The 144,179-nt window shown below is 43.3% G+C and overlaps 7 protein-coding genes across 7 annotated transcripts in view; 4 read left to right on the top strand and 3 right to left on the bottom strand.

Annotated features, from left to right (window-relative positions):
- vwa5b2 (von Willebrand factor A domain containing 5B2) overlaps positions 1-10,722 on the top strand; it is an 11,743-nt gene extending 1,021 nt beyond the window's left edge. The window contains exons 2-20 of the mRNA XM_053438479.1: positions 33-248; positions 1,144-1,369; positions 1,501-1,658; positions 2,185-2,316; positions 2,417-2,541; positions 2,637-2,813; positions 3,514-3,624; positions 4,312-4,514; positions 5,456-5,570; positions 5,792-5,977; positions 6,055-6,271; positions 6,357-6,664; positions 6,959-7,196; positions 7,285-7,632; positions 7,722-7,859; positions 8,499-8,621; positions 9,248-9,359; positions 9,776-9,899; positions 9,994-10,722. Of these exons, the coding sequence (XP_053294454.1) occupies positions 33-248; positions 1,144-1,369; positions 1,501-1,658; positions 2,185-2,316; positions 2,417-2,541; positions 2,637-2,813; positions 3,514-3,624; positions 4,312-4,514; positions 5,456-5,570; positions 5,792-5,977; positions 6,055-6,271; positions 6,357-6,664; positions 6,959-7,196; positions 7,285-7,632; positions 7,722-7,859; positions 8,499-8,621; positions 9,248-9,359; positions 9,776-9,899; positions 9,994-10,722 (3,986 nt within the window). The remainder of the gene's footprint in view (positions 1-32; positions 249-1,143; positions 1,370-1,500; positions 1,659-2,184; positions 2,317-2,416; positions 2,542-2,636; positions 2,814-3,513; positions 3,625-4,311; positions 4,515-5,455; positions 5,571-5,791; positions 5,978-6,054; positions 6,272-6,356; positions 6,665-6,958; positions 7,197-7,284; positions 7,633-7,721; positions 7,860-8,498; positions 8,622-9,247; positions 9,360-9,775; positions 9,900-9,993) is intronic.
- Positions 10,723-11,301: 579 nt separating this feature from the next.
- alg3 (ALG3 alpha-1,3- mannosyltransferase) lies at positions 11,302-15,512 on the bottom strand. Its single transcript, XM_053438412.1, has 9 exons — positions 15,285-15,512; positions 14,248-14,347; positions 14,000-14,147; positions 13,681-13,841; positions 13,423-13,543; positions 13,109-13,314; positions 12,838-12,913; positions 12,444-12,589; positions 11,302-12,341 (listed from the first exon to the last, which is right to left on the bottom strand). Exons 1-9 carry the CDS (start codon positions 15,463-15,465, stop codon positions 12,161-12,163), a joined length of 1,320 nt encoding a protein of 439 aa, XP_053294387.1. The 5' UTR covers positions 15,466-15,512; the 3' UTR covers positions 11,302-12,160.
- Positions 15,513-15,529: 17 nt separating this feature from the next.
- On the top strand, positions 15,530-19,785 carry mul1a (mitochondrial E3 ubiquitin protein ligase 1a). Its single transcript, XM_053438414.1, has 6 exons — positions 15,530-15,634; positions 16,416-16,569; positions 17,003-17,090; positions 17,214-17,334; positions 18,003-18,234; positions 18,358-19,785. Exons 2-6 carry the CDS (start codon positions 16,453-16,455, stop codon positions 18,850-18,852), a joined length of 1,053 nt encoding a protein of 350 aa, XP_053294389.1. The 5' UTR covers positions 15,530-15,634; positions 16,416-16,452; the 3' UTR covers positions 18,853-19,785.
- Positions 19,786-26,814: 7,029 nt separating this feature from the next.
- camk2n1a (calcium/calmodulin-dependent protein kinase II inhibitor 1a) lies at positions 26,815-29,925 on the top strand. Its single transcript, XM_053438034.1, has 2 exons — positions 26,815-27,411; positions 28,049-29,925. Exons 1-2 carry the CDS (start codon positions 27,243-27,245, stop codon positions 28,117-28,119), a joined length of 240 nt encoding a protein of 79 aa, XP_053294009.1. The 5' UTR covers positions 26,815-27,242; the 3' UTR covers positions 28,120-29,925.
- Positions 29,926-35,303: 5,378 nt separating this feature from the next.
- ece2a (endothelin converting enzyme 2a) lies at positions 35,304-105,396 on the bottom strand. The gene is made up of 4 exons (XM_053438825.1): positions 105,155-105,396; positions 104,175-104,339; positions 72,492-72,775; positions 35,304-36,583 (listed from the first exon to the last, which is right to left on the bottom strand). The coding sequence occupies exons 2-4, from the start codon at positions 104,332-104,334 to the stop codon at positions 36,293-36,295; spliced, it is 735 nt and encodes a 244-aa protein (XP_053294800.1). The 5' UTR covers positions 104,335-104,339; positions 105,155-105,396; the 3' UTR covers positions 35,304-36,292.
- Positions 105,397-107,645: 2,249 nt separating this feature from the next.
- Positions 107,646-116,168, top strand: map6d1 (MAP6 domain containing 1). The gene is made up of 3 exons (XM_053437981.1): positions 107,646-108,537; positions 109,755-110,040; positions 115,496-116,168. Exons 1-3 carry the CDS (start codon positions 108,005-108,007, stop codon positions 115,571-115,573), a joined length of 897 nt encoding a protein of 298 aa, XP_053293956.1. The 5' UTR covers positions 107,646-108,004; the 3' UTR covers positions 115,574-116,168.
- Positions 116,169-116,345: 177 nt separating this feature from the next.
- On the bottom strand, positions 116,346-139,396 carry yeats2 (YEATS domain containing 2). The gene is made up of 30 exons (XM_053438620.1): positions 139,238-139,396; positions 138,726-138,831; positions 138,532-138,629; positions 138,276-138,368; positions 137,703-137,936; positions 137,070-137,188; positions 135,924-136,085; positions 134,575-134,686; positions 134,251-134,295; positions 134,003-134,171; positions 133,055-133,291; positions 131,920-132,087; positions 130,757-130,848; positions 129,838-130,026; positions 129,494-129,722; positions 128,889-129,047; positions 126,783-126,901; positions 125,876-126,022; positions 124,912-125,100; positions 123,174-123,582; positions 122,935-123,069; positions 122,368-122,511; positions 121,503-121,653; positions 121,085-121,161; positions 120,913-120,992; positions 119,875-120,079; positions 119,086-119,321; positions 118,918-118,992; positions 118,650-118,723; positions 116,346-118,023 (listed from the first exon to the last, which is right to left on the bottom strand). Exons 2-30 carry the CDS (start codon positions 138,823-138,825, stop codon positions 117,915-117,917), a joined length of 4,356 nt encoding a protein of 1,451 aa, XP_053294595.1. The 5' UTR covers positions 138,826-138,831; positions 139,238-139,396; the 3' UTR covers positions 116,346-117,914.
- Positions 139,397-144,179: the final 4,783 nt, after the last annotated feature.

Below are 144,179 nucleotides of genomic sequence, written 5' to 3'. Positions count from 1 at the left end.
TTTGTTGAACATTTTCGGTCATGTGCGTGCAGGGGTGTTCGTGTACCCTCTAGGGGAGAGGGAGGTTGTGGTGGACTTCGAGGCTTCCATTGCGGGTCGACTGGTGGCCGTCCAGATACAGAGCCGAGGGAAGCTGAAGGACTGCTGTTTGGATTGCTGCCCTTCATCCGGTCTTGAGGGCCACTGCGGGAACGGCCGGGAGTGGGGCTGCTGTGGCGGCTCCAGCCACGACATTCAGTGCACCAACGGTGAGGAGGGAGGACAGAGGAATGCAGTGAAGGGAGAACAAATTCTTTTATCAAGTGGCCGTATATTCACAAATAAGAAATTAGACACACATTCATTTTGAACATTGACATTTCTGGGCTGCCTATTTTCCTCAGCTAGATGACTAATAAATAAGTCACATGGAGCAGTAATCAGCCTATTACATTAATGGATACTGGGAGCACACATTTTTCACTGAGGAGGAATATCTGAATGGATGAATGCATTGACTTCTATGTACTTGAAATATTCTTGAAAAATCAATAATAAGTGATCAACTTAGAAGTAAATACTGTAGTTGAACAAATCAACGCAAATAATTTAAACCACTGGTTTAACTGTTGTTGACTGCAGCGATCACTATAATGATCTGGTTGTAGCATGTACACATCATACACACTGAAAAAAAGACAATAGTTGGACCAACTTAAAAAATAACCTCCATTGTTAACCATCCGATGAATTAAAGTTTGTTCAACTTACAACAAATAATTTAACACAATTGCTAACTGTCATTTTTTTTTTTAAATTGATGATTTATCAATTTAAGTGTTTTTTCAGAGTTGATATATTTTCTCTTTTCAGTGCAGCTGCAGTAAGTCCCAGCTCTGTCCTGAGTTAGCCTCACTGACGATAGAAAGGACAGACAAGGGAGGCAAAGAGCTTTGGCCGTCTGCCTAATGATGAACCAGCGTTCACTTATAGCACAGACATAAATCAGCTGGATGTGCACAGTATTTTAGTGGAAACAGTGAAACCATGGACATGGGATGCGTTTGCAGATTTAGCATGTTCACTTTTCAAGACAAGAGTCTATTTGCTTCTCTGTCTGTTTCCGTTGTTTCGTCATCTAAGTAACCGAGTGCATGTGTTTAGGGCATCTCATCCTGGACGAAGACCTTGAGAGAACCACCTTCATCGTGGGCACAGGGCTCATCAGCCCCATGGATATAGTTTCCATTATCATAAGCACCACACTCGAACTCCCCACGTTAGAAAATGGAGCGATCCACATCGTCTACCCTTCATTACTGACTCCAGTCGTCACTGGCCAGATGACCCAGAGCAAGAGTGAAATTGGGGGGAAATTAGAAGAAACAGGGTATTTATGTCACCACTACATGTGGCAACACTACTCAACCTGACACGCTCTCATTCTAATAAATTATATGTATTACAAACTGACTGCTGTATAATTTTATACTAAATGATCTACATCACTGTCCTCCTTAGAGCAACCAGCTGTTTTGGTGCCACCTCAGGAAAACAGGACCGTGTGCTGGACTCCGAGCAGCAGTGTGCCCACGCCATCTTCACCAGTCCAGCTGCCAACCTGGCACCTTATGAACTCAACTTCCAGCTGCTTGTCAGAGGGGCCTGCCTGCTGGCCGGTACACTGCCTGTCCTCCCAAATAAGATTGATTCAGTGGATCTCGACACAGCCATTGTGAAATGTTAGAATAGTGGATCTCATAGCAAAACTAGAATGGCACTCAGTAGTGTGCATAAATTCACAAAGGCCCAACAGTCATCCTAAATTCAATCAAGCTGCACCAATGACTGACATTCATAGATATCAGTTGACCTTTTTTTTCATTAAAATTAATCAATGTGTTCCTGGGAATTCAGCGGAAATGTCAAAATGCACCATTTCAAATTATTAAAGAGGGTGACAAAATAAATGTGTGGATCCGTTTCCCTGATCTAGGTCTAGACCAAAATTGTTGGTTCTTCCCTGAACCATAATTTAACCTTCCATTAGGTTTTTGTAGTGATCTGTCTAGGGATCCTGTTCACAAACAAATAAAAACCAACAAATAGATCAGTGTGAAAACAATAAATAATAATGAATCTGTACTCAACTGGCAAACATATATTTATTTGCTTCTCTTGTTTTGTTCCTTAACCGATTTGCAGGGCTGGAGAGCCCCACTCACGCTCTGAGGGCAGATGCAGACCCCAGCGCCCAAAGTGCCTCTGCCACCTACATCACCTTGGCTCAGGAGCATCCATACGACAGACACATAGAGATCATTCTGCACCTCAGTGGTGAGCAATGGCAACTAATCCACTACAATGACTGTGCTTTCTCTTTTGCTCAGTTTCTGTTCGTTATTCAGAAATCTTTCACCTTGAAACCCTTTCACAGAACCTCACAGCCCACTGGTCATCTTAGAGAGAGGCAGACTGTCCTTCAGCCAGTATGAGCAGCTGATCAGTTCCCGTCGGGATTTCATCCGCTGCAGCCGCAAAGATTCAGAGCCCGAGAGGAAGGTCGGTGCATCCTCGCCCGATTTGTTTTTCACATCTCACACATGTATCTGCCCACATGTGTGCTAAACGCTGCCATTCTTATGCTCCACTTGCAGCTGGAGTTTGTGAGGAAGCGGCACCACAAGGACATTCTGAGTAGCCCTGTCCTGATGCTCAACTTCTGTCCTGACCTGCTGCGTGAACCTCTGGAGCTGCACAAGGCCACCAGAGAGCTGCTGTTCCTCGTGGACCGCAGCGGCAGCATGAGTGGCACCAACATCCATCGTGTTAAGGTGGGCTGCAGCCAGGACGAAAACACACACAAAGGAACCAGAGTCAGATTGTGATGCAGCAGGACAGCAGTGGTGGGGCATCAAGGGGAAACATCAGAGGGGACTGGGTTGTGCAGCAGAGTTAGTAAATAAATAAATGAGTTGTTAAATATATAAATGAAAAGATAAAAACAGTTTCCAATGAAAAAGGCCTTTACTGTATCTTATTTATTAATTTATTACTACATTTATTTACTTCTGCGTTTATTTATCTATTCATTCATTCATTTCTATATTTATGTATTTAATCTTATATAAATTAATTTAGAAATACAAACATTCCATATCAAAATGTATCTATTAATTATTCCAGCATTGATGCATTTATTTACTTATTAAAACTTGTTGTGTTGTTTGTGTGCTTTATAGTAGTGTTTTCAATTTAACAGTTTGTGTTGATGGTATGTATCTTCCACATGAAATATCCATAGATATTTGTAATTATATAAGATAGGTCATTGGTTTATTTTTTTTTCAAATGCCTTGTAAAAACTGGCTAGGGACACACATCACTCTGGCTTATTTACAGATTTTGTCTGATTAACAAACACTGTCTCTATTGCATTAAAAATGGGTTAGGGTTAGATTTATAAATGAAATTAAACAAGTTTAGTTTTTAGATTTAGGTGCATAGATTGATTATTCCCTCTCGGTTCCACAGGAGGCCATGGTGGTGGCACTGAAGAGTCTCCCCTTCGGCACCATTCTCAACATCGTGGGCTTTGGCACCACCATCAAGCCCCTGTTCACCTCCAGCAAGCTCTGCACTGATGTGAGCTTCACACCATCACCTGTAGCTCTCACCTCGGAGATTAATTTGAAAACCTTCTTTAGAGGATTTTCACCAGAATAAACTTGTATATTACATAATTGCAACATTTACATGTGAATCGCGGTGTTTCCAGTAAAAGATACTACACGGGGCATTTGGCTCATCTTGCGTGAAAGCAGATGTTTTTTTAAGCGTGTTGTTCAACCATGTGTTCTATTTTGTCCCCTCTCTAATCAGGCATAGGTCAGTTCGTTGGGTTGCCTTAGTAGCAGAGTATCAGGTTTTATCCAGACCAGGGGCCGCGAGAACAAACAGTCTTTGCACATACTCCTCGCCATATGGTGACCTTTCATGCACTTTAACGGAGGCAGGAGATGTCCCCTCCATCTCCGCTCCTGTCAGCCGTGTTTGTCCACAGTGTGATTTGCGGCAGTGTCAGGGCAGGTGCTAATGTGTGTGTGTGTTTGCTCTCGCTTTATTAGACGAGCGATGATTAAATTCTTTGCTACCCTCGCGAGGTAATTGGGGCATCTGATATCAAACAGTGAATTTATCTCGAACAACACGGGTGATGTTTGCACAGGCAGCATCATGCGGTGGGACAGGTGTTCTCTCCGACGCGCGCTCCTCCCATCACCGCGCTACCGTAGCTCTGATTGCATCTCTGCTCTCCTCGTTTGCACACAGGTCACTCTCATGCAGGCCTATGAATATGTCCAAAGGATGAGAGCTGACATGCGGGGCACCAACCTCCTGGGGGCACTGTCCTGGGTGTACCAGCAGCCCATGCAGCGCTCCTATCCTCGCCAGGTCTTCATCATCACAGATGGGTCCATTGGTAATGTGGCCAAAGTGCTGGAGCTGGTCCGCAGAAACACGTGCGCTGGCAGGTACGAGGCCCTGAAACTAATCTGTTTAAAACCTGGAAATCATCTGTGCAAAACAGGACAGGGAGGTTTCAGGAGGATGTCATCATCACACATGAGGGATGTTTACTCTAACAACTAGCTTGCAAATATTTATCCTATGGCTGCCATGTTATCAGACATTAGATCACTGAGGGTGACAGGGAAGCAGAGAGGAATGGAGTCCGCTGAGTGCAGGCAGATGGGGCAGATAAATATGACAGAGACACAATGTGGGGGAGGAGAGGCAAGAGGATGGGGACAGCGAGACGGAGGACAGAGGGACACAAGCAAACTGTGATCTTGAAAAATTGAGAGCAAAGCACTGTGAAAGAAAGAAAAGAAAGGGCTGAGGTATTTTCAGGCACGCCCAGTAATCCCGTTAAGTGCTCTCCTCTGCAGTGAGAGTCACGCCCCTCTGGTTTCCCCAAGGCCCTCCAGCACTGCACAATAACTCTATTTATCCTTCATTAGTATTCTCTTGTACGACTGACTTTCTCCACTGAATTCTGGCTGTCCTGCATAAAATCCATCTCTTGTGATGCATCTAATTTCAGTGAATGCAAATCACGTTGCCATCTAACTACAGCTCTACAGCTCTCTTTGAGTTGTGGTGTATTGGTTTTCTGTTTTCGTATCTATAATGTTCAATCAGTATATAACCATCCAGACATTTTCAGAGACCACACACAATTTCTCATCAAACTCTCAATCAGCCAAATTGCTTGTGATCCCTTTGAGAGCCCCAACACCAGTCTGAACACACCTGAGTGACATATGGAAGCCTCTGTAGGCCTTCGGGGTTAGGGTCCGAGTTCCAATCCCAGAAATCCAAGTGAGAGAAAAAGACATGCTTCACGTACGGTGCACCCACAGGGTGTGTGATTGAACATTTTAAGTATATAAATTATTTCACCTCTCTGCAGATGCTTCGGTCTGGGCCTGGGTCCTCGAGTCTGCAGGCGACTCCTGCAGGGCGTGGCCAAGTTAACAGGCGGCACCACAGAGTTCTTAGATGATGAGGAGAGACTCCAGCCCAAGGTCAGTAGCGCTGCAAGGCTGTCACCTACTGGAGAAAATGTGAAGTGCATAACAGTTATTGGCATAAACATACTGGACAAAGCTTGTTTTTTTTTAATCATTTTGTGTTCCATTAGCAGTGGTGAAAAGTGAGTGACTACAAGATATTGAAACAACCTGAATATTTCCTCCATCACAGTGTTCAGGTAAAAAAGAATATTGTGTGCAATTTCCCTCCTCAGTTTATCAAGTCTCTGAAAAAGGCCTTTGAACCGGTGCTGACTGACGTTCGGATTGACTGGTACCTGCCAGACAACATGGAGGCCCTTCTTTCACCCAATGAAATCCCTCCACTCTACACTGGCAATCGTCTCATTGGATATTGCACGCTGTACGATATGACAGGTTTCAAATCCAAAAAGACTGAGGTATACAGCAGTATTTCTTTTAAAGTCAGTCTTTGTATCTCTCGGTGCATTTCTAATTTAAATGTCTTATTTTACAGACTCAAGGACGAGGCTATAAAAGTGTGAGCCGAGGCTCCACTGGTTCGGTTTTCGGCCAATCAAATGACGAGCATTCGCCTCCCTCGCGCTCCGAACTAATGCCTGTGGTGGCGTGTGCAGAAGGAGCCGACCTGGAGGAGGCACTGAGGGAGATCTCCAGAGAAATCTCCACTGAGTTCTCCTGTGCCAAAGACACAGACCCTGGCACCAGCCCAGGTCAGTCACACATCTGTGGAGCATCCATTTGTCTGCTGGTCACTTTATGTCCACGTGGTTAACATCTGGCCTTCCTCCATGCCAGGTGTGGAACTAAACAGGTCCAGTGATGTGAGGAGGAGGATCCAGGAGAGCTCCTACATCCAGGAGCAGTACGTCCTCACTCGCTGCTCTCTCAGCAGTGAGCAGAGTCTACAGACGCAGTCCCACTCAGCAGGGGCGGTGTTTCTGCCCGACCCTCAGTCCTCTGATTCCTTGCTGGACACAGGGTCTTTACCCCAAGGCCTTGAGAGGATCCCGCCTCTGGATAAGAGATCATCCTTGTCTCGGTGGGCCGACGCTGCATGGCAACAAAACCTCTCCCTTGAAACCCCTGATAATGGAGCAAAGAAGGTGAGATTTAGTGTAACAGATTCACACAAATTAGCTTCAACTTAGGCCGTGGAAAGATATCAACACCAGCAATTTAAAATAGTATGATGAGAAAATATCGTCATTAAACTATTGGTCGTCTAAATTAATAGAATTTTCTTTTTGTGGGTAGAAATTCCAGGACGGTTCACGAAGTATCAAAATTTCACAAATAGAAACAGTGCCAGCCGAAAACACTAACATCAACATATGTTGCTGTTGAGAAAGTCTGCTTTGCTTTTCATACTTTCAACACTTTCCCTGTCCTGCAACCAGACTGTGCGCCTGGATGGAGGTGAGGAACCTCGTAGGAGACAAAAAGCTTTGGCTCGTTCAACTATGGCGGCACGAAGTTTCTCGTCCCCCCAAGGCGAGCTGGAGATGCATCGCCTGCGGAGAGCTCTGGAGAGGGTCTCCTTCGACCAGACGCTGGGAGGGAGGCTGGACGAGAGTGACGGGGAGACGAAGCCCCCATCAGGAGGGACACTGTCCCGCAGAAGCCTCACTGACTCCAGTAAGACGCTACTGAGAAAAACAGGATCATGCTTCATATTCTTCCTCCATCTAATTTCTATTGCTCACTCTGTCACTCTGACCCTCAGATGGACTCCTGTTCCCCGCCTCTCCTTTGGACTGGGACAGCTTCACAGATCCGGAGTACCTCTTCTCTGCAGCTCACCTGGAGGATCCTCCTCCAGGTGAGTGCCGCTCGCTCATTCACGGCGTGCTCAGCGGCAGGCCTGTGTCCTGGGAGGTCAGTGTTGACCTGGGGCAGCTCTGGAACCCTGAGGGCCAGGATACACCAGGAGGAGCTGAGGGAGAGGGAGGAGGAGGAGGGGAAGAAGGAAGAGGGGAAGATCCGTGGGAGGAGATCATTCACCAACTGACAGCTCGCTCGGTTATAAGAGACTTTGAGAAGATGGCAGAGAAGGAGAGCGACAGTGGACATGGTGAGATTTTACTAATGATTTCTCCTACAGCATGATCTTTCTCCCAACTAATATAAATAATAATGTAATTGTATTTGATTGTTCCTAAGGCTCAGCTAAGCGATACCGTATGAAGGCAATCCAGACCAGCAAGAACTGTAACATCATCTGCATGTACACAGCCTTCTCTACCACTGACAGCAACACCAACAAAGGCTTACCAGACAGCATGGATGTCAAAAACACAGGTGTGCCACAAGTTATTATCTTTAAAAAATATTTTATATACTTTGGGGGGGGGGGGGGGCACTCAACCACAAGACTTTAGTGTATATTTCATGACAAGTACAAGTGTGCGATTGTGATTGTCTGATGTTCTTTGGAGCTGTGAAAGGTGTTTTCTAACAAAATTATTCATATATATCTGTCTCTTGTGAGTCCCCAGTGTACCTTTACTATTGATTTCTATAGAGACTAGAACACCCATAATGCACCATACAATACAACGTATTGTCTTTGCAATGCCTGTAATTTCAATCTGATCAAATAAAATAAAAGGGTAATACACAGATTTCATATGAGGTCAGGGGCGGATCAAGAGGCGGGTCAAAGGGGGCAATGGCCCCAACTGAGTTCTGATTGGTTCCTGGAGTGCCAGTTACTGATATAACTAATAATTTGATGCATTTTATTTTCCAAGCTTTTTTTTTTAAGTCGGCCTACACATTGTGCTTTATCCAGAGCTAAAGCTACTGCATCAGGAACTGTGAATATGATTGGCCCCTTTATAGCCTCTCAGTAAAAAAAAACTCGATCCGCTACTGAAGTAAAAAGTGTGTTTGTGTGTGTGTGCGTGTGTGTGTGTGTGTGTGTGTGTGTGTGTGTAGGGATGCATTCCGGGAACAGGAGTTCACAGTCAGATAGCCACAGGCAGACCTATTCTGTGGGTCTGGGCCGACGGCGTTCCAGTAGAGACAGTGAGGAGATGGACGACAACTGGAACTCTACAGGTAAACACATCGCATGATACCACCACCCATTTCTGTTGTTAAGACTTTAGGTCATCAACAATCTTTGTATCTCTCAGACAGAGGTGACAGTCCTGCCTCACCATGTAGCCTTACATCCTGGGACTCTAGTAAGTATTGCTGTCGAACCTGCTCAGTGAAAAAAACACCATCCAGTGCAGCGTAGTCCCAAGGTTAGAGGCGTCTTAGCAGAAAGCCGGTTGAACATTCTACTGTAGCTGAGTCTGTATGGAAGAAGAAAAGAAGAAATACTCTCCCCGACATATCATTGTTCCCTGACATAGTTCTTAAAGGATCAATTCACCCAAATTGCAAAAATAACCCAACATCTATTCTCCCTTACCTTGAGTCATATTTAGTCATGCTGATATCTGATTACTCTGAATGATTGTACCTTGAGAATTTAGTTTGTGTAATCATGGCATTGAAAATGTCGTAAATAAATAACAATAACAATAATAATAATAGTTTCTGCTCTAATTCAACTAAAATCTGTTTTTTTGTCATTTGGGTGAACTGTACCTTTAAATCCATCCAGAACACATTACTTTAAAAGTTTTCTGATGAAACAATACTGTTCAATGTTTTTTTCCATGCTGCTGTCTCAGGTGTAGGGGGTAGCTGCCACTCTGCTACAGCCCCGGCAATATCAGGCGCATCGAGCACTCGCTCACAGCGATCCATAGAGAGCAAGTCAATGGAAAGCTTCTTTGGATCCAGGTAAACATTTAAAACAAATAAATTACAAATATTAGCGAAACTCTCGAATGTTGAATTTGACTAGTTTTTATATGTGTGGTGATCGTCCTTTGGACCAGGGGCGGATCGAGGGTCAGGGGGGCACTGACCCCAGCTGACATCTGAGTGACCCTGAAAGGCCCATGTCCTGTCAGTAGTCTTAAAAGAAAAGAGCTAACAGTAAACAAGGAATGGTGGCCTCTGATTTAGAAAAAATCTAAATAAGCCACTGCCTTGGGCACCAGTGTTTTTGTCTTTTTGAAGGTTTACGACTTTAGTATCAAACTGTGTTTGTGCTTATGTTTCTTTGTAGTTTAAGGTACTCTCTATAATAGACGTATATTTTATTTACGTCCAAATGGAGATACATTTAAATCCCCACCTCTTTTCTGTTCCAGGTTCCCCCTGAGCAGATTCAGGTCCTCCATCTCATCAGGAAAGCAGGTCCCTCTCAAGTCTCACTGTTTGTCTCCAGAGACTGAGACACAGCCTGAAACTGCAGCACCGGACTACCTGCCCCTGGTGAGCTGTGTAGATACACACAGTATACATGTATACAATACACACAAGCATGCAAGCACATTTTGTAATTTATGTCCACGTGGTGTCTGATCAGGTGCATCTGCAGCTGGCTTCTGGAGCTTTTCTGCTGACAGAGACCTACTCAAACTGTGTCCAGATCCCCCTGGACCGCCTCAATAGGGCTTCACCATACAGCCTCCACCGCCGCAGCCTCAGCCCACCTTTCCGTTGTGCATCTCCCAGTGCTCCGTCTTTATCCACATCTGCAAAGCCTCCCTCCAGTCACAATGTTACCTCCTCTCCTACCTACTGCGTCTTTGCCAAAACTGTACCTCCCTTCCACCACACTCCAGACGACACTCCTCTGATGCTGGAACCAAGGCTTCGCCGGAGACACCTGTCTGACCGAGACCATGTCACCTCACACCCTGACCTCCCCAGCTTCGAGGAAGGCCTCTACCAGAGTCAGAGGTACGGCCAGGCCGATAGCGGTCGCGGATCAGAGACAGACGTATATGAGGGCTCTTCAGTAGATCCAGCTGACCTCCAAGTGAGCTGCCAGTTGGCCCTAGAGGACCTGGAGGGCTCGAGCTGGGCCACAGCTGTTGCGCTCGCTTGGCTCGAGCACCGCTGTGCCGGCTACTTCATGGAGTGGGAGCTGGTGGCAGCAAAAGCGGACTTCTGGCTGCGCTGCCAGGCGCTGCCTGAAGGAGTGGACTTGGCAGGCCTGAAGGGAGCTGCCAGACAGCTGTTCCTGCTGCTGCGCCACTGGGACGAGAACATCAAACTTAACATGCTGTGTTACAATCCCAACAACATGTGAGACAATCACCTCAGAGGGAACTGAGCCAAATCTATTAATCTGCATACTCACTTCATATCAATGACTCTAAAGTGGCATAGGTGTGAATGTCCTTGTGATGTACTTGTCTATGTATGTTGGCCCTTTGGCGACCTGTCCAGGGTGTAACCTGCCAATCGCCCAATGTCAGCTGGGACATGCTCCAGCCCCACTTGTATCTCAAAGGATAAGTGGTATTGATAATGGATGGATGGATGGATATATTTTCTGATGTGAGAACTGATATTAATGTAAAATGTTCTTTACCTGACATCAGACACATGGCCTTTTGTCAAAAAAAATACTTTATGCAATCACAAGAATGCCTTGATCACCTGAATGAGCTTTTGTTAGTATAAGTTGAAGCTTCCCGTCTGTATGTTCTTACTTCATTATCAGTGAGTGTCACATGGAAATTTCATCATCAGGATGATTATTTGATAAACTACAGAAATATTACTTTAAATAATTTACTTATTGATGGGAAATACAAAAATGCTGGAATTTAACTATTTTTTGGCATTTGAACCAAATCCATGAAAACAAAAAACAGCATCACGGTGAAGTGGTATCTCAGTTTAATATAAAATGTTCAGTCTACTGCAAACTTTTCACATTAAATGTACATATGCAATGATTAATTTTGGGAACACACACACACACACACACACACACACACAACAGTGGATGAATCAACAAATCAGACAAATAGCTTTGTTGTACACACTTGTAACATCAGTATTTTAAGAGTTTTGGCCTTGTACTGGAAAATAAAGAATTTACTGTGGCAAGTGAAAATGCCAAAATCTTCTGCCCGATATACAATACATTCTTAGTAAAAGTTCTATGGGATATAAATAAATAAATTCAATATACTGCTTTCATAAATACAATTTGTTTTCTTATTTGTGCCTCATTAAATGACTTTGAAAATATTAGAGCATCTCAGAAGAAATAATGATTGGGACTGTCCAATTATGTGTGACTGTACCTTTAACTTACCGAGTAGAAATATAGTATATGTAATAAATCCTTTTCACACACAAAAACGTTCACATTTTCCTCTTTGTACTGTACTCCTCTCTTCTTATTATGTATTTGATAATGAAACCTGAGAATCCATGAATTCTTTCACTTTTCATCTCCTTAACTACAAGACACGACTACATCGCATTTCATCGCGTAGGCGTCTGTCTTCAATCTGCACCCACATGTTTGCTTCATTCACTTTTAGCAGCGAGTGGAGATGAGAAGCATCAAATTGCTCCTTTTTTCCTCGTATAAACAGTCTACCCCAGTGACCTCCCCAGTGACCTCCCCCGTGCACCGGTGTTTGGAGGGGCTAAGAGAGGAGGGGGGATGACGGCTGTCGGCAGCAGTCTTGACTGTATTCTGACGTCTGCTCCAATCAGGCCGTGGCTCACTGACGTTTGTCCTTAACAGGTTTGTCCTGTGGGTTTTCTGCGGGGGCTGACTGCAGGGGCGGAGCCAGCCACAGACAGAGGAGGATGATGAGGTGGCAGACGTGCAGGGCGGCTGAGCTGCTGTTGGTGGAGGGGTACGTGTTCCACGAAAGCTCGATCAGACCCAGGATCAGGACCCTACACATAGGGATAGAAAGAGGAAGCATTGACATGTGGCCGAGTGTTTGGTTATCTTGTCGAAATTGAAACTTTTTTGTAAACATCAAGGTTTCCTCTTACCTGAGCAGATGGGCCAGCTTCTTGACTCCACCACTCCAGAGCAGGAAAGGCAGTGTGTGGAAGTACCAGACATAGAATTGGTAGTGCAACGAGCGACTGAAGCACATGCCGATGAAGTTAGAGGTGAACAGAATCAGTACTATCTGTGCTTGTCTGTTAAGGTCTGACACAGAAGCCGGTGAATTAGGGCACCTTCACACATACGCAAATGAAGCTGAATAATAATTGCCTCCTGAGGCCTACATTTGCGTATGTGTGATTGTACCCTCACAGGAATATCATTCAGAAACATTTAACAGTCAGTAATAATGATACTGATGATGATCTCAATGTGTCCTTTAAGGATCAATTTTCTTCAAATGGTAATATATTCAAAATGAAACAAAAGGATATGATCCACAGAATTCTCCTGAGGAGGGATTTTCCTCTTGCCAGGCTCCTTGAGAAGATCGAAGATGCTCTCACCTGGCCTGTTAAGACAGAAAATACAGATTAAATTATTATTCTAAATATATAGAAACCTAGCATAAGCATCCATGACATCAAGTACTGACTGAACCAATGCCTGCTATCTTGTGTAACTAAAACTGGCCCAAATGTAACCAAAGATTTGATCCCATCTCAAAAAACCAACAATTAAGTTAACCGGAAAGTCAGTCTCTCACCTCTTCCACCGGCGGAAAGCAAAGAGCAGCAGGGCGAGCAGGTGGACAGCGAGGAGGAGTAAATGAAAGTTGCGATTCAGGAAGAGCATCTCGGGCAGGAAGCGCCAGTTCACCGTCCACTTAAACATGAACTGACGGCCAAGATCAAAAGCCCTGCTCAGGTAACCACTGGGATTCTCCATGAGAAAAGGAAGGCCGAGCAAAAACTGTGAAATCAGGACAGATTCATTAAATGATGACGTTGAAGACATTTAACATGAAAATGTGGTTATGCTAGTTATATGGTACCGAATGTTTTTATAGGGGATAGTAACCTGTATTCCTGCGCACAGAGAAAGTTTGGGGATTGTCCTGATTAGACCAAACTCAGACAGGAGGAGGAAAAGTAGCCCGGGGGCAAACAGAAGCACGTTCATTTTCACAGACACTGCTAAACTGTCAGAGAGAGAGAGAAAGATGAAGTTGTAATTTCCTCGTGTAACACATAACCAAAAAAAGTTCACATCACATCTGTGTACATTTTACTCTTGGATAACAGAGAAAGACTTCTCATTAGAAGAGTCCACACTTGCCTGTATATGGCACATCCCACGGTCCAGTATCCATCCATGAAGAGGTTGACAGCTCCAAACAGCAGCATCATGGCCACTGGGTCATTGAAGAGACGCAGCACAAAGATGGAGTGGATCCTATAGGAGGCGCAACACACAAAGAAGAACACATAGGGAGGAACCTGGAGAAAGAAAGAACCACATTTGTTTATACAACTTACAAATCTAAATTACAAGAGAACAGCCTCACATAATCCACTGGCTACACAAACATTAGCAGCATCATATTTAACTTAGTGGTGTGTTGCTGTAATAATTCTTCACACAACCACGTTCTGACCTTCTTAGTGCGGTTGTATATCCTGAAGACCAGCAGAAGCGTGATGAGGTAGAAAGCAGCGAAGATGTACTGAGCCAGCCGTATGTTCACACCGTGGCTGGTGATGTAATAAAGAGCAGTGAAGATGTAGACAAAGCCAGCCGGGTACCTGCAACAACAAGGCGCAAATTATTCCCAGAATCCTTCATGCACATGACATCTTAACACAAGGCGGAGCATCAACAGCACTGTAGACCTGTGAAACTTACACCAGGGGACCCGTGTCTCCTTTAAGCTCAGTGTAGTCGTATGTTCCATTGATGACGCCCTCTACTTCATCCATGTAGGCTTTCCAGTCTATCTCAGTGTCTGCAAGAATACAGATCAGGGATCATTAGGGCTGATTGGTCATTGATTACATAAATACATGGATTTGTGTAACATGCGTCGACACATTGTACGGACAGGGGCTGCAGCTAAATGAGTTGTTATTTATATTAAATGCACTGGATGGGATCTCTATAGGAACTCTCCAAAAACTTCAAACTCAACTTCTTGAAACCCAATAGATTGTTTGTCAACAACTTCACTCATTCATTCATATTTCAGTGTATTTTACAATGTCAGGTATTTTCTATATAAATTATTTAAATGATTGATCAGCCATTATTTCCCAATTGGTCCTTCCATACTGTTTTAGCACGATGCACATGTACAGCAGCCATGAGAGGACCAGCTAATGCTAAGAATGTCAAACTTTCACTGGCTCCTGCTTCTCAACTTAGAATATTTGCTGGTTTCTTTTTGAAGTTGTTGTACATTGATTAATTTTAAGTTTTGTAGAGAAAATAAAGCAAACAAAGATATAGACCTCACTTGAGATTTGGAGATTATTTTTATTTATTTATTCCATTCATATTTTTCTATCCTTTTTTCAAAATGTCCTTACACCCAATTATTGAATGTTACTTATTATTACTTACTGAGGCCTACTTTTGACTCTTGCTTCTGTAATATGGCTAATTTCCCCATCGTCGGACTAATACAGGATTATGTTATCTGATCTTAAAGTGAAAAACGATCATGCCACTACAAGTTTCCAGTTTTGAGATTAAACCTGATTATGACCGGCGCAGAGCAGGCGATTCTCTTTGGTCATGCAAGGACAGTAAACTCTCTCTGACAGGTGGCACTGGAAGTTGGGGGTTGGGTGGGGGGTATGCTAATGCTAGCTACTTAGCGCTCGGAACCGTCCGGGCAAACGACCGAGCGCCGTAGCATGCTAGCTAGCCACGCAGCTACTTACACGCCACTTTCTGTATGACCCACACGTTGATGCCGATCTCCAGGAGCCACAGGACGGACACGACCAGCAGCGTGTACTCCGTCTTGAACAGGACCAGGTGCTTGTCCTGCCACAGCGTCTGGAGCTTCCCCCACAGAGGGGCCGGGGCGCCGGGGGACTTCCTCCGCACACCTCCTGCCATGTTCGGCGGCGCAGCGAGCAGATAGACGTGTAGTGGAGGAGGAGGCCGCAGTGGTGCGCGTGCGCAGAATTAGTCACGTGACATCAACTGCTTCCTGTCTGACGTCACGTGACATGGACGACACCGTGAGGCCGATAATGTCAACTTGAGATCATCTTTTCTCTGACAGGTAGAAACAACCGTGTTATTCTGACTCCTCCACTTTAACACAACAACACAACTGTATTATTGTGCTGCTGCTGGTCACGTGATCAGCCAACGGGGACGTTCACTGCTGTTGAGGCTCCAGCAACGGTAGCTAGCGAGTAGCTCTGCAGGATTTTAAAGAGGATACAAATGAAAGTAATGATTAAAGATTGTCTGTATATTATAACTAAAAGTTAAATATCAATATTAATGTCTTAGAGCTGTGGCTGCTGATTTGTCAAAATTTAAACACCAAATTCTTTACTACGGTGCTCCTGGGGTGCAAAACACAACTGCAAATAAAAAACAACAAAAAACAACAGTATTTATGTTAAATGGAAAGGGAAGGTTGTTCTGTGATTTTTTGTTTGTTTTGTAAGATTTGTTGTTGTGGTCTGTGAATTGTTGTTGTGTTGTGTGATTTGCACTTCAGAGCCATCGCACATCCCTCATTCGTTTTTTTTTAAACAGCCAGATCTGATTGTGTTTCTAGAATCCTGAAAGAATCTGAATATAGAAACATCTTTTGTAATAATAGCTATATAAATATAATTTAAATATTCATAAATGTAAAACCCATGTATAAAAAAGTACAACTTATCACTTTTATGGATGTTTTTCTATCTTAGTTTGTTACATGACCACAGCTATAATATGTGGTTGATTAATTGATCGACAGAAGATCAATCAGAAGCGATGTTGACAATTAATCTGAATCCCTGTATTAGTTGATGTACTCATATTGTTACTGGTCATTTGTGCAGGTCTGCTCCTACAGTAGGGACAGGAGAGCCAGGGACAATGGATGGATATGCTGTGAGGATCCCAGAGGTTGTGTGTCTCGGGGCCAGTCTCACCCTCTCAGGCATCTTCTACTATCTGTACAGGAAGAGCCGCAAGACAGTGGAGAGACTTGACGTTAGTTGTGTGACATTTCATTACTTTTCGTAAGCTTTTATTTAGCAATTTATCACTATTTCTGTTTTTCATGCTATCTAAACCACAGGTAGGAATGGGATTATGTGTTAACCATTGAAACGATCTTCATATTTCACAAGCTTGAAATCCTCTTTAGGTTGATCAGCACTCTGCTAATGTCTCTGAAAACGTTCTGAAACAGGAAGCCAATCTCATAGGCCAGGTGTTACCTATTACAGAGTGAGGCTTGTAGCTGAAGCTGTGTCTACTTGCAGGAGAACAAATATATTTTTCATTTTTAGAGGACTGAAGAAGTAGACTGTCCCAAAAATTTGAAGGAAATTAATTAAAATAGAATGTGACAGGAACCTGAAGCCTGTCCGCTGCACTGTGTGTCCTGCTTACACAAATAGTGTGTGTCTTGTGTTGTCAGGAAGCTCCACATTTCACCATAGATGGGAAACTCAAAAACATTTTGAAGGAAATTCCAGGAGCATGTCTACAGTACGCTGTCATTGAAGGTAATTGGGGTCTCACTTTTTTCTGATACCGACAAGACTTGATCCATATTTGTGCACTGTAAGAGATGTACACTTTCTTCACCTCTTATTCTCTATTAAGTGTGTGTGCGCTTGTGTGTGTAGGTGCTGTACAGCCAGTGGGCGAGCCTCTGACAAGTCACTTCCAAAAAGAAATTGTCGGCGTGTTGCAGAAAATAATGTTGAAACAACAAAGGCTGGTGTGGAATGGCCTTTCAAGCACTTGGTGAGCACAATACATGATTTTATTTTGACTACTCATTCATTATTCACAGCTTTCAAATTATTTAAATTGTAAACTTAATGTTCTCAGACTTTTTGTGTATTGTGATACAGAACATCAATACCCCAACATGCTGCCACTACTGAAGGTGCAGCCCACAGTATACATGTGTTTTGTAAACTAGAATGTTACTTTCACAAAGTCCCAACAGTCCCATCGTGAAACCCCATTAGTACTCACTAGATCAATATTTTATCTTGCCTGATGTTTTAAAAATAACATACAGGAATTATCCTCTGAACTTAACAAAGTGGTTGAAAAACACTGTACAAAACAATGTTATAGAAAGTGAATAGAAGAATTCCTGGTTCAACCCCAAAAAAGTACTAGATCCTTTCTTGACTCATGTCCCTCCCCCTCCACATTTTGTGGAGTTTTTCGTTATCCTGCTACATATCCAACTATTGTCTTTCTACTTAGTGTCTTGTGTCATTGAAATTACCCTGAGATTTGCACAACCTCCATAAGAACCAAACTGGCTCACAATTGGAAAACTGAACATCAGAGAGTCGTACTTTATATACATGAGGCATCCTCAGTTTACTTGATCCTGTCTCATCCTCTTATATGTTGACTAAACAGACCCATTTCCCTCCTTCTACCATTTGCAGGACAGACAGTGAGCTGGTCTTGCACCAGAGAGTGAATGCAGTGCCCTTTGTGTTAGTGGGATCGGATGAGACCACAGTCAAGGTCCTGTGTCCTCTGCAAGCTTCCGGAGTCCACATGGAGATTACCCACGAGAAGTTTCACCAGCTCAATTACGGCCTGGGCGACATCGTAGGACAATACCTGAGTGGGGAGAAAATTAAAGGGCAACTGGAGACCGAGGAAATGCTCAAGGTTGGTTGTTACTAACAAATGGCTCCTGCAGCTGAAAATAATTAATATTCACTGGAGAAAGTATCATATTTTTTGCTATTTTCCTCCACGATACCGTAAGCAAATTTCCCCTTCATTTCCCAGGTGGGTGCAACTCTCACAGGAGTAGGTGAGTTGATACTAGACACAGACGGCACCCTGAATCTTCGACCCCCTTCCAATAGTACACAGTACTTCTTGGGCAACATGGACTTTGACACCCTGCGACAAGACCAAGAGAACGTGGCTGTTTGGTGGAAGGCGCTGACCATTACCTCTGCTTTGGTCGGGGCGATGGTCGTCCTCTGGGTGGGTCGACGCTACTACTACCACCTAAAAGCTCAGTGGCAGCGGGAGCAGGAGAGGAGGGAGTTTGAGAGATGGCAGGCCGATGTAGCGGGCGCCGAAGCACCTCAGGATGCGGCAGAGGAACGCGTAGAGAATCCCTGTGTGATTTGCCTCAATCAGCCTCGTAACTGTATTCTGCTGGACTGTGGGCATGTGTGCTGCTGTCACACCTGCCAGCGGGCGCTTCCACGCCGCCAATGCCCGATTTGTAGACAGGACATCAGCAGAGTGATGCCGCTCTACCATGTCTGAGGCCCCTGTGGGACCATGTGACCTCAGCGGGGGTTAACCACCATACAAACTGTACTGGCTTTACACCTGATAGGTCTAAACTGCTGCAATAACAGTGACAAAAGGGCAAAAGTAAGTCTTTGATTTCTTTATTTTCAAGAATAAAATATTCTTTAAAAAACAAAATGTTTGTACTGATCAAATGTGAATTTTAAGGATATAGTGCAAAAGCTTTGTTCATTACACTGTTACATTGAAGTACTTTTATCAGAAATTATTTAAAAATCATAGAGGAGCAAGTGTAAATTTGTGCAATAGAAATGTTTATTTTCCTATGTATGTATGTGCCTTATTTTGGTAATTTATATGACAGCTGCTGTCTCAGAGTGACTGTACCGTATGTATCTGAATTGCTTAAGTCTGCCCGTGAGTAACTCAGATTTAGTATCAGACAGTTTCACTTACATTTGTGATTCACAGGAAGTAACTGAAACTAAGGTAAAACTAAGGCCGAGACGAAATGTTAAAGTTTAATTAATGCACTACAAACGGAGAGAGTGTTTAAAATGTTTGGGGAATTATTAATTGTACATACATCAAAATATCTTTACTTCATGTAAACAAGTCTTTGTTTTCATGAAATCTGATAAATGTCCTCAACTTGTGTCAGTTGAGTTTCAAGACTATTAGAAATCGGTTTGTATTTTGCTTAAAGCAATTTTTTTGTTTTTAAACTTCATTGTCTGTTGAAGTTTCACATCTCAATGTTGATTGTAAACATGGTCAACACACGTTTGTAAAATGTACTCACCATTAACTGATCATCTCGGCATATAGGGTTTCATGGTGATTTGAAGGAATTGATGATATTGATGACAAGATGCGTTTAAGCAACTTACAATGAACCCGAATAGGGCTTTGAAAATAAAATAAACATTTCAGAGTTACAAATTATTTGTAATTTGTCTTGTTTCTTAAAGGGTCAACTCACAAAATGTGAACTGATGAATGGCTAAACAAATATTGTGACTTTTCAGCCCTATATAATAATACCATGTAACATGTGACAGATTATGCAAGATATAAATTATGCAGATTCATAGTGGATAAGCAGAAAATGAATGAATGGTTCTTGATCTTTTTAATTTGCAGTTCACATGGTTCACATCATGTTTCTTGTAAATAGGAAAGTTATAATATTTTGAGTGTTTTTCATTGGACTCCATTTAGATTCTGAATAGATTTGATAAAGATTCCAGATAGTTTCCAGATTCCAGATTTCTTTATTGGTCCCACACACATGCACAGACACACTACATGCAAATTTGACCCAACCATGTGAACACAGCAGCACACAACACACACAGTGAACACATAGAGAAGTGGACAGCCACGGATGGCGCCCTGGGAGCAGGTGTTGGGGGAGTAAGGTTCCTTGCTCAGGGGCACTAAGACAGTGGGAAAGGGAGAGTCCTCTTGACTTGTACAGATCCAAGTCTGGTCCATATAAAGGTATGTTTTTGTCTGTCCGTGGTCTGCATTTGTTGACGTGATTATCTAGGATGTCCACACACCCTGGTTATCCTGGGATTGGAAATAGTCACACTGACTGGCCAGTGTTTCTCTCAGACATTAGGGGAGCAGCTCATGTCTGAATAAATACTTGTTTCACTCAAAATGAGATATTCCTGATTTTTTTTTTTTTTTCCATAGGCACAATTGCTTGTTGACAGCACCTGGTTTCTGAAAAGACTTTGGTGTAGTGAGTCATCTAGGGTGCTATTTCTGTCAATTCTAACAAGCAGTGAGGAGAAGACGTGGAGAATATGGCAGATACATGAAAAGCAGTGGCACAGAAAGGGAAGAGCTGGGGGGCGGGGGGTGTAAGGTGACGAGTGAGGCGTCGGGCCTGGGTAGGGGGGTGCAAAAAGGAGCAGGTGGGCGACAAGGGATCCCATAAATCTTGCTCAGCGGTCATGAGGGTTCACGTTGACAAATTCTTCACGAGCCCTCTCAGCAGAACAGCAGCTGTGGCTCTCGGGGAACAAGACTATTCCTGTAGCACTCGCAGACCTCCGAGGGCACAGGGGTGGGGTGGGGGGGAAACAATCACTTCTTATTTGCTCAGTCCAGTTTAATTGAGTATATGAAAGAATGAAAAGGGCATTAAAACAAACGAGTGCAAATCTTATTTTCAGATAGGCCTTTGGAGCTAATCCATGCAATAGACTGATCCATAAATTACATTTGAGATTATGTACAGTTCCAATAGAAATAAAGGCTTTGAAAACCATCTGATGACCGTTAATTCACTGTGCCGCGTTCACCTTTCTTCACTCGACAGTCTGTACTGGCTGACACTGACTCCAGTGGATGTTCGGATGGAATTAATGTACCTTGTTTAATCCACTCTGATAAGTGAGAGACCATTTAAATGATATTATCCTTCTCTAATTAGCCGTGCTTCCTGGGTTTAGCACCTGATTTGTGAAGACGCGGGCGTAGACGATGGCGGTTAAGTGAGGCAAAACCTTTTTATTCCTTTCAAACACAGTTTTAAGGGCAACATTAGTTATTATCACAACCTTAATATTATCAGTGGAGTTTTGGGGAAGGGCACATCAGTCTGAAGCTTTTTGATGGATGACCGTGGCATTTGGCTCATGTTCAGAATCTTTGAACCCCTGACTTTTACACTTGGGCCATCATGAGGTGGAGTTTCAGTGGAATGTTTAAAGTTCTCTGAATTCAGCTGGCAGGTCAGGGGTGAGTTGGGCACCACCTAGTGTGTAAACTGAGAAGTGCACTACAATGGACCATAGTACATTACATTACATTTCATTTAGCTGACGCTTTTATCCAAAGCGCCTAAAGGCCGGCGCCTTTATTATGTAAATAAACAGTCGACCACTGCCACACACAAAGAAGGCATCTCTTAGGCAGAAGCATTCGGCGGCCTTTACCATAAGTGCATTTTTTTTGTTCATGCGGGCCAATTAAAAATCGATGGCGGGCCGCAGTTCGCCCGCGGTCCGTAGTTTGGACACCCCTGATGTAACATTAATAATGATAAAATATTGCAGTGCCGCACACTTAGCTGCTGTGGCGTGGCTGTTGTTGCTTCAGGCCTATTCTGATGAAGTTAGATTGAACGACATGCAGCTCCAGTTCTGCAGGAAAAGTTTTTCTGAGAAATCTTTGAAATCCTGACTCACCCTGACCTTATGTGCTTGTGCTCTTCGCAGGGAGGGCTGGGGTGCAGCAGTCTTTTTCAACTTTGGCAGCCGAGCATTAGCAGACACTCCAGCAGACAGCAGGGGGAAAGGTAGAGATACGGTATCTCAGGAGAGAGAGCCATCACAGCGTGCCATCGTCCCTGATGCCAATTACCGCTGTCACCCATCTGCTTTTGGCATGCGGTGAGACGTGGGATATGTGACCTACTTTCCAACACAAGTGTGACTTTAGCGCTTCTCCTCTCATCAACAAACTGAGCGCCTCCTCCCTGAGGAGATGGAGCCAGGGATGGTGTTGCAGGGATATACACATTGGTCCAATATAAAGATCTTTTTGTTTGGCTTTTCGGTTTAAGTAGATTATACTGGATTGCTTCCAACCAAGTATTCAGAATTAAAACTACTGTATTTCCAATGGAGGATGGGAAACCATCCCTATTGTTGCAGGTAGAGAACTCCCTTCTCTTTAACCTCTTCCCCCAATTTACAACCTCTAATAACCACCTATGGGATATATGCCTCCATCACAATGCAATGGATAAATGGAAATCTGATTTTGTTGTCCAAAGCATTAAAAAAAATTAAAAATGGTAAGATATTTTTCCAGACTTGGTGTTCATGTTTCTCTGGATAATCCCCTGAAATATGTTATCCACAGTTTTTATGGGGACTTTAACCTCGACTGAAAGTACTATCAATACAAACTGTTGACAGTGAGATCTGAGGATTATCATCAGCAACAGTGATATTATTGTTGGATATCAAGTTATCTCAGATTTGTAGAACTACAAAAACTTTCCTCAAAGATCCGGTGACAGCAGTGGTTCTCACGGTGGAGGTCAGGACCCTAAGTGGTCACAGGACTAATCTGAGTTTTCACAAGATGATTAACAAGTAGGAAACTTACTTCTGCTTCTGGATATTTGACTTAGCTGTTATCTCTTCTAAGGAGATTATGTCTGTTAGTTAGCAGCATCAAACAAAAACAACAGGATGAATTACCACAAAGCTTGGTGGAAAGATGGGTCAGGAAGAAGTGGATCAGGGGGCAGATCCCGGACTTTTTGATCACTTTCTTAAACATTGTAAGACAGGATGTTTTCCACAGTTTTCATTGATTTCCGAGTAAATGGTTAATGGATCTTAATGGGGGAAAAAATCCAACATAGCCTAAGGCAAATCTGGCTCTTAATTCACTAAAGGATGTTTACAAAAACGTAATCTGTTGTTCGGTGGAGGGCTGACAGTTTACAGAGTATACTGAGAATCTACCTGCAGCATAAACAATAGGCTGAAAAGAGCAGAAAGAAAGAAACACAACAGTGAAGAAGTCGACCAAAAAGCCAAAACAATGAGCTGAAAGACACTCAAATGTTCCATTCAGATGGAATAGTTAATAAACAATGATCAGGCTAATCATAGTTTAATGATCATATACATTTGAGTAGATTAAATTAAAACTGTGCACTACATGTATAGTTATAGCTATATTTGCATCACTGATCACAACAAACATTAATATAATGTTTTGATTTGAATTATTGTTGTATTTATGTGTGATTTATTGGAGGGTGTCCTTTGGTGTTTAGAAAGGCCCCATGAAATAAAAATCTTTTTTATGTGGAAACAAAATATTTCTCAGGAAAATGCTGATACTTCAAGAGGATTTGGTGACAAGTTGTATTTTCACATCAAACACAGACTTCAGAGTTCAGGAACTTGAATCATTCTTTGATCCCAGCGCTGGTCTCCCATGTGAATCAGATGCACCTTCCGACTGCAGCTGTGAGTGTGTGTATCTCAGCTGTGTGATCACTGATCCAAAGGCCAGCGCTCTGCCTGTGTTCCCACAATCTTTTGGAGGATGTTTACGCAGGAAAACAAACAGCATTAATCTTCGTGATGTGGAGAACAGATTCACACACTACTTTAATTTGGTCCATGAGTGCAGATGGTGTTTGTGTGTGTGTCTCCACTTTCAGTTACATTTTTAGCCATTTTTAGTCCCTGCTTCTCTTTCTCTCACTAACACTAATACCTACGACCTGATACTCACAGAATTGATCCTGGCTCTTAGCTCTCGACTTGTTATCTGTGTTTTTCCTCAGCTAGTGTTCCTCAAGGAGGAACATGGTGTGTGTGTGTGTGTGTGTCTGTGTGTGTAAGTGCAGCGGAGCTCAGTCTGCCTGAGGGGAGAGATGGGGAGGGGGTGAGTGACTCAGCACTGTGATTCATTTGTAATTGGAGGCCGTGCTTCCAGAGCACACACACACATTTCTTAAGGGTAGGTGCCCTTGTCAGAGATTATGCGACTGATTGAGTGAGTCAGATCATTAAGAACTGCTGCTTGCTAAAGAGGCAGAGCAGGAAGAAGAGAAAGATGGAAAGAAGAGGAGAGATGAGGATGTAGAAAGATCAAATGAAGAAGACTAAGATGAACCAACTGAGAGGCACTCTGGGCTCACTATGTACGTGGCAGTGCATTACTAGAGCCTGAGGTAAGGAAGGGAAGTGTCCAGTTGGTGCGACACATCTACATTTCCTCCCAAAATAGTGATCATGAAGCAGCACCTGTTCCCATCTGGAGCAGCAGGTCAGAGTTTTCCCCACAGCCTTCAACTGTGTCGCCGACTGATGACGTCATGTGAAATCTCTGGCCCTCGCTTGAACCCCTTTGCATGAATCTGTGGCTCCGCTTGTTGACAGCTGGAGGCGGCAGAATATTGGGCAGGAGGAGCTTTGTGAGTCATCCCGGTGGAATTCAGATGGGCTGGCACATTCATGTAACCTTTCATGTTGATTGTGGATCCATGTCAGAGACAATAATCATAATTGGATAAGGAATAATTAGCTGCAGTTTTAATCACTTTGGTTGATTTTTTACAATTAGCAACATCCTCATTAAAATCTGTAACTGCTTTTTTTCACAGAAATTGACTTTTGGAGTTTGAGCCACCAAATGTGTTGGCTGCATGCTCACTTTGTATAATGGTGGTTATAAGAGACCCTCAGGGGACTCACTAACATGCTTTACAGGAAGTTATATGGTCTGTTGTTTTGTGGGAACACTTACTTTTGACTGTGAAGAATATTCAAGAGCTTCTAAAGCACCACTGATCTCCAGATTGTCAGCAAGTCACTTCTAGGAACACTGCTTCAGTGGAAAGGTTATTCCATGTTTATAGATGGGTCAGCTGGCCCAAGTTGTTAAAACAGGGCTGGCCCAATAAAAGGCTCTCCATCAGTTCATTATTTCAGCTTTTTATGAGACACCATATGCTGTGAGGACAGGATGTCGTAACATAGGCTGCAACACAAAAGGAGGCAGGGGAGAATGACGTCATTTCAGATGCAGCAAATGTATAAATGATGTAAGCTCTGTCCGTGGTGCTGAAATGAAGAGAGGTTATTATGATCTGGCACACGACAGCCCCAGATATTTTTCAAAAAGGCATTATCCTGTAGATGTTACATCAAACATGCTTCTTATTCTATATAATACTGTCGTGGTAGGTTTTCTAGGTTTTTCATTATCTGTCCATTTTGTAGGTCCTTCTGCTTTAAAGTTGCACTCCAGATATTTAGAAGTACACTTTCACAATGGTTCACATACATGGGGAACAGACTTGAAAAATAGCGTTTTTATTCCTCTGCATGAGTCAAAAAGCTTGGATTCTATACCAATGGTATAGAGAGCTTCGTTCACATAGAAGACTTTATACTTCAACTGTTTGGTTGTACAAGTTTAACAAGGTGTTTTCATATCTGCATAAATTTGACAACTATATTATCTCGACTTTAAGTCAGTAACTGCTGCTCTGTTCCAGACTCTTAGTTATAGTCAAGACACGCCAGCAAAATATGTTAAATCGAATTGTTTTTGAGCTCTTCTAGTCTTATTTACAACTCGAAATGCTCAGAACAAGTCAAATGTATCATATTCACACACACATTCATACAGTGCCAATGTATGAACTTTTTCTATAACACACATTCAAAGCAAGCTGGCACAGCCGTCACAGGCTTTGGGGTTCAGTATCTTGTCCAAAGACTCTTTGGAACGCAAACTGCAGGAGATCGAACCAAATACTTTCAGGTTCGTGGACAAGCCTTTCTACCTCCTGAGCCAAAGCCGCCCCTAGGTATGCAAGATATACATACAAATATAGGCTAGTACATTCAGTCGTGAAGAAGTTGGGGTTATTTATTCAAGCTAGTATTAGCAGTAATACCTCAATAGAAAAATACTCTGTTACATTAAAAGTAAACACTAAATCTAAATTTCTAATGTTGTTGTAACATAAAACTAATTACAGCTAACTAAAGCTTTGTGTCCCTTCAATGTCTTTTGTTGTTGTATATGCTAAAGTATATAACTCGATTATATATACACGCTATAACTTGCCAAATATGTCCCATAGTATAACACAAAAGTATAAATCCTTTAAATTTATTTTCCATCATAATTTCCCTCTGATTAAATGTTCCTCTGCTCTAAAGAAAACTATGTTTTCTAAACGTGAAATCTGTTTGTGCATTGATCAATTTCACATTTGGCCTGTTGATGTCGCTCTTGCTCCTCTAGCATTTGGAGCCACCGACACACACACACACACACACACGCACACACGCACGCACGCACGCACGCAAGCACGCACACACACACACACACACACACACACACACACGCACACAAGCACACACGCACAAGCACACACGCACAAACACAAACACACACACACGCGCAGCTTCAAACCCGGATGGATGACTTCACCGTTCAGCCTGGGTTTCCTTTATGATCCCGGGATCTCCCACTTCCCTCACCAGACATCATCCAGCAGCACAGGCAAACACAGCTCACTCTCCCTCCTTCTCTTGCTCTCTCGCTCGCTCGCTCTCTCTCTCTCCCTCCCTCACACACACGCGCTCGCACAAACATATAACAGCGTCTCTCCCTGCAGCTGCAACACATCCAGAGACCACAACAAGCACCGGGACTTCAGACGCCTCATCCACATCGAGTCTCCTTTCACAGAGGATCTCAGCAGGAGAGAGACTCCATCATCAGCTGCAACTTAAACCACCAACAAAAAGGGATCTACGGCTGCGTCGAGGAAGATCTTCCTTGATTCATTTTTCAAGCTGGTGATCCTTCTCCTCCTCTTTTGTGCCACAATGTCCGAGGTGCTGCCATACAGCGAGGGGAAAATGAACGGCTACGGGGCGGACAGCGAGGTCAGCCAGATGTCCTTTAGCTGCGGACTGCAGGACACAAGCGCCTTTTTCGCTTCGTCGCAGGCGAAAAGACCCCCGAAGCTTGGACAGATCGGCAGAGCCAAGCGAGGTAAACGACGGTTTGATTAAAGGACTCGTGCATGCTGTCGTTGTTATTCAGACATGGTCATGGTTGTTTTTAGTGTGATGCAAAATGGGGAAAGTGTATTGTCTGTGTTTTTAATTGATTTAGTTTGATTTGGATCATTACGCAGGCTGTGCGTAATTTGGATAAAAAAAAAACACAACACTGCATTAAAATACCAGTTTTATCATATTGCTCAGTGGTTTGACAAACTGTTTACATGTATATTCTATAGAAATTAGCGTCACTATATGGACACCCAATCTTTTGTCCAATAACAAACAACGGGGTTAAAGAGGAAGGATAAACGCCTGGCTCGTCGCCATTACCGGGACTGAGTGTTTTTTCCCCCACGAAGTGCGCGTACGTGTACGCTGCTGGGGATTTGCTATTGTGCTTTAATTAATTAATTTATTCACCTGCAACTCGCTCACTTGCTTTGTGCGCCATGTTCCGCTTCACTAATGAGAAGTGCGCATGTAAGTGAAATAAATCCAAACACGCACAATATCGGCTCCCTACAGGGATGTAATATAAATCTTATGATGTGTCCGAGCTGCCCTGGTCCCTCAGTAAACATCCTCTCCCCTCTCTTCTCTCTCCCTTCTCTCTCTCTCCACAGTGGTCATCGAGGACGACCGAATAGACGAGGTCCTGAAGGGGATGACAGACAAGTCCTCACCCGGCGTGTAAACACGAGCGATGGGCCTTGCAGACTCTTTTAATTTTGATCACCGATTCGAAGCACTTGTCGGCTGTGCATGTTCGAGGACTTGCAGGAGAGGACGACGGCACGAAAGCTAGGACGGGATGATGGAGAAAAGGGCGAAGAAGAAGAAGAAGAAGAAGGGGGTAAAAACGGAAAGAGGAAGATAAATGAGGAAGAGGTGAAGAAGGGATGAGAGAGAAGAGAAAGAGACTCTGGCGATGACCAAGATTTTTATCATGGGATTGCTGGCAATTCTTCAGACGAATCCCGATGTTTAACTCCTGCTGCGCAGCACGATGTTGAGATGGCGGACTCCTGCTCTGTGTCTCAACCTCTGCTGACTTTAATGATGGATGAACTTGTCATTACTTCACGACCATCTTCTATTTCTTTCTTTCCAAAAAGCGCTGTATAAGAAACTCAGTAGTGCAACTGGAGGCTGGAGCTAAATTGCAGCCCTGTTTCAATAAGTTGTACAGTAGGTAGGCTTTAAGCTCCCAGACACCCTCCCCCCCTGACTCTCCCCCCCTCCCTCCTGTACGCTTTGCTTTGTTGACTCAGTCGGCGACGGTGCATTCAAGGGAGCTGTCCTTTCAGCACTGGTCCAATGCATTCCTGTTGCTGCTATAAAAACGCTTTTAAAAACAGACCAACCAAACTCTCGAGTCTACTAAATAGAGAAGACCCATTGTATGTAAAAACATATATCCGAGGATGGTGCAATGTTGATATTTTCTGTAGTAGAACCCCATCTGTTTTTGTCTTTGTTTTGGGGCCCTTAAAGAGCATCGCCGGCCACAGATTCTAACTGAACCGCAGGTTACATTCTTCTTCTGGCATTACCCACTAGTGGTTGAAGGTGCGGGCCGGCACCTCCATGTAGCTGACTTACACCTGCACATATCTTTTCCTCTATTTTTCTTTTGTTCCTATTTTCAGATGCTTAGATATCTACAGAGGCCAGCCGAGATGTGGGGATTACAGTAAATATTTAAAATTAAAGTCATGAAATTGATGGGAAAAAATATTCGTTCTATAATTTAGATTTTTTTTTTTTGGTGAGATTATCTGTGTTTCGTCTTCTATAAATCTAGAAGTTTTTTCTCCATCTATTTGCATGAACTGTCACTCCGTAGCCAATACAGGTGCCACCACTCTTACCCTGGCACGCTTCTTTTTAAACAAAATCCATATTTGTATTTTTATATCTAAATATTTGTTATTTAAATGATATGCTAGTCTATCGTCTTACAATTCATCAACAAAAATATTTCTACTTCAGAGAGGATATACAGAATGAGACTAGGCTTCATAAGAGGCACATCTGGGATTTTGGTGGACAGGTCTAATTCTATATCAGAGGTTGGACCTTTTTTAAAGACTAACTGAATGTGTCTGGGGTTTTTGCACACATCAATGTTAAACTATTATTAAGAAATCGTATACTGTGACTTGAGCTTCGTTGATGAATTTGTTAGAAAATCGCAGTTTTAGATATATATTGCACTGTTTACGAGTATCCTCAAATGACACGTTGTTATTTGATCGACTTTGGACATTACAACCTTTGTTTTTTTAATTTTATTTATTTTGTACCATTATTTTAAAGAAACTGGATATGGTTTGTTGTGCATGAAACCTTAATATTTTCAATAATGAATCATCGTTTTATGAAGCAAAAAAGCAACAAAATGTCATGACATTCTAAGAATGAATCATTGTATATTATGATGCCATTTTCACTGTATTTGGTGAATTAATAAATGGTGACAGAAAATGTTAAATGTGAATCTTTTTCATGGCTTTGATCCTATAAGGCATTTTCTAAAATATCAATGCGAGTCAACAAACCATGGACAAGCATCATGGCGTACACAGTTTGTGTTCTGATTGAAAAAAAAACTAAAAACACAGAGCATCACCGCACTACAAATTCATTATATCTAAATCCAAACACTACATTTTCTACTTCTAGTTGAAACTCAACATACAAACAGTTGCATCTTTGTAAAAACACATCTCTGAGTAGCTTTGGTCATCAGTTAAAGGCTTCCTCCACAGCCATCTCCTAAGTGACAGCAAATACTGATCCTTAATTAAAGAGCAGGGAAGAAACAGTGATCCATCTGTTAAGCTGTTAAACATCTCCGTGCTGGCCTACACTGGTGAATCCATTAAACCACACACCCCTGGGGAGCCAAGACTGGCCACATGATCATCTATCAATGTCTGGCTGTACAGTGCTCTCATACAGTAGCTCTCTTTTAAAGGCTACAGCAGGCGTGGAAGCACTCGCTTTAAAACTATGGCACATTGTTGATGCACCGAGAAAAACCTACATATTATTAAGAGTGGCCTCAAAATCACATGTCAGGCGGTTTGTTATAGCTTCGCAACTTTTCTTGTCCAAAATATCCTCACACCCACGTCAGATCGGCTGACGTTCCTCCTCCTTGTTCCCTTTTTGACAGACCTTTGACATTGTTGTACAGCATTTTCCATTCAGGAGGATATTGTGGAAGCCATCCTTTAGCTTAGTTTCTTCCTTCTCCAGTTTCAAGTGTACATTCATGCCAAAACCAATCAAAGAGACAGAAACTGGACATTTGAACCATTCATCCATCGCAAAACAAGTGGAACACACTGACTGAAATCAATCAACGATTTTTCTGCAGTCATAAGAAGATAGCTGTTAATAGAGATTAACCAAAAATGTCGTCTGGACGTAAAAAACACAGACAATGAGTATCACTGTTTGTGTTTTGTGGAGAGAGACTCGTGTGGTAAAAGAAAGTAGTCGCACTGTAAACAAACTGGAAAACAGTAGCAGGAGTTTTGGCCTGAATATCTTCTTTTTACACTGGGATCCCAAAAATATTGGCCGATGTCCCCAGAGGCTAATCGGTCATCAGATGATCGCTGATAGGCTCCAAGATTGCAGTGATAATATATAATCTAAATATCAACCTCAGCGTATTTGTAATGTTTATTTTCTTCTCTGATACTAAAATACTGTGACATGAGGTGGAACTGTCAGAAAGAAGAGAAGGTGCAGGAGACTGTACCACACCGCTCACCAACAGTGTCAGTCTGGAAACTGTCTGTTGACAACACCCCTCCTCCACATTGGCTTCACTAAACTGGACAGCAACGAATTATAAAAACACATGTCCTTGTAAAATGAATTTGTCCTGGAAATCACACCACAGCGATGAGATGTGGGAAAACATCCACGGCATCAGACCATGTCTATAAAAAGCTGCAGGTTCTCACAACAACACACAAACACAGGCCCTCATATTAGTCTGAATCGCACTTCACTCTAATAACAGCACGTCGACATGGCATCATCAGTGTAACCATCAGTGGGTTTATTGACTGTCTGGATAACATCAGCCCTGGACTGAGTAAACACACAGCGCAATCGATCACGTTGTTGTTGTGGATGATGCGTGTGTGTGTGAGTGAGTGTGTGTTTGCGTGTGTAGCATGGACGGTTACACTTCACACAGTAATGGGCAGCCCTCAAAAGGCCGGATCCGGACTGACATAAATGGGCATAAGGTATTGATTTGTTGCAGCTCTGCTCCACGCCTCTTTCCCTTTCCTGAGTCTGACCGTGGACATGTGACTTTTCCAGTTGTTCAGTGAAATGATTGTGCTGCAGCGTCTTCCTTCAGTGTTGTCATCGAATTTGTAATTGTGAAATATTTTCAGGGTTCAAGGATTTCGCTGTCTGCGACCACTGAGGGACATGGGGCTAAGAGGATCACATTGCTGAGACTGTTGGCCTGCGTGACATATTGCTTCTTTACCGTTTACAAGGCCAGTCGGAAAAAACTGGGACAAGGACAAAAATCCTCTGGCATATCTGCCACTGGACTCTTCAGCATCTTGCTAGCGTTGCTGGAACCCGTAAGCCAGTCATGTGGCAGCGTGCAGTGTTGCAGTCACTGCTGGGAACAGATGTCCGAGAATAACTTATGATGAATGTTGATGCACAATGAATTGCTTATTTCACGGGCACAGTTCTTTTTTTAATGGTAATGCATAAACAGCATTCAAATTCCGACATGTATTTTGATTATCTTGGCTGCGGTCAAAGCTTTGAAGCATTCGGGTCGGCCCTCATGAAAAGTTTTCCGTTTGCTGTAAAAGATTTGTTTTCAAGTAGCGCCTCTCGCACGAGAATCTGCAGGTGGTTAGCTTAGCTTAGCATAAAGGCTAGAAACAGCCAACCTGTCTCTGTCTGAAGTATCAGTGTTAGTTATCAACATCTCAACAGCTTGCCACTCACTTGGATGTTTGACTAATATATTGAATAACATTTTTTTTTTTAATAACAGCATGAAGGCATTTTTAGCCTTCATCTGAAACAAATGTCACTGCTATGTCTCTCGGTGTCTTTGTCCATATCAGGAAATGTAAATGATCTGTTTTCATACAGCACTTTTCTTGTCTTGATGAGAACTCTATGCGTTTTACAGAACAGTTATTGCTTTTTACACAGTGCATCTATGTGCAGCACTACCTCTAAGAGAGAGGGCAATTTGGAGTTCAGCATCTTGCCCAAGAACACTTTGGTATATAGAAAACTGGGATCAAACCTTCTGGTTAGAGGAGAAGCGCTCTACCCCCTGACCCACAGGGGGTATGAAGAGATAATAGGAGAATAAACTCCAGGTCAAAACGTTAAGTTTTTGGTGACCGTGACTTATTAGCTTCACTGCTTCTTGGCACAGACTCTTAATTGTCTCTAAACTCTAGGGAATTAACTCAGTTTTACCGAAGTACTTTCCCTGATCTTCTGTTTGGGTGATGATGGTAGAGACACTGGAAACAGCTCAGGCAACAACTAATGATCAGCCGCTTTTGGGAGAGAGACACAGATTCACTCATCATTGTGCAGCTGTGGGGGTCAGAGGTCGGTCGACTGTTGGCTGGAGCTGGACCTGCAGGGTGCACTCGGGTCAGAGCAGACATGATGCAGATGCCTTCCCAGTGACAGCTTAACAAGCAAAGAGCAACCTTGTACCCTCTGTTGGGATCTCTGAAATACATGAACACAAAAGCAACTCTCGGTTCTAGGTATGCATGTGTGTGTGTGTGTGTGTGTGTCAATGCGTGTGTGTGTGTACTGGGGACTGAGAGCTTGGATCTGACTCCACTTTTGTGCTGTCCTGAGTGGACGACCATTAATATTCCTCCTTCTGTTACATAAGTGTGCCATACAGCATATAATGCCATTACGCTGCCCCCAGGGAGATGAGCAGAAACACAGAGCTGTTGAAAGCAGCAGAAGTGCTTTCTCTCAGTGCACGCTGCATCTGATGCCACTGATTCCCTCTATACACGCTTATCGCTCTTGCCTCATCGGACACCTTTTGTCGTGTTGCTGCGTTCCCGGATCTCTCAAACGAACCGTGTCGGTACGTGGTGTTTTTTTTACCACCGATAGGACAGATGGCTCGAACCAGAATTTTCCCACTAAGAATCCCTTAAAAACACTGAGAGCAGCTGACTGGCATACAAACAAGCAGCTATGCCGTGATTCTGTTTAAACACAACCAGACAATACTGCAGCAAAGACCCAGGGATACAGACGTCTTAACATGCATGTCATGAGCCCTCACATAACACACAGCGCACACCAACGCATTAAGGGCCAATCGATGCAGACAGAGAGAGGGAGAGGGGTTGTTGAATAGAAGAGTGATCGAGAGTAAAAGAGAGAGAGAGAGAGCGAGAGCGAGGGACATTGAGCTGTAGGTTAGTGTTGTTGTTGCCCTTGGGAAGCAGAGCATGGAGGACAATTAGCATCAGGAGAGAAAGTTTGGGCTCCATTAGCTCTCACACAGTTTAATACACAACACTCTATATTAAATCATGGGATAACACAGGTGATCGGCTGAAGAAACACAAACAGCACAGACTTGTGTTTGAGAGAAGATGATGACTAACCCCCTCCTGCAGGAGGTCTGTGCCCTGTTCGGCGGTTATGTAACTTAAGTCCAGTCAAGTTAAATCTCACAGTGGAGGGGGTCCTCTGCCACGGCACATCACTCAGCTTGACGAAGGGAGCTGAAGAGCAACTTTAAGGACGGCTGAATTTCAATATTTCCATATATCTACAGAACTGACATGTAAGTAAGAAGGAACGAAGTCAGACTGAGGAGAGGAAATTAAATGATTCTTTGAAGGAAAAAGGTTTCTATGAGCAGCAACATATCAAACCTCCATCCGCTCACAGTCAGCCAGAGATTGAAAGCTCCAGAAGAGCAACATTTATATTCATTTATCAATTTATTTATTTATATTCTGTTATTTTTGTCTGGTAGTTTTCCTTCAGTTTTTTCAGTTGTTTTATCATTGCTTTGTATTTTTCAATTGACCTTGAGATGACATTGGTAACATACATTTAAACAAACATCAAACAACCATGTCACACCAATCCGAAAAATCATGAAAAAAGAAGACAAGCCATCTGAAAAACCACACACTTCTTTCCCCCAAGTTTTAAAAATAGGCGGTAATTAGATCTCAGTGGAGAATTAAAAATAAATGATTTCTACTTTATTAATGTGCCCCCCCCCCCCCCCCCCAGTCACCAGCCTTCCTGTCTGTCTGCCTTCTCTCTCTCTCTTCACCCTCTCTGGTCTATATTTAAGCTTTAGATGGCAAAGGACCCGAGACCTATCTCGCGTTTCCTCAACAAATAACACGCAGGGCGAGCGATCACTTGAATGTACGTGTGCGTGCCCTCATGCACCATCAATATGACGGACAGGTGTGTCAAGCAATGCAGATCTCGATGAGCTGCTTTTGTCTGGAATCTAAATCAGACGTGGGACAGACGCAGGCAACCAAGACACGGGGGGGGAGACTCCGACTCTCATATCAATGGCCTTCGATACGGACTTTACATGCAGACCGGTGCTGCTGTTATGTACCGTGTCTAGACATGCCACTTTGTCTTGTGTATCGCGTAACAGTGACAGGCGGCTCTAGAGAGTCAGAGACTGTTGAATCTGATTTATATATAAATGCACAACAGTCCAGGACTCCTGGTTTGTAAAAGTGTCTTATGACTGATAAAGGTTTCCATTAAGAACCTGCAATAGAACAGAGGAAGATTTTAGCACAGACAGAGATTCATGACACAGATGAGTCATGGCTGCAAATAATTTAATGGTCATCACAACTGAAATGATGATGCAATGATATTAACATTAAAACGTGTATAAAACAATGTTCATGGTGAATCAAGTGAAATCATTATTTGTTTCACAGTTGCATCTTTACTGAGGTAGTTTCCCTCCAGTATCTATGTTTATATGAAACCATTTCAGGGGGCACTGCTGTGCTTCGGCCCTTTTAAATCTGAGGCACTCAGTAACAAGAACATCTTTAACTATGGCACAGTTATACAAAGGTGAATGAGAAGCAAATATCACAGGGAGAAGTTCACCAAAGTTTAATTCAATGCAAAAAAACACAATTTGCCTCGCCACAGGAAGCAAACTTTTTATTGGCCTCCTCACTCTAAACATTATTTGTGTATTTTAGATTTTTTTATACACATGCATTGGAGTCAACTGCACTGTAAATTATTATTTGTCTTTTTTCAATGTAATTTTATTCTGTCCCATGACGTCCATTGGCTCATGAGCATTTCTGACATTATGTAAACCTGTTGTTGTAGATCCTAACATAAAAACGTGTAACTGGTCATGTATGGTCACTCTAAAACTCCAGTATATTTACTGGATGGGGCTGCAGCTGTAATGAGGTAGTTTCCAAACTTTACTGCAGTTAAAGGTTCAGTCTTGGTTTGGGTTATTTGACACAATTCTTTTGTTAGAACTCCTTTGTCTTTGTAATAAGAGCATAATAAAGATGTAAATTGTGTATAAATTTAACTGCCCTGTGTTAAACATCCTGTTGGATTAGAGCATCTATGTGGTGAAATAGAAATGATTAAAAATATTTTTAAAAAAATGTTAAAAAAACGACATTTGTTAAGAATTTCTAAACTGAATATACAAAAATGTTATATATTCCTAGTTTGCTTGAAAATGACTTCTCACCGAGACACCTTTTAAGTGTGATGGTGTGAAGTTTCTGAGGTCTTAGATCCCTGAAGATACTCCCGTCATTTTACAAGTCAATATTCGACAGGAAGTCCTCGTTGTCCTCTTGTTGTGTAGCGGGGGTCCTGCCAGGTTCCGATTTCATCTCCTCAATTAGCTTCTTCTCCAGGTCTGCATCTTGCGGACTAAGCTGTTCTCCTTTGGTCATCACATACACAAAATATTCAAAGCCTTCGCCATAACTGTACTGCTTGATTGACCAGTTGTACTCAGCGCGAGCGTAAAGGCGTTTCCTGAACAAGGGCTGCGCAAAGGTGACGGAGACAAAGCGTCCTCCAGGCTTCAAGCAGCGGCTGATCTGGGAGAGAGAAAAAAAAAGGAAGGAAGAGGAAAAGTATTAGGAGACGTTACCACCGTACTACATTACCGCCGAGAGCCACACCATTATAATTCCTATCACCACTATCATTACCAGCAATCTCCTCTGCGATATAAGCAGCCGCTTGTTGAAAGACTGGAGACTGACAGGATCATTGATACGTTTGACAACTGGGTAATAAAAAGCTGACAGTGCATCAGCAGTAAACGTTTTAGGCATTACATAACCTGCAATCATTTGATCAATTGACTTTAGCTATTTTTAAGGCAACCACTGCAACATTAATGGGAGCACAAAATTATTCATAATATGCACTTTGTTATTGGATTGGCTTACGAAGCTATGGAGGGAAGCTACTGCCATGACCTCTGTCTGTTATGACCTTTATCAAGTTAATTCAGAGATTTGTTATTTAAAACATGTCACAACCAGCAATGAACACTCGGGTTATTCAGATTCTTTTTCGAGAGGAGAAGACTACCTTTAAACTGGGAGATTCAAATCTGGAGAATCAACTGTAAGGAGTACATCTTCTGATTTATGTGCTGTCACTGTTCGGTCCGATTCTCTGACACAACCTGACTGCTCCCAGTGTAAATTGTGTCAGTTCCTCTAGTCCAGCTCAGCACTGGTGCATTAGCCCCAGAAGAAGAAGTCAAAGTTTGTTTGCCTCCATTGCTAACAAGGGAGAAACATGCTACCTTGATCATGTGTGTCATTCTGTGGCAAAACATCCAAAAAAGAAAAGAATATAGACACTTCTACATTGTATTGATCACTATTACCCTGTGCAAATGTTTACAGCCATGAACTACATTTCCCAGGATCTTGTTTGGCCATTTTAGGCAGAGGGGGTGAGGGAAAGGGAGCCGATTTGTGACTATACTTAAACTATATGAAAGCCTCAGTCCAAGCAGGAGCGTGCGTTGTGCTGCTGTGAGCCGCGGCAAACACTGAGCACTGAGCTCTTCAGTCCACAGCGGCGGCTGCTTAGCCATGCAGTCTGATAACATGGTGTGACAGCACGAAAACTGTGAGGGTCCCTCCGTATGAATAATTGTTGTTCTGGGTCCATCAGCCTTCCAGTGTGTTGATCCTTCGTGTGAGATACACGTGTGCAGCAGAACCCAGTGAGCTTCAAGAGAGGACTGCAGCTCGCAGGCAACAAGAGGAAACACACACACACACACACAAATGCACAAAGAATATCAACACTGACACAAACACATGTATACAGACACATTTAGCGACACTTTGGCAGGGAGTTTCTCCAGAGACAGAAGTGTGTGTGGGAGTGAAGGGACACAAACTGCAAAACACTGAGCCGTGGGCGACTAACTTTCTATATTTGATTTAACGAACATGTGAGCAGGGTTGATTTATTGTCCTAAAGCACTAAGAGAATGATTACACGTTACGGGTATCTACAGATAATGAGTACCGATCCAATTCCAGTGCATTTTAACTATTGCTAACCCTGTGTAGTGTGGAAGTAACCATTTCTATCCTTCTTCTATGGCATTTTGCCATATTGCTACTTTTACGATCTTTAGTTAGACAGACTTAACTATGACCCTGATTAGGATTTTGAAAAGCACACAGAGGAAACCTCTACCACGAAGGAGGACATTTCTTTCAAGTCTGCGTGATGCGTTCTTTGGAATATTCAGTGTCTTACATAATCCTTTAAATTGATTTAGACACAGGCAGCAGAATGATTTTCTGATACTTCACATCTAAATATCACATGAAATTATAACTTTATCCTTTTTACTACTCTTTTTCTTTTAATTTGACAACTTTATTCTCGAAATCTCAACATGGGCGAAGGATGTGTTATGGGTCAGCGAACAACCCATTTACATTTAATTGCAGATCAGGATCCTGGGTGGATCCAGGACTTTCTTTTTAAATCACTTAAGTGCAAGTTTTTGGGATCTCTCTGGATAAAAAACAAAAAGTTAAATAAATGGATTTGACTTCTGTTTCTTGATTTGAGACTTCTAATCACAACTTAAACTTGACACTTGAAAAACAACCTTGTGCCACCTCTGCCATGTGTTGTACAATCACAGAAAAACAGGATGGCCGCACTTTCTTCAACATCAATTCAATGACCTTTCAAGGAGTTTCCGGGCCAAATTCCCTCATAATCAAAAACCCAACGCAGCACAGTTTGAGACACGATTGAAGGATAATTAACTGTTCCAAAACAAATAATTTTTTAATGAGAATAACCAGCCTTTACAGAAGCTCAGAGAAAACAAATAGAAAGGGAAGCTTTAACGTTTGAACACTGTTTAATTGAGCTGTGTTAGAGTGATGGGAGACTACGTGGTCTCCCATCAGTTGATAGATGGATAGATGGAGACATGAGACTCGAGCTGAGAGCCCAGGGCAACCCGAGGAACACTTCAAAACATTAGAAAATATGATAAATCGAATAGAATTGACAAAAAGGAAACAATCATTTCCCTTTATTTTTGTGATAAACTAATTCATGAAGCCCTCTGTGGATGGCTCCATGCCTGGTTTTTAAAGCCGAGCTTACATGTGACCATCGTGAACCCCCCCCCCCCACAAACCTCATCACTTTCCTGTGGTCTTTGGAGAGAAAGTCCCTCTGAGAGGAGCACGTGTATTCTGCTCCTCTCACATGATTCATCTCCACCAGCAAGCAGCCTGGGCATGAATTATTCACCCTCAACTCTGACATGGAGAAATAGCGAGACAAAGTGTGTGTGTGTGTGTGTGTGTGTGTGTTTAGTGCTGAAGTTAAGATAGTAATGGACTGGATTACATTATTTTTCAAAACGCAAACCCTGTTCATACAACTAATATGTTTTTTTCAACCAAAGAACAAATACTTTACATACTATATCAGCTATAGTCTGGACTCCCTTGCTTTGGGATAAATATGGATCAATCAAACAGAGAGCTAAAAAGCATGTTTCTCAAACTGTTGCTTGGATTGGTACCTATCGTACACCTGAGATTATTTTAGGGCCTTTTGCCTTGCTTGACAGGAAAGTGCAAGAGTGAAGTGGGCCGAGGGAATGGAGTAAGACACTCAGCAAAGGCCAGGTCCACTGCAGGAGGATTCAAGCCACCCTATGTGAGCACTGACAGCAGGCGCCCAAATGTAAAAAGGGAGAAATAAACTGTAGTTTTGTCTGGACAAGTTTGTTCTTTGTTACAACTCTTAAAAAAGTAAGCAGCATTTGCTTTCTTGATTTTTCAGAGTTGTAACTCTGGACCAAATACTGGTGAATTAACTTGTCAAGAAAAACCAGATTTTATTTCTTCCTGTGCTAATTTAGACTTTTTAAATGCTGCTGTCAAGGCTGCAAGATGTTGCCGGTCAACAATGATCACACACTACAGCTTTTAACCATCATCCATAATCACACCAACAGGTTATAATGTCATCGTGGTGAAATGCTTAGAGAAAGAAGACTACTAGAACACAATTATTGATCAAGAGCCGTGTTCCTGACCTCCTGATGACTTTAGCTCTATATTTAACCATGCTCAGCGGCTCTGTGTCTTTGTTCAGGTGGAGTGCAGGATTTTATTGAAACGTTTCTGTGCTGAAAACTGTCGAAGTCGATGAGACTGAACCCGGCAATAAATGCGAGGGAAGTGATTTTCAATGCTTGTGTCAAAAGTGCTGTAAGTTTGAAACCAAAGACACCGAAGTGAGACAGAGTGATGACTTGAACGGAAAAGGAGTCAACACACAGGGCAGGTGCTGCCATCCAGAGAGTGAACAGAGGTGGGAGTACTGACTCCACCCCGTCAGCCATTATTCATGACATTAAGCTGTATGGGTGCTCTCTCTGTATCTGGGCAGTGTAACTCCAGACCTTTATGTCACAGGTGACCGGACGGCTGACGTCACTGCAACCCAGGACGACTGAACTATAGTGAACAAGTCAGCTATAACCCCCCCCCGGGTGCTTGACAGTGAGGCCGACAGCCGTCAGAGGACAGCGTGAACGGTAAATTATGCAATGTTTCACACCATTTTACACAACCTGACACGTAGTCACACGTAGTACTACCCCATCCATCTTCATGTGTTTGCAGGATACCCTACTGCTTCTTTTCCTCGCACTCAGCACTCGGCGTACGCACACACAGGAAATCCTCATGAATAGGATGATGAGGTATCGAGTGCGGTGAGTCACATATATACTCATCCTGCACGTATATCAGCACGCGCACTACGACAGCGCCTCTGGATCTATGTAAATCCCCCGCCCACACACAGGTGCAGGGGTATTGTTTTGATAAAAGATCGGCCCCGGCAGGTCGGTTCTGATGTGATGTTGTGTTTCACTTACGGGGCGGATGAGTGGTTCTACTTTCCAGGACGAGCGGATAAAATGTAAGGTGGAGAAAAGGGACACGTGTCAAACTCAAGAGTCCATCATCTGAATGAACAGGTGGACGAGGGATTCACTCAAACACTGGAGTGACAGACGGAGCATCCCGAAACACTGAGTCACTATTCAAACCATCCACATGAACTCACACAGCCGTAAGATGATCCGAAGTGGGCCACAGAGGAAATCTCCCTGTTAGCACCCACACACCCACGCACACACACACACACACACACCATTATGACCGCTGGTGAATAATTCAGCATTGTGGCGGAAGCTTGTGTCTGCTCGACCTTACCTGTCTTGGGTTAATTGCAACAAAGAGTTAAAGTGAGATCCAGAGTTGAGATGAAATTGAGATTTATTTATTTTTTACCAATACCAATCAGATTCATAATAAAAGGAGAAACGGTTTTGTATCACATCCCCTTCCAGGAGACAGCAGGGGTCGGGTCATCTATTCATGTCCCAGGCAGGAAACTGTGATTGGTGGATTGTCAAGTGTTAATGTACAAGTGAGTCCTGCTTTACAGTCTGTATAAACTAGGAGGTTATGCTTTTCGAATGCAGGATTATGCAAAAGGTACTCCACCAAATTCCATGAAATATTGCAGAGGGGGGGGGGGGGGGGGCACAATCATAAGAGGAGCCCCCTAAATTTCTGGATTATGTTTCACTTCTACATTGTGATACAGGGCGTTTTTGCATAATTCATGGATCTTGAAGAAATCAGGTATGTTAAGGGGACAGATATCTATGAGTTTGGTGTAGATCCAAATAAAAATCGGTATCCAGGGAATTTAAATGTGGCTTCGTAAGGGGATTCAATTCTTATCTAAATCTGAAACATCAATGGAACAGCTTGTGACAAAGCTGTAGAGATGAGGATGTCAGTCTGTCGGTCAGTTCACCACTTTGGTCCAGACCAAAATATCTTAGTTGGTTGAATGTTGTATAGACATTCATTGTTTCCAGCAGATGAATCTTCTTGTTTTTGGTGATTCTCTAGTTTTCCTCTGTAAAAATGAATATATGTCGGAGCAGCAGCGAAACAATCATCTAAAGTCTTATTTTCTTCATGCTGCACTCAACTTTTGAGATTTTTTTTATGAGAACTTTGTGACTTTTTTGAATTACCACATTGAGAGTGAGTTGTTTTTATTCCGGGAGAAGCAGATGAACTTGTGTAAACCTTTGAAATATTAACTTTGTATATGTCAGTCCAAGTCCCTGCCTGACCCTTCTGCACAAGTCAGAGAGGAGATAAGTCGTTGATATAAGGACAATGACATTTCATCTACTCTCTTTCTCCAGCTGAGCATCCTCAATTGTCTTCCTGTCTTCACTGGACCACAGTATTAAAACTCATCCTCCCTTATCTCCATTCACTCTTCCCTGGGCTCAGGTTTGCCTTAAGATATCGTACATGAGGTGACTGATTGTCAACAGCGGTCAGATCGGGACAGGCAGTGGGTGGTCACATCCACTCGAGTGCACAGGACTCACAAATTACATAATCTGGGTTCATCTGAGATTGAAAAGGTACGTCTGTGTTACCGGAGGCGGTGACCGCACCGACTGTCCTCCCTTTCAAGAATCTACCAGCTGATAGCCGACCGCATCAGTTCAACATCTCTAAATATTTGAAACTAAAAACACTGAGAATAGGTAATTAAGACATTTAAACAATAAAAATGTATCTGTAAATAAAGAATTAAAATCGTAGACATATAAGACACACACATGCGAGGCTGCTGTTGTGAATTTGGTTCAATTTATATAATCTTTTTCTCACAGTTATTTTTGTTACAGACCAAAACGTATCACAGAAGCTGGATAAGGAAAACCTGATCCTTGTTATGAGCGACTTGAGATGGGTTGTGCAAATGTTCAATATGTAAAGCGTCAATTTAAGCTTAGAACACGTTGTAAATGATGCCGTTAGAGGCGTATACTTTCTGTTGTTTCATTACGTCTAAAGCAGGGGTCACCTTAGCCGCAACTCTGTTTACCCCTGTAACGTTACGACATCTCTCATTCTGCTGAATACACTTTGATGCTTTTTAAAAGGAATCCAATAAGAAATTTATCCTACTTTAAAACCCTGTAAAACTCAACAGACATTAGTTTGCCAGGAAAAGCTTCTTAATGTCTTTTACAGCCTGATGACAGGGGGGACGGGGGGTATAGTGAAGAAAGGGTGGAAGTGGTTCTCAGTGTGTTTGTGTGCTTGTGTGTGTGTGTGTGTGCACCCACCTCACTCTGTGGGTAAGGCAGAACTGATCAGTGGGCAGAGACAACAACAGAGTGCTATCTCCGGACAGCAGACCTGTACGGACCACAGCCCTTTGTCTCCTTTAGAGATAGTGGGACACTTTCTTTTGTCTCGTATCATATTTTAGAAATTCCCTCCCATTGTAGGTCTGCAAACCCCCCTCACTGAAGGAATGTGCCTTTTGAAATAAGCCACATCTCTTACTTTCCATTTAACCTCAGCCGTATAGCCTGAAGCCAGGCATGTGGAAGGCAAAAACGTGTAAACGTCTTGAGGAAACGAAGGAAGGAGGTGGAAGAGGAGCGCAGAGAAAAGTAGGGGAGGAGAGAGAATAAGGATGGTAGGGAGGGGGAGCTCCTAACGAAGCAGATACTCTTCTGCTCCTCCCTCCAGAGGTGCAACAGCCTGACTTGTTTCCTTCATCTCTCCATCTGTTCTATCTCTCTTTTTCACTTCTTCGTTCTCCAAGCTTTCTTCAACTTCCCAATGCTAATCCTGATGCAGGGTACCAATCCAATACAAAAACACCTGTACATTACTAACGTCCACTGACCAGAAGTTAGCGGTTCGATACCCGGCTCCTCCGGTCTGCATGTTGAAGTTTCCTTCAAACCCCCAAATTGCCCCCGATTGCTGTGCAGGAGGTGTGTGATATAAAATGAATGTGTGTGTGTGAATGGGTGAATGTGACGCATTGTGAAGTGCTTTGAGGGGTCGATAACACAAGAAAAGCAGCAACACAAACACGTCCAATTTGCTTCTGCACACGTTGCCTTTCTACTTGTGGGACTTTTGTGTGTAACATATTTCACACATTTCGTTAATGGCTGACATTACACTCATCTCATCTCATTTTCGTCCGCTTATCCGGGGTCGGGTCGCGGGGGAGCAGCTCAAGCAGGGGGCCCCAGACTTCCCTTTCCCGGGCCACATTGACCAACTCTGACGGGGGGATCCCGAGGCGTTCCCAGGCCAGTGTTGAGATATAATCTCTCCACCTAGTCCTGGGTCTTCCCCGAGGTCTCCTCCACACTGGACGTGCCTGAAACACCTCCCAAGGAAGGCGCCCAGTGGGCATCCTTACCAGATGCCCGAACCACCTCAGCTGACTCCTTTCTAAGTACAGGAGCAGCGGCTCTAATCCGAGTTCCTCACGGATGGCTGAGCTTCTCACCCTATCCCTAAGGGAGACGCCAGCCACCCTTCTGAGAAAACTCATCTCGGCCGCTTGTACCCACGATCTCGTCCTTTCGGTCATCACCCAGCCCTCATGACCATAGGTGAGGATAGGAACGAAGATCGACCGGTAGATCGAGAGCTTTGCCTTGCGGCTCACCTCTCTTTTCGTTACAACGGTGCGGTAAAGCGAACGCAATACCGCCCCCGCTGCTCCGATTCACCGGCCAATCTCACGCTCCATAGTACCCTCACTCGCGAACAAGACCCCGAGGTACTTGAACTCCTTCACTTGGACTAAGGACTCATTTCCTACCCGGAGTAAGCAATCCATCGGTTTCCTGCTAAGAGTCATGGCCTCAGATTTAGCGGTGCTGATCCTCATCCCAGCCGCTTCACACTCGGCCGCCAGCCGATCCAGTGAGTGCTGAAGGTCACAGGCCGATGATCCAATGAGGACCACGCCATCTGCAAAAAGCAGTGACGAGATCCTCAGACCACCGAACTGCAACCCCTCCCCACCACGACTACGCCTTGACATCCCGTCCATGTATATCACAAACAGGATTGGTGACAAGGCGCAGCCCTGGCGGAGACCAGCTCCCACTGAGAACGAAACTGACTGGCTGCCGAGGACGCGAACACAGCTCTCGCTTTGGGAGTACAGGGATTGGACGGCCCTGAGGATAGACCCCCTTACCCCATACTCCCGCAGCACCTCCCACAGTTTCTCCCGGGGGACCCGGTCATAGGCCTTCTCCAGATTCACAAAACACATGTAGACCGGATGGGCATACTCCCAGGCCCCCTCCAGGATCCTTGCGAGAGTGAAGAGCTGGTCCGTAGTTCCACGTCCGGGGCGAAAACCGCATTGTTCCTCTTCAATCTGAGGTTCGACGATCGGCCGAACCCTCCTTTCCAGCACCTTGGAGTAGACCTTACCAGGGAGGCTGAGAAGTGTGATACCCCGGTAATTGGTACACACTCTCTGGTCCCCCTTTTTGAACAGGGGAACCACCACCCCGGTTTGCCACTCCTTTGGCACTGTACCCGACTCCCACGCGATGTTGAATAGGCGTGTCAACCATGACAGCCCCTCAACACCCAGAGCCTTTAGCATTTCTGGCTGGATCTCATCAATCCCTGGGGCTTTGCCACTGCGGAGATGTTTGACTACCTCAGTGACCTCCACCAGGGAAATTGACGACGAAACACCATCAACCTCGAGCTCTGCCTCCAACATAGAGGGCGTGTTATTCGGATTCAGGAGTTCCTCAAAGTGTTCCTTCCAACGTCCGACAACCTCCTCAGTTGAGGTCAACAGAGTCCCATCCTCACTGTACACAGCTTGGATGGTTCCCCGTTTCCCCCTCCTGAGGGGCCGGATAGTCTTCCAGAAACACTTTGGTGCCGACCGAAAGTCCTTCTCCATGGCCTCTCCGAACTTCTCCCACACCCGCTGCTTAGCCTCCGACACGGCAGCAGCTGCAGCCCTTCGGGCCTGTCGGTACCCTGCAACCGAGTCAGGAGTCCTCCAGGATATCATATCCCGGAAGGCCTCCTTCTTCAATCGGACGGCTTCCCTGACCACCGGTGTCCACCACGGTGTCCGAGGGTTACCGCCCCTTGAGGAGCCCAAGACCCTGAGGCCACAGCTAGCCGCCGCAGCTTCAGCAATGGAGGCTTTGAACACCGCCCACTCCGGCTCAATGCCCCCAACCTCCACAGGAATGCCAGAAAAACTCCGCCGGAGGTGTGAGTTGAAGATACCTAGGACGGGGGCCTCCTCCAGACGTTCCCAGTTCACCCGCACTACTCGTTTGGGCTTACCAGGTCTATCCGGAAATTTCCCCCATTCCCTGATCCAACTCACAACCAGATGGTGGTCGGTTGACAGTTCTGCCCCTCTCTTTACCCGAGTGTCCAAAACATGCGGCCTCAGATCAGATGACACGATCACAAAATCGATCATTGATCTTCGGCCTAGGGTACTCTGGTACCAGGTACACTTATGAGCACCCTTATGTTCGAACATGGTGTTTGTTATGGATAATCCATGGCTAGCACAGAAGTCCAATAACAAACGACCGCTCGGGTTCAGATCAGGGAGGCCGTTCCTCCCCACCACGCCTCTCCAGGTGTCTCCATCATTGCCCACGTGGGCGTTGAAGTCACCCAGCAGAACTACGGAGTCCCCTACTGGAGCCCCATACAGGACTCCATTCAGGGTCTCCAAGAAGGCCGAGTACTCTGAGCTGCTGTTTGGTGCATACGCACAAACAACAGTCAGAGTTTTCCCCCCTACAACCCTTAGGCGCAGGGAGGCGACCCTCTTGTCTACCGGGGTAAACTCCAACACCGCGGCGCTCAGCCGGGGATTTATGAGTATCCCCACACCCGCCCGGCGCCTCAAGCCCTTGGCAACTCCGGAGAAGAATAGAGTCCAACCCTTATCCAGGAGTACAGTACCAGAGCTGAGACTGTGCGTGGAGGTAAGCCCCACCAGATCTAACTGATAGCGCTCCACCTCCCTCACAAGCTCCGGTTCCTTTCCCCACAGCGAGGTGACGTTCCACGTCCCCAGAGCCAGCTTCTGCCGCCCGGGTCTGGTCCGTCGAGACCCCTGACCTTCGCTGCCACCCATGTGGCTGCGCACCCAACCCCAACGGGTCTTCCCACAGGTGGTGGGCCCATGAGATGAAGAGAGGGGGGGTGCCACGTAGTTTGTTCGGGCTGTGCCCGACCGGGCTCCGTGGCAAACCCGGCCACCAGGCGCTCGCCATCGAGCCCTCCGTCTGGGCCTAGCTCCAGACTGGGGGCCCCGGGCTTCCTCCGGGCCGGGTCACATCTCCTCTTTTTCCGATATTCATTGAGGCTTTTTGGACCATTCTTAGTCTGGCCCCTCACCTGAGACCACTCTGCCATGAGAGACCCTACCAGGAGCACAAGGCTCCAGACAACACAGCCCTCAGGTTCACAGGGACACGCAAACCTCTCCACCACGATAAGGTGACGGTTCCAGGAGAGGTGACATTACACTACTTACCAGATATCAATTCTTCTATGGTGCTCTAAAAACAGTGACTGCAAGTGGCTACACAACCCAACTTACTGTGTTGAATATTGTTTCAGAGCAGCGAAGAAAAAGTTCCATTTAATCCAGGTTCGGATAAAAAGTTTATTCTAAAAACTAGAATATCCGCCCTGCAGTTGTTTGCCTCCTTTCACCTTTGACCATTGTAAGTGAACATTTGTGCCAAATTTGAAACGATTCTCTTTCTCTCTCTAGACCACCAAACCCAAAAGGTTCATCCGTGAGTGCAAGTGAACTTTAAAAGCACTCTGTGACAGTGCGTTCACATTGCAAACAATGGGTTTTGGGAGGTAACAGCAAACTTGACCTTTGAAAACCAAATTTGAAGAAAGTCCCTCAAAGTATTCTAGAGATATTGTGTTCACAAGAATGGAAAAATACAAATGAATGGACGGACAAACCAAAACCATAATTCCTCCGGCCACCGGCTCTTACCAACATGGAGGCATAATAACATGGCATTGGATCAGTGCATAGACGTGTGCACTTGACATTATGCTGTCCAGCAGTATGAGAGGCATTGCTGATACTAGCTGCAGTATTGGAGCAATGTCAAATTATAGTATTAAATGCTTCAGTGAGGAGAGCTGTTCCTGCAAAGTGTTCCAGAGTCATTAAGTACAAGAGGCACAGGAACAAAACAACACAATATAGATTCTGATCACATAGTGTATGTTGAGTTATACAGATCAATATTCCCGCTGGACATCTTACAGTATTTGGCACAGACACAGATAACAGTGCAAAGTTGAGAGGGGTGGATTCTCCCTATACCCTCCCATCCCCTGCCTCCTCAAATCTGCCCACCCACCTTTTCTCCCCCGAATTTCCTCACATGACTCACACCCCTCCCATCTCCTCCGCCCACCCACTGCACGGATGAATTATACATCAGAGACCTTCTCTCCTCTCTCTCTCTCGCACCATATTTCCACGCCTGCCTCGCTGCGACAATAAGCCTTGTTTGTGTTAAACTTAACATCTAGATAACAGTTGTGTTAAGTGTTGAAAACTGATTCAAAATGGAGATTTCTCGGCCGAGCACTTTCTCCTCCGATGTGAATCTGTGTGGGCATGTGGGGGCTCAGGCGACCAGCAGGAAGACAACAACACCCTGCCTTTAAAGCAGGCGCATCCCTTCCCTCTCACACCTCGCGTTGCCATGGAGACAAAAGTTTAGCAGTGGTCACGGTAACGTATGTGGGTCAGAACAGGACCGCTCTCGGAAAAACTAAAAACAGCCGAGCAGCGAAACGTTCATTAGCAGAGAAGAGAAGTTCTGATAACGAGCGGCACTGATGCGAGAACGCAGCTCGAACAGCACAAGAATAAAAGCACGCCGAATGTTTCCAGTGGAAATACACATCAGCATTTCACTGGGATTTGAGGCTTTTTCAGGCTGCCAGCAAGCACCAGAGTGTGTCTCTGCAGCCTAATTAGTGGGTTGACTTTCGGTGAATGCAGGAGTTCCAGTATAAAGACAAGGGATTCTTATTTTCTTTTGACAACACGTGTGAATCTGAACTGGGTCACTGCTGATGTGTTTACGAAGAGCCTCCTCAACATGGAGGGAACTGAAAGCGTCGGCGCGGTCACTCCCCTTAAAATGAGGGGAACTCTTGTCTTCGGGCAAATTTTTGAACAGCTTCCCTTTTGAGAGGCAAGTGTGCTGTCCACGCGAGGGCACGGACCCCCTGTCTGAACGATCAGCAGCCTCGCATTCAGTCGCCACGGTCTCCCCCCGCGGCGATCTGGCACGCCCGAGCTAAAATTAAAACCTCCCTTTCTTCCCCTTTCATCAAAAATGCCTTTTATCTCTCCTTTCTTCTTTATCTCTCCCACTCCCTCTCACTGCCTCCTCACCCCTTTCTGCCTTCCCCTCTCCATTGGGGACCCGAGAGAGGTTTGCTTTAATTACTGAACTACTTTTCACACTGGCAGAGAAAGACAGAGACGCACTCCAGACGCCCACACCCGCCCACCGCCACGCTCCCGGCATCCCTGCAATAACTTTCATGCCTTGACTCCCCAGCGTGTGTGATAATTTTTTTTATGTTTAATTTTGTAAAGACTTTTTCAGCAGGCACAGACACAATGCGGCCGTCAAAAATGCTTAACTAATTAAGCCATGTTTGCTATTCTTGGTGCAGTCTGATGAAAAAATGATGCAGACAATGTGAAAAACTTTTCTTTCTACTGGATGAGAGCGCACAGAGTCAGCAGATGAGTCATTAATAAACTCATCCAACATTCAGATGAGTTTTTAAAATATGGTGAAACTCAGGGGAATATGAGCTGCAGAGAATCTAGAGCAAAGCGTGACCGGCTGGTACAGTGACATGTCTGTCTTGGAAGTAGGCGGGGTAATAGGAGGGAGGGTGTTCCCCTCACTTTTGCCTGGATCCCTTTTGTGTCTACTGTCTTTTCCGTCTCTAAATCTGTTGAAAATCTGTTCAAGACATTTATTACACAAGTCAATGTTTCATTTTAATTATCCATTAAGTTCTTGTGGCTAGACTTGCATCAGCAGTGGCTGGGTAATTACTTTATTGCAGCCATTCTCTACTTAGCAACACTCGCAGTTTACATCTAACATAGCAGCAGCTAGAGCTTTACTGCTTTACATGATTACTTAACTGCTAGATTTTAACTTTAAAATGCCACTACAAATTTTACTGCTTGGACAGAATTGGGGGAAAAAGTCAATCAACATCACGCCGATAGAGCCAGAACACAAACTACTTCAATAAAGTCTCACAAGTTCAATCCCTTTTAATGGCGAGCTAGAAATAAAGAGTCTGGCAGCAGCTGGAGAAGGAGGGAGACAGAGAGAGGGAGCTGTAGTGGGCCTGGCTGCTGAAGGGGTCTCCCGCGGGACGGGGAAGTGGGACAGGACAGCCCTGTGGAGGCCCCCGCAGCACACTGACATGGTCCAGTCCATTCACTAGGCCAGTGGCACAGGGGAGCCACATAAGATGTTGACACAATATTGGCACCTGTGTCAGTTTCACACTTCCATGTAGGGAATCTGGGAATGTTGATCTCTCGAATGTTAAACTACATAACTAAACATTACAAGAAGCCAAACTCCCAAACTGATTTGAATTTACTGCCGTTTTCTCTAGAGAGAAGAAGTGGTTCAAAACACGTCAGCATAAAACTGCTGCAGATACGCCAGTTTCCATAACAACCTGAAAAGATATTATATATACCCAAACAACTTTAACTAATTTATTCCTGAAGTTCGGGTGCACGACAGCAAGTCTGTTCATCTCTTTCTGCCTTACAGAAATAACAAAGCCCTAAGATAATCCATGATTGTTTCTTAGGGCACAATTTGATACAAACTCTTGTCAAGAGAGTTGAATTTTCGTTCTATACATGTTAATGGCATCATGGTCGACCTCCTCCATGTCCCCACAACTACAGGAGCTGAACTTGCTGCTGCCACATCAGTCAAAGCATCTGTCGACGGATCCTCCATTCAGGAAACATCAGATGTTTTCGAAGTGTTGCAGTGAGTGATGGTCTGCTACCTGAATATAAACACTTAAAGCATTTGCTTGAGACAGTAGCACACAGTGCATTTTGATGCAATCTTATAATATCTTCTCCTCAATACCCATAATGATACAGATTTTGAAAGTTTATTATTAAATTAAAGAATTAAGAAAAAAGAAAAAAGCTAATACTGAATATCACATAAAGATAAGTATTCATCATCTTTAAGAAGTTTCTTCTCTGGTAAATCAATTCATTGAACACTTGGTTTCATAGCTGACATTACACATCAGAGCATCAACCAAACAATGAGGCCAGTGAAGCAGCCTGCAGAGCTCAGAAACAGGTTTGTGAGGAGGCACAGATCTGAGGAGGGCTGCTGCATTGACCTTTCCTGAGAGCTCAGCAGCCTCCTTGATTCTTGAGGGCATCTGCAACAACTTGTCTCTTCCCACAGAACAACCATCACTGAATAACTCCACGGTTCTGGGGTTTGTAAGCAGTGTCCAGAACTACGCCTCTCCTCAGTGGAAGACCCATGGAAGCATGGGCACCAAGATTCTCTGGTCTGATCAAACCCAAGACTGGCCTGTTTGGCCACAGTTCTGAGGCACCACTCATCACCTGCCCAACACCAACCCAATGGTGAATCATGGTGGTGGCAGCAGCATGCTGTGGGGGTGTTTTTTCCACCAGTAGGGACTGAGCTTGTTTAGCTTTCCCTCAACCCAAACCAGAGTAAAGTACACAGACATGCTTGATGAAGACCTGGTCCGGAGCACCAAGGACCTCAGATTTCATCAAGCCAATTAAGCAGACAGCCAAAACAACACAGGGCATGCAGAGACAGAGATGAACACACATCCCGGTGAGCAAAGCCTGTTGTGTTATACCCAATAGGACTTGAGGCTGTGATCATTGCATTATGTGCTTTAACTTAGTACCAATTAAGGGTGGACAGCATAAAGGAAAAGCATGAAAATGAATGAAGAATCCATGAAATCCACAGGGCAGGAGGGACCAGTGAATAATGTGAGTAGTATTCAATTGATGTAAATCATCGACCATGCCACTATGATACCCTATTATAGTATATATTAACTTTTAAATATGACATAGGAATAATCAGACGTGGGTGTTTCCATTATTGTTACGTATTAATGCATTTGTGAGTCCAAATTGATTGATCGACTCCAAACTGGACCAAATCTCATTAGTTGTAATGTAAGATTTACGTGGTCAGTCGAGCTAAGATGACCACAGGTACAGAACAGAATGGTCTTATAAACTGTTTTTTTAGACGTGAGATCATATGTTCCTGACTTCAGTCGAAGATAAATTGCAGAAGTTACCCTGATCTGGGAAACAGTAATTATCTCTCAGCTCTGTCTGGATTCGCATTAGGACAGCACTGTTCTCCTCTTCCTGAAATTATAAAGACAGCTTCTTCTACATCTCGCAGCTCCTTACACAGAACCAGTCCAGGACTCATTAAGAAGTGGACCATAAAACTGTTCTTTAACTACGCCTCTACAGTCTCATTAAGTGTTGAGCCTTCACGGTCAGGCAGTCATAGCTGCAGACTCAGGGGAACACGTGAAGGGTTTGAGCCCAGTGTTGTGTGACTGTACTTTGTGTGAGGGAGGAGAGGAGCAACTGGATCCACATTAAAGCAGTGAGGACTACAGAGATTTAACAGAGCAGGTGAAGCAGCCAAACCTCCCTTTGTCTCACTGCAGGCTAACGTGCGAGTGCTGATGCTCATTTACTCGTGTGTGTGTGTGTGTGTGTGTGTGTGTGTCTGTGTAATTCCTGTCTACTCTACAATCTACAAGGGAAATTGTCTCTTTTTAAGTAGTTGCCAGAATACATTTCTTCTCAGGACTTATTGGCATCTCCTTCACTCGCCTGATGCAAAGGATGAGAATAAAAAGTTACCAAACTATAATCTTTATTGGTACATAGAGTATAGTGGCATCATGTATTGAGACGGGCTGACTGACCTGTGTAGGCTATGCAAGGCAAATTAATGCGATATAATGAATTCTCCTCACATGTTTATAGTTTGTTTGTTTTTTCTTTTAGTTAACAGTAAACAGTATTACACAGAAGCTACCGGTCAGATCTTCATGAAGCATGAAGGATGTGGGAGAACTACATTGTGCGCAAGGATTTTTTTCATATTTTTACCAATTTCTTAGGGAATCATATATGATAATAATAATAATAAACTTTATTTGTATATACTTTATTAATACAGAGATCTAGTTGAAAACAAATCTTGCATATTTACACTTTAAAAATTTAAACATCAGGCAGTAGACACACGAGACATATCAACAGTAAACATGCTAAAAAAAACAAGGGTCATTAAAACTTTCTAGTTTTGTCCAACTGCAGCTCTGTTGCTAGGCGACAGCAACAAGGGCGGGCTAATGTGGTAACGCCGATCACCGAAATCCACATCAGACTGTGCACAGACTGGGTCCTCCAATGGAGGCGGCCGCTGAACTGGACACAACTAGTGTTTGTGTCAGATGTCATGAAATTCCAATTAACTGCTCTCGGCAACTTAAACAACAAAAATGGAATCAGTTCATCTTTGAGTTAAATTAACCTTTGTGCCAAATTTGAAGAAGTTCCCTCAAAGAAACCAAAACATGTTAATGCAAAGGTCAGTGACCTTGACCTTTGATTATCAAAATCCTTGAGTCCAATTGAACCTTGTATTGGGATTTTTAATACATAACACACGACAAACAATTATCTTCTGGTTCATACAATTCAACCTAGCTGCGGCTAGGGGCCAGAGCACCCTCGTCACTTAGTCAGACTTGGGTCAATGGCTCAGAACAATGGAATCACATTTCCTTTATACTAAATAAGCCCCTCCTTTCACAGAGGTAGAATGTTTATCCAATCAGCTCTCTGCGTGTTGTCTTCAGGCTTAGATTTGGTCACCTTCAATCTGAATGAGGACCCCTTCGAAGTCTCACTACTAATTTACATCAGGCCTATGCTGAGACTCAAACCTGTTTCTCTCAGCGAAAACATTCTATATAACATTCTATGTATATACATGTCATTCTTTCATTAAACTTATCTAAATACAAAATGTCCCATCACAACCTTTGGACCAAATTTAACTAAATTCTCCCACTGTGTTCCTGAGATGTTAGGTTGGATGGACGGATCTAGAAACATAAGCCCTGGGGCCGAGGCTGTTGCTGTCACAGAGGCATTACGCAAGGTGACAACGTTTGTATGCAAGGTATTCTGGCTTCATTTCTCAAAAGTGGAAGGAAGAGGAGACACGTCATCGGTTTACAGTCTCTGGATAAAACAGAAAGGGAGTCCTGGTTAAAATGTAGTCCTTTAAGCCGGGTACAGCTTTGATTTAAAAGAGTGAAATTCAATGGCTGCCTGGATGATAGAAAAACCAGTAAGTTAAGGATTAGTTTTGGTAATGTTAGTAATTTAAAGTATAAATAAATTAACAGCAGTAACTTGAAACATGCAAAACAAAAGCAAATTCCTTCAGGTTGATATAAAAGCAGCTGGTGTGAGCAACATGTCGTTAAATGTTCCTTTAGTACAGTTGATATTTCACAGCTGCATAGTAATGACAAAAAACATCAAGAGTCCCAGAGTTCAAATCTTTGTGTCTCGTCACCAGCATCAAAGCTGCAGAAAGTAAAACTGCGCATGGAAAATAAATAATCAGGCACAAACCTCAATGCCTTAAAATGCCCCAAAAAAATATGTTTTTTTACTGTTTCTGGCCCAATCCACTGAATACCCACAGCAAAGCCATCACATGCTCACTGCTGCGAGCTGCTTTATCTAACCTTAAAATGTCACATCCAATTCAACAGACACTCAATAGTGTCCTGACTCACGCTAAGTATTGGTTGCTATTATTTGGGAGCTATTTTTGTGGCAGCAGTCGATCCTGCAGGCACAATATGCAGCGTGTAGACTGCCGCAGCAGAGTCTGATCACGTGCACCAAACCAGGTCAGCTCCAGCACTACAGAGTGGGCTGAAGCTCGCCCACTTAGGTCCCCTCAGATCCTCCATCCTTTAATATAAAGTGCTGCTTTAACTGGGGAGAAGATGATGAAACTTTTCCTGCTGCACAAGCTTTACCGCTGTGCCTTTCTGCACAGTCTTTCTGCAGTTTTAATATGGCCGTCCATAGAGAAATATACATGTGACTCATTTGTGCACATTTCACAGTCACATCAACGTCAGATTGTGTTAGGAGCAGGAGCTGATGCCACCTCAGCAGCGGGCTCCATCACTCTGTCGCACCTTCTGTTTGCTTATACTCTGCTTATCTGTCACTCGTCCCCCCCCCGTCCACAGTCTGCCCGTCCACCTCTCTCCGTGTGATCGAGCGCTTGGATTCAAGGAGCTGCGATTGTTTTGTGAAAATTCAACATGCCCCCGAGGTTGTTGTTTTTCATAATTAGAAACCAGAGCAACAATCTGGCTGCAAACAAAAAAACAACAACAGCAGACTGGGACACTCACACTGCCGGGCTCGTTCCAAAAATATTCCTCATTTTCATATCCACACTGTACAAGTCAGAACAAACTGATCACCAAAAGTCGTCCCAAAGGGTTTGGAGCAAGTGGAGGCAGCTATAGAACTGTTCCGAACATGTAAGACAGCCAAACATACCCCCCCCCCCCCCATTCCTTCACACGTGAGTAGCTTTGACTCCTCTCTTGCCATCTCTTTCTTTCTGCCTATTTCTAAATGTGAAGCGACATAAAAATCCAAGTCCATGTATATTTTTCCTCCAACATTTCTCTATAATTGCATCATTTGGGAAGTGGTACAGTTATTTCAAGCCCTCGGATGTCTCTGTGTACACAATGCAGGGGTTCAGAGAGACTGCAAATTGAAGGTTTAGTAGAATGGGATGGAGACGGGGGGGGGGGGGGGCAAATATGAAATCGATTATACACGGACAGATCCATATCAAGCAAGTGGGTCAAAGAAATTCAGAGATGAGGTTTCTTCAGAAGAAAGGGCGGGGCAAACACAACCACGGCCTTTTATTGAAATTGTGTGTTTAGGAATTAAAAGACCAATCGTGACATGTTCGGCAGCCTGATTGAAACCTAGAGTTATGATCTAGTCGGGAAAAAACGTCGAAATAAATGGAAGCAGATACGATTCAAGTGTTTAAAATACTTTGAAATACTCTGAAATAAAAATGCCCGAGTATGCACACTGCATGAATGATTGATGCATGTTCATATGATACAGACTTTACAGGTACCAGCAGTGTTTCTCTGTGGGTTTAAAAAATACCTGCGTCAAAGATAAACCCGTAGTTTGAATTTGTTTTTGGCAAAGAGAAAGAAAACTTTCCCTCAGCGAACTACCCTTCGTCCGCGAGAGCCGGATGGGATGCACCGCACTGTCACCGAGTTTCCATGGAAACCTGTTGCTATGGAAACAAGCCCTGGAACCGAGTCGGGAGGTGCAGATTTGTGTTGCAGGCGAGGCGCAGGGAGGTGAGGATAGATGCAAGAGGGAGGAAAAAACACAAGGAGAGGAGAGAGAAAACACACAAAGAATTGGAGAGAAAGTAAAGCGAAAGGGCTCAAATCTGGTGCTTGAGCTTTCACCTCAGGAACCGGCACAGCTCACCTGTCCCCAGAAACACACGGTGTAATAAAAAGATGGATTCATTACTGAGGGATTCTTTTTTGGTATTCAGGAGTTTTGATGCCGAGGAAAAAAAGAAGAGAGCAGCCTCATTGACATTCATTTCATCCGTCCGATGGGTACAGCAAACATTACATAACCACTGTGACGGCTGATGGACAAACACAATCTCTGCCCTTCTGATCTTTGGGAGGACCAACTTGAGTTTTTATATATGTAATGTTTATGAATCTATTCGTGTTGTGGTAAGAATACATTGAGGATAGTACAGGTTCATTCTCTGTGATATTTGCATGTAGTGATGATTGTTGGAGGGAATATGTTTGTGTCCATGTGTTGATGAGTGAATCAAGTGTCGGGTCCCTGTCGGATGTTACACACATCACATTTTCAAAGAGGACAGTCAATGAGACTTTAACAAACCCTCAATCACCAGTAAACTGAGTGAGTGTGGCAGCTTAGGAAGAAGCTTGATTGTTCTGTTACTGAGAAAATGAGAAGGAGGCAGAGCAGGCTGTCAACAGGTAAATCTAGACCCAATACCATTTGCAGATCTCCGAATTAAAGGAGCCATTTCCCAGAAATTGCAGACTAACGAGTTGCTGGACTACATTTGATTTCCCGTAACATCACCCGCCCACACACACACACGCACACACACACACACACACACACACACACACACACACACACACACACACACACACACACACACAAACCCCTGCTCATCTCCATCTAACTCTGTAATCTTTCCCCGGCTGAAGTTCGACTGCAGCCTGCTGAGTTAGTCTATTTAACTGCTGTCTTATAAAGAACCCTTGGGGCATGTTGTGTTCTACAGTTAGTGAGACACAATATGGGCAGCAACTGGCAGGGAGCAACGTAGGACAGATGGATGCATGGATGCACACAAACACACACACATTCAGATGTACCAGAGTTCAGTCAGACTTTCCTTCCTCCATCATGGCTGCAACACAAACACACGTCTGTGGTGTATAAACAAAGCTGACAGAGAAGATGTAGAAAACAGGAAGGAGGTTATTAACTCCATACCCTCGCATTCAGGCCCCCCCTTCAAATGTTTACTCGTCACATTGGTTTCATTTTGACTTTGTTGCTATGCGACACTATTTGTGCTAAGTCAGCTGACTCATGACACTACAAAAGGTGAGTGGTATCAGTTCTCTCGACCACTTCTCAACTCTTAGCTAAAAAAAATGACTTCCCAAAATGTCAAATGTTTCCTTTGGTTTATTTTTATACAAAAGGTCTTGAGTTCAGAACATAGACTGTAAACAGATACGCACAACATGTCAGCTCCCAAAAGTGAAGCCAAACCAGTGCCACCTGGTGGCTAGCAGCTGTTTAGGTCATAAATCCCACCTCCTCCTTGTCGGATGGGACATGGACCAAAACGTGATAATTTTTTTTCAAAGATGTTTTTTTCCATGTTGGTCTGTTCTTATCACACTGATTTATGTGCAAGTGGTCTTTTCCCAGTAAGTTTAGCTTTATTGCTAATTTGATGACATAAAAACAGGAAGGAAGGAGGGTAAGAATATCATTATTATCCCCAAGGGGATATTTGATTTACAGTCAGCAGTAAAAAGACAACAATAAATAAAAGACAGTAGACAACCTAAAAAAACAGAACCAAAAAACAACTTCCATAGAGCTGAAATGTCGTGATTGACAGCTGATACTGACTCATGTATCGGCGGGACATCAATAAAGCAGCTCCATCCCCTGAACGCTAATGTGCAGACTCTCAAAGAAGCAAGATGGCGACAACCATATCCGGGATATTTTGGCTTCATTTTTGTACAAGTTGAGATGCATCGTTAATCTTTAAAAAAAAGTCTACAGTACCGACAGAAAGGTGCGAAGAGCACATCCACCAAACAACAGCATTAGCTGTTAGTTGGTTACTAAAGATATAACATAGCTGCATAGATGCACGTTTAACCAGAGTGCAGTGATAAACACCTTCCCATTACCACCATTGACTGGAGGAAAAGAGCAGGTGAGAAAAAAAGAGAGCAAAGAGAACATCTCATGGTCAAACAGAGAGAGTAAGAAGCGAACTATGAATTACAGTTTAATTTGGCAGCCTGAATAAAAGCTTTGCACAGAAGATACTGAAGGACATGATTTAATTACCTGATTCGGAGTAACTTCTAGTTTCTATTGAAAGCAAAGTGACGTTTTGTCCATCTATCTAGTCACAAGTAAGATTACGCTGGCGATCTGTGTTTGCTGCGGTGGTGTCATATCATTATTTATCATATTTTATCTACATTACACAGTGGCAAATAATAAGGTCATTAAGGTGATGTAAATTTATGAAGTGATAAAAATCGGAACGAGGAGATGGTGTCATTAATAATAAGGGAACTTTTAAAATGTGTAGTTAATGTCTTGACAAATGCAGTTATTTTAATCACCTTCTCTGGCTGAGATTTGATATAACAAAAAAAGGCAATTTCTTTCAGAGTGAAGGCGACATTGTGACATATCTGGGCGTCGATTTACGCGCTTCTTCGTTACCTCACTCTGCTGGCACAGAGCAACCATAATGACATTTTCTTTTCGACATATACAATACACTGTGTGTGAGTGTGTGAGGTGCGGTGCCTGCCAAAAGTCTGCTGACAGCCGCTGGCAGCCGCTGCGCTGTAGATGCATAAGTCACTGTCACAACATCACACTTCCTCCAGCATGGAGGGTTTCAGTTAAATAAATGTATAATTATCTGGAGGTTGTCGTGTAGCAGTTTGGTTTAGTGCTCTGCCACCCGACTCAAAGAGAAACGGAAGAGAGTCTTTTCAGTGCCGAAGAGAGGCAATTACACACACAGCAAGTAACTCAGGAGACCCATGTGGAGCCGAGACAACAGAGGGCACAGAGTTACGTCTTGTGTCATGTGCATTGATTTTACATCAATGTTTGCTGGTTGTTGTTGTTTGTTTAAACATACATTCAGTCAATATATAATGGAGTGATCCCAAGAAACTTGTGGCTACAATGTATTTATGTGTGTCCTTGTAAGCGGTAGAATAGTGGTAGTGGTATTAGAGTCTAATAATTAGACCTTACGGGGAGAGGAGAATTTGGCAAAGTGAGGTCAATTTGCATTTTGGCGAGTCCTCACTTTTTCAAAGGGCTATTAAAGGGTTGAGATTTGCTTTTAGGGTTAGGGTTGGAATTAGATAAGGGTTAGACATTTAGTTTGGATGGTTGGCGTGAGGGTAAGGGGCTAGGGAATGCATTATGCCAATGAGTGTCCTCACTAAGACAGAAGTGCAAACGTGTGTGCGTGTTTGGCAATATAGCGGCCAGCTGTTCAACAGAGGGATCCCTGCACATCTGGTTGGGTGCTGTGGCCTGGAGTTGAGAGGGTATCTGCCGTACAACAGCAGGGATGAAAGGATGAAAGAAATGAAAGAAAGAAAAGAAAGAAAGAAAAGAAAGAAAAGAAAGAGGTGGAGCTGGATGAGATTAAAGACAAAGGGCGGTAAGGAATGATGATGGATTCATCCTAAAAATATTTATTAGAAGATTTACAGAGAGAGGCACCTGGGGATGAGCTGTGTTTGGGAAAGACCAGGAACCGAGTTGAACAGACTGACACGATTGGTAAATAGAGCCAGATCTCCGATATCTTAGATTTGTGTAATGTTACGTAAAACATTCAATCACCAGTGTTATCGAGCTTGGTTTTTATTATCAGCCAAAACATTGTTGACATACCACAAGCTACAGGATTGTGAAACTATGTTATTTGCGCCTGTAGAATAGACAAGTTTCTGTTTTCCCATAGTGTTTGGCTCCAATTCTTGTAGCTGGTTTGCCTTTCAACTCTTTTTATTAGTATTTTCTAAACGGCAATGAAGAAAGTCATTGGGAAATTTAATTCATGAACCAGCGCCTTTCTCGAAGTGGCCGGTCCCTCTCATGCGCTATTAGGTATTACTTTATGCTACTTATTAGCTCACTGGTGCAACTGGGATACAAGTAATTCCTAGGATCATAGCAGTGACTCTTTAAATATCCAAAATACACCTAGTGATGCTGGAACCCAAATTAACTCCTCCACGACAACACACAACAACCTACAGAAAAGATTATTTAACCACAGTTTGTTGAGAAAGAGACACTCTTATATAACTAAACATGTGATTTCAGGGAAAGTTTCTAACGGAATCAGAAGATCACAAGGCTCAGCCATCGACTCTGACTGGATTTCAGTGGACAGCAGAAACGTCCGGGCAGAGGAGAGAAAGAGAGAAAAGCAGAGTGCAGCGGAGGAGAGTGACCCAACTGCAGGCGTGATTGATCTGCTGTGTGGAGGGAGGCTGTTTTCACAGTTGGCTGGGTTCTTTCTATCCAGAAACACACCTCACTCAAACACAAACACACACACACACACACACGTGCTCCTGCAAACACATGAACTCATGCCAGTTTACAGAAACACAAACAACAATGCTTTCTCCTGCATGCATATTGATGCCTCTCATGAACCGGATTACACAGACATCGACACACATACAAATATGTGACATACAGAAAAAAGCCAGGCCTGTGATCGACCCCGTTATGTCAGAGCCACACTTTTACTGGCATTTTCCCTGACCTCCCCCCTGCAATGACAAACCGTCCTTTCTGCGGTCAGAACACTCTCATGAACCTAAGTCTGCATGTTTGCTTGTGTCCTTGATCTTTTAATGTGCAATGCATGACAGAGTACATTCTCCATAATGTGTAATTAGAGGCAAAACATAATACCCTGCAAGCCGATACTGCAGATTAAACTGTGGCTGCAGCCAGACAACATCACATGTAGATGGACGAGCAGAGTATTTCTAAAGGAATATGGATTGGAACCGAAGCAGAGTGGACCACCTGACCTACAAAAAACCTGCTGATGGAAACTTTCCCCAGGAGAAGCAAACAGGAGCAGATATAAACAAAGCGTTTCAGCAGAGCCTCCTCTTCCTCCCCTCCCCTCTGACTTTGAGAGGCCCTAATGAGAGAAAAGTGTCTGTATCGATTCTCCTGCTTTCTAACACTCTGAGATCGAAGAACAAAAGAGAGGAAAGAGACGGATGGAGGCAGGGAGGCAGAGAGGCAGAGGCAGAGTGCATCCTATCGAAGAAGCTTCTAGACGCTGCAGCCAAATGAGGAACAGTGCACTCTGTATAAATAATGCTAATTAATGATATTAAAAGGTTCACAGTGTAGGCAGAAACAGGGAGATGCTGCTTTATGCAAAGACTGTTTGAGTCTTTACTTACTCGCCCTATTTCTTTCAGTTAAATAAGAGGAACAATGCATTATCTACTGCTGCAGAAATACAATAACAATCATTTGAAGTATATAATGTTGCCATTTGGAAGCCGGCAGAACTAACCAACGTCTTGCCAAGTCACTGTCATGTATTTCATCAGAGAAATTCAAATTTCTCTGATTGAAATACAAATGTTTTTTTCATTAGTATTGTACAACGGTACAATGGATGCAGCCACAACATTTTGATCAAAAGATGATCAGAGCAAATAAAATATTTTTTTATATTATTATTATTATTAATTAATGAGCTACAGCATTGTTACCATTATCAACTGAACAACTGTGGCAGATATAAATAAGTTTATGAAGATAAAATCGAATCAGTTCATCTTTGAAATTCATCTGAAATTCCCTCAGGACATTCTTGAGATATTACATCCACGGTACGAACAACTTTTTCCTGAAGGTCACAGTAACCTTGGACTTTTATCCCCAAAATATAATCAATTCAACCTTGAATTGAAAAGTTTTTACTAAATCTGAAGACATATCTTCAAGTTGTCTTGAAATGTCGTGTTCACAAGAAGGTGACGGAGATAAAGGCAACCTGAAACATAATGCCAATATCTGGCTACACTACAAATACTTGCTGTAGTGAAAGTTGTACTCATCTGATGAGGCTGTGAGTATATACCCCTTAAACAAGTTTGGGAGCCACTGCAGATTCTGAACTAAGTGGGAAAAGTTGTCGTAGTTTCTGGAATCTCAAAAACACCCTTGCAAACACAGTCACACGCACACACACACTCCAGGGAGATTTGTGTAGTCTACTGACCCTCTTTGAGGGGTGTGCTCCACTCCACTTCACTGTGGCCTACATTGATTTTACACACGGCCACTCTAAATATGGATTCCCCCACTTTGGACTCAGGACCAGGTTGTGATATATTATGTCGCTTGAATTAACAAACTTATCTGCAGCAGAAGACAAACTGAAAACATACAGTGAAAAACACTATGATACACCATTGTTAAAATGTATTTGCAAGTGTGTTGTTTGTTCTTTTCCGATCTCCTGGCCAGACCTTTGGGGAGCTACTCTCATTATCCTCTCATCTGTCTCTTTTCCTGTCCTTCGTCTCTAGTGCTCCTCATCCCTCTCTCCTATATTCTCTTATTCCAATTAATGATCTTCCTCCTTTAGTTGTTTCCATAGGAACAGTGATCTGTAGTCCATACTGGTCGTCTAGGCAACGGCAAGTTGGGCAGGACGTTCGGTGAGAACGTGTGTGCACATGTCACATGTTAACTTGTCGCTCGCTATGCTGCAGGTATTCACTGTTTATATAACTTTCTGTCAGATAAAATTGAAAAAACATTTTATTTGTGTGTCTTTAAACAAATTGAATCTCACACACACACACACACACACACAAACACACACACACACAAACACACACACACACACACACACACACACACACACACACACACACACACACACACACACACACACACACACACACACACACACACACACACACACACACACACACACACACACACACACACACACACACACACACACACATTTAAGGACAGTCCCTCTTGATTATAATCTGTCTTTTGCACAGATTTGACTATAGTAGGGTTACAGTCTCTCCAGCGCATTCAGGTTCACAGATGACATGACAAGGAACTAAAGGATTGGGAAAAAAGTGTGTGTGTGTGTGTGTGTGTGTTTATGTGTGTGAGAGAGAGAGTACAAATTAAGTGAGTAATAAAGCAGTCACATTTATGCAATTTTGCTATGACTCATGTTTAACACCGTAGCATCTGACGACCCATGTCAGACCATTACTGGACACATTATATCCATGTGGACGGTCTTGAACTCTAAGCAGTCTGTGTGTGTGCGTGTGTGTGTGTGTGTGTGTGTGTGTGTGTGTGTGTGTGTGTGTGTGTGTGTGTGTGTGTGTGTGTGTGAGTGCACGCGTCTGTGTGTTTAAGTGAGTGAGTGGGAGGGAGGGACAGTATCTGTGTACAAGGGAACAGAGGCCTTGCATCTGGCTCTGGGGGGGGCTTCCCTATTCACAGCTGGGACAACCCTTAATTCTGGATTAACAACAGTAAAAAGCAAATATGAGATAAAGAGTGTGGAGCGAACTGGGGATTAAACCAGGACAGAAGACAAATAGGAATATTTAAACAAAGAGAAAACCATTTTATTGACTGAGGACAAATAAATCGGTTGATACCCTGACACCACAAAGTGTATCCGTCTCTCCAGTCAGTTTTTAGAGAATGTAAAGATGAATAGAGATGAATTATGTTACACGTAAAAAAAAAAACAGACGGTATCTGAAGCTAATGAGCACCAGACTACTGCGATATTAACTGCTGCTAAATTTGGAACAAAATATATAAATCATAAAATATATGTATGGGTATTTTGGTGGTGGTGGTGGTGCTTGTGTGTGTGTGTGTGTGTGTGGTGGTGGTGGGGGGGGGGGGCGGGCGCAGGCCATCTGCCAATGTGAGTGGCGAGTGTCTGTATGACTGAGCACGTGCAGCGATTCATGCCTGTGTGTGAACATCTCTAGAGAGGCGGGAGGCCTCAGCTCAGCAGTCGATCCCCTTACACACACACACACACACACGCATGTGCATGCAGTACATGTAAAGACATGCAAATGCAGATTTGCGATTATAAACACATAACAGGTATTTTTACAACACATATGAACACGTGAGGCAAAAGTGCACATGACAAAAGAGATTCTATGCCACCATGCACTAGTGCACACACGCTCATCCTTTCGCTGATCCCACGTCTCTACACATGCGCGACCAGAATTGCAATCACCCGCCCAGCCTCTCTCTCACGTGTGCTCCACTGCTCTACTTTCCCTCCGCTGGAGCTGCTGAGGAGAGGGCTCGTCAGGCCAGCAGCCTCCATCTCTCACTGTCACACCCGCATAAAACAAAACACAGACTGATGCAGCAATACACATAAAACCATGCATGTAACACACATGAACAGATAAACATGGTTTATGCAGGTGGGCAAATTCAACAAAAGACAAGTGGACAGTGCACTAATGTGTATTTTGGGATGTACCTGCATATACATATATAACTAGAGTACATACATGTACTACCATAGTATAATTACTTTATGCATATTCCATGCAAAAAAGGTGTTAAAAAAAGATAAGGGGGAGAAAGAGCTGGTAGAATAAACACACAAACAATAATGTCAGATCATCAGGTTTCAAAAGTTTACAGACATTGAAGTCATCACTTTGGTAGCAGGGACTAACAACTCATTCCTTTCTAAACTTTAATATACCTAGAATTCAAATCATTTTTAACCATTAACACAAACTTTTTATTTTCTGTGGTGGATGGTTGAAGGGTTGCACAGAGGGAGAGAGATATGATGCAGAGAAAGTGCTGAGGTGAAAAGCAGCTTGGGTACTAAATTCCCTGAAGTGCCGTAATTTGCATAAAAAACATGATACACTTTGTAGTCATAACTCAGTCAGATCGAAACTCTGAGGCAGTAAACGCATATTTTTTTTAGATTCAGTATAACATTATCTCCAGTGTCCTTTAGGACTAAATGTCCATAAATCTGCTTAGAAATGAAGACACTCCTCTTGTCAGGGAATTTGGAGTTTTCTTCAGTATCAAGGAACTCGATCGCTGTTTGATGTTTTTCCCACAGAATGTTTAAAAGATGGACGATATAACTGCTCCCCACAAATAAGGCAGAAGCATCTCGATCGCCACCTGGTAGCTGGCTGCAGTATTGGACATACTCCCTCCCTCCATGTTAAGGGTTGGGACAAGGACCAAAGTAAAATGTCAAATTACATATCACATCAATTTGTTATTAAAGACGACTTCTGTCATTTCAGGAAGCTCTCATCACACTAATGTTTGTCCAAGTGCAATTTGTTCCGGCTATATAATTCGGAGTCAAACATCATGACTGCCAGCTGAGACCGGCCCGTGATTGGTCGAGTCCATGGACTATATACCTGCTGGATACTGATGTTACCAAGAACTACATAGAGGCCAGGCTCCATCTGTACCCAGTCTCAGATAACAGCAGGAAACATATGATAGAAAAGAGCGGAGGTTACTTTAAAGACAATTTTGTTGACTTGTGTATTGGTACTGATGTTTTCACCAATGTTAAAACACAGAGAAATACACAATTTGATTGAAGGTAACAGGACTTTTGCTTTTGGTCGAGGCCTTTTAATATGTTCTCATCTCCTTCACCCCTGGCTTTGACGTGCCTGCTCTAACTAACAGTGCAAACAACGTAATATGACGAAGGAAAATCACTCTATTAACTTGATTATCACATTAAACAGCAGCATGTGTTGATAAAGTGACATCCTTATTGACAGCCAACGAAACAACATCGTTAAAAACCTGATCACCATCATAAATTTGACATGAAATAGGATTTTTCAACCAAGAACGTGGATCCGGCAGTTGGGCAGGTCTCCAGCGACAGGCCAAACTCCTTGAGCTTTTTAGAAACATCCACAGACAATTTCACAAACACACTGGCCATAAAACAAACCTATGTCAAGCAAACTTTGCTTATAGCAGTAATTCTGCCGCAGACGCCATTCCATCCATCCAAATATTTGAAAAGCACATAATTCAGACAAAGTTTGACTGTTTGACAAAAGAACGACTTAGCTTCAGTCCAGAACCTCAATAACACACTGACACTATGTAGAACCGCCAAACTTGTTAAGCAGACCAAAGTTACAGACTTTGCCTGGTCAACTATCTTCGCCCCCTGAGCAAACACACAATGACTCCCGGGGAGACCGCTCTCCAGCTGACTCAGCACTTTGAGTCCACCCCGACGCAAAAGAGAAAATCTCCACGAGTCACCTCAAACCACAGATTTACACACACCGCGACCAAAGCGACCAAAATACAAGCATCAGCATCACCAAGGACTCGTTTTGACCACAGGACTAAAGGTTAGCAATTAAAAGTGTTAGTCTGAGATGATATCCAACTAAAGAGTTACCATAGCAACAGTAAGAGTGATTCACCGAGCGTGTCAGGCTTCAAAATAAATATTTCACACCTCAGTCCCCCCCCCCACGAGACATTGTTTGGGTGTGTATGTTTTTGAGTGAGTGCGTGTCAGCAACAAAACCTGTATTTGTTGTTACACAGACTGTACCAGGACTCTAGGAACAGAGTGTCTGCGTCTCATATAAACCGGCCACGACTGTTTTTCAAGCCTTCAGATTTTCGTTATATTTTCTGGTGTACATTATGTATTTAAACGTTTATTAGTATGCCGTCATGAAATCTACCGATGTGAAGTTGCTCGATTGTTACCCGCAAATGTCTTGGATTTTTGTTGGTTCAAAAAGCTGATTTTTTTATCAAAGTGCCCTCCATCTTTTTTTCCCACCCCTCCTCGCTCCCTCCTTCTCTTTCTCTCTTCCTCTCCTCTTCTGCCTTCTTTTCCATCGGTCTCACACTGGTGCACTGCTCATTAGGTTTCTGTCAGTCTTGGTTTCTGTCTCCCACTCCTTCTCTGTTTTCCCCTCTTTCTCCTGTGCAGCCGTTCATCTTTTCCTTTCTTTACCCCTTTGCGATCCCTCCTTCGCTGCGTGTGAATTTGACAAACACTTTTTCAGGGATCTTCTCCGTTCTCATCACCCTTTTTCTTTTTCCTGCCCGCCTTTTTTCTCTCTCCCTCTCTCTCCCTCTCTCTCTCTCTCTCTCTCTCTCTCTCTCTCTCTGTGTGTCCAATTTTTTCTTTTTTAAATATCTTCTTGTAAGGAATGAAAGCAGTCTCTTAACCTGCCTCCCACATTCCTGAAAAACACACATGCACAAACAAGAATCGTGACTGCTCTTCCCAGAGCAGGAGTAAAAATACACCAGCGCAGAGGACTATCGACTTCTCTGCAACTACACACACACACACACACACACGTTTTATCTGCACACATAAAGGTGCACAACACTCAGAGTGCAGCACAGAGACAGTATGAACACAATCACACATTAGCGTCTCCTCGCAGCCCTGAGCAAGGAGCAGTTGAGAGAAACCAAAGTGGAAATGAGAGGAAAAAGGAGTCAGAGGCAGAAGAAGTGCGAAGAGAAGGCGTGAAGGGAAGTATGTGATGTCGAGTGAGAAGGGAACTCGACTCTTTCGCTGTGGCGGCTTTCGAACTGGTCGGCAGCGTGAGTTGAGCTGCACTCCTGCTGAAGGGAAGTCAAATCCCCATCTGTCCCTCAAACACACTTACTGATCCTTCTCTAATACTTTCTTCTGTTGGAGGAAAACACACAGGACCACTGTCTGCTTTTAGCTCATGTGAGTGCGTGCGTGTGTCTATTTTCAGACGCTGACTCTAAGCACTTGGCGCGGCCGAGTATCTGCCTTTGTTTACTTCCTGAGTCGAGCATCAAAACCGAAGTTGATTTGAGGAGATGAAAAAATTATTTGAATACTTTTGTCGTGCATCATCTCATCTTATTCATCTTCATTATTTTTAATCTGGGATGTCTATTTTACCAAACTATAGTACGGTGCCTGTTCTAAACCTGCTTATTCACAATGGGCTGTTTACTTGACCTGTGGTGATACTAAAACACAGAAGAAGAGTTTCTACCCTTAGGCAGTCCGGACCCTCTCTCTCACACAAACACATGCACACATTTGCACACATTTGCACACACGCACACAACCACACTTCCATTCACTTTAAAAATCTTTAAATCTTCTGTTTCTACCACTGTCACTTAACTCCAGGTCAGTTTAATTGTAAATATCATCCTGGAAACTTGACTGTATTATCACCTTTTTTCTTTTCTTTAATGTTATTTATCTTTTTACAGTTTTTTATTGTCACTCCCTTGGTATGTCTGTACAGAAACAGGGCACCTCTCAAATTTCCCATCATCTTTACCTTGTATCTCTGCGCGGGGGGCAAACGAAAATAATTAAAACCTTGAAGTGACCTGCAGTAATTGAGCCACAGCAAGTAAAGAAGAGCTGCAGGGCTCAGTCCAGAGAGCTGTGAAGCTGCGCCACTGCCTGTTTATTAAGAGGTTATTAATATTGAACGCATCGCTTGTTCAAATCCCAACAAAATGTAACGCTGCACTTCCTTGGGCCCTTAAAAATATACACGCCAAGTGTGAAGCTGATAAGATGAGCAGTGCTTGAGATATGGGAGCCAAGACAGACAGCAGTTCTGGAGATGACTGCACCACAGCTGCTTTGGCTGAGGGGGAAAAACATCAAGACCGAATAAATTCAAACTAGTATGTAATGCAGGCTTGAAAGCACAAAATGACACGGTGCTGGAGCGTGCAGCCACTTTGAGGGGCTCGTTTAGAAAGTACTGATTTCAGTTAGAATACCTGCACGGGGGAAAGGTAATACACATGGCAGAGGAAGGAAGGACGTTGCTGGGCTGAAGTGAGCACAAGCACATAATAGACTGTGATGACAAAATGTCTGATATTATGCTGTGTAATTTTCAGCTTGTCGAATGCAATCAAGCTAACCAACCCCTGCCCACATTACTTAAGGCTGAATCCAAATCATCCGCGTAACACTATGCCGGTAGCAGAGTCACGGCAACGTTTTAATGGGGGGGGGGGGGAGCACCTGAAAAGCACTATTATATTTGTATTTGTGTAATTTAGCATTTTCTGGTTCCTGCTCAGTATAAATTTGCATTAATATCGGTTGTACTTTGTCCTCTCGAGCTGCTTCCATTAAAATGATTCACACACTGACCTTATCCCTCCATTGCCTTCACTATGATTATATATTCACTCTGTGTATTGAGTCCAACTCAACCTGTAATTACGAACTAAACTTTGAATTAATTTAGCGGTGCCGCAAAACGCTGCCGTGAGCAAATCATGAGTAATTTTTCTAGCCCTACTCGGGGCTCGGGGAGTCACCTACTTTACTTTATAGTGGTGTTCTCTTGTCTTATTGTGTCGAGGTCAAGCGTGGCTAATGGCCAAAAGATTATTATTGTCACGCTGACAGTGGCGGGTAGAGCCGCAGCTCGCCGCAGCTCGCCGCAGCTGAAGGGCACTCGACATCGTGCAAGTCAACTGATGGGTTTGCGGAGATGGAGTGAAAATGAAAAGTGGCTCTATTACCGGCTTCACTGTCACAAAGTCGCTTACAAATAAACTCCTGCTGCGGCAGAGCGTTCATTCATCACAGTCGGCTGGGGACTCTTGTGGTTTGCATAATAGTGAGAGGATCAATAAAACTGGACCCGTCCTTTTGTTCTGGACAAAAAATACCTGAAACTGAAAATAATATTATCTTCAAACGTGTGTGACTCAGGCTTAGGAACTTGCTGAATATTTATTTATTTACTTCAATATCACCTTATACATAACGGATAAATTCAGTATACATCCTCATGCAATCATCCTCACTTACCCGACGACTTTTCTCTACAAATAATAATTCAATGTGTAGTGAACGGTATATATCAATAATTTTATTTTAATTGGCTATATCTATATTCTATACTGCTACGTGCTCTCTTGTCTACTTTATTTTTGATGTATTAAAGAATTTGCCTAGTGTGGGTTCAATAAAGTTGAACTTATCTTATCTGAAGATATATCGTGACCAACTGCAGGGACTTGAAACTAATTAGAAGCGTTTCCAAAAAGGGGTTAAACCACTTCTTGACTAGATTAAGATTATTGGTCCCACACACATGCACACACACTACATGCAAATGGAGGGAATTTGTCCTCTGCTTTAGACCCATCCGTGTGAACACAGCGGCACACAACACACACAGTGAACACACAGAGCAGTGGGCCGCCATGGACGGCTCCCGGGGAGCAGATGTTGGGGGAGTAAGGTGCCATGCTCAGGGACACTTAGGTAGTGGGGTAGGGAGAGTCCTCTTGGACTTGAACCATATCCAGGTATGTTTTTGGAAGTCCGTGGCCTTGAACCAGTGACCTTCAAGTCTGATGTCCGTCTTTTCTACCACTAGTCCATCGCCGCTCCCTATACAACTCCGCTACTATAACACTAAATCAATCGCAGGCTCAGAATTCAGAGTTCCTGTTTTCTTTGCTCATATCATCCATCTAAACAGAATCACATGTGTGAATATGACTGGGACTGAGAGCTTGCATAGCCGTGTGAACCAATGACAAATGAAGTACGTAAAACCGTGAGATGTCTCAGCTTTAAGTGGAAGAGCGAGCAGATGAACAACAAGCTGCTGCAGTGGCTGAGAATTAAATAGAAGCGTAGGAACCTGAATTTCTCACCATGAATCAAATGTATGGTTAGAACTGCATATTATTAGTTTATAATAAATATGTCTTTATTATTATTAGATATACTATTAACATATTGAGAGAAAACATCTTTGTTTGTCAGCACGTGCCTTTACTAATCTTTAACTTCACAGAGGTCGTCTGAGGAGAGCACAGTGTGGATTGCCAAAAAAGGAAAATCTGCTGCATCCAGCGTTCCTGTCGTTTTGGTGGTTTGATGTTAGATGTTCAGTAATAACAAAGCATCTACATTATGCACATCTGATCTGAGTGATCCTGTGTACTCTAGTTTGGGGGGTGGGGACTGTAAAGGCTCATTCATGCTAAATGTTACATGTGTATGCATATGCGGATGAGTCACCTGTCCGTACTCTGTATCTGTGCACGTCTTCTGAAAACACAAAACAGGTAAAACAAAGCAGTAACCCTGGAAATCATAAGGGGGCAGCCGTGTAGCCAAAGGTTCAAGAGAGGCGACTGTAGGACACGAAGAGGTAATTTCAACCAGTTTGGGAGATGGTGAGTTGGACCACCGCCATTTACATCACAACCTCCTCCACCATTGCGATGTTTGTTGTTGTCAGAAACTCTCAAATCAGCTCTGACCTCTGAAGGATGTATTTCTTTACAACCATGTAAACGCAAAGTGTGCATGGAAGCATGTGGACACTGAGGGTCACATTGATTGAAACAAATCTCTCATCGTTTGTAAAGGCAGCAAAAATGACACATAAGTCTAATTAAGCCACTTGTAGAAAACCCTGCAGAGGTTATTGTTTACTATGATTTGTTCCAATTATCAAAAGAAAACGTGGAATGGCTAAAAAGTCTCATATCAGCACTGAACCTACAGTTGATCTACTCCCATTATACATAATAATGGGCTTTGAAGGTTGTGCTTGTGTATTCAGCAGCTATTACAGGAAAGAAAGAGTCAGAGTTTTCAGTAAACACAAGCACACCACACGCACACACACACACAAAAGCACGCACGCACGCACGCAAATTCCTGGTTCCCTCTAGTACTTTTCATAGAAAATGTAATTGACTTTGGTGAGAACTCAAGCAAAAACCAGGCGAAACATCCAACCCCAGTGAGGGTGCACAGATTTGTTTGAGCAATACCTCAGAGAGTGCTTGGTGAACAAAACAGGCGGTCTCAGGGGACACCTCCCAAGGTGACTTCTCGTCCACCATGATGGCGTCCAGCGTGGCCTTCTCCAGGATGACATCGAAGGAGGTGCCGGGGAAGCGGAGCTGGCGCACGTCCATCTGATGCCAGGTCATACCGGGGCAGTCGCTGTACCTGGCGCCCATTGTGCTGATGCACACCGAGGAGTAATCTATGTTGGTGATGGAGCGGTAGCCGGCAATGTACATGTCCCCACTCATGCTGCTGTTTCCGCAACCTGAAGGAAAAAACACACAAACGGGAGATAAGGTGACCGCCAGACAGGTTGGGGGAGGGAAAAACATAGAGTGAGGAGAGGAAGAATCAAGAGAGGGGGGGATGCAAAACAATATTTCTCTGATGACTCAAATCCCCAATATGTTTTTCAGAATGAGTAAACGATGGTGTGATCAATAGAGCAACAACAAGGGATTACACAGAGCGCTGCTATCATGACAACAGCTATTGAAAGGACTGGGACCACCTCCTGCGGTTGATGACACACACACACTGACACACACTCACACTGACACACACACACACACACACACACACACACACACACACACACACACACACACACACACACACACACACACACACACACACACACACACACACACACACACACACACACACACACACACACACACACACACACACACACACTTCTCCAGCTTATTCTAACGTGATGACTCCAAACAAATCATTCACCAGCAACAAGGTTCCAACTTGTCGCTCCTCTGCGGGCGACAGATGGATGAAAGCCAAGCAGAGACACAAAAAAGGGGGGGATGAAGAGAAGTGATGATAACCTCTAATGCAGCAAGAAAAAATATGAAAATAATCTACTGAACGCAGCATCTTGCCTTTTGGATCAGATGACTCATAGATCAAGTAGATGGAGGAGGAGGAGGAGTGGGTGGAGAAGACGGGGAAGAAGAAAAAGGAAAAGATAGGAGTGAGAAGAAGACTATATGGGGGAGGCACATACACTAACTCAATGTGCATATTCTGATTTAGCAGATGTTGGATTTCTTGTTCGTTGGCCTATAAAACTCTCATGTTATCTTGTACCTTAAAGTGTGTGTGTTTGTGTGTGTGTTTGTGTGTGTGTTTGTGTACCCGCCTGGGAAAGAAGGATGGGGGTAGATAGGTGGGGCTGTGACTTCCGGCAGCATGTTGGCTTTGACACCTCTGGTGCGAACGTGTGGCTTGTGCTTGTTATCACCTTACTGCTTCTACTAATTACCAGGGTCCGTAAGCTTGATGTGTGTGTGCGTGTGTGTGAGAGACTGATTCTGTTAGCAGCCTCACACACTCAGCAACACATTTGGAACTTCATGGGAGGTGTGTGTCGGTGCCGAACATGCAGAAACATAATGCTGCACATTAATAGCAAGCATTAATTCACACGTATAGACATATACAGGCGACCGAGAGGAAGCAGATGTGAGGTAAAAACTGAAAACAGATTTAAAGTAGCATGGAGATAAAAATATACTCCACTCCACAGATCCATTAAGACATTGCAGAGCAAGAGCATCCTGTGCCACAAATACTCCAGCAGGGCTGTTTGTTTTTAGACATCAGAGGGCCGGGTGCCCCGATGGCTCCCCCCGTGACGTTGGCTTCAAAACAAGAGAGGGAATATGTCAGCGCTGATGGCTGGAATATGAGAGAATGCACCGGAGTTTGATTACTCAGTCTCGACAGGTTATTTTAGATGCCGCACTTTGCGTGCGCCAAAAGAAAACAGTGGCTTCTTCATAGAAACACTGAAAAGGGTTTGAAAAAAAGTTAGCATCATCCTTCAAGAAAACAAAGCCCATCATGTGAGAACCACTGTCCAATTTGGGTTCAGAACGAGGCCTTGTCTCATGCCCACATTTGGGTTAAATCCCTCCTGCACTCCCCTCTCAGATCCCCAAAGCAAGCCACACATTGTTTCCAAAGGGTTCTCCCCGCTGACGCAGCTATGTGTGTTAGTGTGTGTTTCTTTTTTCCATGCACTCGGCGCGGAGGAAGGGGTGTCACATGACGGCTTATTCCTAGGGGTTGTCACGACAGTTATAGTTGCCAGGCTGTCATCGAGGACACTACTCTTATTTTTGGATATGTGACATCAGCTGGTGCCCCCCACAACCTCTGACCTTTATCCACAAACACGGGGGGTACTGCACACATATCAGTGTGTTTGTGTGAGGGTGGACACCACAGTGAAAGTAAAGTGTGTGCTTTGTGACAAAGGCTTATTCAGGCCGGTCTGGAACCTGCAGGAGTCGGCTTTTTTCTTCCAGCTGGAAGCGAGGGAGATAAAACCTCCCGATTGCCAGAGAGCATCCTAACTGGATTATCCAGAGCGGCAGAGAGAGAGAGAGAGAGGCACACTAAAGTTAGAGGTGTCATATCACCTCATTCCGCTGCCTGTGTGAGTGTGTGATGGAAACTTTGAGTCCCGGTCTTAAAACGTATCATACCTCTCATAACAAGTCTGCAAAAAACAAACTGTGGTGACCATCCGTCATCTGTTGGAGAGCTGTGTAAACTGTGTGTTAGTCATGTTTGCCGTGTTTGTCCTTTTATGCAGGAAACTCCGCACAAACAGTAGAAGAAGTGGACCTGGGGTAAGGTCAGAGAGGAATGTTGTCCAAACATGGAGGTGCTTCTTTCCTGCAGCCTCCTGGAGATGCTATGTCCAACAATGGTATCAGGTTGCATGTCTGATTCAGAGGCATTCAAGAGAAAGCTGAACATGTGACTCTCACAGCGATGGTGATGCTCCACAGGAAAAGAAAAACCTGCAGTGTTCCTCTGCTGCTCATAAATGAAAGGCTGACATGTTTGGTAACACCAAACTGAATAACAACTGATGAAATGGTGACGGTTAGAAGTACTGTTCTAGATTTGAATAATCATTAAAACAGTGTATGAAAAAAAAACATGTCATGGAAAATTCTCTCGAGCATCAACCTGTAGCATGGGTTTGTTTCGCATCAATGAAAACATGATGCAAATCAGTGGCAACGAGCCAGCAGGACTGAGTCTTAAGTGGAATTATATTTAGATTCCTTTTCAAGAGAAAAACGTGTCAGTACATTTTGAACATTTTCAGCAAACTCTAATGCTTTAATAATAATAACCTTCATCATTTTTGACACGATGATCATGATTAGAAATGTTCCACTCTGATGACTAAGTTTCTTCGAAAAAAATAAAGATGAGGTTAGTTTTAATTCAATGCATCAAGCCCTGGCCATGAATTTGAAAGCATGCTATTTCTGTCATTTTCCACAGAGCATGACACTTTTCATTAATCACCTTCTTTAATGTACAGCTCAAGTGTAAAGGATAATGTGACTGTATAGTGCACTGGTGGATAAAAAAATATAAAATATACACAGAATATCCCAATGAAAATCTGCACTTCCATTTATACTTTGCTCAATAAAATGCAATACTAATTCCATTAGTTTAGATCCAAGCTCCTTCACTCTTCCCTAAACATGAACCAGTTGAGATTTGACCTTTGAGCTAGCACACTGACCTCCCTCAGCACAAACAGTGACTCTCTGGAGCCCATCTATGGTCAGGAGGGGTGGTGGGTGGGGAACCCCTGCCAGTGAGCCAGCGGTGTAATATATCAAAGCTGAGCCGAGCGCAGCAGTGGAAACTCCATGATGTCAGAGACACGCGGGGCATTCATTCACATCCCAGATTGGTTTTGACACATTAAGGATGGGGAAGTTCAGCCAGCACTGATTAAAGGTGATGGTCACATGCGCTGGAGCAACAACACCCCGTCGACACCTCAGCCTCTGGGTTAGCCCGAGGTAAACAGACGCCACGGTGAAGCTTCACAAAGTTCATCTGCATCTTCTGTAAATGTCAGCAAATGTGGGGAGCCGGAGTGGGTCCTGTGTTTGTCTGTCAAGATTCTTTAAATACATGCGCATTAATCATGTGGCTGCATGTAAGAGTATTCTCCTGATGAATGTGTGTATGTGGTTTATTATGAGTCAAAACAAAAACCAGACGTATGAAAATAATTAAACTGCTTTAGATACAAAAATATTGTAAGATTTAGGTGAAAGGGAACTCTTGGCAGAAATTGATTATAATTAACCCTAGTGATGTTTTCACTAGTGTGTTTCATCTAAATTGCAACAATTGATATTTTATATACCGTACAATGGGCCCTTTACATAAAATTTACAGAGTGAGTCCTCTCTACGGAGTCCGCCATGTTTATTTAGAGTCGTCCAAACTGGACACACTAAATACCTTTTGAGGCTACCACATGTTCTCTTTTATATTTGGAAGGGGAGGGTAAGGTGAGGGGTATTCAGCTGCAAAATGCAAATACACCACTAGATGTCACTAAATCCTACACACTGAACCTTTAACTGAGACGGTAAGTCGTTGCGTCAGATCACAAGAAGCCTGCACGTGTGCCTGTGCTTGTGTGAGGGCGCACCAGGACGATGATGAAAGTAGACAGGGTCACGCTGAGCCTTGTTTTAACCAATTATCTGAGGATATCTGGCCCCCAAGTTATGGTCCACGGTTATCTGATTAATTAGACACAATGCTTATATGACAAGCATTTGTGAACATGTACACCCAATCACAGTCTTTAATCTGTTTGACCTGTAAGGACTCTGCTCTGAGAGGGGAGTTGGCCTGATGAACTCACCAGCTCTGCATCTCCAATAAATAAAGATATTCTGTATTTTCACATTTTCAGAGAAGTTGCATCAGCAGGGAGGCCAGATGAAATTCTCTTAAAAGAAAAATCTCATCTTTTTCCGGCAAGTTCTCCTCAGAAGTCTCTTCTTCCCCGCGCTCACAAAAGCAAACCTCAGTTACGTAACCGAGTGTACGAGATAATTAGCGGCTGAATAATTAACCATGTGCCCATGGAGTGTGAGCCAGTGTGTGTGTGTGTGTGTGTGTGTGTGTGTGTGTGTGTGTGTGTGTGTGTGTGTGTGTGTGTGTGTGTGTGTGTGTGTGTGTGTGTGCCTGTGCGTATGAGTGATGGAGGACTTTTGGAAGGACTCCATTGTATGAATCTGCCTCTTTGTAGTGGCATGCAGCCTAAAGCTTCTTTCAGATCCAAAACACCAGCAGGCAGCAGGAATGGGGGCTTGGCGATTAATTCAATTCAAAACTTTTGCATTAAAAACGTACGTTTGCACTGATCAGTATCTGTGAGCAGAAAACCATTCTAGCAAGTGGGAGCTTTTTTACCTTCCCTGTGCATTTGTAACTGCTCAACACTTGGTCATTGTGCGTAGTGATGTTCAAGACACTGGAGGTGGGAAATGTCTGTCTCCGAATCCTTTGATTGGTCAATTTCAACACTTGCAGTCTCTGGCCTGGATTGCATTTTTAGACATTCAAAATTCACAGTACAGATATTTGGAATGACTCTTAATTTTGGATGTTTTAATGTCTCATATTAAAATCATGATGACTATATTATTTGAAATCGGAATAAATCCACAATGTTCATTCTGGATATCAAAAATGAAACTTTGGATATTTGAAAAATAATTCAAGGTGACGTCATTTGTCCTAGAAAGAAAATTGTTTTAATGTTGAAAAGTATAATTATATTTACAATATACTGTTTATCTAGCTGCCAAATATTTGACAATAATTTATTCAAATGGATTCTAGGATGTTGTATCTTTATATTATAATATAATTGTATTTTGACTATGTTATGAGATGGAGTTTGAGTTACGTTCGATTCACTGGAGAGTGGAGCAAGACACGATGCATTTCAGGGATCAAATCAATCAGCCAATCATAGGTCATGGTCAGTAACCAATCAAAAGAATAGAGAGGTCAGCTAATGTCGGATTCTGATGGACACTTCTGAGAGAGTAGGGAGGGTCGAGCCAGCACTCGCCCAATTGTTGCAGGACTCACTATTGTGCACTTGTATCACATGTGTGGGTTTTGAGACTAATAAACGGCCCTACCTTAGTAAATGTTAGTTTTGTTAGTTGTCTGTTGTTTAATTCAAAACAACAGACAACTTTTGAAATAAACCTGCTGTGCTGTGGTGAAGTTCTGGAGATGGAGGCCGACGGAGGGAGCTCTAACATGAAGGGGGGGCAGCTGTCAGACAAAGTGGGCGGGCCGAGAGCAGCAGGGGTGACTTAGAGTGTACGTGTGGTAGAGAGCCCGAATGAGGCAATGGATCTGCCCTCGCCATGTAGCCAAAGTGGACACACACACACAGACACGCACACGCGCATACACAGCATGAGTCAGGTGTGTAAGTGCAGAACAGGTCCTTGTAAGGAATGATGTTGTGGCCTATTATCTTTCCACAGACACAACATCAACAACAAACAAACAAACCTCCTTCGAAACAATAACTTCACAATCTATGACTAACTATGATCACAATTAACTACTCGTAAAACATGTCTAGTAGCTGTTGTGTCCTCGTCTGTCTCCCTCACAGTTCTCATCCCACTCGAGCGGCTGCACAAAACTCTCATTAGATCCATCAACGCCCCGCACAGCATCAAAGTACATTCATCATCTCATCGCCTGTCACAAATAGAGGTGGATTTAATTTCCACCAACTGATCACCATTCTTCCATGAGTTATTTATTGGATAGACTTTTAGGGACTCAACAGAGTTGTGATCTGCTGACAGCAAATACCATGGCATGTGATTCACATCGTTGTCATTCAGCAGGTTGGTCGCCTCTCACACAGTAGTGAAGAAGAAGGAGTTAGTTAGTTCACAGTATTTTAGCCTACTCTAAAATTGCCATGAAAAATCTTTGGCCCCAGTTGCAGTGTGGCTATAGGAACATCAGGTCAGTCCGCTGGTCCACACAGGTCCACTTGGACAGAAGTATTACAAGTATTGGATTCATTGTTATCAATATTTTTTACAGTCCAGGGAAATTGTATCTAAATCAGCCTGTTTGTAATGAGCTGTTGTATCGGCCTGTGGTCATGCTGGTTACTGCAGTAATTGAGCAGAACCCTGAAGCTGCTTCACCACTAGCTGCACAAAGAGCTGTTCACCTGTTTATTCAAAGCTCAGTGAACCTCGACTCAGTACGAAGAACTGGAGAATCAGTCGTCTTTGCTGTAAGTGTGAAAGTGTCCGTTGTTGTGAACGAGGATGAGTCCCAGCCACCGCTGTTACAGAGCGCTGGTCGCCTGTTCATTTAGGTTTTATTAATATTGAACTTATCACGTGTCCAATTCGCAGCAAAGTCAACACTGCAGTTTCTTGGCCCTTAACAACACAGATGCCAAGTGTGAGGCCAAACAGATGAACAGTTTTCAAGATCAGTCAGATAAACAGAGATTTGTGGAATCTGGAACTCTTAGAGAGATGGCCAACATGTTGGATGGATTTACATTCCAATCATCTGTCTCACTGATTTAAGTCCTTGTAAAAATGTGGCTAATAAAACATGTAATTTTCTTGTAGTTGTTTTACTAAAATATACTTTAGGAGTCACGCTTAGCTTTTTTACTTGTGGTTTTAAGAACACAAACTTAACTTTGACTATTTAATCAAAGACTTTCATGCACATATGACCCATGAAAATGATCCATTCAATGATGTTTTTTCCTCCATTTTCTTCATCCTAAAATCTCACTAATAACTAACTCTACAAGTTAAGAGACACCTTCTACTGTTTCACGTCATCTGGAAAATCCCCAGCACCGTGGACACGTCATCGGCTCTAATCACAATTTCTCATTACAGGCTGCAGTGCAGAGTATCCCAACAGTATGAGAGGTGTGACGCATGAGGGGCTCCCACTATGTAAATAAAGCTTTTTTCTTTTTTTTACTCAAACGCAAACGCAGCCCCATCAGCTTCCTCAGTTAGTTTAAACACACAGAGTGTGGCGTCTTCACACTGCAGTGGAAAAATCCATATTGTCGCAGCCTTCGTCAGGTCATACAACACATGAGTAACACCCTGGAGGAGCCTGTCCAGGGCTGTTTGCTTCCACATTTTTGTTAACAGCTGTGTCTGTCAACAGCTCTCCCCTCGAACTCCCCTCCATATTTATTATAGCCACGTTTAGTCAGTTGCAGACGCACCAATATTTATTTTTCCATGAGGCTGTTCTAGCAAGAGAGTACGTGGCTGCGTGTGTGTGTGTGTGTGTGTGTGTGTCTGTGTCCTCCTGCACTGTTTGTTCCCTTTCTATTTTACTCCCTCGGTCAGTCAGTTAGTCGGTGGTGTAGCAGCAGAGAAAAAGGTCATGACTCAGCAAGAAACTGAGTGTGTGTGGATATGCGCATGTGCAATCATATTCACAAGAATCACTTCTCTGCTCCATTTAATCTGTGATTACTCCTCCACACCTGCAGTGACCTGCGTGGCACGGGCACACATGCACGCACACACAAACACAAAAACTCTTATTCTCTCTTAGTGAGGACACTCATTGGCATAATGCATTCACTAGCCCATCCCTTACCTATAGACCTAGTTCTAACCCTAAACCCAAAACCAAGTCTTAACCCTCAAACAGCCCTTTGAAGAAGTGAGGACCGGCCACAATGTCCTCACTTTCCAAAAATGTCCTCACTCTGTAGGGTCCATAAAATGGTCCTCACAAGGCAATAGGTACAGGACAAGTCCCCGTCAACACACTGTGGGATCACAGGGAGAGAGCACATCAGGACAAGGATATTGCAGCTCTTGTGTCCCTCCAGAGGAGACGGGTTTCATCTTCACTCTATAAGGGTTGTACACACACATGCGTCGACAGATCCAACCACAGTAGAGTTACACACGTACAGGAAAAAGAAAGAAGAATTGAGGAACCCTTCTCCGCAGGTAAACAGCACATTCAAATTCAGAGAGATGCCTCGTTTGAAAAAGGACTGTGAATGTACAGAGACGAGCACAGAGACAACAGTTTAATCAGCCTTTTCTTCTCCATTTGTGTGTGAGCAAAGATTTAAATGAGGCCAAAACATTGAAAAATCTGCGTGTCCCAGTGTGAGTGTGATGTTGGTGGATAGTCTGACACATGCCGTGAACAAGAACACAAATACATACGCATAGAGAGATGCGTGCACACACACACGTCGTATTGAGGAGGGGGCAGAGATAATAACAGCAGTATAGACATTTTCAATTAGCCACCTACCAAGACAACGTCTGTGAGAAAATGAAACGGCTGAAAAAGCACAGGTATACTGAAGTTTGTCGCACGCACACACACACACACACACACACACACACACACACACACACACACACACACACACACACACACACACACACACACACACACACACACACACACACACACACACACACACACACACACACACACACACACAATACCCTTACATTCCAGACACTTTACACACATGCACACAGAGGCCCAATCTTGACGAGTTAATTTTCTGCCTGGTTGGCATGCAGGCCGGTGTGTCAGTTCAAGGTGCCTGCGTCTATATGTAAATGGCTTTGTTGCCCGACCTTGGTGTGATTATGCAAAATGGATCAGGCTTTACAGATGAGGGCCGGCCCCGTGTCAGAGCTTTATGGCTGACGAAGCATATTGATCTCTGCAGGAGGAAATGGCATGTCTCTCTGCAGTGTCATTATGTCAGTGTACTGATCTGAGTGTGAAGTCTCAATAACGGGCACTGCTCAACGACAGGGGTATCTAACCCTTAGACTCACTCAGGTTGTTTTTGCAGCTGGAAGTAACAACCAAGGTCCTCGTCATTCTTACGTGTCTCAGACTTTAGTTTTGGTTTCACATTGCAATTTAGGGAGCACACAAAAGACTTTTGTATGACGTATATGTTTCACATATTCACAAAAGAAACACATGGGACACAAATTGGATGTGTCAAACATGGGAGATTTTCTTAATATAGTTTACACATTTTAAAGCTCTATTCCAGCTCCATATTCATGCTATCGCCACATAAATATAACAGTGTTATAAGCGACTGAAACAATTGAAGTTTAATTTGACAAAAAAAAACTTTTTAAACTGTTAAAATGTTGATCAGTTAGTTTATAATGTCATCAAGACCTCAAATATGCTGATATCATCAGTCATCTGATCTGAAGTGGCATCGCATTAATAACTATGTAATTGAACAGCAGGTGGTGGTCATACACATGCAAAAAAACTATGCACTACTTGGTTGATTGGCTCCCAGGTCACTAGATAGTGTGTTCTAAGACCTTCAACATGTGTAGAATCATAATGAAGTAAAATGTTAATTTACCTCATTGCAACTACATAACTGATTGAATGTTGATGAAACTCTAAGAGGCAGTTGCCATTCCTCATTCCTCTCGTTCTGTTGCAGGTTCAACTGCCACTGGCCACCAACAGCAGCCCTTTGTTGATTCCACGTCTCCTTACAAACCTTCTAGTAAAAAAGGCACAAAGTTGCATACATCCTCTCAAACTTATAGACGTCCTGACAGGTGCTTAAAAAAATGAGTTTTGTACCGACATGGTAGTGTGGTCTGCAGGCTGCTTGGGGGTCAGTGGCGAGCAGCTGACAGCCGTGAAGCTGTGAATGCAGAGTGAGTCAGCCTTTGAGACAGGCTGGTGGATGAAGATGGTGATTAATGCTGCATGCTTCATCCCTTCCTCTGGACCACTGCTACATGCAATATGCCAATGGCTCATCGCTACTCTCTGTCTCTCTCTGACAAACACGCACTGTTCCAGCTGCCTGTCTGAAACTTTCATAGGGAGACTGTTATCCATCACTGATTCAGTTCTGTCTTTGCTTCCTCAGAGTCTGCACGTGGCCGATGCATGTACCAGAGGAGGGATTAAGGAAGGTCGTGCAGCAAGTATCTACTGCCCTACACTGACTGAGAGCTGGACCGGACTGTACAACACAAGATACACACATTGAAACACACACATTGGTCTGTTCTCAGTGAATCATGACCTCTTCCTGTTTGGCAGGAACTGGATGTTTTTTCGTCCACGAGAGAGCAAGGAGCAAGAAGTGGAGGAGGTGAGAAAGATGAAGAGAAGTCAGACTGTGTATGTGTGTGTATGTGTGTGTGTTTGTGTGCATGCGTGCGTGCGTGAGAGTGTGTGTGGGTGTGAAGATATATGTCCCAACAAATTCCCTCTAAACATCCAATCCTGAGCTTCTGAAGAAATATATAAACATGTGACCTTTCACTCCACCTGTTCAAGAAGTGCAACAGTGTGATGTCACTCCCTCAGCCAAGAGGAAGTACTTATATGGTCCTGGGAGCAGAGAGCGCATGAGGAGCTGGATGTCACAGTAGTGATATCTGTGATGCTCCGAGGTTGGATGCAGTGCGGGGGGGCTGCCGAACCCTAACAGCCTCTTTCTATGCTGCAGGGAACTGAGAGCGGTGTGAATGACATTCAATTTGGTGGGAACGGGAGAGCGAGGGATGCAAACGGCTGGTGCTATGAAAGAGGGTAAGAGCGGAGAGGAATTAATAGGAGGGTGGGGTACAGCGTGAAAAGGGAAGAGAAGCGAAAGACGGGCAGGCTGAGATGGATGAGTGTGAAAAGGAGTAATTGGCAAGTGCGACGATAAGGGGAAGAGGGGAGAGGCTGGAAGTGAGTGGGTGGTCTGACGTATTCAGAGTCTTTCTCTAACTCTCTCTTCTCTCTCCTGCTATTAGGCATCTCTGCTGCAGCATCAACTCCAACTGCATATTTGATGAGAGAGCCAGCGCAGGTCCCAAGTCTCAACACACACACACACACACACAGTTTGATAAGCCAGTGCCAGGCTAAGCGCTGAATCTGGCCTCTACCTGACTTTCTCTCTCTCTCTCTCCCTCTCTCTGTGTGTGAGTCACAAACACACACGCACGCACATGCACGCTTGGAACATGGATTTAAATAGGAGCTAGAAATCCAAAGAACAGCATCATCACTACAGCACCATTGGATAAAAACATTATGCCTAATGTGTAGGTCATAAACCTCACCTCCTCCATGTTAGCTGATGGGACATAGACCTAGAAAAAGGTCCCTCGCTACTGTGGCTACATCCCTACAGCACAGACTTTGGCTCCAAAGGGTCAAGGTGACTGCGTTCATATCCGGGAGGAAGTGGATATGTGTCGTCCATCTTTGTTTACAGTCTATGGCGTTCACACTGATAGGATAGCTAGTGTATAGATCAGAACAGCTTTGCTATAAAATAACCAGCCTTCATCAGAACAGACCACATAGCGGCAACAACCGTCATTCATAAAAATGTGCGCAGTTACCAAAGCCAAGTGTTGTCTGGCAGTCATTGACGGTCAGATTTAAGGCGGAGAAGTAAACTGAGCCTGAGATGACAGCGACCTTATTTCCTGGCCCAGGAGGAGGAGCTACAACAAAGCTCACACCTCTCCAGGGTCTCAAGTTCACACTGCAGGGGATACCATTACAATAGCAACTGGGAGTGTGTCCTCAGAGTGGGGCAGCTTTCTGTTTCTGATGTAGCTCTAGGTGAAGGAAAAGGAGAAACAATATAGTGGCAAGAAAAAAAAACTACTTGAGCCCTTAATAAATATCTACATTTGTCTAGTTTTGCCTGATTTCCATCCAAGTTGTAATATTAAATTGTGATATTGAATGATTTTAAAATCTTACAATTGACATATTGTTGCGACAAATATAACATTTATATACAGTATTGTCGCTAAATCACACAATCGCAAGCTTCCCACATCTTTTGTTAAATCCTTGATTTGATTCGAGCACAAAATCATTTAGGAACATTCCAAAATTCTCTCCCCCCTAGATCTCATTCCCCTCAACCCTCATCCCCCACTAAGCGGCTGCTGGGAAATGGAAAAGGAAAGATTAAGACCTTTAAAAAAAATGTCCAGAGTGGGAAGAGATGGAGCGAGGGGGCAGTTCTCAGAAAGACTGCAGAATATAACGCTCGGTCAGGGTAGAGCCCGCTGCCAAAAAATGTAGTTACATCATCGCAGGTCAGCGAGGCAAAGTGTAATCATGACAGAGATGAGATGATGAGGGGATGACAAGTGGGGGAGGAGGAGAGGAGGGGGAGGAGACCAGATGTCAGCTCCTGGAGATGAAAATGAGCCCGAACGGCGGCAGAGGCATCTCCCTTTTATTCAAGCACTAAAATAAGAAAATGAAACAAAAGAAAATGGGCTGCATACACCAACAAGAAAATAGCCTGACAAAAAAATCTGCCGTGTCACGCATCAACATCTGGCTCCACCATAGATCAGCAGGGTACCTTCTGCCCCTCCTCTACTTCATCCTCTTCCTTGTACTTCCATCATTCCTTTCCTCCACCTCGCTCTAATGTATATTATGTAACCTGGACTTCAGACTCTGGAGGAGCGGGGAGGGGATAAGGAGCAAAAAAAAAAGATAGTGAGGCAGAGGTAGAGACAGAACGACACACACGAGTCGACAGGGATAGAAAAAGACCAGAATACACGAGAAGGAGATGTGAGGTGTGAGAGCGGCTGCCAAGTCGAGGGAAAACTAAAAAGAATTAAAATGGGGGGGAAGCAGCAGAGTAGAAAGGAGAAGGAGTCAGGAGAAAGAGGAAAAAAGCAGGGAGTAAGGAGAGACAGAGAATAAGAAGACAGGAGATAAAGCAAAATTATTCAGAAGAGTAAACTATCAGGAATGGCGAAGAATAAAAAACTGAGAAATAGAGAGATGATGTGGTGGATGTGTCAGTGTTTTAAAAAATGTTGCAGTGCACTGCATAAACACCATGAGAGGGTCTCAGATTCTCTCATCATCAAATAGTCATGGGCCGAGCACTCATCAGCTTTCACGCAGCAGCTTCATAAGCAGCACACTGCGACAGGAGCCGCATTTATCATCCAAGCATGATGCACGGTGCAGAAGGCAAATGGGATTTGGGCTGTTTAACTGAGAGCGATGTCTTGTTAAAGGGACTGGAAGCTCATCTGCAGGGACACGAGTAGGGACAGCCCACAGAGAGTGAGACACAGAGCAACGTAACACAGCACTCCGCGCTCAGTTTGGGTTTCTGTGTGATCACTGACATAGTTTACAAAATTGGAGTGAGTGTGTGTGTGTGTGTGTGTGTGTGTGTGTGTGTGTGTGTGTGTACGTGTGCGTGTGCGTGTTGTATTTAATCTGCATGGGAACACAAGGTCTGGAGAGACTCCCAACAGGGGGATTTGTGAAAATCTGTAGCTCAACTCTTCTCCTCACTTCACTGAAAAGCACAAAAATGGTTGCATCACCAAAAACAAGCACTTCAATTGGTTACACACAAATTAAGTCTGTTCAACAAGTAAATCTTAACACAATTGATTGACTATGAGTAAAAAAATATATATTATTTTGAATAATTGTTTCTAGTCAGTCCAACAATTTAGTACCTTTGGTTATTAATTCCCTCCAATTAGAGAGACTGGCCAATCACAACATAGCAACTGTGGCACGGCACGCCTCTAACTTTGGATTTCTGCACAAGTTGTGTATGAGGTTGTACTACAAGTTGCACACTTTACAAAAAGTGTCTCTGGCTATTCTTTTAGCTTTTTCCAGAAAGACACACACAGCAGTGTGTTACTCTGCCATAACAAAGATGTACTGTGTAAATAAATACTGGTATTTCTCAATCATGGATTTGGTTGAATTATGGACATCAAGTAGTTCAGAGTACTCAATTTAAGATAGGGTTACAATTTGCAACACACACATATTTATGCTGTGAAGATACAAATATTGCCCATATAAGGCCAACCAACATCAGCCTTTTGTCTGCAGTGGTAACAGATACAATCTGAATTCACTCCAGGGTCAAATTAATCTGCATTAGACAAGGGTTCAATCTGCAGTGATGGAAACGTGACACCAGGACGAACGCTAATTTCTTCCTTTTCTTCTTTTGGCAGTCTAGACGATGATGCTGCTCCGTTTCCAGCGTGACGTGACGCACGTTGACGTTCTGCACGTTGGAGCATCAATAGCCATGAACATAACCGGAACATTGTCATTGGTCTTCATGGTGCATTGTTATGTTGTGTGTTGTGTTTCCCGCTTCTTACGCATTTGTGATGTCAAACCTGACCCACTACGGAAAATTTAAATAAAATCACTTGTATGCCAGGATTTAAAGAACCTGCATAAACCTACTAATTTGGGGTAAAACAGATAAATATTAGCATTTCACCCAAACAAAACAATAGGAGTCTTGTCTTCAATCTTGTTAAACTCGTGATACACTGCATTAATGGGGCCCGTTATGTAATATAGTGTTACATGTTTCACTGTCATTTACATGGATCTGGTGAGGATGCTGACCTGCAGCTTTACCCTCATTATTTTACCAAACACCAAGTACCATTAAGTTTATGTTCTTTACGACCCTTTTTTACAAACCTCTCATTTTAAAAGAGACTTAAAGAAAACATTAAAAAATGGAATCAGGAAACGATGAGACTAAAAACCTGCTTTTGATAGATAGTAACGGGGGGGGGGGGGGGGGGGGGGGGGGTCACGGTCAGCGTACAGTCGACTGAATGCCAATGTAGACTTTATAAAAGTGATGTGCTCAGCTCTTCATCCCCAGCGGCAGCAGCACAGGACACGCGCCGCGCTGCCTCTCCCCCTCATTAATGAACACACGCAGCAAACAAGAATTCCACCTTCTTGTTACAGTCCGTAAGTAAAATGAATTCATAACAACGTGTTTTCTAAATAAATATCCTCTTGGGGAGTTGGTAGCCATGGCAACAGGCGGAGGCAGTGACTCTGCTCCCGGTGCTCTCGCAGACTCAGACATGATTTAATACTGTGGGGATGGGAGGGATTGTCTTGATAAAGTGTGCTGTATTAAAACTAAGCACTGCACTCAAACCTCATGGGCTTGTTGCTCTCCGTCTCACTTGACGAGACAAAACTGTCTCACCCTCTTACTCTCATTTGTGTGTGTGTGTGTTTAGACTCGTTTTTGTTACCTATTTAACACCTTTTCCAGAATAAACTCCAACTTTGGACCATGGGAACCAAAGCCCTGTCTTTATAAAGGCAAAAAGTCTGTGTGTCTTTATGTGTGTGTGTGTGTTTGTGTGTGTTCAGATAGCAGGGGGTTTATTTCGAGGCCTCATTTCTCAGGTTAAGTGAACAGAATATTACAAACTATGGCAGACCATCTGCTCTCTGATTCCCTGTACAGGCTAATATAGGCCATGTAAACACACACAAACACACACAGACACAGACACACACAGAGTTGTTTGTCATGCTCTAATGGCGCTAGTTAATCCTAGCAGCACCAGACAAGATAATCCTTCATCCAAACGTGAGACTCCACCTCATAATACCTTTTCACTCACCATCGGGTCATTGTCTTGCTCTTGAGGTAGTTACAATGTAGAACAGACACGATACGAAGCACATCAAAAAGAAGGTCTGGTGCAGTTTGAACACGACATGCGGTGAAGCTTGTGGGCAACATTACTCGACTTCTTCGATCGAATGCTTCACTTACAGGGAAATGTCAATAGCAGCTCCAGTTACTAACTTTTGTTTATGTGTTGTCTGTCTGTCACTGTCCTCTGATTATAAGGCTGAACCATACACATCTCAAGTCATAGTGTGGTGCATGTAACATTACATCACAAAGGACTGCAACTAATCAGATTAACAAAACAAAACATCATTAATCAGATGTTTTGTTTTCCCTTGATTCATCGATCATTGATCATTTGATCTATAAAAAAAATGTATCCAAAATTAAGAATAAGCCATAAACAGCTTGTTCTATTCTGACAAAAACATTTACAATCGCTGAATGTAAAAAAAAAAAAAGAAGCAAACTGAACATGACATGGAAATCTCAAAGAATTTGAGTTGTTTAAGAACACTTTGTGCTGCCAACAGCATCCCAGTGAAAGCCGCAGCAGCAAAGCACAGAGAAGGCTCGGGCTGATCGAAGTCACTGATGTGCAGTGATGGAACTGAGAGGACACGAGGCTCCGAGCGAGCCAGAGTCCGCACTGAGTGGTTTCCACCATTAATCAATCCAATCTCTCTCGCACACATACCTCATTTCAACCCCCCTGTACTCTTTAACTTGTCTCACTGACGATCTCTTTGGCCTTCTGGTCGGTTCATTGAAGCACCAATACCCACAGTAATATACAGTATACACACAATGGAGGGAAGAGGCATGGAGAGGCATTGTCTTCCAGAGAAAAGCATCAAAGGGATGGCATGGGACATGGAGCCTTTCATTAGCAAGAGCTCAACCAGCACATTATGACTCATGTATTCTTATGAACTGACTAATTCTCAAGGAAATTCATTCATTTATTTTTTGTAAAGAATCTGTTCAATCATTACCCTAACCCTAACCCTTTGTATGTTTACTTTTTGGGATCAACAGAAACAACAGAAAAAGTATTCTAAGAAACCGCTAGTATGTGACCTCTGTCACCTTTTTCAGAGTTCCTGAAGGTTTTAACAAGTTAAACCTAAAAACTTTTAAAAACATTATGAGCGGCGTGAGAGACCTATGTTAAGTATGACAGATATGAAGGAACAACCACTTCATTTCTTAAGCTTACTTAAACTTCCCTATAATTGAAGTTAAGGGAGGTATCCATGTTTTTTCACAAAGCCAAGTCGAATGTACCAAGATTGATTCTGACCAGGGTGTTTTTTCAGTTCCATGTTGCACTGTTATTTTAATTATAATAATTTGTATCGCTGAGAAAGAACAACACACAGAAACATTACCCAACCATGCATGCTATGCCAAACCATTCCTCAAACAGATCTAATTTCAAACCGAGATGGAATGAGCGTTAAATGAATGGTAACACCATTCAAACCTTCCTATATCTAATTAACTATGGTACAACCAGTATTTAAGACCCTTTAAAGCCTAAAATTCAGATTATAAAATTTTAGACTTTTGGGGACTGTGGCACAACTTCAGTGTTTGGATTTATTCAGTATATTACAGCCACGCACAACTTTCTACAAACATTCTGTTTTACACTTTGTCATAGACTGATGTGAAGAGATGGAAAATGTATACATCATTAAATAAACCCTGTACTGTAAAATGCCATCAAAATGGCAACAACGATTCCTAACTTCATGCACTGTAGTCCTGCAGTATCTGAAGAAGCAGGGATTGTGCACAGGCAGAGGTGGGAGAAATGAAGACAAATCTGACATGAGATGAAAACAGAGGAGTAACACCATGAGAGGTGTCTCAGAAAAACAACAAAATCAGAGACCAAATGAAAGCACTGCTGTTGTTGGTGAGAAATTGTTGCAACAATGCACAGCAACAGCGTCATTTGTCAGTCACCACAAAACCCAGCTATGATAAAAAAACGATGCTCTGCCAACCCACACAAGCGTCAGAGGAATGGAAAGACAAAACCAGAACATGTATTAAAAGCTGTGAGAGGAATCTGTCATCTTAATTCTAAGCTAATAAAACTGTGACTCTCCTTTTATCCAGAGTTGCACATCTCTTGTGTGTGCGTGTGTGCATTTGAGACAAGGGAGAGAGCAAAGTCAAATGGAGAGTTACATAAGACTATCACGACCGAGCCGAACTGACTCTGTTATGCACGCACACAGACGCATATCAGGAAAGTGAGAGATGGAGGGAGATGGAGAGACCGTCAGAGAATACTGAAGACGAGCACTGAAGAGATTGGTCCACGAACAAAAACGATGAGGCAGACAGAGAATTATCAGCAGACAAACGCAAGGTCAGGGAGTGAATCTGTCAGTTAAAGAAACACAAAGAGAGACAGAAAAAATTTGAAATATGTTGATGGGAATAAGACAGAGGAGGGGGGTGCGTTGTAGAGTGACAGACAGACCCACAGACACAGACAGGCAGACATGCAGATGCAGGGGTGGAGGTGTTGGTCTGCACCATGACAAACAGTGTTATTTAAGAGATCGCCTCACACAAAGCCAGCGCTCTCCTAAATATCTTTTCGGACACAAACACACAGACACACACACGCTTTGCATGGACTTCCATTCATTGTGCACAGACTAACCAAACCCTAATCCCTAACCTTAATCATAACCAATTCATGGCAAACCCTAACCTTAACCTACCAATTCACATCAATCCTCTAAACTTAACCGGGACATCAGAAATGATGAATTGCCTCATTAGGACCAGACTTTGGTCCCCATGAGGTGCACTGGTCCTGACACAGTCAGTGCTTATGCAGGTCTTACAGGGGTCACAAAAACAAGTAAACACACACACACAAAATAATGATTACAGGAGCTTTAAATATTTGGAAAAACAACTTTCTGTCTCCTGGGAAGGTTAATGTCACGATATTGCAGTGGCTGAGAGATCTAATCACACTGCTACTATTTATTTTTTATACAAACAACTATAATGTCCATGGATCCATCACCACCATCATCTATACTGCTATACACTCACATTCACACCCACAGACAACTTAGAGTCTCCAAATCAACCCAAGCACTGGTGTGCATGTATTTGTACTGAGGGATGAAGCAGGTGTATGCAGAGAAACAAAATCCCACAGACACAGGAAGACCCAGCAGCCAGGATTTGATTCAAGACGACAGAGCTGGCCACTGCACGACAGTGACTATGATTGCAACAGTATTTGGAGATTAGGACACAGGACATTGTTTAAACAACATTTAGTCACGATGTACAGTCCGAGATCCAAGAACTATTTGTTGAAACACTGCAGATCCTCAATCTATTAAACATACGCACACAAACCCCCAAAATATACACAGCAGCAACCCTATTCACAGTTAGTTTACAACTCTCCAGCACCACAGGCGGCTCGCAGCAAGAGTGCATCACTGCAGAGAGCCAAATGTACTGGGACATCGATGACGCACACACCGTGCCATTACCTCGCTGACGGGGCTTTCCCTGCTCAAAGCGAAGGGATGACAGGTTCATGACGACATCCAGACACACAACACAGTGCCTACCTCGCTCGCCGACAGGCAACGCAATCAACCACGGCGAAATCATTTTTCCTACACTAAACAGGCACAGAAGCCTTTAGACACCAACGCTGTGTGTGTGTCAGGCTTTACAACAACAAAACATCAGATTCTGTGGCTGCTAATATCACACACACACACACACACACACACACACACACACACACACACACACACACACACACACACACACACACACACACACACACACACACACACACACACACACACACACACACACACACACACACACACACACACACACACGCATTTAAGAGCCTGTTTCATGTTTTGAATTTGTTTGCTTCTTTGTGTCAAAGATCTGGTCCTCAAACGCCTCATTTACATTGCTGGCTGTTTTTTACATATGTTTATGTCCCCATATTACATGTCACATGTGACATGTCACATATGGCATGTCACATGTGACATGTAACGTGTAATGTGCATCATGCCGGTCTACCACCAAGTCAGGCTCAAATTGGTGCAGTAGGACCAATGCCATTGTTGCCGTGGCTACAGCAGTGTTAACAGCTGATCAGGAAGCCTCTGGTGTAAGAGGCGTGGCATTTCCGACACATGCTCAAAGCCGTTGACCAATCACAAAAGAGTAGACCTTCTAACCAATCAGAGCAGACTGAGCTTTTTGGAAGGAAGGGCTAGAGCTAAAACACTGTTTCACACAGAGGGTGAAAGAGTCACTGCATCAGATATCACTGTATATGAGACATATGTGTATGTGGAACGTTACAGCATGTAAACCAGGAGACTCTCTAATTAAAATTATGACGCTTTCAATAATATTAATACAGACACTGGACCTATAAGAGCACTATGAATCCACTCAGCCTCTCAAACCTTCATCCTCCTATAGCTGTTTTTTAAAAATCACACTGGGCCACTGAATCATGAAATCACAGATGTGTGTGCACAAGGTCACAGGAGAGTGATTGTCACAGTGAGGGAAGCCTTTCTGAAAGAGATGGAGGACTCGTCTTGGAGGTGGACATAATGTCTGTGTTAGAAATGCACGGCAAGCTACAGGACGGCATTTCAGCGTTTGAGAGGCGAATTCGGCTGCAGATGCACCTCTCAGCTGCCACTCTTCCTTCTTAGTGCTCCTCCTCCCCTCTGTGTGTGTGTGTGTGTGTGTGTGTGTGTTTGTGTGCGTGTGAGGAATGGGTGAGCAAGGAGAGGGCAGAGAGAAGGTAAAGAGGAGAAGGTGATAGAGACATAGAGAGAGAGAGAGAGAGAGATGGAAGGAGGGGTAGAGAGAGGAAGCGAGAGCGAGAGCGAGAGAGACAGAGAGAGAGAGAGAGACAGAAAGAGAGAGAGAGAGAGAGAGAGAGAGAGAGAGAGAGATGTGGAAGGAGAGAGAGAGATGTGGAAGGAGGGGTAGAGAGAGAGAGATATGGAAGGAGGGGTAGATATAGAGAGCGTTAGAGAGAGAGAGAAGAGAGAGAGAGAGAGAGAGAGAGAGAGAGAGAGAGAGATGGAGAGAGAGAGAGGGAGAGAGAGGGAGAGAAAGAGAGAGAGAGAGAGAGAGAGATGGAGAGATGGAGCTAGGGTAATACGATGCAGGAGTGTGCAGTGCAGACTGAGGTAGCACTGACCAGTATATTCCCCAACCTCAACCGACCATTTCCTCACGCCAAGCCTCACATACTGTACGAATCCAATTAATTTGCCAGTTTTACAAATGTAAAATACAGTGGAAACAGTTAGTCGGGCTCATGTCCTGCTGATCAAACTGATCAATGTATAAGACGTTTTTCTATCCCTTATTTCTCATAGAGATTACAAGAAGGCACTGAATGTGAGAACATCTTCATTTACTGAATTAGAGATGGATGACAAACTGCTCCTTGGTCCTACTCTGTCTGAATGGTCAAGATGAAAACGTTGCACTCCACTCACGTAACTTACACCTGCTGCTGGGAGAGAGAGCGGTGACGTGCTGGTTATGTAATGTGGACGATCCGAAGCATGAGCAGAGTAGAACAAGAGAGAAAAGGAACTTACTGAGCCACAGCAGCTCATTAAACACTATGCAGACCACAACCCTCATGCAAACTTAAACAAACGAGAGCATGTACAAAAAGACCCTAAATCAACCCTGTAATCTGTAATGTATTCTACGTTTATTGACCCATACAAGCTGTTGATCACCATAGAATGTATCAGTTTGGAGTCTATGTCTCAATTCAACACACTCACACACACACAGATTCAAGCCTTTCAGCCGCAGATACAAATCCACACGAACCGTTTTATAAAATATCTCCGTTCACACAAGACGACGACTAAAACTCTCCAGCCAGTAGTCGGTGATAACGTCTACTTCAACAATCCGTCAAATACCAGAGAAGACTATTGCCAGTAGGCTCAGAGCTTATAGAGTGAGCTTGTTGTTTCTGTTGCTCATTACACAAAAGCTACGGTGGGCAAAGTAAGATGTGATGTCATCGTTTCAAAAAGGCTCTTTTACTCGTACACAGTTCCCTCACATCATCCCCCCCAATGATTTGACCAGAACTAAAACATATTTCCTTTGACATTTTTTAATGGAATTTTGTTATCACAGTATTAAAATGGCATTTTAAACACTTTCTTTCCATTATCAGAACCTTGACTGTGGACAATCCTCAGACCTCTTTAGTTTTCACTGGAAATAAATAGTCCCTGTGACAGTGCATTTGGTGGATTATTATTTTACTGGGGACACTGCTTCCAGGGACAGATGATGTTGTTGCAATCTGAAATGTAATGCTTCGAAATACTGCAAGCAAATCAAATTAAAAGGGATAGAAGCAGACATCTATGGCAGAGAGAGCTAGAAAATGTGGGCAGGTAAATCCAGAATGATCTGCATGTGACACCTCTCCACCCATGGAAAAAAGACCCCACAATTTTACTGTTGTTCCACTCTGTGTGTTGTCCCCTTTCTGTTGGCACACTGCAGCGTGACGCAGCTATAGGGGCTACCTCTCCTTGTGATCTAATTATTTCTCTCCATCGTTCTCCCTGCACCGCCTCCTTCACTATCATCTATTACATCTAGGCACGACCCATTTTATGTTTCACACCACGCTGGCTTACCCTCACAACAACAGCACTTGTGAAGACGTTTAATCAAATAAAGCGGCCAGTCGGACTCGGTGTCCGGCTGTGTAATTTACACTCTGTGTGAGTGGCAGCTGTGTGCCTCTCCCCTTCCCATGGCCATTTTATTAAGACAAGTCAATGAGTCATGAGTGTGTGTGTGTGTGTGTGTGTGGTCAACCCCATGGTGTGCATCCTCCAGCCCTATCACCAAGGGCGTTCAATGATCTGGGAGCCTGTGTCTCTCTGTGTCATCTTTGTATCCAAACACACACACACACACACACACACACACACACACACACACACACACACACACACACACACACACACACACACACACACACACACACACACACACACACACACACACACACACACACACACACACACACACACACACACACACCACAGGTTGGAATAGATTTGATCATAAGATATCTTCTAATTGTCCCGCAACAAAGAAACTCCCACTGCGACAACAGAAACACTGTGACACACTCTCACACAAACACAGACACACACACACTCGCTCTGGTTATCAGGGCCAGGCTCATCGATCATCCCAGCCTCGTTGCCTGGGTAACCCCCGTTATTATTCAGAGCATGCAGCACTAGCTTGCAGAGAAGCTGTGCGTGTGTGTAAGTGTGTGTTGTTTAGGCGGCGGAGATTCCCGTTGGCTCAAATGCAAAAACGCCACTGGTCCAGTGTCCTCCCTCATCTGCATACCTATGAAGGTGGACACTCACTCACTCACTCACTCACTCACTCACTCACTCACTCACTCACTCACTCACTCACTCACTCACTCACTCACTCACTCACTCACTCACTCACTCACTCACTCACTCACTCACTCACTCACTCACTCACTCACACGTGGCTATTTCACATTCTCTTCCATTTCTATCTCTCACCACCACCACCTCCCCTGCTCCCTCCCACACTTATTATTTTTCATTCAGCATCCTTCTTCCATTTCCCTCCCCTGGCTTTGCTGCATTTCATTCAGTCCGCACCCCTCATCTGCTCGCTCCCCCTCTTATTTCCCATTCACACTCTGCGGTGGTGAGGCTCATTCATAAACAGCACCACTCCTTACAGCGGCAAAAAGTATCAAGGAAGGGGGCACAGGGGAGGGGAGAGGGAGTGGAGGGGAGGCGAGGAGAGGGTGGAATGGAGGGAGGGTTGCCCCTACTGACTTACTGACTGCTGCATGCTGGGGGCTCCCGGAAAGAAAAAAATCGGAAAGCAGCCAATCCGGATGCTGCGAAGAGGGGAGGGTAGGGAGGAGAGAGAGAGGGAGGGAGGGAGGGAGGGAGGGAGAGAAGAGAGGGGAATAAGAACCCCTCCGAACCACACTCCCCTCCACCTCCTCTTTCATTCATTCATCATTCATTCAAACCTCCATCCCTCGGCTCACACAACACACCTCACCTGCTACAGTTGTGCGTCTGCTGCAGATGGTTTGGTACATGTAGGTGGAGACAAACAATGTGCTGATGCACAGAGCTGTCGGTTTGTGGACCTTATGTACATCTGCATCTTGACTATTTCATGAATCAATAGAACAGGTCAGCTCCCTATTTATATAGAAAGGTCTTTAAAAGTATTATCGACTGTTCCTGTCATTTACAAAAAATGTTGTGTCACTGCATCGATGCCGCGTCGTCGATGTCTGCATCCCAATGCAACTTGAGACGATATATGTTCCCCCCTATTATATACTTTATGTGCGTATGGGTGTAAGTGTTTAATGTTCCCTCCCCGAGGCCAGAGGACACTGCAGACTAAACAACCTCCACTAACCTTTGCTAGTTGAGCAGCTACATGTATCACTGCATTACCTCACTCCTGACAAACACTCCTGTCCAAAAAACAATGCAACAACATATCTCTCCCTCACTGCTGCCGATTAAGACAATTCATGCGACTTGTTCCCTGAATGCCACAGTGAATAACCTGCAGGCAGAAAGTAGGGCAGTGACATGGAGGACGGAGCGGATCCAATCAGATCTGACACTCTCCGCCTCCAGCCGCCACAGGACGGAAGGGCCGCAATCAATAAAACGAAGGGCAAGTGTGAAATGGCCGAGGCCGGTCTCTCGCTTCCATTATTCCTCCAAAAGAAAAAAAGGTGCCGCGCTCCCCGCAGCCTCACTCCTGCTGTTGCCATTGTTATGCCACGTGCAGGAAGGAGCAGTGTGCACCAAAAAGCGCCTGTGTCTGTGCAGAGAGTGAGAGAAAAATAGGAAATGGGAGGATGAGAGGAAAAAAATTGTTAAATAGATGGAGGAGTGTTGGAGATGAGGGAGGAAAGCAGTAAAGATAAGACGATTTTAAAGTGGGAGAGACACCTGTGAGAAAGAAAGGAGGGAAAGGTTCAATGGAAAAATGAAGGAACTCGAGTTGGGAAATGAATGCTTGAAGTTCCGGTGAGCAGCATTATATCTGATGTCAGATGGATCCTCTGACAGCTGCTCAGACATAACACTCTCTCCCCCATGCTCGCTGTGTTGCCAGGGACTTTCCATCCCATCAGCATTTTGTGTCTGAATGCGTGTGTGTGTGCGTGTGTGTTTTTCCAACACTGTGGAAAAAAAAGGGATGTGAGAGGACTGTCACCTGTGATCTCCCTGTTATCGCTGAAATGAAATCCTACGCCTGGGTGCATATGTCGCCTGTGCAATGCGGATATTCACCAGCAAATGGTTGACTCTCACACTTTGACAACAACACACACAGAGCACAAACAAAACCTGCAGAATCTCCCACTTTGCTGCAGGAGGATTTGACTCCCTTCTCTAATTTATCTACAAGAGAAATTCTTTGGATAAGATGTGTTGAGAATTTGTATAACATACGCTACAACATGGAGTATAAAAAGGTCGGCAGTGGCTAATAGCTTCCTTAGCAACGTACGCGTCACTTCTCTAGAGAGTCGGGAATTTCTGAATGAGTCGCAGCTCAGCATAATAACCCAGCAGCAGTTAAGTTGGACCCTCCTGTGAAAAGTGCAGCACCCACGGCTCTCAACGTCGCCGTAAACACCACCGCTCCGGCTATATTTACAACCAGCCTGGTTCGGGGAACACAGGTGGATGCCTTTGATACCGAACACTGACACGTAGGGGCAGGGGAGGCACAAATGAGGCGGTGGGCAACAAGGGAAAAAACGGGATGTGAGGAGGGAAAAGAGGAAGTGAGGTGGGCGAACAAAGGAGAGTAGGGGAAGGGGTGTGTGGCATGAATGAGCAAGATGGGGGCCGGAAAGGAGAAGGAGGAAGGACATTGTTGTCAAGATGAGTATTAATGTTTTTTAGAAAAGTTATAATGTCATAGTGTCGGAGGCAGTGTGACATGGTGACACAACAGCTGACTGAACATTCACACTCGTGGTGTTTCAGTATTGCCTTGCCAATAAACACCAGCTACATCATCCTCAGGAGCTGAAGTCACAGGCCAACAGTGTCAGTAGGTGAGCGAAGAAGAGAGACGCAACACATAATCTTCTGTATATTAAAAGACACAATAATAACAATGACATTGATTATTAAACTGCAAATTATATTCTCAATTTCAAATTCTCAATTAACTATATCTGGAGTTTTATTTGGATCGGCTCCAAATTGCTCACACTCTTGAATATCAGTCCCGTGAACAGGCCTGTCTTTATTAATCGATATCTATGAATTATTCTCTGAGTAATTATATTTTTGACAGCAGATCTCTGATCAGCAGCGTCTTCGTCTGCTGGACTGCGATACAGTTAAAAGCTCTGTAAGAAACGAGTAAGCCTGCCCACTTAAAAAAATTGGTATTTCAGCTTGAAAGTGGACGACTGACGGATATAAACTTGTTACTCCCTGATTATTTATGTTGATTAAATGATAAAGTAATTTGAACCCAAATATGAAAGCACAACCACATTTGCAGGCAGTAGCAGTGACCAGCATTTCAACAGCCATCAATGCCAGGAGCTCGTATCTTCACCAAACCAGAACAAAACAGCAGTTATTGTTAATTACTTTATATATGAAAGTAATAATAATATAATATAACAACAGAGCATCTGTCTTTCTGAAGTGATATGTATTCTAGTTATCACCTTTAACCACACCTTGTCTGTTACCACACACTGCACAGCATTGAGGCCATGAGACACCTACGCACATGTTTTAATACCGGCGTGGACCCTGAGGTAGGTATTCTCTGTGTGACTCTGAGGATTGTGTGTCATCTCTGATGTCGACTTGCGAAAGCACAACGTGGATAGATGCTCCAGATCCTCCAAGGACACAAATCTCAGCCTCACACACCGCAGGAGCACCGAGCCATTACATCATCACCCGTTGCCTCGGGGGGGAGCGAGGAATGAGTGCTGACCACTGGGAGACGTGGGGTCATTACATCACTGAGTGAGAGCCCGGAGCAGGCCATAAAAGAAGGAGCGGTGGCCGAGTGGCGGGCGGGGACTGGGCCGTGTGCGAGCGGATCATTGCTAATGCTCGGTAATGTTGCTGAGGCACATATACAGGTCAGGTACAGGGTGTCGGTGTCTGCTTGACGCATTGCTGTGACACATCCGACCCCGGGGCCCCTCAGCTGGTCAAGCAGACGACCCAGCCAGTAATGAGCAGAGTTATGGCACATTATGAGGTCATGTGCTTTGAAAAATGATCTAACCGGAGATTGTGTTCCATTTAAAAAATGTCCATAATGTATTTTTATTTCTATCTATCCATAGTCATCACTCTGACAAATGTTACGAAAGAGTTCCTGCATTATGTTACAGCAAAAACAACACTGACCTCAGGTCAGCGTGGTAGAGGTGGGTGTCTGAGTGGGCGGTGCAGCTTCTAAACTGGATATGCTGTTATGAATGATTTTCCCACCTGCTTGATCACGATGGAGGGGAGGATCAATACTGAATGTCCTTTTCAGAATGCATCCTTACATAATACCAAAAAAAAGTCCAAATATCGTATTTACTTAAATGAAGACAATTGCTCGGGTGAGGTTGCAAAACTGACAAAATGTACATGTGAGAACAAGTTAACTGCACAAGAGCAGAACCAGACAGTAAGAACACTGCATAGTTAAAGTAGAGGATCTCGAAAACCAAGCCAAACAGACCCTCATCAAATTTTAAACACTTGTGAATATCAGCCTCCCTTAACATGTCAGATCTTTTTCATCAAGATCCACGAATTACATGCTGAGAAATCCACCGACGTGTAGAATTGTCCTATGTCACAATGTCAAAGAAAGTAAAAAGATGATTCCTGGATCCGCACCAGAATGTAATGGGTTCTCTCCTGACCTCTGTGTATGCAGTCTATGCTCCTGACCCATCCCACGTCCTTCCAACAAGTTTCGAGGTAACTTCTGCAGTAGTTTTCTGCTTAAACTTGCTTTCAAGCAAATGCAGAATAGAAACCTAACCTCCTTGGGGTAAAAAATGATTTCTTGCCATCTGGTAGGACACATCGCTCAATAACAGCAAAAAGAGCCAGAGTTTACAGCAGCTTCATCCCACAGGCCATTAGACTGCTCAACTCTATCGGATTCTAAATAAGCTACCTTTACTTTTAAAACACAGTATTTATTACGTCTTTATCGTTTTAACTCTGTGCACTTGTTAGTCGTCTTTCAAACTGCTGCCTTTTTTATGATCTTTAAACTGTTGGTGTGTGCACACAGGTCCTGGGAAACATAACTTTGCTCAACTGTGTGTTTTACAGATATGACTGAAATTACACAAATGAACCTGAAACTTCCAAACATCACATACAGGGAAGCTAGAGTAAGCTTTAGATACAAACTTACTTTCATGGGAATTGTTTGCAATATGGAGAAAAACATTGCCCAACCTTATGTTTAAGTACGAGTGGTGGGTATTGCTTCTATAAAGTCATTCCAAACAATTCTGTGCTATCACCCATCCTTATTGATTGCAGCCCTAACCCAGAGATGACTTCTCGCATCATGCAGTTCAGATCTATCGTGGGCAGCTACAGTCTGGATGAGCGGACTGACTCTGCTGAGTAAGAGGGAATAATACCAAAAGGCAGAAGTAGGTTACTGAGGAGGTGGGGAGTGAAAACAATGAGACGAGGAGTGGAAGGGAAGAGGAGCTGGCAGGAAACAGGTAAATGGATAATATGGACAAAGAGAGAATATACAAGAGGTGACGTGACGACTTAAAACTGAGAATAAAGACGGAAATCAAGTAAAAGAACAAACAGAGGAAGGAGAAAGACGTTAAAGCTGTCATCAACGTGCAGCAAAGCCTTCTAGCTCTCATCATCTGTGCATCGCTTCCTTCCGTCTCCTCTGTTTCTCTGTGCTGCGCCGATTATCCTAATGGAAATGACCTCCGTCGGAGACAGTTGAGTGGCCCAAACCTGATTAGTAATTTACCTCTCTTCCATCTCCCTCTCCTTCATCCTCTCATCTACACTGTCCCTTCTCCCTGCCGAGTTGTGCCCCCCCCCCCACTCCACTCCACTCCATGGTGACGGTAATCTATTTTGTCCGTTCGTACGAGCCTGGATTTACAGACACGACAAGCGAGGGGTAACCGGGGGAATGTGTGCAACCGTCTGAGCTCGGCGCAGTTTGAGTGCCTTTAAGTGCTCGACGTGTCTGTATACACAACATGTGAGGGCTCACAAGTCATGACAGTGGGCTTCCCTATATATATAGCCCCTTATCTGTGCATGTCTGTTGTTGTAGAAGACGCCACAACACGTGCAAGTGACACAGAGAGAGAGAGAGAGAGAGAGAGAGAGAGAGAGAGAGAGAGAGAGAGAGAGAGAGAGATGCCCTCCAAGATATAACAGTTCTCCTTTGGGTTCAAATCAGCGTGCAGAGAGTGGTCTAGCCCTGCTGCTGCTGCTGCTGCTGCTGCAGCAGTGTAACACAGCTCAGAGGCAAGAGAAGATATTTTATACATCACACTCCAGAGTCTCGGAGCCCACTCACGCCTCGGCTGTAGGTGTGTGTGTGCCTATGACGCACGTTTACAAACGTGATGCTGTCCGTCAATGCTCTGACCTCATGCCTCGCAATGAAGCAGCAGGGCTCCAACCCATTAACGACATAATCAATAAAAAGAATAAGGCCTCCGGTCATAATGAAGTTGTCTGTATATTAACGCTGTAGTCCTGCAGGAATTAGGCAGCAGCACACACACACACGCACACGCACACACATGCACACGCAAGCAAGCAAGCAAGAAATGGATCAGCACGGCCCTCTATGGCTCTGTTGAGGTATAACAGTCCAACAGCAGAGGACGTCGAAGCAGAGATTATTTACATAATGACATAATATGACATAAGCTAATTATAAACAAGAAAACTCCTTATTACAACTACTTCTTTACAGTCTTTTAATTGCCCGACAGCAGCCTCTGTCAAAGACGGCTGGATACCATCGTAGGTGATGACAGCAAACGCTCAACTCAAGAGGTATAACAAATTGAGATCAGCATTAGAAGCCAAATAACAAATAAATGTGCAAATATATTTCTTAAAATTATTACAAACAAAGGGGAATATAAGCACCGTAGATGTTCTGCTAATAGTGACAATGCTTGTGCCACCTGCTTTACATTTTTTACATTTCAGTTCCGATACAGTGTTCGTGTTGCAAATGTTTTTGTAGATTTTTTTACAAATCGGCAAGGCCATAAACAAAAGGTGCTGCGGGACGAGCAGGATTTATTCTCTAGTGAACGATGACACCGTGTGGACATTTTGAAAAGTTCCACCTCAAGACTCGGGCCACAGAAAACAAAAAAGGTTCAACTCTATATTATTCAAAGAGGGACATTAATAACACTCAACATAAGACAGTGTGTTTTTTCTGCAGCTACGAGAGCAGAGAAAAGAGGATCCAGTCTAAAATGTGTCTTATATAAAGAGCAGGACTGAACTTAACTAGTTTTTGTACCTGGTTGTAATTCCTTATTTGAATCACACATTTAAGAATTTTGGGGATTGTATTTCAAACAGACTTATCTAGAAAGACTCGTTTTTGTGAACGTTTAAAATATTTGTCTTTGTTTCTTATCTCCTCCTTTCGAGTTAATGTCTCTAAACTCAATGGTTTAAAATGTTGTAACTGAGATGAATTTATCTATTGAAATGAATATTGGCACGACTTTTGCTAACTTACTCAACACACAGGTATATCTGGGTAGATGTCTGCTGCACATCTAGGTGTCAGATCTGTCAATGTTCTGAGAGTATTCAGGTCACTCAGGTCACTACACATGCAAATGACTATGCAGGAGGATTTACTAGAAGAAGAAGTGATGCTACTGACAGCACCGACAACCATGGTGATAATATCCGACACTTATAATGACAAATGGTGATCTGAACTGTACAAGGCTTGCAGGAAGTGAGGGAGAGAGGAGAGCTGCCGCAGGTCTCCTGTCAGACTCATACAGGGGTGCGGAGATGCAGAGAGGAGGTTACCAACCAAGATACTTAGGAATACAACAAAAGCTACTAACCCAGTATCAGAATGGAGTCTTCCTTCTTGACGTGCGTGTCCAGAAGGTGCTGGAATTTGGAGAAGTCGCCCAACCAGTCGTAACATAGCTCCTTCTTGTATCTTTCATCCCAGTAGTCAACATGTTTGTACTGGGAGTTGTCATCTGGCATGAAGTCCATGTTCTCTTTAACATAAAAATTGACAAACTGATTTTATTGTGGTTATATATTTTCGCCTGCACTGTTGCAGGAACCATCACAGTTCATATACCCAGAGAACACTTCCTTTAACACATATTTAATGACATTAGGGTCATTAACCGAAAAATGCTCACAACAAAAAGCTCATTAGAAGTCCACAGAAAACTGATGTGAGCATCAATCTAGATCATGTTTTTGAGACAAAATGACAATGAATCCCTGTCTCTTGTCCTGTCTGCCTGGTGAAACCACGCCCACAGACCAACAGGGGTTTTGCCTCTAAAATTGCATGTGTTTTTTGGGGATTTAAAACAGATCCTAGTTGACTGTAACAAAGTTTAAAAAAAGCTCAATCAGGGTTCATCAAATTAAAGACTTTTAACTGCCACACATCTTTTCATAATAATAATTCATTCATAAGCCCTCCGATTTTTGTTGTTATTACTCCCACTATTGACAGCAACAACCAAAAGTGATAGATATACATTTTGTGATGATAATTTTTAATGTATCCACTTTAATTTTAAATTTTAAGCATGAGCCACTTGAACGTTGGTCTTCTGAACTCAACCAAAACAAACACACGTGTCTTGTTTTGTGTTCTTGAACCTCCCTCGCCTCGCTGACACGTCTTGCACAGCGCATGCGCAGACAAATGCATGAACTCAGTTCTACATGCTGAGATCTGTCCTTCAGTTGTATTCACGAACATCGCAGAAACACGCACTGACATCTTAATTAGGTATTATATATATTATTATTATTATTATTATTATATATTAATAGTTTGGCAACTTACGGATTCCACGTTACACCAGTGTCTCTGCGATGAGTTGAACAAGCCACCTCTCAGCGTGGGAGCGGTCACGTGTTGTAGTTTTTTAGAGAAAACTAGTTCATCTGACGGGATGTCGGCATCTCCAGCTGATGAATAAAGTGACGGTGGAATAAAGTGAGTTTGGTCTTTGAGTCATTAAAGAAAAGAATGTGAAGAGAAACAGGTTTCCTCCATGTTGTCTTTCTGCTTCCTCATCGGGCGGAGCGATTTCATTTGGCACGCCCTACGCGGGGTCCTGCTGCTTTCACATGCTCCTCTGCTGTCGGACATTACACTACTCTGTTGATCCTCAGTTACTTCACTACATTCTCACTTCACAGATTTTTCTGCTCCCGTTGACTTATAAAAACTAAATCATCTTCTCAGTAATATCACTAAATACAACACTGCGTTGGCACAACACTAGTGACTTCAACAACTGAAGATGGTAAAATATATATATATATTTTTTTTTATTATGGTATAATGTACACTCCTGCAGAATCAGTAGTCATTTTATTGAAATGTTGTATCATTGACTGATGTTATTTGCCTCTGGCCGCTCATACTTTATCTTGCTTTAACTTTGTAAAGCACTTTGTACTTTGTTTAAAAAAGTGCTGTATAAATAAAATGTTATTATCATTATCACCTGCTATTGACAATGCTTGTCGTTTATTTGATGTACTCGCTGTTCATGTGTTTTGTCATTTGTTTTTTGTTTTCTTATTTTTATGGTTTTCTTATTGCCAGGAAGAACTGAGACTGAGAGTACAGGGAGACTCTGCCCAGTATTAGTTCACTGAAAGATTAAAAGAAAATTTTGTCTGAATTGAGCCCCTTTTTGGATAGTTAATGGATTATTTCTAAAGATCTGTACTGCGACTTCCATCTTAGTCCAAGATCAGAATACTTCCTCCCCTACTCCACACAGTGTACAGTAGTAGGCAACCATCTGCCTTTTTACAAAGCAAACTCAGATATCTAGAGTTCATAAGAATTGAAATATGAGAAGGTAATGTCATATTTTCTCCTCTAGATGGCGATATAAAACTAGTATTTTACTCCCTTGCAGATGCACATTATGTGCAGCCAGCATTGATGAATAATTTAACCACGGTCTGATCAGTCACCAAAGAGCTGTCCGCAGCTGTTCCACACAGCACAGCGATGTGAAGAAGAGCAGAGAATTTAAATGTGAACTCACGGTTAAGATTTATGAGCTTCTTCGTCTACGACTGTTGCTTTTCAGTGCTTCTCAAACTGTTGCACTGCCTCCGTCTCAAACACTGAGCTCCTCTAACAGCAGCTGAAATAGGAAGCTTTACGTCTTCAGAGCATCACCTCAGTGTTTATCCCTCCTCCTATTCAACTTCATCTTTAGTTATCTATAGTTAACCTACTAAAAATAGGATTTTAAAGCATGTTAAAAGTGACTTTTCAGTAAGGCTGTCAAATATATGTAGTAAAGTAGAAAATATTTTTTCTGAAGTGTTTATCAAAAGCAGCATAAAATGACACGGACACACACACGGTAATTTGTCCATCTTCTTAGTGTGCTTAGTTCCACAAAGCAATCATCAGGCGAAGTGGCCTAGTCGGTAAAGCGTTTGGTCGTTCGAATCCCACTCCCACATTTTCAAGCTGGCAATATACTGAACTCTTTAAATTGGCACGATTTCTCCTATTAATTGCAAAATATCTTACACAATGTTATTTAAATTAATTAAATATAAAAACAGGAAAAGAAAATATTAAAAAAAAAAAAAAAAAAAATGCGCGCGCAATTCCTGCGCAATGGGCTTCTGCGCAGGATGTGCGCGCGCAGTTTTTTTTTTTTTTCCATTTAATTCAATTTACTTTAATTTAATTTAATTTCTTTTAAATATATATATTATTTTTCGTTTTTTTATTTGGAAATTTACATAGTATTACATATTGTGCAATGAATAGGTGGTTGAAGTCTTGCAACCCGATAGCCTACCAAACTTTAGCAATTACAATTAAGGACTAAAAAACAAACTAAAATGACTGCGTGAAATGTGTTTGAAGATCGAATTTTGAAAGTTAAGTTACAAAGCTCCACCCCCCCCCCCCCCCCCCCACACACACACACACAGGAGATGATGTGTGTGTGTGTGTGTGTGTGTGTGTGTGTGTGTGTGTGTGTGTGTGTGTGTGTGTGTGTGTGTGTGTGTGTGTGTGTGTGCTGCTTCACGGCACTAAGCTGCCGGTGCGAACAGCCCAATTATTTAACATGGGCGAGGAAAGGAACTTCTACCTCCGATGCGTCCCGGGGTTATGATGGTGTGACGTTAATGTATTGTTTTACATTGCATGTGTTACGTCATGATAAATCAGTCTCTTGTGCAACCCTCTCGGCATTTTGCACCCTAGGCAACTGCCTGTGTCGCATGTGCCAGGAGCCGCCCCTGGGCTGCAGGATTGTGATTGTGGGAATGAGCGCATGTAGTGGAGGACAAGATATAACCGCGTCTCTTTGATGCTGGGTCCGCTGAGAGCGATGCGGACTCCCGGGGTCCGGTCTGAGATGCGGGGAAGGATTTGCCACAGATTCCTCTGCATAGTGGAGGCTCTACCACAGACCACGTGAGAGGCGCATTCACACACCGGCTCATCCTCGCTGCTGACATGGACCCCGGGACACTCTCCACTATCTGCTGCGCACAGACGGACGTGGAGGGAGGGAGACACTCTTTCTGATCTTTTCTTTTTCTCTCCTTTCCATTCCCATCCTTCTCTCTCTCTGTCTCTCTCGTCTTCTCCTCTCCTCCCCAGCCCAAGTGTTAGTTAGAGAAGGGAGGGTATACGATGGCTTGGCCGTGCATCAGCAGAGTGTGCTGCCTGGCTCGCTTCTGGAACCAGTTCGACAAATCGGACCTGTCCGTGCCGCTCACCATCCAGAACTACTCGGACATCGGTGAGCAGGAGGTGCGCTCCGTCACCAAGCAGCTCTCCTTCTCGGAGCGCGCACCCGGGAATAACTACTCTACCCCGGACGCGCGTAAGGACGTCGGCTCCCCCCATGCGCCCCTGGATGGCCCGGGGACCCGAGGATCGTTCAGCGCAAGGAGGGAGCCCAGCTACAAGCCCCGGGAGGAATACCAACCCCCCGGAGTGCCTTTCACCAGCATTACGCAATACAAGCAGGATTTCAAACCCTGGCCAATACCCAAGAAAGAGAACTTCCCGTGGATTAGTAACGGGGGCAGCAGGGCGGACAGTGTGTCGGACAGCCCGGGGAACACTCACCCCAGTCAGGCACAGCCTGGGGAGGAGCGGGGCCGGGGGCAGAGATGGGGGGAGCAGCAGGTGGCGGAGGAGAGTAAAACCAGCTCCTACAGGTAGGAGGCATTCGGATGTGGGCCACTTTAGGCCTTCAAATGGCCTGGACTAACTGGATGTGAGCCCTAAGTGGTCCACTTGTAAAAACGCGAATGTGGCCCAACTATCTCAAAACAAATGTGGACCTTTTTGTTAAAAATGTGGTGCTCTAGACAACATGTTACTTAGATGTGAAGCTAAAGTGGCCCATGTGGTAAATTATGAATATGGCCCAAATAGCACCAAGCCACTTTGGCACCTTTGGTTGACATGTGGCATTGCTATGGTTTAGGTGTGGCCCAAATCTGGTAAATGGCCCGGACAAGTGCCATCAGTCCACACGGTTTTTGGGCAAGATGTGGGCCAACCAATTTTGCTCTGTGGGTTTGACCTGTTTCATCACCTGTCGCTGTCCCCTCCATGATGGAAACTGATGTCTGCAAGATTAGCAGTTAATTCACATGTAGGGTGGTCCCAGGAAATCCTGCATGAAGATGAGGTTATCAATAATTCTCTCACATTACATATTTATATGTGAGATTAGGTTTAATTCTATGAATATTAGATTTGTTTATGGTGTGTGTGTGGGCAGGAAGTAAAAATATGAGCCTCTCAACCTTTCTGGCTTGTAACCACAGAAGAAATGTATGTACAGCCCCCCTTTATCTATTAGTAACGACCAGCAGTACAGCCAAATAGTTAATTTATTCCCCTTATTTATAAATCAGGTTTAAATGAGTAAAGATACCATGTGATTCACAATAGAGAGAAAAATATTTATCTCACCTTGCAAGCTTGTTGTAAATTAAGCTTGCAAGTAGTTCTCAATGTGGGGTGATCGACTCTGGAGATTAAAGGCCTATTCTGTTGATTTTAAGTTTTTTAGTTGTGATATCGAGACCTTTAATCATCATTACTCTATTATCTAGAAACCAGAAGGCTTCGCTCCCCAAACTCTTGTCCCTAACCTACAGATTCTGAATATTCACATGTATAATCTGTTGATAGAGATTATAGTGGCTTTCAATACTTCCTCTAGATCTACTGAACCTCACATCCTCACTTTTTTACATAGGCTTTAAAGTGTGTGTTTACATTCCAAGCACTCGGCATTACAACTAAACTGATGCTTGTGTGTCGTAGTATCCTCACAGGCATCGCCTTAAAAACAAGCCAGATACAAACTTGTGCCTGCTCGGCGCCTCTGTCTCACTCCTATGCTCCTCCCTTCCTCCAGGCAAGAGTACAGGCCATGGACAGGGGCCAAACCAGCCAAAAGTGCAAGAAGAAATCCTCCAGCTCAATTCTCCAGCCCGGGGACAGAGGCCACTGACGTCCCGCGAGAGACCAGCTACCAGGCTGCCTTCAATGGGGACTTCCAGAGATCCATGGGGTGGAGGTCTGCTGCCCCGAACACGCAACCTGCTGGTGTCCCGCAGGCAGGCAGCTCACCCAGCGCCTCCAGCCTCCAGCAGAGCGTCGCACCTGAGAGGGCAGAGCTCAGCGGAATCACCAAAGGAGAGGTGAGCATAGACAGAAACGTCCTCCACATTACATATGTATATATATAGTGTCAGTCACTTAGCTGAATGACTGATGTTAAGCACTCCTTCACTAAAGGAGCTGTAGGTTCATAGAGTTCATTAAGAACATGTTCCTCCTGAAAGTCATCTTCACTCATCTCCCTGGCGGCCTGTTGCTGTCGGGGCGTCTCAGTGATACAGCATTCTGTCCCTAAGCAGCTCAAAGTGACCCAGCTGTTTAAAACAGGCCATGGTCTATATGTTAGATAACAGCCACACGCATCACTTCGACCTGGATAGAAGAAGCTGGATGAGAACAAAGAAGTTCGGTAAATGAGTAATTTGCTCCATTTTGGTCCTAAAATAGACCACCCCTGTAGACAGATATATTAACGTCTGTACTTAATGTGTCTCTGATCGCGGCTGCAGTTAAATACATATAAACACAACACTTAATGGCTCTTGTCATTTTATTCTAACACTTAAAAAAGTTGGTCAAACCACAGCACAGCACTTGTGTGGACAGATCATTAATTCCAGTAACAACACATGGATTTCTCCAGATTCGACATTAAATTTATTCATTAAAGAATGACACATTTTGGGGAAACTGGAACTTTTGACCATGCAGGCACGTTTTTAGCTTGATATTTTATTATACTTTAAAGAATTCTTGGGGTTACTTTTTGTGCAATAAAGAGGAAAATGACATTGACCATCAAGGACAGATGTTCTTTGACCAAACAGAAATAAAATGTGCAAATTTCATGCCTCAAAGCAGAATTGTGCTTATTCTCATTGACATGTTCATTTCAATGTCAAATATATAATGCCAATTTTTTCTTCAAGGTTTAAACATAATTTTTCAATGTTGCCCAGAGAAATGACAACATTTTAAAGCACAATCTGGATCTGTGCTCTGGGACGCAGTGAGACAGAAAGATGGGCGCACACAGAGAGAGACAGATGTAGAGGGAGATTGAAATTTGAAGCAAAACTAACTGCGACAACAAGGCGACAGGATTTGTGAGACAGCTTTTGGGAATCTCCAGAGGTTTAGTGCCATCCCTGTTCCCCGCCTGCACCCGCCCGGTGCCATCTGCCAGAGGAGAGCTGGGCCAGGTCTGGGCTGGACGTGGACAGGCGGGTTTGTCTTTTAACACACAGAGTATCGTCTCACACTGAAAGGACTCAAGGAGGGATAGAAAACTTTCTTTTGTGGTGAAAAGCTGTGTTTCTCATCTCTCCTCAGTTTCAGGAAAAGGTGATAAAGACGACGTACTGAATACAATTTGCATAAGTATCTGATTAATGACTGCACCGTTAAGCCGTCATGTCTGTCAGTGTCCTGTGTGACGGTGATGGAGGTCGAAGTGGGGGACGTCAGCGGCAGGACACAGACTATTAATAACACTGGCCCAGTTGGAGCGAGAGTTCACGGCACATTAAGGAGGGATGTGCTGCTGACAGTGTGTTCATCTGTGGGACCGAACACCACACACACACACACACACACAATCACGCACACACACACGCACATCATTATAGGTCACCTTTTGATGACTTTACATAGATCAGCTTTTTGGCCCCAATTGGACGAGTTGGTCTAATTGATTTGTCTTTTGACTTTGAAAAGCGCCCGACCAATTTATAGGTTGGCCGATAAAAGTCGGGTGATGTGCGTTTTTCACAGACAAACTGGTATTGGCATTATGTTGTCTACAAATAAACCTTTTATTTTATGGAATAATAACAATGCAGAAAATATGAGCAATTATATTTAGATTTTAAAGTAAATTTAAGGCAAATACAACATACCTTTCATCGTTCTTGTGTTTTCTTTTTGTTCTCTAGTTATTTAAATTTCATGAATAAACTCTATAGTATCCAGCCTCAATTAAATAAGCACCTGATAACGACATCTTGTGAATCTTTTTCAATTTTATTCATAGATAAATCGGCTTCAGTCAGTTTCATAATTTATTTTACTCCGTAATATTGGCATATGCCCCCCCATCATCCATATCAGTGGGGCTCTAGTTTTTAGACTGAAATATGTCCCCAAAGGTAGCCTATGACAGACTCTCTCACACACACACAGTGCAGTTTAACATGCATTCCATCAGTCAGACAACAATATGCCAGAGCAACCTAAACGGGCCTGGCAGCAAATCAAGTTGATCTTAGATTATCCACCCCTGTCACCAGCGGCCCACTCACTGCCAGCTCATTACTGACTCACCAGCCCCCTGCAGAGGAGTCTGACCAAGCATTACACATCCCATTGCACTGTGCAGTATGCTGGGTCATGACACCGGGCACGGATATTGTCTGGCGAGGACGGGAATCGGTCGTCGGACACATAACCACACCATACTGCATTATCACCAGCAGACACAGCTTCTTCATTCAGTGTGTGGAGCAGAGACTGACTGAGTCTATTCATTAAAAGACTTAATGGTTAAGTCCCCAAATGGGCTGCGGAAATCCAAATCAATCTGCGCGTGATGATTAAATGAAATTCGCATTATTGCTCGAATCAATCTGTCAAATTGTGTGCCCCCCCCCCCCCCCCACCTATAACCGATCAAATCCATCTCAGCAGATAAAGGCCGCCTCTAATTTGATCACACGCTGCAGACAACCGACCGATTAGAGCTCCGTGCTGATGCTTTTCACGATGAGGGAGCTGTGTTGTCTCGAACTCGCCGACCTCCAGAATGTAATTTAAAACATCCCGATGACATTGTTGTTGTTGTGAGTTGTCGGATGATGAGAGAATGAAGCTCCGGTAAAAACCTGCAGCCCAGCTTGTCTGGCTCAAATGAGTGCTGCTCTGAACTGTCTGCACCATGTGTGTGTGTGTGTGTGAGAGAGACAAGGGAGATTTATGAGGATGGGCTGTTTAATCCGCAGTGTGTGTCTGTGTGTGTGTGTGTGTGTGTGTGTGTGTGAGGGATGAGTGAGACTAAACTGCAGAATGGGGAACACATTTAACATGCAGAGTGGAGTTCTCAGAGGGAAACTCTCCTTACGACAAGTCCCTGGTTGTTTTATTGTCAGTTCAGATGCAGCGGTCCCATGACGTTTGGGATTGTTTTGCTCCCAGAGCTCCCAGACAATCCTGATTTACTTCTGAATGCTGGGTTTTCAATTGGCAGTGACACGGTGGGTGGAGGGAAAGGCTGCTCACAATGGTTTAAACTGTAGAAAGAGGTTAATGCAGGGACATTGTGGCACAGGTGTGTTTGTCACTGCTGGAAATGTTGCTGCGCGAATTTTAATAACAGATTGACACAATGTTGCAGCTACAAAAACTTGTTTACATACACAACTTATATCGTCATCATACATGTAAAATTGCAAAGATGCTAAACCTGATATACAACTGCAAGAGTAATTTCTGATCATTGATTCACAAGCTCAAAATATGAATGACCCTTGTTTGACTCCATAAGAAGAGACAGGAAACAGCTAGAAAGAGAGAACGAATGCCAAATGCCTAAAAACCATAAAACACACAAAAAACAACAGGAGATGTAGAAAACTAAAAACGAGACACAAAAGGCCAAAAACACAACACAGAGATGTATAAAATACTCAAAAGAAAGATAAAATGGCTAAAACAGGTGGGGTCTCAAACTGTTTGCAGAAACAAATAGTTCCTATTCAGTATCACATCAGGATATTTAAAGTGGTTTATTTGACATTTATTACAGTAAATACGTAACTAGTCACTGTCATTATTCTCAAACATCGGGCCTCAGTCTGGAACATATTCAAATTCCCCCCCTCCCCTTGGAGCCAGCTCACATCCTTCATCCATTGTTCTTTCCTCTGCCCCTTTACATCTACATCCACCAGGAGCCAGACTCTCGCTCCTGTTTTTCTCTCCAAAGTTTTTTCTCTCTCTTGGACTTCTCCTCCTTTTTCCCACGCTGCCAGGACGACACTGAAAGGTATCCTGTGCCAGATTGGCAGGGAGGAGAGGGGAGGAGACGAGACGAGGGGAGAGGCGAGGAAAGGAGAGAGTGGCATTAACAGGAGTAGAAAGGCGATAAAGAAAAAGGCATAATGAAAAGAGACTAGGACAGGGAAGGGGGGGAAAAAGACGAGGAGAGATAAATTGAGTTGCAGCGTGTGACGGATAGGTGATGGGAGAATGAGAGCAAAAAAGTGGGAGGAGGGTGGTGGAGGTGGAGAGCACCATGTGATGGATTATCTGTTAAAGTGCAACGTTGCATCAGGTCGCTGGGCCGTCTTTGGCACCAATCTAATATAGGAGTGAGAGAGAGAGAGAGAGAGAGCAAGAGAGAGAGAGAGACCTGGGTGCTACATGGAGCAGAAAATACAGTGAGTGTGTTCAGGGTGGAGGGGGGGAGGCTGATACACTCACACTCCAATCTGACTTGCTGAACAGCGTGTACCTGCTTCCCTGCCACCCACTGAGTGCTCACACTCTAAAGAGCTGCTGGGACAGAAAGTCTCTTCAAAGACCGAGGGATAAAAACGCTGCCACAAACGTTCAGTGAAATATCGAAGCTTGGCATACTTTCAGTAACCTGTCGAATAATTGCTATAAATAAGAGAACACGTTGGCAGAATTGTCACCTTAGGTTTTAATCCAAGCTTAACCAGGGTCTCTCTGCGTGAGGTTTGGTTTTAGATTGGCTCCTGGGCCCCTCATGACCCTCAAAAGACAAGTCGTATAGCAAATGGATTGCTGAATGGAACTGCTGGTGCCAATTGCAGAGCTTTTGTTTCCATCATCTCCAAATGCTAAATTTTGGAGAACTGGTTTTCTTTAGTGATCTCTATGTTTTTTTTAAAGCTCAAGGGGTCGTCAGAGGTTTGACTCTGACGGAGACCCGCCCAACTGCATGATCCACCCAGATTCTGGGTTGTCAGATGTCACTTTAAGCGTTATAAACACATGGCTAAGCCTGGCTGCTTGGAGTCTCTCAATCAAAACAAACCAGGATTTTTTTTGTGAATTGGACAACCTAAACTGAGTGTTGGTGCGATTGGTTGGATAATGTAATGGTTGTTTGGCAATGTATCTTGTGCTAGAGATACTGACCTGTCCGAGTTGTACCCTGCTTCTTACCCAATATCTGTGGTGATGGCTCCACCGCCATCAGAGTAAAGGGACATAGATGGAGGGATGGAGACGTGCCACTTGTCTTAATTTGCCATTAGATTCTGGTCAGACTTTGAGAGCTGCTGCCCTCATCTGAACAGAGCAGCACTAAGCAGGAAGTGGCGATCCGGTCCAAACCTCTCGCTCTCTGACAGCGGCCCTGATGCTCTCTGACGCCACGGCCCGACCAGTCTCATCTCATTTCACGGGTCCATTCTGAGCACCACAGACGCGGCCCCCTCCGGTTTCATCTCTCCGATCCCCTTTACAGCTGCTGTTAAACCTGTGTCTCCCTCTTCCCCTCTCTCGTCTCAGGAGCATCTGGTGAGGACCAAGCTCTCCCCGAACCCGTCCGCCATCTTCCAGAGTGGATCGAGGGTCTTCAACATCTGAGGGCCGCTCCTGGTCTCCGTTTCAGAGGAATCACCGGGAGAATGTTTTCAGTCCATTCCACAACACACAAGAATCTATGCAAGGGAATGTATTGTTGTGAAGCGTGCGGAGCTGCAGCATCCTGAGTGGAGCTAGATAGATATCCCCCCCCCCCCCGACCTTCACAATCCTCCCTGCCCCCTGTTGCTATGGAAATGAATATGCATGAAACAAAATTAGTTGGGCAAAAAAAAAAAAAGCTATGTTTTTTGTTTTCGCGTTAATAGACTCACAACAAAGTGGCTGCTGTGTGTTTGAATGTGTGATTTTGTGTGGGTGTGTCTGTGTGCACATGCAGAATTGTCCAGTTAACGTACATCATGCTGTATCTGCTCCAACAATGAATGATAAGACGTTTGCTTCAAAGTACTGTGTTGCCCTTTGGTGTTTGCTAGAAATCAGCTCGAACGTTAAGTTATTTCCTCAGTATTCAGTTATTTGACTCTTTTCAGAAAGTATTGTACCGTTTCTCATTTTGGAAATCTATTGTTTCAGAGAAGGTGTAAATGTATGATGTAAGTGAAATGACAATAAAAATTAGATTCTTAGCACTTTCTATCACAGCTGGGTTTTTACAGCATCACACAGTTCTGGGTGGCATCAGTGGTGTAAGAAGACATTTAGCTGCTGTTATTCCACAGGTCTCGTAAAAGTAGATGTTTTGATCAGATTTTTTCAATGCGAAAAAACAGGTTCAACACAAGGTAAGTTTGAAAAAAGCATTTTTCAACAGTAGTTTCTCTCCGTTTATTACAAGAATATTGATTATAGTTTTTGGTTTGCAACATGAAAATACGGTGTTTGGATTATCTTCTACACTAACGTGGTTTAAAAGGCATCTCAACCACTCGGCCCAAACACATTAACAAAATGCAAAAGCTCCACATTAAACAGAATCACCAGCAGAATATCAGCCCACAAAACACACACACGCCTCAATTATTACCCCACCCACCCACCCACCCACCCACCCACACACACACACACACACACACACACACACACACACACACACACACACACACACACACACACACACACACACACACACACACACACACACACACACACACACACACACACACACACACGACTTCAGTTCATTTCGTGGAGACCTACTGTAACCTTAACTAGAACTAGCTTTACGTGAACCAGACCTTACTCTAACATTAAAACATGTCTTCAGCTGAAAATTCAATGATGATGTTATGGATATTATCTTTTTGCCCAGAAAGACAAATCCCCATAGTGTGACTGTGTAAACAGATTTTGGTCCCCACAACATGAGTAATAACTAGAACACACACACAGTTAGGCCATTGCTGATTGCAGGTGTTGATATTAGATACAAAAATAAAAGAAGATTTGAAAAACATCCATTTCATATTGGTCACACTGTGCACATTACATGACAGACAAATTGTGGTTGTTTAACACTTAAAAGCACGTCGACAGACTATTAAGCTGGTTCATGATAAACAGAAGATAAATACTGGTGTGTTGAATTCATAATGATTTGTTCATTAGAATAAAACCTGACATGGAAACTAGGTTTTTAGAAATGTGAAAAAGGAATTTCACACTTCCTGCATGTTTGTGTTGTTCTTGTACGTGTGTGTACCTCAGCCAGGTAACACTGAAAGATGTTCGTAATGATGGATGAATGGTTGCCATGGTAATGGCACTTTTGGGAAGGTTCTCTCCGTTTGCTTTGCCACACTCCAGACATTACTATCAGAGTGACAGAGAGAGCCGACACTCAGGTGTTCATTAGTGTTTCCAACTCGCTGTAAATCTGTGGTTCACGTCTGCTGGTAAAATGAATCTTGTTCCCAGTCCAGGGGACGTGACAGCCGGATGGAGAATGAAGGCGGGCACAGCTGTCTGATGCTGTTGTTCAGCCCTGTACGTCACTCAGGCTTCATTTCCCCAATGACTGGCAGGAAACAACTCAGCATTAAAAATAATCCTGCTTTGAGGTAAGCAAGAGCCCATCAGCCTCTCAAAATCAAATGACACGATTCCCAGAAGGCCGCTTCCCTCCACACATCAGGACTGGAACGTTACAGTATACCCGCAGTGTTTGAGACGTTGGTAATTCTGCTGCTGTGAGAAGCAAGCTGAGCCCTTCTCTGATCAAGTAAATGAATAAACTACGTTAGTTATTACTGCACAACCTGAGGCAACAGGACCACATCCAGGTGTGAATATTCACAGTGGAGCTGTCAGATCCACGTGTCGAGCCGCTCTGTCATAAGCAGTCCTCACATCTTTGCCGGTGTCGGTTACCAGTCAGTGTCAGTCAGTTGTCCTTAGACAGGTAACCCATGTGCGTGCTGGTGAGGAAGTCACAGGTGGGGATGCTACTGACCGCTTGGTGGATGTTCATGGCTGTGATCTCTCTGGGAGCCCTGGAGAAAAAACAAAAATAAAAAACAGTGGACCTTGATTAGGATTGAACGCAAAGCTCAACAAAGCGGAAAGATGTTTCAGACGTGTGCAGATATCAGTGATCATCTGAATAATTAGTTTACTTGGATCTTCAGCTCTGAGTCAATTCAATCAGAGTAGGGTTGGCCAATGTCTAACAAACAGTTATGTGACATATTGGCATGTATACAATGACATTGTATTATTCTTTATGTTCATTACTGTCAACAAAACCCATTCAAAATAACTTGTCCATCTCCAGTTTCTTCTGCACCCTCCCCCACCTAAGCCCAAATAGTGCAATGATATATTAGTATGTTATCTATACATGTTGCCATCATTATCATTATAACATTATTGCTCAAATTCAGACAAGTAAAACCTTATTCCGACAGTCATGAAACAATTTAAGTTGCTGTAAATTCTTTGGATCAATAATAGTATCAATTCATTTAATACAATTTACTGATCACTTGAAGATAAGTAGAATGTGTGTAGTAGTAGTAACTGGTAGTTTAGATAAGCCTGAGATACAGCTAAACGTATGAAGTGAAAGATGGAGCACTGTGCAGGTTGCATGTTAGTAAGAGAAAACACCAGAGCTGACCTGTTCTGAGGGGATTTGGCGGAGGCCCCAGCCAGAGCTTCTCTCAGGACGTCACTGGCAAACTGTTCTGTCGCCTGCAGTGTAGTCAGCACAAACACATTTTCATTATTAGTCACAAAGAAGCCCACTGTCTGATACAGACACTGTGTAGGTGTACATCTGACCCATACTGTATGGTCAATCAAGTCAAGGGTATGTCAAGATTATGATGAGCCACTGTAATTGCACGACTTTTTATTTCCTTTGGCAAAACTGAAAAGGGACCGACCTTCAGAATCATGGTTTCGACTGATGGAGCGAACACGTTCTTCTCCACCTCGATCGGCTGGAAGTTCACCCCGATCTGAGAGACACACCGGAGTCATCACATTGAAATGAACAAAATGGTGCAGCATGTATTTCTATTACTAATAAAACCCCACACTGGTCAACCTACCTGCTGAGCTGCATCACTGACAAACTGGGCGGACACGCAGGGGCCAAGGAAGAACTTGGGCTCTGCGTCAGCCTCTTGCTCCTCTTCTTTGACCTTTAGTTTCTGGCAGGGTGGAACCATGGTGACGATGTCGACTATTTCGTCGTCTGCCTCCTCTGGTTCAGTCTTCAGCAGAGCTTGCATCTGCTCCAGCCGCGACACCAGCTCGTCGCAGCTACTTAGGGTTGACGGGCACTCTGTGGACACATCCACATGGTGATTTAACACGGCACAGAGACATCAAGTGCTTCATATCTGTATTTCAGTCAGATAGCAGATTCTTCTCGTTTGGCTCTATGTTTATAGGAAAGATGAAAAACTGTGCTTTTTGTTAAAAATATTGGCTCATTTTATCGATTCAACAATCAAGATATTTGTGAGAGGAGAGACGAGGAGAAAACAAAGAGATTATCATATTGTCTTGCTCAGGCAAGTGGGCGACTCACTGAGCTGTGCAGCTTCGACTCTCAACCCTTACAGACAAAATGAAGAAGAACTCCCTGTAAATACAACACAGCTGAAAACACTGAGGCTGCACACTGGTCGCCCTCACACCCAACTGGACTGCAAACACATCGCTGGACCGACTGGTAACTGCAGAAGCACTACGCCTACACATGCAAAGCTGAAGAGGATATATTGATCCACCTTGAGCAGCTGAAAGCAGAGGAGTCTACAGTGAAATCGCAAAAAAATGGGCAAAAGTAAATAAACCTCCTTTAGGGGCTTTTCTCAAAAACACACACTCACCAGGCTCATTGTCTATCTGCGTGAGGATGTCCTCGATGGATTCGTCATCATTCTTGCGTTGGGGCTCGGGGTCAGGTGGCGTGTAACCCCTCTGCCGGCACCACTGCACCACCTCTCTGGTCTTCGGCGGAGTGAGGGCCTGCAGGCGCGGCGAGCGGTCCAACACGTCTTGGACAACCCGCTTCACTGCCACTGCTCGCTGAAGCTACAGCAAAACATGCCAGACGATATTATGCAAACCTCTATTCGGCCTAAAAGCTGAAATCTGCAAAGTGACACAGATAAATATGTTGTGGCTGGTGAGACTTGGTGTGCATACAGTGCCTTGCAGCCTTTCTTCCCCTGTGATCCCACTGTATAATGATGAGCTTCGAGTCCCCTCTCCCCTCGTGTAAATTAGCCACCGGTAGATATAAATATCCATGATATTTATGGGTTCGTCTGAGAACCATTTATAGTTGTGAGGAAAGAGAACAGACAGCTAATACAAGGGCTGGTGTTTATGAGCTCCAGATGAACCCATTAGGAAGAGATAAGAGGAGGTAAAAAGCCTGGGACACACATCTGACCTGATAAGACAGGAAGACGCAAGGCAAACAGAAATCTCGCAGAGTCAGGACTGAGCAGCGAGACAGTTTACACAGACAACAAAAGTGCAAACACTGCAAATTATAACTGACATTATAGGCACTCTCGTCCTGGAATCTGGAGCGTAGGAAATTGTAAGTGGGTGCTGTCACTCTGAGATAATAACAGGCTTCAACCTTTCCTGAGAAGAATCCCTCGTCATACTGGGCCGTTACACGTGTTCAAGATAATGCTTTGTCTTTTCAAACCACAGCAAAGATGTGTAATGATCAGTAATGTTTTAATTTGTATTAAAGTATTTTGACTATTTCTCTTTTTCTCAGCAAGATTATTTTCACAATGAATGCAGCTTTCCACTGAGAGGACTTTCCCATACTGAGGCTGTGCAGCACTGAGTTTGAATTGTAAGCCTCATTTCAATAGACGCACAAACAGAGAAGATGAAGTTACCTCTGATGCTCTGCGTTTGCCGATATTCCAGGAATAATACTGGTCTGTTGAAGAGGCGCAGAATGGATGGGAGTCTTCAGCTAAACAAACAAACAAAACAAGTATATATTAGCTCTCGGTCTGTTTTTATATCTGGAGCTGTTTAGAACATACGAAAGGCAAGCTCACTTACTCTTTTCTGCCACAATCAGAGGGAACTTCTTCACCACAGCTGTCAGCAGCTGCATCATGTTCTCCATGTGCTCAGTGCTGAGAAGGAATTCACAGGGGTCAGATGTAGTGAGAGAAAATATCCAGAGAAATGGCAAAGTTTTCTTAAAAGCTTTGATTAATGCTCCAGTAGATACATGGTTCAAATAAATCAGGTACCACTAATTTCCACTGAGAAATCCACTGAGAAAAAAAAACAAAAAAATGGATTGACAACACTAAAGTAGTAAAACAAATGTTCAGTGATGGCTTGGTCAGTGAGAAAAATGTGTTTCTGGCTTTGCAACTTTTCTCTAAAGAAACTGTAAATGATCCATCCATCTAGGAATTAATCATAGACTGTTTACGAATGTGGCATCGTGACACCTTCTCGTGCTTACTTGATGAGGTCGTGCGAAGAGTTGTCCGCCCCTTGTTCCTGCTTGACGGTGGTGGCTGCAGAGGCAACATGAACAGATGTGGGGACAGGGGCAGTCACCGGCAGAGATGGACCCACTGTGACAGCTGTGCTGGCACCTGGCTCTGTCTTCACTGTAGCAGCAGCAGAGAGAGAGGGAGATAAAAGTTAATTTCATTAAACTCAAAACACTGAGACTGACATGAATAGAGAAAAGACAGTGATGAGAAGAATGTCCGTAGATGGGACATAAACCTTAAGACCTCCATCAAAGACCAAAACAATCTAAAGCACCAAGCACTGAATACTTACTGAACATTGGTAACAAACACTGCAGCAGATTCTTGTTTACTTACTTATTATCTGTCATCACATACTATGTGAGAAATGTCAATATTTGTCCGCATAAATGTGTTCTTAAGTTCTGCTGTTTATTTATATTGAACACTGATGCACTTTAATTTAATCTTCACCAGTGTCTCCCACAGAGCTGATTCAGTCCATGGTGCTAGTGCAGGTAGACAGTTTTACAAGGAATCAACGGAGTAAAACGCTAACTTACATTATTATGAGAAGAGTAAAAGTATTTTGTGTTCATTATTAAATTGTGGCGGGAAACATGAGTATATGGTGGGCAGCCACAGTCTAGATAGTTAAAGGAGAAAGACTGTCTGAACATATGTTGGTAAATTATATAATGTTGTACTCAATAAAATAAACTTGTGTAATTTGGTATCAGTTACAAAATGTGCGCTACCACTGGTATGAAAGCTTTTCCAATGATACCCAATCCAAACAAAGAAAAGTTGGTTGGGAATAAAGGAGGGGAGGGGATGGACCCCTCTCACCTTGTGCCAGGGGCAGAGCAAGGGAGGGGCAGGCCTGGATGGCAGGACTTGGGGAGGCTCCAGCTCCAGCTGCTCCAGGGTTGTTGGAAGAGGAGGAGGAAGAAGCGGAGGAGGGAGTAGTGGAGACTGTGCCTTTAGACACAACTACACAGAGAAGAAAACGCATACTCAGGCTGGATCGATTAGCCATTAGACACACAGGCTTAAAGGTGAAGTGAAAAATGAGAAGGGAAGAAGATGGTTGTACAGAGGCTCTCTCAAGCTCGATATCGCCATATGGATCGAAAAACTCTTCCTCAGAAAAATTGACTGTATAAAGTTACTCTTTGCAGATGCTCCTTTCAATTCTAAAGTAATTTAGAAGAGCAACATGCTTTATCTCAACACTTGCTGTTAAAGATGTGGCAAACTGACAAAACAATCAATACCAATGAAGCTTTATGTTATATCGAAACACCACTGATATTTTCGCTACTATTAGATGTGGTCATTTTGAAGTTGTGAACCCAGTATTTGTATATGCAATCCTCACATGTGGTCGTTTATTGGTAGTTTGCTGATACCTACCTTTCCCAACAGGCATGAGTATGGTCTGCATCCCTCCATTCCCAGTGGCAACCCCCAGCTGTTTGAGCTGGTTGGCGGGGATGGTTAAAACTGTCTGCTGAGAGCTGGAACCTCCAGAGTGGATCTTCAGCATACCTGGACAAATAATTCAAAATTCAGAGCAGGTCATTAGTTAATATTATCTAACATGTACATTTTAACCAGGTGACTGATGCAGAGTGAGGTTTCTCTGTATCTACCTGAGAGAGTTGTACCAGTCTTCCCTCCTCCGGCTGCCATCCCACTGACTAATGAGGCTGCTGTGACCAATGACGTGCTGCTGCTCTTTGGCACACCAGCCACAGTCCCCACTCCTGCACCCTTGGACATGCCGATGACCGGCATCGTAGCAGGGCCTTTGGCAACTGTTACCACAGCTCCGGTTGAACCAGCTGCACTCTTTGTCATTGTGGCAGAGTTGCCAGCACCCTTGACCAAAGTGGCCACGGCTGTCTTTGACAGGCTGCCACCACCACCACCACCAGCGGCAGCAGCAGCAGCAGCAGCGGCAGCAGCACTGGCGCTCTTAGCTGCACTGATTACTGCTGCTTGGTTGGCTGCCACCAGGAGCGAGTGGTGCTGAGGCGCAGACTTCCCACCTTCGGCAGCCTGCATGGAGATTACAGGAAAACATAGCTGTTAACCAGGAAGTAAACAGAAACAGTCGCTCGGTGTCTGAAAAGACAAACTGGGTCACTACTGTGTGTGTTCCATGTTTATACATAGCAAGGGTCAAATAACAATCTTTCATTCAAAAATGTTCATATTTGTTTTAGTATCAACTTTCATTTGTACATTTAAAATACTTAAAGGCAGGGTGTGGAATTTTTTTTTTTAAAGGCTAAACATATTACTTTCTCTGTAGTTGCACAATAGTGATTGTGTAAATAATAATAGCCATTGTGAAGATCCGTTTAAAGCTGGACTTCAGTGAATATTAATGAAAAGAGTGCTGGAAAAATAAATAGTCTGTGTTTGAACTTTTGAGTTGGTGTTTACTGTCTTTTCTCTGCTGTGTCCACATTTGTTTTCCAGTGTTGTGCAACTGGGACAGTGAGCTGTTTTGATCAGGTCACTAGTTTTATGGAATTCACAAAGACAAAAGAGTCAGTGTTCTCTCACAGAGAGCACATCTTTAGTGTTTGTATCAACTTGAGCTCCAATACATATATCGATAGATTGCTTGAATGCAGAGAAAGTGAACTACCTCAAATTTGTAAAATGCTCATAGAGAAGAGTTTAAAACCACACCCTTAGTCAAAATAAATAGGCTTAAACTTGTAAGAAATAGACATTTATTGTTACAATTATCCATATCGGCTGCACAGCCCTATTTTCAACACTGATAGAGCATTGATTAGTTTCTCAGTTTATTACATACATGTTTGTTTTTATGTGTTTGAGCCTACAGGAAGTTTCCATTTCTCAGGTTAATGAGGCCACTGACTGAAGCTGTAATCACCCAGACCGGTGCTAATGAACAGCTTTAGGCTCTTCACACTCTGCTCTCTCTGACAAATACACTGATGACATTGCCACTGCAGCCACACTGGATCACTCCAGTTTGTAAGTATTGTATGTATTCATACTGCAGTGGCAAATGCGGCATCACCACAGCTTTTACCTCAACTGTACAAAGAAAAAGAAAAAAGGAGCTCAACTGGTATAATTCCTCGAACAAAAGAAACCTCCTGCTTGTTACACATAAAGCCACAACACAAAAGGTATGTACTTAAATTCTCATTGAAATGAATACTCAAGTTTATGTAAATATTATATATTAACCCACATGGACTAGTTAATGAATCTAGCTTGGAGGCTTGAAAAAATGCTTCACGTAGATTTTAATGTAACTGCAGTTTTTTTTGACATTCCATTTAAAAGAGAACAGCTGTCAGGCAGAATAAAACATACGAATATGAGGACTGTGAAACTCGCCTGTTGTTGGCTGCCCGCTGCTGCAGCGCTGACAGAGCTGGGGGTGGAGCTAGCAGCAGTGATGACTCCGCCTGTCATCCTCAATGTGGTCGTCCCCGGCTTGGACAAATGACCCGCTGCCGCTGCTGTTACAGTCTTAACTGAGCCGTCTGACAACTTCACCTGTGCGCCCTGGGAGCTGCCAACCACCTGTCGGTCATAGACAAACTTTAAAAAAAACTCATTGTGACAATGACTTTTAAATTGTCTTTCTACTTATGAAACCGTAAAACAATAATCTACATTATAACAAAATTACAAGAGTAATTGTATTAAACAGACTTTGGCTATATGAACTCTGCAAACAGCCTGCAAAGCAAGATGGTTAAAAATGAAATCGGCTACTGTGCTGTTATATAAAATGAGACAGAATAAAACTACATGAGGGGACTTGACCTCCAGCCAAGCAGCACTTGGTTGAGTAAAGCCAACACCAGCTGCTACTGGACAAGCCCTTCACAGTTTCAACAGCATTCACTTTGTATGACAGGAAACTGCAGTTTGCAATAGCTCTTCAGTAAAAATAAACCAGTTAATATCTAAATTTAAGTGCCAAAAACAACAAAAAAGTGGAAAAACCTAAAACCATCTGTTTGGTTCATCAACCCTAATACAATAAAATGACAAGAATAAACAATCAATACAAATGTTATGTCTTGTTATAAGCATATTTGGGTCACATACTGCATTAGTTTAAAAAAGACGATGTGCAGCAGTAAGTAAGAATGAGGTTAAAAAGATATTTCAGTGAGAAGCGAAATCAGGAGAGCCAGCGCAGATCAGTTGGGACTTAAGTGCTGGCAAACACCAAAGCTGGCATTCAAGTGCAAAAAACTTGAAGCTGGATCCTCAGTGATTAGTACCCCACGAAGTTGTCAGTTAGCAGCAGATACTGCTTGTAGCTCTTAACTGTGTCAATACTGACCTGAGCCAGAATGGCTGCCTTCTGTCCAGCTGTTACCCGGATGGCTTGCTGGGTAACAGTCGCTGGAGATGATGCTGCATGACCCACAGAGCTGGAAACCCCCTGCTTCCCTGAACCCTGCGCCGGTTGACCGACCAGAAATGTGCCCTAGGAAACATGGATAAACAGTGATTAGGATGAGGTAGTAATTCAACAACGTCAGTGGAATTGTCAAATTCAGCAAGATAATCCATTCCACATTTAACAAACACATAAACAAAAGCAGAAAAAACCGTCCCCTTCCAAACAAAGAATCTTAAAAGGTAGGATTATACTGCACCCCATGTCACACTATGAGGTGGATTAGGTATGTTGCTATTCTAAGCATTAAAATGCTTCTACTGCTTCAGCTGTTTCATCCTTTATATGTAATAGCTTATATAAAATGCATTAGCCTCCCTTAAAATCAATTAATTTGTGTGTGTTTGTGTGTGCATTGTATGCACACTTTAGCTGTTTAGGGAGATGTACAAAATAAATGAGTGATAGCCCAGAAACATTTTAAACTTCTGTGGAAACCTCTCTGCAGACAAGCTGATTTTATGGTGTTGGCACATATGCACAGTCCGTTCTAAAGCTGACTACAGGATCAATGATGCTGTAATGAATGTTTGTAATTAAAAACACACCAGGGGCAACCTCCCGACTATAATACAAGAATAATGAGATTAGCGAAGGATAAGAAACACCAGTAGCAAACTGTAAATACACCTTTTCATGACTGAGTTGATTTAAATGCATGATGTGTAAAGCATCTTTGTTGGCAAATAAATAATGTTCTGTAAAGCAAAAATAAAAAAGACATCAGAGACAAATATTTTATACAAGAGTAAGTTTTCTATTATAGCATTAATGGATTTCCACCCACCTGTGGGGTCTGTTTGAGGATGTAGGACGTGTAGGAGAGGTTGGAAGGCAGACTGCTCGAAGAGGAGGAGGTCTGAGAGCCCCCAGCGCCTGCAGACGAGCTGCTCTGCGACTGCTGACCTAAATAACACACAGTCAGAAACACGTCAGTCTCTAATCTCAAACAAATCTGTCATTGTTTATCCAAAAATACAGATCATCTTCTATTTATTAATGAGAGTAAAATCAAATAGGTAAAAGCATATTCATGATAGATGATTCCAAAGCAGGGCGAGGCAGAGTTATGTTGGTTTGGATCTTTATTTCAGATGCTGCTAAATCTCTATAATCTCACTGAGTGATTCGAGCTCGCAGCATTACACATTAAATACTCTGCAGAATGAAACAGATGACTACAACTGACTCACTGTCCAGAAGGTAGTGCGGCAGTCAAAATCTGTAACTGTCACCAGATAGCTTCAAACTGTAGGGTCACTTCAGAAGTCAGTTTCTTACTTTTCAAAAATGTTAAGATGAGCCGAGAGCAACAAGAGCTTTAATACAGATGTGTGTGACCTACGAAGCCGGAGGAAAATTACAGGGGGCCAAGACTTTTGTTTTAGAGGCCCTGGATACTGAGTCACCAACACCATCAAGCTCATTAATCAACTGAATCCAATCTAGTTCATTTCCTCAGGTTTTGTAGGATATTAGATTCCTGCTAAGAAATTATATAAAGCGAGAAATTAGAAGCTTAACAAGAACCCCCATTCTCACTCTGAAATCAAATAACCATAAAGGCCCAAATTAAAGTCAATGATTTCCCTTTTTAGAAATTAATTTTTTTAAGTGGAGAAAATATACTTTTAGAACTTCATATCTGGGTTGTATCTTGAATATCCTCCTTTAAACTCCATGTTGCTTCACCAGTAAGTTTTTACTCATCTCTCTATTGCATGTCTGATGAAGTATATCAGTTTCTTCAAGGGTCCGACACGACCAAACCTAATCCCTGAACAAATGCTCTGCTCATTCAGGTTATGTGTATTGCTGCCACAAATACAGTGTGGAGCAGTGTTAATTTCGTTGACGAAGACGATGACGAAATATATTCGTTAACGACCTTTTTTCCATGACGAAGACGAGACGAAGAAGTAACGAAAACTAATCTTTGAAAATAAAAACTATGACGAAATCTATTTTAATTTTCGTTGACGAGACGAGACGAGACGAAAATGTTGGTGGTTGACTAAGTCACAATAATTTTTAAAACATCATCGTATCAGGCCGTCATGAAGTATCAGGAGCGGGCGAGTGAATCTGTGTGTGTGTGTGTGTGTGTGTGTGTGTGCCTGTGCGCTCCCAGATAGCGCTCCGGTCCGTAGCTCCGCCCCCCGCCTCGCGCACTCGCTCAGAGAGACACAGTGAAAGCAGAGCGCGTTCTCGTGGAGCAGCCTCTCAGTGACCGACTGCTTCTTAACTATGGAAACAGTGAAAACCAGAGTTTCTATGGTCTCAGCTGCTCAGAGATCAGCGCAGCAGCTTCTTCATCAGAGCAGAAGCTGCAGTTGGTTTGTACCGATGTTCAGTTTCTGTGTCCGGCTCCAGTCTGACCTGCTCTCCCTTTTTGTTTTCACATTTAAAATTAAATATATATTTTTAAGCTATTAGGCTGCAGCTATATGTTTTTATAGAAAAGGAGTTTAATGTGGCTATTAAATGTGACTAAAACTAGACTAAAATGTAATTTGTTTTCGTCGACTAAAACTAGACTAAAATGGAATTTGTTTTCGTCGACTAAAACTAGACTAAAACTAAGAAGGATTAAAATGACTAAAAGGTGACTAAAACTAATATGCATTTTCGTCAAAAGACTAAGACTAAGACTAAATCAAAAATAGCTGCCAAAATTAACACTGGTGTGGAGCATAATGTTATAAGGAGGGAAATATCCGCAGTGAGAGAAACTCTGTCACCAGTCTTAAAACCCTACATTTCTGAGAGCTCGTCAAGTTTCTGAACTAAAAACAGAACGAAGAAGGGATGTGGCTGAATGACTTAGATCTGACACCAAAGTTCTTTCCAAACGTCTGCATCTAAAAGGATTTATACTGGATGCATAACTCACTGGCACTGGAGGCTCGGAGGATAGCTCCCTGTGGAATGAGGAGCAGTTTTCCCTTTCCTGAAGGGTTCTTACTGTTGGTGGTCAAGTAGAGTTTGGTGCCTGGAGGTAAATTGGCCAGATTGGCCAAGTTGTTAGCTGGCAGCTGAAGAGTAGCCATAACTGTGGATGTATAGAGACAGAAAGAAAAGTCAAGACATTTCCTCATCAAAAGGTTATAATAACAGAATAAAAGGCATGTTCATGGATACTGCTGCTATGTTTTATCAATCCATGTGCAGTGCAAACTCTTATCTTACACACCAACTGTTGTTTTGGAAGTTTTCCACCCATGTGTTATTTTTCTTGTTTTGTTATGTTCAGATTTCTCTTGTCTGTATGTTGTAAGTAAGGATTAGCTTTGGGGACCAGGACATTGTCTGGGTTCTTATGTATTTTGTATGTTTGTATGTATTTAATGTTTGTTCTTTGTTACATTGCCAAAACATTCAAATAAAATATCGAAAAAACATTAGGTGCGTTTCATTCTGTGCAGATCATTCAAAATCAATTGTGTAGCCGTAGCATAACCTGTACATCATACATGTTGTCTACGTGTGAACTCTGACCTCCGCTCTTGCCACCTGAACCTCCAGCCGCCTTGGCAGCAGCCGTCTGACCAGAGATGCCCCCGGCTCCACTTACGATGGCCTTAGCGACACCCTGAGCCAAAACCTGCTTCCCACCCATCACCTTGGAGCCAGAGGGGTTTCCCTTGGCGACCAGAATCTGTCCACTGCTGATGGCCACCTGTTTGACTGCAGACTGGAGTGTCGAGGTGACAGGAATACCTAACATCTAGAAACAAGGAGAGTGCCAAAGATACCTGGTGAGTGAAGGTGACTATTGATAAACACATGTATATCACTGTTAGCATACAAACGATTGGAATGCTTTTTGGCATGACACTGACCTTGCTAGATGTGGCCCCCGTGGCCCCTGCTGTCTGTTTCTGGGCCGACATTGAGATCATGTGACCTCCCTTCACTGCGACAAACTGATGAGCTGCTGTAGCAGCAGGTTGCTGCTGGCTGGTTACTGTGGAAACCATTTGCTGCTGCTGCTGTGTTGAAACTTCCCCTGGCTCCTGCTTGATAATAACCTGAACAAGAAGTGAGTGCACATGGAGAGGATTGCAACATGAAGGCTCCTGTGTTTTGTAAGCTCAAAAGATTTTAGATAATTATTTGGTGTCAATCAGTTTTTTATAAAAAAAACAAAACAAGAGAAATTCATTATTAATATGATAAAAACTAAAATTACTGCAAATTATCATCCCCTTATTTTTTTCCAACTGGATACAGACAGTAAGCAGCGGGAAGAGATTTTTCAAAAATCAGCAACATAATTTATTCATCAAAGATATGTTTTATGTTCCCCATCTGCCCTGGTCCTTAGAACTACAGAAGAAACCAGCAGCTTACAGACTGTTGAGTCTGAGTGGATCAGAGTGTCACTATTATATAAAAGAAGTTTTCAAAGAAATCATATGTTGCTCTTTGAAGATGGCGATGGGATGATGTGATGATGTGTGGGAGTGGGAGGATTTTACAGCAGGGTATTGACACTGACTGAAACAGAACTGTGCAATTGTCTCTGCAAAGCTTCCTGCACATCCTCCCATCTTCAGAGTAATGTCCCATTTAAACAGCTTGCCAAGGCACTCACATATGCTGAAGATAGCACCCTGGCCTACTATTTATACCACGCTGCTTTGTTAAAGATACAGATACTACAGGGATAGACAATCCTCAAAGTGGGAAGGGGACATATCAGTTACAAAGTTTGAGCTCAGACGGATTCATGTTAAACCACTAACATGATCAACTCACCTTCACCCCTGAGGAGAGGAAGGTGCCTGTGTGAACTTTAGGGGCTGGAGAGCGAGTGCCTTGAGCAGCAGATTGTTTAGCCGAGGGGCTTCCTGTGAAGTAATATACACACAAACACATAGAGTTGAACTGATGATTACTCACTTCAGATCCTGCCATTCTTTCCAAAAGGATCAAGGCCACTGTGGTGCGAGATGACAGTTTCTGTGGGTGTTGAAGGTGAGCACTGATATAGTTCCGCTCCTTAAATACACCATTTCAATTTATTTTATCCCAGGATTGGTGAATCAGCCTCAACACCCACATCAACCTCATCCAGCTTGATAAAAGGAGTACTTATTCGCACTCCTGCCCTGCTGCCAGATCTGGTCGAGCTGTGCATTTGTGGAGGACGAGTGGGAGTGGCTGAGTGGGCGTTGTAAGGAAAAGAGTGGAATATTGACGAATTGAGGAGGTAAATGGAGCGGCCTTGGTGATGTGAGATGACTCCGCTCCATGATGTTCACACACACACACACACACACACACACACACACACACACACACACACACACACACACACACACACACACACACACACACACACACACACACACACACACACACACACACACACACACACACACACACACACACACACACACACACACACACACACACACACACGCTTGACCTGACAGTGAACTGTCATCTTTGCAGATAATTAAACAGCACAAAACTTGATGTGATGTGGTTTCATCCACCTAATCTGGCCATGAAACTCAGCAGCTCAGTCACCATGGTAACCTTGCATCCAGAAACCACCCAGCTGGCTCATCAGCCATCATTTTTTATGCGCGCAAAACGGGGACAAAAAAAGAGAGACGGTGAGGAAGAGAGAGAGACGAAGAGAGAGACAGAGAAAAAAACAGAGAGGGGGGAGCACAAAGACATAGATAAGAGGGTAAGAGAGGACAAGAAACAAAAACTACAAAAATAGAGGAAAAAGAGTAAGGAAGGAGTATGTAGTGTATTGTACATCATCTGTTCAGCTATAACGCACATTCTTCACAGACGTTTTTTTTATTTTCAATGTGGGTGGCCCGGACACTGATTTTTCGATTTTGCTTCTGGTCCACTTCAGATTTCAAGCTGCACTTTGACACAGAGTAGGAGATGTGTACCTGTGGATGCGGAGGATGAGGAAGCCATGCCGATCACCTGGCCTGGCTTGTCAACAATGATATAAGGGTTGTTGAGAACCGACGAAGAGTTCTGCTTGCTGTGGACAGGGGTGGAGGTGGTGGGTGTGCGAGGCAGTGGGGAGTGGCTTGGGGTGGAGATGGGAGATCCTGCGGAGGAGGAAGTACACATGCTATTAGAGGAATATTTTTCTTCAAGGGTGTTAACAACAAATATACACAGGAAAAAAGTACTAAAGTGATTCGGGTGTTTGTTGAGATTAAGGCAAAATAAAGCAATGTATGAGAGTTGAGTGAATATTTATGGTAAATGGTTTTGTATTTATATAGCGCTTTTCTAGTCTGATGATGACCACTCAAAGCGCTTTACAGTACAGTTTTACATTCACCCACACACGCACACATTCATACAGTGCATCTATTTGCAGCACTCTGTTATTCTATTGGGGGCCATTCAGGGTTCAGCATCTTGCCGAAGGACAATTCGGCATGCAGATGGGTCAGACTGGGGATCGAACCGCCGACCTTCAGGTTGGAGGACGACCACTCTACCCCTCAGCCACAGCCTTAACATTTAACATGACACAAATATCAAATGTTTTCATAGAAGCCCAAAAGTATGATGCACAATATTTAGTCCCTAACTCTAATGGTAATGTGTGTGCATATATTCAATATATTTGGTATACTCTGTTGACCATATTACACTTTGTTGATAATGTGACCATCCATTTTGCAAATCTGAAGATCTCATTATGGAGAAAAATGTGTTCTTGGTTTGTCACAGGGGGAAGAAACAATTTCCATAGTTTTTGCCAACAACAGTTAATGTGACCCTGGAGGTGTTCGTGAGAACTGCTGTTCTTTTTATGTACTGCACATTTGAAACAATTTGACAAAGTAAAGAATGGGCATCAATACTAGGGATCTAAAATACAACCAATTGAGTTGGTGTCAATATTAAAACCAACAAAGTTTAACATCAAGCAAGTATTTCTTATTTTTTCCATATTTAAGTGATAAAATCCAACTTCTTATCTATGACAAAGGTGATATGCAAAGTGATGGGACATCATGTGGAGCCACTGTGAAATGGCACCTGGATGGAGAAAGTTACCTGAAACTATTTTGCAGCTCATGGTGATTGGTTGGAACGATTTCCCAGGAGACTCAGCAGGACTGGGCGGCTGTCCTTGTGGGACAATCTTACAGCTTGCCGTGATAGGCTGGAAGGCGGAGTTGCTATGGGAACCCAGGGTGATCCTGTCAGCGGCTTTTGGTCGGGTCGGGGTGCGCTCACCGGCTGCAAGTGCTGAGCTGTGAGCATGTCTCCCCATCTCTGTTTTAATGAAACCTTGGAAGAAATGGGAAAGTATATTTTAGTTTTACTCTCATAAATTATACCTCATTTAAAGACGAGAAAGTTAGAGATGTAAGATGTAGTATTATTTTGAATTCTAATTCCTGAATTAAGTGGAGCCACTGAACCCTGCTCAAATCTGGTTCAGGTAAAGTAAATGAGCAACAGCAGACGGGATCAAACTGACACAGTCTGTGATAAGCAAACTCTTGTCACAGCATTACAGCTCATACTAATTCAACATTAATACAAACCACCTTTTTCTTAATTAAATTTATCAAACATAATTTCCACTGACCTGCCTTCAGAGAGCGCATGACATATTAGGGTAGTATGTATGAGTAAGAAGCCTCAGTAAAAACAAATAGGTCAACATGCAATACAAACATATGGAAATAATACACAAATGAAAACAAGCAAGAACCTTGCTGATTTTCCAATTAATATAAAATAAAGAATACTTTACTACCAGCTATCATTATTAATTCTGCCTTTTTTGGGGCAATGTTTTTTTTAGCAGGTATAGAGTCAGAGCCCTGCAGGACTGTATGTTTGTGTGTGTGCCTTTGGATCATCATGCACGTGGAAGATACAAACAAACAGATATTAATCATCAAAAATTGCAAAGACTACCTTTAATTGCTCAAATGTGAATTTACTTGCTCATGATCAGGTAAAAAAGGCTAAATGTTTCTACCGACGTACCTTTGTCTATGATGGGATCATGTGACACGGGCGAACTGGAGCGTCCGTAACTTTGGGCCAGGAAGGAGGTGGACGTGGGGCTGGCCGCTCTGTGCATCACCTTGGATGAAGCAGGCTGAGGGATGTAGTCCTGCCCAAGGGAGTTCCTGAGGAGCTCCACATCCACCACCTGGAACGAATATAGCTCATCGTCAGCGAAAGAGATGAGAGGACATCGCAGGAAACATAATGAACTTTTATTAACTTACAGTTTCTGCCCCCAGTGTCTGCAGCCCAGTATATGTTCTGTCCAGCTGTGGGCCAAGAAAAAGGGTGAAATAAAAAAACTTAAACTTAAATCCATAAAGAGGATATGCTAGATTTAATCACTAAGACAGATAATAATAAAACTCTGACAATTACCATAAGATCCCATGAGATTTAATAATCTACACGTTTTTTTAACTAGAAGTCATATTTTGCTTTAAAATATACCCTACGTTGCTTTATATTCAGCCTCATGTTATAAAGAATATCATAAAACATTAGAATGACCATACGAAGCGGAGTTAATCTGCATATGTTAGTCTGACCTTTAGCTGATGAATGATGTCGATGCGTTTGTTGCGGGGGTCGTTGAAGTGGATCTGGATCCGCACAGGAAACTCACCCCAACCGCGACGTGTTAAATGAAAGGGAGGCTCACTGAGAAAAGACACATTCAAAAGTTCAATGTAAGGTCAAATCTAGATGAACAGAATCTATAGAGAATGACTTACAATCAGTGCAAAAGAAAACTAAGAGCACAACCTCGAATCCAACTCACTCTTAAAAATCAATGACTTGAAAGTCTCTCATCTTCTCCCCCTTTGAAGCTTTCGTCCCCATGGAACAGAAACTTATCTGACTGCATGTAGTTAGAAGGGCATGTTTACAGAGTTGCATGAAATTATTCTAATCAAGTTTATCTATGAATGAGGCCTCTTGATTGTTTTACTTGCTTTTCATTCATCTACATTCACATTCACGCTGCGTAAAGTCGTCACAGAGCACTGGGCCTGTGTGGGGTTCACTGGGAATGAAAACCTGAGTCAATCGGGGGGGAGCTTATGATCTGCTTCTACAGCAACATGAACGCACCAGGAGGAGAAACAGCCAGGAGGCTGCAGCTGACTGATGAAAGAGAATTTATTCAGAAGCCATGGGCCAACTTTAAAAAATGGAGGATAGAAACTACACATTTTAACCAAAGAACTTCAAAAGTTCAGTTCCTAATTAACTGTGATACTGATCTTCACACCTCAGTGCTGAGCAAAGGTGAACGCCTTAAAAACACACGTTTTTGCAAAAGACTACACTGTATGTATAATCTGGTTTGTCCACAGACTCCACCTAATGGTGTGTGCGCCCAATCTACATAAGCACTACCCACCAGCACTTAAAATTCAGCTATAATTGATTGAGATGAGACATTGCTGGATGATCTGAATCATCAACTATCCACAAGGGGGTACTGTTTACTAAAATATTTTCATAATAGTCAGTTTAATAGAGAGTCTGTTTTCTATCTTCAACTTTTATATAAACATCATCTGATGAAGGGTCTCTTACACATTCAGATATTATCCACAACTATTTTTTACGTCCTTCATTTTGGCAAGGGTGTGTGGAAAGAGGTGGGGCAAACTACTGACAAACAAATATGACATAAGGTTAGAAAAAGGTGCGCATAGGCAACAAAACAATGTCTAGACTGATCGTACTGGAACAGGTTGATCTGCATCTTCTGTGGTTGCCTGAGGTTACCACATAAAACAGCACCCAAGCGCTAATATTTACCACAGTGCTGCCTATCTGAGAAAATGCTTGCAGGGCTGGGGAGTAATTATTCATTCTTTGTCTGCGTCAAACATGCAGGAAAAACAGAGAGGCAGGCACAAACCTGACTTCCACGAGGTCATTAGGTTTGTAGCTGGGGTGCAAGAAGAACCAGACTTTCTTTACAAAGTGGTCTATGCTGGGTTCCCTCCTGGAGCCTCTGACGTACACCATCCACTTATGAGTCGACTGGTCATTGTCCTCGCGTTTGTCAGGGGGAATGTACCTGAGGGTAATAGAAAAAAAGGAAAAACAGCCAGAGGGGGTAAAAAACTAGACCTATTAAACACGAGGGATAACGCAAAAGGTACTTGTTTGTTTAAGATAGTTAAAATGCAGGAGATTAACACAATTCAAATAGCAAAAAGACAGAAGATTGGCAGGAGGGGAAGCAAGTTTATAAAGGAACAAAACGGTCGTAGTAAACAAAGTAAAGATTGGCGAGCAGAGTACTAAGGGAAGACAGGCTGCAAAGGTCAAAGGCAAAAATACTAATAAACGTGCCTTATATTACACTGAACTGAATGCTCAGTTACGTGGATAAATCTATGCCCAGGGAGAAATGAACTGGGTAAAACGGCATTTTCCACCTTCATCAAGCCTGGGCTTGTAATAAAATGATGATGTTGGCTAAGCTCTTCTTTCCAAGGACACACGCTAGAAAAATTCAACTTACAGGCTGAGTCTAAAATGAACAAGTGGAAAATCTATTGAGGGAGTGATATACCTGCTTAAACGTAGAATCATGAAACCACTAATCTATAGTGTGGTTCTTCTAAAGCATCATCTAATTTGACTGCAAGGACACAGACCCTGGAAGTTCCATCTCAGATTAACGACAGCTCCTCTAAAGAAACTATCTACATAAGTTAAAACTACTTCAATAAGTCAATAACTAATTCATAATTTTCATCTTTATATTCCATTACAAAATGTTGAGACAAGCCACCTTTCATCTCTCTACTTTAAGAAATAATAGTATCCCTTTCCCTGCATAGAGAATTGCAAGGCGGTCGCCTCCGGGAAATTTCCTGCCACCGCCCAACAAAATCTTAGTAGAGTTGAAACTGCTTATAGTGATCATATTTGTCCTGAGCCAAATTTATCCAAAAACTTTCAATTGTATGGCTCTGTACCTCTTTATATAAAAGATATACCTTTGCTACAACCTGCTACAGAGATGACAGAGTGAGTAAAATCGATTACATACTTGGACACATTCCCCACTACAATTGTCTTCTTTGCATACAGTCTAGAGGCCTCGTCTCCGGTCGTGTGGTAGATCACCCTCTGATCTGCTCCAACAGTTGACGGCACACCAAAAGTGTCCTACAGCAAATAATGGAGAGCACAGCAGACATGGTGAGAGATAGAAAAGGTGCAAGATGAATTCTGACACTGTCGACAGTGACCAACAACAATGTAATCTATAATAATAATAAAATAATAATTTTAACATAGCAATAAGAAGGCAGCATCCTGTGAATAAGGCAACATTACATAAAAGCAATAAGAAGAAGCAGTCAGTGAATCCGCAAGCATCATCTCCTCAGGCAGGTCGTTCCAAAGCTGAGGGGCCCTGATGGCAAAAGCACGGCCATCTATAGACTTGAGCCTTGACTTTGGAACTGAGAAAAGGCCCAACAGGCGGATCTATGGCTGCAACATGAGACATATGAGGTCCAAATTTCCGATAAGTAGCTTCGGACCAGACAAATGCATGATTTTGAAAGGATCAGTATAATTCTAATGTCAATTCTAAACAGGGAGTCAATGGAGAGAGGCCAGGATTGGGAAGATGTGATGTTGTCTATTAAAACCAGTAGGAAGAAACTGAACTTACTTTGCCTGTATTACGCCCGGGTCTGCGCTCCTGCCGGCTGCTTTCCTCTTTCCACGCTCCCTCCAAATCCCTCTCAGATCCCTCTCCTTGCTGTGAGAGGGACTCGGACTCTGAATGGGCCAGAGAGGGCGTCTCGGAGCCCTGGTTGAGAGGGGAAGAGGACCGGGATGGGGACTCCAGGAAGCGGCGGATGGCCGGATGGTTCAGCACTGCAGGGTCACTCTTAGACGCATGCTGCGACATAGAGGACACAGGCATGTACTGGGTCAAGCAGATGAGTAGTAGAGTTACTGTGGCCGCATCTGTGCAAGTTTAAACGCATGTGTCCTTAAAGAAATCACAGTTCTGCCACATTCATGATACCTGCAAAATATTTCCACTGAATCAATCATCAAACTATGATGATGTTGTATCTAACCATTGTTTCAGTTTTATAATGGGCCTACAGTGGCATGTCATCTCCATTATTATAACCATCATCTACAAGCACCTGTAAACACTAAATGCTTGTAAGACTGGGCAGGTTTTTCAATCATCAAAAACAATATTGAACCCCTGGATATGGAGATTTACCTCTGGGAGCTTTGTTATCCCAGCGTTGGCATAGTAATTAGCAACTATGCATGCCCTTAACTTGTCCATCATCCTCCTGGCTTCATTGAGTCGCTGCAAAACAATGAAACACATTGAGCCAAAACACTCTGTATAGCACAGCAGACATATAGATAGTGACATTTCTCTATACCATGCATCAACACAGTATTGATGTACTGTAGTCACATAGTTTGTGTAGTAAATGAGAAGAAGAAAGACACTTTGACTGTGGTACCTGACTGATCACATCTATCTCGTGCTCTTTGCTCTTCATCTCCAGAGAGAACTGCTCTCTGATGATGGTCTCGATCTTCTGCACCGCTGCTTCTCGGGCTGTTCAAAGTATGAAAACACATGTTTGTACTGTGAGTTGTTGGCTGCCACGACATGTAAATCAGGTGCACTGGCTCAATCAGAGCAGGAACTTACCATCGTGTTCAGCCGCTTTGTTTCTCTTGCTGCTCTGGACCAAGGAGACGTCCTCATAATCAGGGTCGTTGCCTTCTATCTTCCTTTTAACGCCCGACATGGCTGCCTGTTAGACAAACGTGAAACGGCAAGCTAAGCCTTTTAAATCACTGCTCCCGTGGGCCAGTTATCAGTACACTTAGCACAGAGTTAGCCGGCTAGCATTGGAAGCTGTCAGGTTATCGCTGACCAGCTAGCCACTTGTGCTAATATGAGTTAGCAGACCACATAAAACATAGCATGTATATAACCCCTCTCCCATTACTGTTAGAGAAACAACAAGCCCATGCTAAGCTAAGCTAACTGGGCATGCAAACTGTTCCGCTACCGCGCTGTATCTCACGGTGAGAGCCGTACTAGTCGTCCGTGCAGCCGGCGACACTGCTAGCCGCTACCCGTGTTTTGCTAACGGTAAGCTAGCGTTAGCACACGCTCTTAGACCCCGTTTGAATCCGTTTGAGACGCAGACTTACGGGGCTGCGCTGTGCACTGGAGCCACGCGTCTCTGCGAGGCGTGTGTTTTAATTCAGTGAGAGCATGTCCCTGTGCGTGGAGCCGCAGTCACCTCACACACTCGTGTTTGCTCAATTGCTAAAGTGTCGAGGTGCACAGGTAGGCTAAGTAGTGGAGAGCTAACGGTGCCCTTCAGAGAACCAGCCACCAGGGGTCACTGTTCTGCAAAAGGCTGTGGTAAGATATGATAAGATAAAATAATCCTTTATTAGTCCCACGATGGGGAAATTTGCAATATTACAACAGAAAGAGTCCACAATAGTCATCAGTAAGTAAGAATAAGTAACATGCAAGTGTAAGGACACTTGTCCTTACACTTGTGACTGACTTAAGTCTAAGGATAATAATATTTAAGTGTAAAGAAATAAATGTAGAAAAATATGAATGGGATAAAAACGATTTTATACAGTGTAAAAACCAGAAGAAACCAGTCGTCCACGCTGCGCAACCACGTCCGGCTGCACACCGGCGAGCGGCCCTACAAGTGCCCCGTGTGCCAGAGCGCGTATACTCGCAGGAGAGCGTGTGTCCCCTCCTCCCCCACAGATGACGGCCATGGTCCACCAGCACCAGATGCCCCTGGTGCACCACATGCCCACCATGGTGCTATGATGACACCACCACAGAGGGACAGTCGCTCAGAAGCACGTTGCACTTTAGATTAGAGCTGTTGTGGAGAAGAGGAGGGGGAAGGGGGGCTCCTGATGAGACAGGTCTTTATTAAGGAAATAAATGAGTTCATGTGAAAGTAAAACATCACACAAAGACATTTCATTTGTTTTTTTTTTATTCCAGCAGAAAGACCTTTTAAAGGGGTTTTATTGGGAAACTGAAAAGTACTGAAGAAAAACCACTGTCCAGATTTTATTAATAATTATCAGTGTCTGATCTTATGAGAATGTGTCAAATATCAAATGAGAGATGAGATATTTTAAAAACTTTTACATCATGTTTTTGATCCTCACCGGCTCAGGTGAATAGTTCCTTCAATCAGAGGTTTGTAAAGTTTCCACCTCGTCTTCATCGATCCACACTGTAAACTCAACATTTGTCACTTTAACCCTGTACAGACTTTGGAGAACGGCGTTATTGTAAAGTTGTATTGTATTGTATACCACAGTAGATGTGAATGTAAATACACTTGTGCTTTTTTCTATTCTAAATAAAGGATATGATCAATACTTTCTTTTATTTGTATAGTCCATATTCGGAAATCACAATTTGCCTCATAGGGCTCAACAAACTGTACAAGGAGCGACACCCTCTGCCTTGTTACAGCAGCAAAGGGGACAGTCAGAAATAGACACCAGAAAAGTAATAATAAGTGAACATGTAATACTTTCTACTAATGCAATGAAATATAAAAACAATTTAAAAATACAAATAGAATATAATATACTATAATAGATAGTCTTGTTGTCCTTGTGACGGCACTAATCTTCTCTGGTCAGGGTCAAAAGACATAAGGTGAATAGTTTCATACAAGTGTGTTTGAGTTTGTATGTATGTGTGTATATTTGTGTGTGTATGTGTGTTTCTATCTGTATAGGTTGTTTGGATAAATTCATATGATGCATTTCAGTGCAGGTTCCCATAGCAACCCCCCCCCCCCCCTCCCCCCACAGCTCAACGGTCAAGTGACCGTACCTTTGAAGTCTGTCGTTACTTAAGAAACCGCCAGTTTTCACTTTTCGCTCAGTTCTCGTCTGACTACTTGGCTGGTTGCACCTGAACTCTGTTCTTTGGATTTGACTTGAATTCAACTAAGATCTATTTGAACTCTGGTCTTTCACCTGAACTTGTTTCTTTTACGGAGAGAAGAGAAAGATGTTCCGGAGGCCCCGTGTTGTGTCCTTGGAGGCTTCTGCCTCCTCCAAGAAGCCATGGACCCCACCTGATCGGAGGGGCGAGAAGTGGCGTCACGTTCCATCCAAGCCCGTGGGCTTTCTCCACGCTGCTTCCTACGAGCATCAGCCGAAGGTGAACATCGCCTTTGGCTTTCCATCCATCCAGAGGACCGAGAAGACAGAGGAGGAAGCTGTGAGGAAGGAGCAGGTCCGGCCTGAGGAGTCCGTCAGCTGTGTCACGGACAACTTTCAAGCGTTCATCAGTCACGAGGAGATGGACGGTGAGGAGAGCCTGCAGGAAACGGTTGAGCTCGTCTTCAAGAGGGCCGTGAAGAAACCAGACTCTGCTGCAGTCTTCGCGGAGCTGTGTCAGCGCCTCTCAACAGTAAGTGATGCATCTATGACTGGAAGCTACTTTTACCCTTTTTTCTTACTTAGTTGAGAAGTTGATCTTTTTTTGCAGGTTGTAACATTCATTTAACACTTTGATAAACAAGCTATGCTAACCCCTTAATGCACACCATGGGTCATATCTTTGAGATAAATGTATTATATCATTTAATATTCCAGTTATTCATTAGATATCCTGTTTTTGATTACCAGAAATATTGAGCTTTTTTTTTTACTTTATTACTTTATGAACAAACATATATTTTGTATAGGACATAATATTCTTTCTCACTAGTAATGGATTGTGAAGAAACTCTTAATAATAATTTACATTTGTTCATAAGGTAAGAAAGGAAAAAAGAAAATAATGATTTGTGTTAATCAAAAACAAAATAACTAATGATTATCTGGAATATTAAATGAAGAAATAATTTGATTTCAGAGATATAGCAAAGAAACACTCATGCCATGCATGAAATAACATAGGAAATTAAAATAGGTCATTTTTGACCCATGTCGTGAATTAGAAGTGTAGCGATACAAAAAGTACTTTTTTTTCAAATAGTAAGAAAGGAAAAATTTAAATCAGGATTTGTGATGATCATAAACAAGTTAATTGAGGAATACCTGAAATACTAAATGAATGAAAATGAATCGTCACTTTGGTTAATCAAATAATAAGTTAATTTAGAGTTGAGGATAAAAATCAGCACACACTGATCACTGTTGACTGCATTTGTGTTTGCTGTATAAAGTGATTCTTTACACATAAATAATCACAATGTTTTCCTAAGTATGTGAGTTGCATTTGTGTTAATATTTCCTTATGGTTTTCTTCTCTTCAGGTGGAATTCCAATCCTTGTCCGACTGGTCGGCCAGCATCTCCTTCAGGTCCCTGCTGGTCAAGCACTGCCAGGCAGAGTTTAAGAAGAACTTTGACAGGGATGACATTTCACGGAAGGGGGGGTCTTTCCTAGAGCCAGTCAGGGACGTGAGGGTTATTGATCGACTGAGGGACGAGAAGAACAACGCCAAACCCTCCTGTCGCTCCATACATACCATCCGGTTTATTGGGGAGCTGTTCCTCTCCAAGGTTCTGGATGAGAAAGCAATGCACTACTGCATCAGGAGGCTGCTGCAAAATGGAGACGGGCCGTCTCTCGAGAGCCTCTGTGAGCTCCTCCAGCTCATCCAGCAGGACCTGGAGGTGGTCACGTCCAGGGAGGTGATGGACTCGTACTATAACCAGCTGGAGTTCGTCGCAGAGAAAGGGAGGAGGGCACCAAGGCTCTCCCTTTTGTTGAAGGACACGGTGGATGCAAGGAAGTGAGCAGCCACAGCATGATGCTATCCACCTGGCTACTTTACGCAGTGCTGCAGAGAAACAGACAGGCAGAGATTATTTTTCTATCTGTTTGTATCATCAGCCACATTGTCAGCCAGGACAATAATTATTATCAGTGTGTGATCTAATAAAAATGTGTCAAATATCAAATGAGAGATGAGATGTTTTCAAAACTTTTACATCATGTTTTTGATCTTCACCGGCTCAGGTGAATAGTTCCTTCAGTCAGAGGTTTGTAAAGTTTCCACCTCGTCTTCATCGATCCACACTGTAAACTCAACATTTGTCACTTTAACCCTGTACAGACTTTGGAGAACGGCGTTATTGTAAAGTTGTATTGTATTGTATACCACAGTACATGTGAATGTAAATACACTTGTGATTTTTTCTATTCTAAATAAAGGATATGATCTGATATGACACAGTGTGATTTTGGTTTGTGATGTCTTATCGCCGTAATATGTGCTTCTGAAAAACTGCTGCATCCAGTAATTATGAAGGAAGAGAAGGAAAAATAACAAATCTTGATAACAGACTGATATTCATACATTTTCTGATAGTGCAGCTCCAAGTTGAGTTAATCTGATCATGTTGTCCTCTTCATTTGTTTTCTTGAGAACTAAATAGAGGTTTTATTTAAGATGATATAACACATTTAAACTCTAACTTTACAAATTTCTCAAGTGGAAATCCAGATAATAAAGTTATTTTCAGGCTTTAACTCTTTATATAAAACTTCTATCCACTTTATAAATGATCTGTTCTGTTGTGCACGATAGGGGTTTGTGAGCTGTGGAGAGTTTTGTTCATAGAGAAATCTCCTACTACTGAGTCCCAATTGTAAATAAGCATTTTGAGAATAATTTGTACTGTTTCTTGTTGTATATACGTGCGAGTGATGAATCAGAGTAATAATTCCATCAATTTTCTAAACTGTCTTTCCCATTTAGCATCTTAGTTGATGGAGACCCAGAATCAAATCAATACTTTCTTTTATTTGTATAGTCCATATTCACAAATCACAATTTGCCTCATAGGGCTCAACAAACTGTACAAGGAGCGACACCCTCTGCCTTGTTACAGCAGCAAAGGGGACAGTCAGAAATAGACACCAGATACAAAAATCGATACACATGTGTATCATGACCAGACAAACAAAAAAGTCTGTATTTACAATTTGAAAAGCGCAACAGAAAGAATGCTATTTTGCATTTAGTGGCGATTTTGGCCATATTTCAAATTTTTACTTTGAGGTACTTGTACCAGGGCTTACATCAGATCAACCTCAAATTGTACATTGATCGACACTAATGTTGTCT

This window comes from Pleuronectes platessa, chromosome 13 (genome assembly GCF_947347685.1).
Source record: "Pleuronectes platessa chromosome 13, fPlePla1.1, whole genome shotgun sequence".
In the NCBI taxonomy this organism is placed as follows: Eukaryota; Metazoa; Chordata; class Actinopteri; order Pleuronectiformes; family Pleuronectidae; genus Pleuronectes; species Pleuronectes platessa.
The sequence above is the reverse complement of the archived record's forward strand: the minus strand, read 5'-3'. Positions and strand labels throughout refer to the sequence as shown.

Bases quoted from the DNA above. Each gene is read 5' to 3' on its own strand.
- alg3 (XM_053438412.1), bottom strand. From the start codon at position 15,465: ATGGCAGGAGGTGTGCGGAGGAAGTCCCCCGGCGCCCCGGCCCCTCTG. The intron at 12,590-12,837 runs CATATCCTTTTG...AACAGACAAGCA, and splicing joins CTCAGGAGAATTCTGTGGAT to CAGATAGTACTGATTCTGTT. The intron at 12,342-12,443 runs GTAAGAGGAAAC...CCCTATGTGTAG, and splicing joins AAGCTGGCCCATCTGCTCAG to GGTCCTGATCCTGGGTCTGA.
- mul1a (XM_053438414.1), top strand. From the start codon at position 16,453: ATGGATGGATATGCTGTGAGGATCCCAGAGGTTGTGTGTCTCGGGGCC. The intron at 17,091-17,213 runs GTAATTGGGGTC...TTGTGTGTGTAG, and splicing joins ACAGTACGCTGTCATTGAAG to GTGCTGTACAGCCAGTGGGC. The intron at 17,335-18,002 runs GTGAGCACAATA...TACCATTTGCAG, and splicing joins AATGGCCTTTCAAGCACTTG to GACAGACAGTGAGCTGGTCT.
- camk2n1a (XM_053438034.1), top strand. From the start codon at position 27,243: ATGTCCGAGGTGCTGCCATACAGCGAGGGGAAAATGAACGGCTACGGG. The intron at 27,412-28,048 runs GTAAACGACGGT...CTCTCTCCACAG, and splicing joins GATCGGCAGAGCCAAGCGAG to TGGTCATCGAGGACGACCGA.
- ece2a (XM_053438825.1), bottom strand. From the start codon at position 104,334: ATGGACTTCATGCCAGATGACAACTCCCAGTACAAACATGTTGACTAC. The intron at 72,776-104,174 runs GTTAGTAGCTTT...TTTTTCCTTCAG, and splicing joins AGACTCCATTCTGATACTGG to GTTGCGGAAACAGCAGCATG. The intron at 36,584-72,491 runs GTATTGCTCAAA...TCTCTCTCCCAG, and splicing joins TTCACCAAGCACTCTCTGAG to ATCAGCCGCTGCTTGAAGCC.
- map6d1 (XM_053437981.1), top strand. From the start codon at position 108,005: ATGGCTTGGCCGTGCATCAGCAGAGTGTGCTGCCTGGCTCGCTTCTGG. The intron at 108,538-109,754 runs GTAGGAGGCATT...CCCTTCCTCCAG, and splicing joins AGTAAAACCAGCTCCTACAG to GCAAGAGTACAGGCCATGGA. The intron at 110,041-115,495 runs GTGAGCATAGAC...CTCTCGTCTCAG, and splicing joins GCGGAATCACCAAAGGAGAG to GAGCATCTGGTGAGGACCAA.
- yeats2 (XM_053438620.1), bottom strand. From the start codon at position 138,825: ATGTCGGGCGTTAAAAGGAAGATAGAAGGCAACGACCCTGATTATGAG. The intron at 137,189-137,702 runs GTAAGTTCAGTT...TATTTGCTGTAG, and splicing joins CCGGGCGTAATACAGGCAAA to GACACTTTTGGTGTGCCGTC. The intron at 132,088-133,054 runs GTAACTTTCTCC...CCTCCTCCGCAG, and splicing joins GAGCTGCAAAATAGTTTCAG to GATCTCCCATCTCCACCCCA.